This window comes from Rhodamnia argentea, chromosome 5, assembly GCF_020921035.1.
Source record: "Rhodamnia argentea isolate NSW1041297 chromosome 5, ASM2092103v1, whole genome shotgun sequence".
Taxonomy (NCBI): Eukaryota; Viridiplantae; Streptophyta; class Magnoliopsida; order Myrtales; family Myrtaceae; genus Rhodamnia; species Rhodamnia argentea.
The window spans coordinates 10,249,263-10,389,463 of record NC_063154.1 but is presented as its reverse complement, the minus strand read 5'-3'; the positions used below and the strand labels follow the sequence as shown (position 1 = coordinate 10,389,463).

Genomic DNA, 140,201 nt, shown 5'->3' with positions numbered 1-140,201 from the left:
TTCGATACAAATTTTGGGTGATTTTGGTTGTAAGCATGTTTTCTTCAGTGCAATTTTCCTATAGAATTCTTCCAGATAAATACAGACCTTCGATTCATCAACTTTGATTGGAAGATTGAGGCGATATTGTGCGGACAGAGCAACATTGATCTCGTAATCAGTAAGTATCTTGAAGTTGCTCTTCTCCACGACCTGCATAGATAAGCTATTACAACAACTATGAGGTGCCTTCTGACTCAAACCAATTCTACTTAAGCCCCTGAAGAAGGGACAGACTCTCCCCAACCAAAACCCAGAAGTAGGAGAAAAAGCAAATAGGAAACAGAAAATTGAAGAAATAAGAGTGAAATATAGTTTAGTGCTTGGTCTTGTCGCATGGAAGTTGATCAAGTCAAACAGGATAATCAGATTACACTATGCATTCTATGGTACGTCTGATCACATTGCAAAAGGCACAAGCATAGCGTGAAAATCAGTGACTCGATGTGAATTTGGAGGCATCCCAACTGAACGGAACTTAAATCACTCAGAAATACACATATTTGCTCACGAGAGGACAAATTGTCTATCAATCAGAAAGAAATAGTTGAAGCTAAATCAGGCATGAACTATCTATTAAAGCTCTCCAGAACTCTGTCAGAAAGGAGAGTAGCTGGAATTGTATACACAGAGACATTGGGATTAGCAATTGAATCATAGCTCTGCATAAAACTATTTTCATGATCACATCACACACAACTCCACTTGTTGAAAAGTCGGAGAGAAGGGATGAGGTGAAAACAACATATCTAGAATTCCCGATTGTCATAAGACGTTTGCTAGACCACATTCTAGGTTACTATTTCAAAAGCTCAGGAAACAAAAGATCGGATGGCTCCTTCAAGCATCATCCCATTAAAATAGGAAAATGATACCAATTTCGACTGCTCGAAGGATGCATATAAAGTCTTGCCAAACAGTTTGTTCATAATTCTCAGTCATTTTTTAGATTTTTGATCAGCTAATCAGATTTCATTTTCTGCTTCACATTATCTCTTCTCAATTGCAATTCAGTTAGCACATTAGTTGATATACCTGCAGCAAGTCGGTCAAAAATTTCTCTTCGGAATAATCTATATCTTCCGGAGTCAGATTCTGCTGCCCCAATTTCGCAGCCCCGTGAACCGGATCAAACAAAGAGTGCAAACACTGCAAAACGATCCAATGCCGTTGGATTAAAATTGTAAGGGAACTACTAAACCTGAAGGGAAAGGTCATGAAAGGATGAAGGGAAAAGGTGGTGAAAAAGTTAATTCTTATACATATTTGGTACTTCAATTGAAAAGGAACTACCATCATCTCCTCGAATTGAAGATTGTACCAAGCGTGAATGGCATACTCCACACGACAACAGAGCTTTACAAACTTGGGCCGATCGGCTTTTTGCTCTGCAGGACACGCAAAAAGCTTCACCTTTCAGTCGAAAGTTGCGATCAAAGACGTTTCTGCAACACTGTACCCTATCCATAATTCCAGCAAATTAAGGATGACAGAAGAATTTTGGACAATTTTACCTAGCATTCAAAATACAACGTCGCTTAGCTAACACGAGGAAATCAAACTCGACTCAGAAGATTACAACAGAAAAAACACGAAACTTCGCGAAATGCAGATCACAGAGGAGGCCGACGTGATCGAGACGCTAGGGTGAGTGACCGAGTGACTGTCAGAGTGAGAGCGAGAGAGACAGAGAGACAAAGAGACGGAGATTACTGATGAGATTAGCCAAGGTGGCGACGAGCCGGTGCTTAAGGATGGGAATGACGGACTCGCGCTCCAAGCGCATGATCTCTCTCTTCTTCTTCTTCCCCATTCTTCGTCTGCGTCTCGTCGGTGATGGGAAATACAACCGGAGCTCTTTCAGCAAGGAGATGAAAACAAAACCTAGAGAGAGAGACAGAGACAGAGAGAGAGAGAGGCTTCCGCATTCATCGCTGAGACAAGGGGTCTTCCCCATTCATCGCTGCATGCTTCGCTCCCTCTCCCTCCCTCTCTCTCTCTCTCTCTCTCTCTCTCTCTCTCTCTCTCTCTCTGTGCAACCCGCGCCATTCGGCGGGAGCGCCATTTGAGTTGACTGTGTGTTTTGGGGGCGAGGTAATGTCCGGTCCGGTCCAATCGTTGGACCGGACCGGACCGTCTGATTTTGTTTAAGATCCGATTCGTTTGCTTATTTATTTTATTTATTTAGTATTTCAATTTCCTAATACGGCGACTTGGTGAATTTCCGTTCCGGAACTTTCAATTCATGGATTTGATTTCAAAAACTTGGCTTTGCATTTCACTCATTGCATCAAGTCCGTTAATTACTTCTTTTTTTCCTTTTTTGTTTGGGTCGAAAGTCCGTTAATTTCAAATAGACGGAAACGTGCACGTATAGTGTAATTCTTTGGGAATAATTTTGTCTCGAACTCATGTATTTCTCCTTTATGTGATATGAAAATTTCTTTCTGACCCAAAAAAAAAAAAAAAATGACAGAAACGTGCGCATTGCTCTTTTTTTTTTTTTTTTTTATCATTTTCTTTTGAATAAGTGAACACAAGATGGAATAGTTTTGTGGCAGAAAACTAAATGAAAAGGCCACAAAAAATATAAGGTAAAGGCAGTGAAGGGAAAATTGTCCAAAAAGTCTTAAAATATTACATTTTTGCCAATTCAGTCCTAAACTTTCTAATTTTATTAATTTTTTTGCCAAAAAAAAAAACTGATATTGGTTTTGTCTTGAGCTCATGTATTTTTTTTTTTTTCCATGTTAATTGAGTTCTCAACATTTTCATGTTTTGCCAATTAAGATCATCGGGTCAATTTTGACAGAAAATCGCTAACGTGAACGCTTACCCTCCTATGTGGCACGGCCAACGCCGACGTTGATAATTTTTAATAATATTTTAATTTTTCTAAAAAAGATATATTTTTTTCTTCTATGCTTTTTTTATTTTTCATTTTATTTTATTCCCTCTTCAAACCTTCTTGATGGCCGACGGAGGTCACCAACCTCAAGCAAGGGATAGCTGAGCCCGAGCTAGTGAGGGCCGCCCTTGCCGGGGTGAGGATCGCCCTGGCTAGATTGGAACGATGGCCGCCCTCGCCGGCCATTGACAAGGCCCGGCGACCCTCATTTCGTTTTCTTTTCTTATCACAGAGACATGTATATGACTACCTTTTAGATACAGACAACGTAAACTAGAATTGGATTAACAATGAAGGGGGCATCCTGGCATCCCTCAAGCGCGTGAGGACGACAAGAAAAGAGGAGGACAAGGAAAGGAGAAGAATCCGACCAATAACATCCATATGAAAGGCAACGTCTCTGAGGGAACTACATGCATCGCGAGTCTTATGATGCTTTTCACTCGCATTCCCTCGAAGAGTCTCAGTCAACCGCCCGCCTCGGCTGGGCCTCTTGCCCGGCGAAAAGGCCTTCGAACCACCCCGGCCGAAGTTCTAACCTCCCATGAGGATCCCTCACCCTCGTGGTTGCGCAAGCTCGCTTTGAACTTCGCCACCACTCCATCGCATTCCTCATCCATCCTCAAGGCTTTCGCGGCCACTAGACAGCGAGACATAAGTCAACCAGGCTCGTCTCCAGGGATAGGTTGCTTTGTTCACCCCGTCACTAACCTGAAAGGCATGCAGGTTTTCACGCCCCGTTTGTCGTCCCAGTCATTTTCGGCCCTTGTCCACAGTCGTTTCGGAACAAATTAATTGCCAGAACTTCGACAGTGAGTCAGCTGCTGAGATCAATACCTATTGTCCCCGGATGCGAAATCCCCAGTAACCTGAATCCTAGCCTTCACGGGAAGGATAAAACTAACTTTCGCGAACAAACTTATTATATCAGGGTCGTACCACATTTTTTATCCATCAAGAACGTAAGAAAGTTCATCATGGAACAAGAAAGTCATCTATAGAATTCTAACATAAAGACTTCGTTTTAGTTAAAACAGTGGTGACAGGCAAGGGCGTGGCTGGTCGTCGGATGAGAACAGCTAGTCCCATGCCCATGCGCGCAGTGACACGCCTGGTAAACTTGACTTAATCGGAAGGCGATAACACTTAGTGGCGCCTACCTAGAGGGTCCAAGCAGAGCGACGCCGAGAAATGTTATCTCAGGAAGTCAAAAAAAACTTCAAACGTTCCAAAAGGAATCTGAATTTGCCAAAGCCAAGGTCAAAACATCAACCAAAGCAAATGATTCAGCCAAAGCTTTCTTTCGGAGGGAAAAGAATGTCATCTTCATGGTGAGGAAAAATGAATGTGGAAAGGTGAAAAATCTTTTATGTCATTCGATTGCCAACACATGCCTAGTCATCGTAAAATGACCCAACATTTTGTTCGACCATTATAAACCCTGCTCTCTAGAAAAGAGACTTTCAGATATAGGGTATCACTTGTCGCATGATCTTAATTTGCGAGTACTTGAGAAATGGCACAGAGACAATCATAACCAACTGAGAAATACATACAGCGAAAGAGAAGAGAGATACAAATGCCATAAACTAGGAAACTTATCTGACTAATCAAATGATAAAGAGTAAGAGTTACCTCTGTTGGGGCCTTGGGAGCAAACTGAGCAAATCGTCATTCAAGGAAACAAACATGAAACAACACAGGTTCGATCAGCTCACTGCCTACATCATCAACTAGGCCGAGAAACTAACCAGAAAGGTTCAGGTTCCTCAGACATTCAAAACATTCCCATATCTGTACAGGCACTTGGTTACACTTCCCAAAAGAAGACCCACGATGGATCAATTTGCAGCTCAATCAGGAGCAGATTCATAAGCATTTATGGAATGGGGTGAGATGAGCAATTATCGGGCCGTATATCAGCAATTCATTATTCCAGGAATCAATGGATGCCAAAATTACAAAGATGAACTCTTGTGGAGAAAGATGAGAAGACCGAGACAGAGACAGAACAGAATCACAAAAATAAGGCTCAATTATCCTTTTCCCATGTTCGAGATGCCCGGAAAAATTGTCCTACCATAAAATTTTTCTCTCAAATGCTCATCTAAGATCTAGCAGCTAGTTATATACACTGTGCTGGGTTGGCTCTTGTATGGGTATGTACAGAAACCTATCCTGGATGGTTTTATCCAACACCTGCGGATCTTCAAGATCTCGCAACTTGTTGCTCCTATAAACTATCAAGTCAAAACTCTTGCTCTACAGGCATCTACTTCTAATGGCTTCTTGGGGTCGCCTTCTGACATTTTGTGAGAAATATAAAGGGACAAGACTCTGTTGCTATTGATTCCATGAACCCAAGAACGGTTTCCCCATTGAGTCGTTCAAGCTTGAGTTCTGATGTGGTAAGTTTATCCATCCAGTGTCAGTAGGCATGAGGGAAGTAGCTGGTTCCCGCCTATTCATGTAATCGAGAGGATGGGCTGCAGGAGGTAAAACATTACTCATGCTGGGCATAGGCCCGCCCACCAGAGCATAATTCCTTGAAGGAATAAACTGCTCGGCAGAGCCAATGGCATCATAAGAAGTGCCTGATGGACGTAGTTGATTGCAATGTGACAAGACACTGTACAAACCCTGATCGAGATTGCTTGCACTTCCAATACTCTGACTTGGTGCACATACTGTGCCTGAACTGGTCCAGCCTCCACGAACATGACGTTCACCAGAAAACCAGTTTTGGCTGGACAAATCTCCACCAATTAGAGGGGGTTGGAGAGTGTCAGGCATACGAACAGGATTCACAGCCCAATCTTGCACATTGACGGGGAGCACTTGCTCTGGCCTCTGGAATAAATATCTGCCTCCATCAGGGAAAATACTGTCAGACATATTTTGCTGCATGTAAAGAACATCGTTTCCCGTCTTTTGTACTTGCTCCAGGGGCATAGATAAACTTGACTGCTGATGGAAGTGACTGGGAAACCGAGAATCTTCAATCAAAACACTGTTTGACGGAGCAAAGTGTAACTCTGTAGGTTTCTGCTCTTGACTGTAAGACATCATGTCCTGGCCCTTAAGAATAGATTGGAGAAGCTCATTTTGGTCTGGGTTTGGGTAGGATTTCAGAGAACCCTCGTTTGACTGTTGATGCAAGTTGCATTCAACATCCATCCAGTGCCCTCGTTGGTCATTATTAACCGGCGTATGTGTGAGTTTCAACTCACTGGAAGAGGTGCCCTGAGGGCCTGTATTACAATTATAGAAAGGGTGAAGCATGCTTACTGGTTGCCAGATGTTACCACCACCAGAAGAAAGAGGAAGTCCCTGACCAGCCATTATATTAGTGCGGCTCAAGGTTCCCGAGAATGATCCATTGTGAGGACCATTATCTGATCTTGAAGTTGCTCTTTTATCCACAGACCCGAGATTCAGATGGTTAAAATCATGGCAGTCAATGGGTGGGGCAATCTCCTTCATAGATGTGTTGTGGGAAGACACATGAACAGGACTTCTGTCTCCATGCACAGTAGAAATATTGTCTACCGAACCAACATCTTTTAGATCATGCACAGGACCACAAATAGGCTCTTGGTCATCCTGCGTAATTGATGCAAGGCCAGTGGCTTGATCATTTCTACTATCAGGGGAAAAGTCAAGTTCCGGCTCTTCATCATTCTCCCCATCAAAAGCAAATTCTGTTTTTGTGTTATCATTTTGGTCCTCAGAGGAACCAGAAAGAGACTCTTTCTCATTTTCCATGTTGAGAGTGTTATGTTCGCCATCAACATTTTTGTCCACAGACACACCCTCAGAAGTTTCTTCCTCATCCTCAACACCCTGTCAGAAGAAAACACATCATAATAAGATTTTTAGCGCAAAGTTGCAGAAGTTCATGTTGGGGTGAATTCCAGAGAAAATAATAGCTCTATGTGAATGTTTATGTACATGATTGCCAAAAATGCAGGTAAAAAAGGAGGACAGTAAGAACCTCTGCAAAACAATCTACCTTTTCGTTAAGTTCTTGCTCCAATGCCCTAACCATACAATGTTTCTCCTCTTGCAAGTTCCTCCAGCTTGCATATGTAGAAGGGACATCTTCTTTTGCCAATTGCACCCTAGGCAAAAGCAGATTTTCAATATATCTATACCAGGAATATAAAAACTGAATCAATAACTTAAATAACTCACCAGTGTTCATGCAACTTCTTCCGCTCCTCTTCTACAAATACTTCATATGGTTGTATATTGAACTCATCAAGATTGCCTAAAAGTGGTCTGAGTGACTTGGAGTGAATGGCAGCACCAGATCGCTCCATGCTCTTGGCAAGTTCATGCTGCTTCTTACTGATCTGAACATTTTAAACGAAATCATCAAATGACAAGCAATAGATTTAATGTGCGAAGGATCGACCATATGACTAAGTTAATGTTAGAAGGACCAAAAAAGGTGAAGACTCTTTTTCATCATGTGACGATGGCCAAACTTGACTCACATGCTCCTTGATCAAGTAGATAAACATAGACAAAAGAGAACTTCATATTGTTTGGAGAGTGCAAATGACCAAAAAAACATGAATAGAATACAAGCCAACTCTAGTAAATTTTATGGTTCATAGCACAAATCATATGCAATGACAGACGATTGAAAAGAAGATTTTGAAGGTGGGAAATATAACAGATTCTCATCATGTCACCTAATCACTTAAATAAGAAAGAACATCAAAAGGACAAACTATGACATAGCTTGTAACAATTTTCCACAAAATTCTAACATTCGTACTAGGAGAAGCTTAATTAATATTTAAGATTAAGAAGCATTGCTCCGAAGCATTTCGACATGATATTGTTCAAAATATGTTCAAGGTCCCCTAACAATAAAGAAAGACTGAAGCTAAACAAGATAACCGAATCCGTGCTCATAGCCAGATAGTTCGAATGATAGAAGGGAAAGTATCCTACGTTTCTGGCTCAGTGAAACCTGAGCTTGGCAGCACTAATACATGATGCCTGACTCTGGCCGGAACAGGGGACATGGAAGTGCTTTGAAACTTCACATGCTTTACACTACTGATCAACCAACAGGTAAAAGAATTCTCAGAGCCGGATATAAATGTGCCCTAATTAAACTGATTCACTCAATTTCCAAGTTGTGGCCTTTTTACCCAGTCTCCCTAAGGTAAGAAATTACTGACCTTGATGAAGGACATGTATTTGGCTCCATCATTGTAGATTATACTACTTTTGCTTAGCTTTTTCACTTTCTTTGGCTTCTTTTGCGCATTAGGCACATTATCAGAGACAGCAAGTGAATTACTGGTTATGCCCTTGCCCTTCTCGCCCATCCTGCAACCACAGGTCTCGTGAGATTCATCAATTATAAACACACGTCTGTGCACATGACCCCTCATAGAAGATATTTAAGTAATCACTGACAAAACGAAAGTATCACGTCATTTCACATATATGATGGCTACAGGTTATTGTTGGAACAGTGGAAAGAAACCAGAAACAATCTGAAAAAAATAAAAATAAAAATAAAAGAGAAAGCCGAATAAGAGAAACACAACAAACTACAAAACTGTACATTAGACCAAACAAAAGAACCAAAAGAATTTAGAGACCGCACTTCAGAACTTTCAGGAGAGTCACAACTCACCAAGGAAGGCTTTTTGTTTGGAATCACACTATCATTATCATAAAAGTCAACTCAAACAAAATAGTAGATTCTTCTATCAACCTATCTCCCTCAGGAAGACTTAAATGCAAACATCACAGAAACTCTATGCATGGATCAGTTACCTCTTCTTTGAAACGACACCCTTCATAACAGCGGATAGGTGCTTATCACTGTTATTTGACCTCTCATCTCTGTCCCATGACGAAAATTCAGATGAAGCAGAGACACTCTCTTCAAGTTCACGAAATATGGATCCATTTGGAGGTGATGAGAACTTTTTTCCTGCATTCTTTTTGGACCTGCTGAAAGCAAAAGGTATATTCTCAATTAGATGTTGTCATCGTCAATATGCGTATAGAAGATATATGAAAGAAACGAGCCTAGGGATCTTCTGAACAAATTCCTTTTCTGGGTCCTTGCAGCTTTCCCAACTCTCCTTCAGCTTCACCAGGCATCCTATAATACTGCAAGGGGAAAAACAATTGAGATGTCAATGCGACTGTGGTCTAACAAGCAAAATACTGAAGACAAAAATGGGTTGACCATTTTTTACATACTCATTGTGATATTTCTTTAACTCTGAGTAGTATTCCTTCTTTTCCGCCTTTAAATGCTGTTCACGTCTAACAACTGCATCAGGATGCAAATTACCTGATTGAAGTGAAGCACCCCTGCAGTCACAAGTTTCAGTAGGAGCTCAGAATCAGAGAATCCCCAACTTTCAATTTAAAGGAAGGAAAAGGTCAAACTACCAGACTATTTTTAAATTTCCTTTTTGTTAATTATGATGGATTGGGGGTGATGATACTTGAACTCAAAAGCACAGATGCAGGTAAGGCAGCCCAAATAACTGGAAAATTTTAATGAGCAAAGGAAGAAATAAACAACCTTTACTTCATAACCAAATGTCAGGGAGGCATGAAAGGTACTATTGGATGATTAAGTGATGCTCAATACAATGAGAAAAAGATCATTTCATAAACAGGATAAAAAATTAAGTTGGATAACAATATGCAAATAGCACTCTTTCACAAAGTCAAAAGTTTCAACAAGCCCTATCAAAATATAGACATTTAAAAGTCAACAAGCCCTATCAAAATACAGACAGTTAAGCCAAGCCCAAAAGTTAAAATTGCCTATTTGAAGTCTAAGAGAAAAAAAATCCAATCTAAGAAAGAAATTTTCTTCTAACACACAGGAAGGACAAACTACAATCTCACAACGTTTTTTCATCATAATTCAATCGAAACTTCTTTTCCTTATACTATTCCTCTTCTGTTAATGAACAGTGCTCATAGAATCCGCTCTGCTCAGAGATGACCTAGTAAGGTCTCCATTTGGTCAATCCAACAAAGAACCTTCGGCACGTACACAAAGAAAAAGGACTCCCTCCATATATGTGGATTTTTAAAAAATGAAAGAGGTGACTGCTCCAGCTGTTAAGGAAAAATATCAAACAACTAGGAGAATTTCTTACAAATCCCAAAAGACCCGACAGTCAAGTTTCATTGCACAAAAGGTATTCACGATGTAGACAGAAGACACAAGGTTTGGTGTAGAAAAGAGGACAACCTGTAACTGACGCAGTTACCTAAAACAAATTATTACATATCAAGAATACCTGGTTGGGCTATAAAACAATGTAAAGAGCAATCGCAATTACAGATGGGTATGCTTTTCTTGAAGACAGGAAAGAGGAACATGTCAGAAATTGCACCATGCCAACGTGGAAGAGAGCAACTCTTTATGTTGGACACTGGACCATGCCACAAGCACAAAGCGCATCAATGCAGAATGGTACTTGCAAAGAAAATAATTTTCAATTAAAATATTTCAAATCAATGCTAACCACTTGAATAAAGGATTTCCAAAATGGAAGTTATCTCCTGAGAGCACTGATTTAACAACTTCCTTTGCCTCTGCTTCTCTAGGGAGAAACTGCATCAGAAAGTTTCTCTCACTTTCTGATAGACTTCTTCTCCAAGCCTGCAAGTTCCAATTGAAATGCCTTAATAAGTTTCCAAAGTATCTGAACATGCAAAAGTGCAGGCAATTCACATGACCGCATTATATGAAGCTACCTCCTGGGAGAGCACATCCTTCAAGTTCTCCAAGTCAAATATTTCTCTCGGGATATCAAAGGCATCAGCCAAGATATTGTGACCATGCGGCAGAGAATCAACAAACGGTTTCAAATCCCTCCAACTGATGCCAATTTGTTCCTTTTTAGCGATAACCCTCGCTTGGTTCACATCCCACTGAAGAGATATATGGGACTTTGTGTTTAATCCATCTTCTACTAATTCCACACGTTTCCTTTTTGCCCTAGATTGTCCACGCAAAGTGCTATCAACATTAGCAGCACCATTTGACAGCTTTCTTCTTTGATTAGCAGCCATCACAAGAGATAATGTCAAAACAAGACCACGAAAGACATCATGCTAGCTAGAGGGAAAAAGCTCTCTTGAAACATTGAAGGAGTATCTTCCATCCACACGTACTCTGAAATCCATGTACAAAAAGATTAAATTGCCAGACAGCAGTTAACAATAGTTTATGATCTTATTGCAAAGACAATTATATATAATCATCATTTTAGTATTTGTAGCAATTTATAGAAATCTACAGTGTAACCTAATTACAAACACAGATGCTGCACAAAAGATTCACAATAATAATGAAGAGATATATAAGGATAAAGATTGACTGCAAAGCTTAGAAACAGTGTTCAATCTGTCAAATTTGGGCGCGTTTATTTGTTTATGCCTCAGTGGAAGCAAAAAGCTTTCCTACCAACATTTAATATATTAATCAAATTTCAATCAGTTATGAAAAATACATGTGAATCCACGTGTCAATGTTTTTATACAGCAAAAGTCTCAAGTGTAACAAAAAAAAAGTAGATGTGCCTTCATTGCAAGATTTGGATTAAGCAAAAAGCGAAAAGCAGAAAGTAAAAGTCGAGTCTTATAAAAGACGCCACTCTACGAGGGAAGTCCTCGGGTCGAGTCTTTGCGAGTTCATCCCAAAGAAAGCGAACCCCTTCCTGGTCCCATTCTTGTCATTTACTGAGCCATTTTGATAGAAAAAACTTCTGATTTGGATGAATTGGAAACATCTCTTTTCCATTTCTATTTGCCCAGTTCTATGGTTAATTCTCAGACATACATGACAAACTTGAAAAATGAAATACCCAACAAGCCAACACCCTACGTGCTTTGGCTATCAATCAACACCAATACAGATGCTATTGCACAATCTACATTAGAATATTTCCCGTCTCCAGTGCCAAACAAAGGATAACGAAGATCATGTATCCTTCAAAAGGATGCCAATACAGAAGGAAACACTACCATGCCCACAAAGTAAAACATTATGCTAGAAAAGCACAAATATATATATATATATATATATATATATATATATAGACATCCAGAAAAAGAAAATGCAGCCAAAGAACTGAGGCTATCATAGGTTATATCCAATGACCCACAAATCAACCAATCATTCCTCAAAAGGCATGAAAATGAAAATGAAAATGCAGATCAATGTAATTAAACAATTTAAAATGCACAATTTTGTAGCCCCATTATTCAAGTTTCGAAAAGCGATCTTTCACAAGATAGCAACTGAAAGTGCACTTGGCTAGATGAAGACCAAAATGAAGTTGTTATACTGAGTATATGTGCCAGGAGATCGCTATAATTCTTCTATCATTCACATTTTTAAAGAAAGTAATATATTGCCTTTCCCGACTGATTAAGGGGAAAAAAAGAAAAAGAAAAGAAAAGCATCCATTCACAAAATCCTAAATTGGACATTGGAGTAAATGCACCACTCTAGAATATGCCTTTAGACCATAAATGACACTGTAAACTGTACAATCCACGCAATGTGTAGATGGATATCATGAACCTTTGAAAGAAGTCACATTCTAAGAATAACCGAAACAAGAGTGGATGACTAGATAATTGGGGGAAACAAACTCGTCAACTCCATCTGAAAAAACAGTATAAAACTGAACCTTTCACCATGGATACTTTATTATATATGCCAAAATGGTTAACCTAACCACCCTTTGCATGCTTTAAGCAAAAGTTATTCCTACCATATTGCAAAGAGACTAACAAAACGGCATTTAATCATCAATCAGCAAAGCCTCAATTAAGTCTTCCACTGCATACTACTTAAAACAGCAATACACGAAAGTCCACCTCAATTCACCGCTTGCTGAATTTGTTGTGAAAGGCTCGATTAAATAAATGTCAAATTGGAGCATTGCATCCCTCATACGATACATAATTACATATAGACGAGGAAATACTACCAAAAATGTTAATTGCGAGCATAAAAAGTAAGGATTCAGCAATTTCCCCAAATTCAACGAAGAGAAGTCATGGGAACTAAAATTTCATAAGGAAATCAATAAAAAAAAAAAAAACATACACACAAACGACCGACGGATATTGAGCTCCCGCTTAAAAATCAGCGAGCAAGTGAAACCTAAATTCGGGAACAAACTGAAGCTCCCACGAGTACCTCTCAGCAAAAATCGATTCGTCGGGACTCCGGAAGACGAAACCCTAGAAACTTGGCGGAAGAGCCCCCGACCGTTTACCCACGAAGCTGAAGCCGCGGCACGCCGTCGTCTTCCGCAGGCAAAAAAAAAAATCGAATGAATGGATGAATGAAAACGCAGAGAGCGAGGGCGCAATGAAGCAACAGAGAAGAATCCGCGTTATCCAATTCGGACTCAGAGGAGAGAGATGAGAGAATAGAGAGAGAGAGAGAGACGCAGACCACGAGAATATTGCAGATAGAGATCGAAGGCAGGAGGAGCGATGAGCGAGGTTTCTCGGAACCGAACCGAACCGCCTCCTTAGCGCGCGCACTCGGCTCGGCTCGGGCCGTGGCTCGCCCCCGGCGCGGTGCGCTCGTGCCGGTCCGGTTCGATCTCCGGACCGTCAAAACCGAAATCGATTGCAAGCTAGTCTTCTCTTCACGAATTGACCTCTCTCTCTCTCTCTCTCTCTCACCATCCCATATCAATGCAAATGCAAATTTGCAAAAGAGAGTGAGCCTTTTGTAGGCGTTTTCCCCTCTCTTGTCCTCCTTCCTAGATGCAAAAGAAAAGGGATTCAAAAATTGGCTAAACGCAGAAATGCGCGCTCTTATTGAGTATACTAACCGATCGGTTGGTTTCATAGATAGTAATAAGCGTAACACTTGCCATTTTAAAACGAGCTTTTGGTATGTCATTAATTTTCTTCATCCTACTTTTTCGATGACAGAACGATGTGACGGTACATGAATATTTTGATGTTGGCATATCTCGGAATGACCTACTAAACATATACAATCATCCTAGTCATAGATTCGTTGGAGTCCAATTCGGACCAGATTTTTATCATGGCAAAAAAGGAAATATCGTTAGTTATGGAACAGAGAAAATTACCAAAAAATCTTAAAATATATTGAATGAAAGTCAATTCAATCCTAAATCTTTTAAGGTTTGCCAATATAACCCTTCCAACCAATTTTTGGGCAGCAATCACTAGAGGTATCAAGCGGTTGGATCAAGTCGGATTTGGATCGGGTCGGATATGATTCGACTTATATTGATTCATTTAACCCGTTTTGATCTATTTTCATGTAGTTCAAATTTAAGGAACCATAATCAACCCAACCCATATCCCACAAATACTCGACCCGACGCGGGTTACTTAGATACTTTTATATTTAACCAAATCATGAAAATTTTATTTGTTATAATTCGATAAGAAAAATGATATTGTTAAAATAATTTCATGCAATACAAATTTAATGAACAATTATCAATTTTTTTTAAAAATATAGTAAAAATTATTTTTTTTATTATGAGAAACTAATTTTATATTAATAAATTATTTATTAATTATTACAAAATATTATTTTTTATTTTTTTTTATTTTTTTAAAATGAATTTTGTTTTATTTTTCTTTACTTTTTATTTTCCTTTTTCGCCGGCGGTCGACAGAGATTGTCGGTGACGGATTGAGACATTAATAATTTTTATATTTTTTAATTGTTCTTTCTTTCTTTTACTCGTTAGAAAAATACACAAAGAAATCAAAAATAAAAAATAAACTGATAAATTTTAAAGCCAAGTGAATTGTAAATGGGTTAAGCTTGTCTAATTAAATCAGTTCAAAGATATAATCATTTACAACATGGATATAATTAGACTAACCTATTGATAACCCATTTTGTAGAATTTTAATAGCCTATATTTGACCCATTTTCAATAAAGTGAGTCAAATATTGGTGGAAAATCTATAATGACACCTCTAACAATCAGCGACATGTACAGTTTTGGTAATTTTTTAATTATTTACTCCGCGAGCTGCTCAATTGCCTCGGGCAAGGGTACAAACGTCCACGCCTACACAGTAGGGCCCCCAAGCGACCCATGGGCTGGAAATCCAAAGGAAAGAAGAAAAATTAAAATAAAAATAAAAGGAGAACAAAGACAAAAAGGAAAACAAAAAAGAACAAATTAAAAAGTTTAAATAATCAAATAAATCATCTACATGGATGTCACCTGTGCCATGTAGAACGGCCGGTGCTAACCGGACTGCCATGTCAATGATTTTGGCCAGAAGAACTACATTGATAAATCGTCAAATAATTTAATACTAAATTAGCAAAATTGAAGCGTTCAGAATTGAATTGATCGTTGAACAATAATTGGTTTAAGATTTTTTTGGTAATCATCTCTTATTAAGCATAAGTGTTAGAAAAAGGAAGTAAAAGGAACAATATATTAGTTGTGTCTAAAGTTTAGTCCAGTATACGGTGTCATCCTTGGACTTTTCATAATTTTTTTTTTGTCGGCAGATTTTTCTTAATTTATCCAATGTGATTCTTGAATTTCTCATAAATGTTCAACGTAGTTCTTTTGTCTGATTAAACAATAGCAAAAGCCAACACAAGCCCCTAAATTGTTGGGAAATGTATAGCCTAGTCCCTAAATTAGCGAGAAATGTGCGATATAGTCCTCAAATTCAATTTTTTTTTTTGAATTTAGCCCATCAACTTTTTATAAGAAAGTCAAATCAGTACGGATGTTTTCCAAAATTAGTTGATCACATTGCCCACCAATGATCGTTGGTCTCGAAATCTAACACTATTAAAGTGCTTGGGAAGCAAAATGACGATAAACGTCAAACAGGACTTTTAAGACTTTTCCTCTCAGGTCGTGAATAACGTTTTCTAAGTAAACCAAGAAATTAGTGATCGATTTATATTATTTTAACAGAAACACAGCTTGCTTTGGGCAATTAAGGAGGAATTTAACAAAGCTTGAACTTCGAGAATGACACCTATGGGTGTCCCTTTACTTCAAACATCGTGTCTCAAATAGGAGGAAGGATTCATCCATTCATGAATATCCCAACAAAAATAAGAAAGATCTAAGACCAAAGGCAAGGCAAAATTCTAGGATTGAATTGGACAACAGTCTTATTCTATTTTGTTTTGGCTTATTTGTGGGGTCAACGCTGAACTTTGAGGTCGTGAAGTCAACGATGGATGCTCTTCTTGTTTCATTTGGTTTTTTTCTTTTTTCAGCCTTTTGGGGATTTCCTTAATTTGAAGCACAGCTTTTGCTCCAAATTCTCTAACGGATGCTGATGATTGCCCGGCTGGCCCAGGTCACTCGACCTTCGACGTCGCCTCGCCTCACCGGCCAGCTCGAGATCACACGAGGTATGATGAGTTCACAAGGCCTTCGGCGATGGTCATAGCTGCTGCTTTCGTCGGCCTCGTCTGCTTCATTTGCCTTTGGTCCAAATCTGGATAGCATTGACCTTGGTGGCCCGTCGCCCGGGAGCACGCAACTTCTAGCGAAGATAGCCGCTTTGCCTGCCTCTAGTCTAAATTTGGCTCGCCGAAGGGGTTCTGAAGGGTTACTGTTGTTGCAATTTGTCTTTCACCTAAGTGGTCGAGAGTTTGCAACTTTTGGTGTTTGTTAAACTAAAATCATTTATATATAGACACCAGACTCTATTTGCATTGCATTTCGCGAATACCCTTTACGCAAGATGCAAATAGCGTTTATAAACCTTTTATCCCAAACTCTTAAGGATTTGCACAAATGCTCTCTCGAGTGCACCCGTAGGCTTTAGGCTCCAATTGGTATATACAAATAAGGTAACATGATAATATCAAAAGAATCATTATACCAACCAAGATAGTTGGCCCAAGGGTAAATGGGTTGCCTTTCGTTCATGAAATCACAAATTGAATTCACGTCATGAAAGAATATTAGAGCAGCTTTCTAACTCGCCGCTAAATAGCACCGACACAACATGCCGACACGTCATTTCTCAAAAAATAGAGAATTCATACACGTTGAGACACGTTATATATTAAATGTATATTTTTGTATATAGATGATAAATTATCATGTATATACAAAAATATCAACAGTGAGTTTCTTTTTTTTTTTTTCCATTAGGAATTCACGATTAGATTTTTTTTTTTTGCCGGAGGGTGGCTAGGCATATGACTAAGCATATACATTTTTGATATATTTACATTTTGACCCCGGAAAATAGTTAAAATTGACCCCTTGCGTACCAAAATGTCATGTTGAAATTCTGAACTTGCTTGTTGCCAGTGCATTTGAAGCGCCGACCACATGTTGATCGCAAGTCGAAGAGTGTCGGATACGTCATGACACGACGCGGAGGCCCCCCCGAAGAGTGTCGGTGCTTCCTAGATTGCTAGCATATTTGTGAGCCGTGGTGACGGGCTCATAGCTTTGGAGCTTTGGGATAGCAAGTGGTTTGGAGTAGGGGTGAACATGGATCTCGAGTAGATATAGGAACTGGTCATGGGAACCGGTCCGGTTCTAGGCTCCCGATTTCAATATTTTGGAACTGTACTATATGGATTGTTTTCCAATTCCCGGATAGGATTCAGACCAAACCGGACCAAGAATCAAAGAACCTAAGAACTGAACGAGAGTTGAAGAACCATGGGTGTGACATTCTGAATTTTTTGCATCCTCTAACAATATTTAGGCTATAAAATTAAGTGTTATTTAGCTTAGAATTCGGGTTGACACGTGGAAAATCTTAGCTGTCCATGAGGACGGATATTTTCCAAGACATATTTTTAATGATTTTTGAGTTTTAGTTTACTGAATTGGCATTTTCCTAGCATCCAGTATTATCCTTATTAATATTCTAGATATTTTGTTTACTTGACAAAGTCTCCACATTGAAATGGGTTCACAATGTTTTTGTATATTTGGAACATACCTTGATGTTCTTGTTCACATCTTAATTTTCTAGACATTTTGGTGATTTAACAAAATATTTACTTTGAAATAAGCCTTCGATCTATCTTTAATTTGTGGACTTCATACAAGATACTATCTATTGTAACCTAACCTAATTAATGCTAATGAGGACTTACTCTACTACTTGGATGAAGGGGGAGAATTTTTCTCTCAAATTGATCTCATTAGGCCACATAATGATGCACTTTTGTCTGTTTTAAATAGCATGTTAAAACCACGTGTAGTTAAGACATGTTTGCGTCATTTGATACATAAGGTTAAGTGTCATCGCCACAAGTAGTAAGACATTAACCCTCCTTCCCACTTGGCAATGTAAGAAGGACGCTTTGCAAGCACGCCACCTATTAGCATGCAAAGTTACACTTAAGGCTATGAGTCATCAACTATTCTTTCCACTTAGCTAGAGATAGAGTAAAACTTTCTCACAGTATTTTCTAATTGCATGCCACCTTCCATCGTCAAGACGTCATTTAACCTTGATGGTATCATAGGCATTTTTCAACTTGGCCATAACCTCTTATCTTCAAACTTTAAAAGAATTTGGCTTCTACTTCCGTCTGGGATTTCATCTGTCAAAGAGTTTTCAAGGTAGTTTAAAAAACTTTGGGTTGTTCAAGTCTCGTCAGAAGTAAACGAAATCTTTAGGGGTTACGTTAGAATAATCTAGTTAGGACTTTTGATTTGGTTGGTCGATAGATGTAATTTGTAGTTGAATCTAACGTGAAGTACGAGTATGTGCAATAATAGTGTGGAGATGTTATGATTGCTTGATTATCTTGACGAGTGTTTACACATATAGCTAGTGTTTGAGTTACTTTCTTAGGATATCGTAAGATGTTGCGTTTTAAAAATGATAGTCTAAACTTGGAAATCTAGTATTTGAATATCAAATTCATTATTCACTGGTCAAATTTTGAATCCAATTCAGTTTTTGAGTCCGATACACTTTGTAAGTCTAATTGGTTTATTGAGTCCAATTGATTTACTGAGTCTGATTCGCTTTCTGAGTTTGATTAACTTAATGAATCTATTACTTGTATGAGTAATACTTATATGAGAAATGAAAGGAGATAAGCATGTTGTTATTATCATGTGGTCATTGAAAGGCATGATGGGAAAAGAAAATAGGTAAATTTCTCAACATTGATACTTACGTATAAGTAAAAAGGGCAAGGTAACGAAATGGTTATTGATTTCATTAGTGATCACAAGTAAAGTGTGAACTCATCTATGTATATTGATGAGCTTCACGACCAATATGGAGTCACTCGTGTGCATGTTGGTGAGCTTCATGATGAGTATGAAATTGCCTATGTATTGGGTAAGCTTCATGACAAGGGTGAACTCATCTGTAAATATCAATGAGTTTCATGACCAATATAAAATCACATGTCTGTATGTTGGTGAGATTCATGACTAGTACGAACTTGCCTGTGTGTATATTGGGAAGGTTCATGACAAGTGTGAACTCAACGAGCTTCACCACTAGGATAAAGTCACATGTTGTATGTTGACGAGATTCATGACAGCTATGAACTTGCCAATGTTTATTGGTAAGCTTCACGACCAGCAGAGAGTATATATTCCATGTGTATAGTGGGGAACCGCCATGTGAAATCTGTGCATCTAAGAAATAATAGGCCATTTACTTGCATTTGCATGAATAATCATATGCAATGTTGTTAACGATTTCCATTGGTGTATCATGGTAATAAAGATAAAGCTATTGTTTATGTATTCGTTAAACATGATTATTTTGTATTGTCTTGAACTCACGTTGTTTGTTAATAGCTTTATATATTCGTTAAACATGGTTATTTTATATTGCCTTGATCTCCCCTTTTTTGTTAGCACTAGGCTGAGTGGTAAGTTGATTTCTTACCTTATCGACTCATTTCTTTATTTTTTAGACTTGTGGGAGGTTTCCTTAGATATGACGATAGAAAAGATGAGATGATGCTGGTAGCCATCAACCCCTAAGTTTTTTTTTTTTTTTGAAATCCGTCAACTCCTAAGTTAGATGGTGACTTAGTTAATGTTTAAGCACGCTTTGGTATATTATGGTAGTAGGGGCACTAGTTGACCCAAGCTCCTTCCCAGTACTTCTGTATTTAGGTGTTTTTTGGACAATGTATTAAAGTTGTAAATCAGAAGTTTAATGTAAAGGGTTAATACCACGAAAAAAAATCCGAATTGGTATACCCGTGACAAATTTTCCAAACTATTTTTTTTACCATGAAAAAATCACAAAATTGTACGCTTGTGACAAATTTATTCCAAACTAGTATACTTGTGACAAATTTATCCTTCGTTAGTTTTCATTAAATTGTACAGTCAAATTGCTGAGTTGGATAACATATGACAGTTGATGGATGTATCAATTTAGGATTTTTATTCCCTGTTTATCACAAGTGTATTATTTTAGGAATTTTTTGTGGTATTGATTCAATTTAACTAAAATTAATGAAGGGTAAATTTATTACGTGCATACCAGTTTGAAATTTATTGTGGTAAAAAATAATGTGGGGTAAATTTATCATAAATATATCCGTTTGAGATTTTATGATAAAAAAATTATTTTGGGTAAATTTGTTATTGGTGTACCGGTTTGAGATTTTTTGTGATAAAAAAATAATTTGAGATAAATTTGTCTCTAATGTACCAGTTTGGGGTTCTTCGTAGTATCGGCCCTAATATAAATAATGAGATTTATGTATATTAACTAAACTCGTGCGATTTTCTTGTGTGAGATGTTGTGAGAATTTCTGTGCTTCCGCATGTGCAAGATAAAACTAAAGAGGACAGGTCGCACGTAACGTTATGGTCCATCACAATGGATATTTTTTTTTATATTATAATTTATTTATATATCTAATTAGTAAATATTTTATTTAATATCTTCAGTCTGTCTTCTAGATATATGAACTGTTTTAACGAGGAGATTACCATCATTAAATAGAGTTTACAAGTTAGAGTGGAATGAATACATGTCGTGGGGTTTTGTATAATTTTTTTTTTTAGTTTTATGTGATATGTTTTTAATTTTAAGTATCGTCAAGTAGAGGTGGCCGGTTCCGGTTCCTAAAAAAGGTGGAACCGGAACCTGCGGTTCCTAGGCCCAAATTGCTCTTTTCCTCCAAGCCTCCTCCTTTTTAAAAAAAAAAAAAAAAAGGGTTGGAACCGTGGACCCGGTCAACGGGCCGGTTCCAGGCCCACGATTTCATTTGGCTATGTCTATCGTCAAGTGATTAAACATGTTTGTTGTTTCTTTTGTTTTTAGGTGATTCACATTTAGATCAATCTTTATGGTTGAACGAGGAATGAAGTTCTATTATTCAAGTTTGTTTTGTGTTTTGACATTTTTATTGTTTATTTTGTTTTGCGTGTTCATCTTTTGTTAATTGTTGCTACTGGTGGATAGGTTTAACTTTCATTTATGCTTGAGTAAACATGAAACAAAAAAAATAATTAGAAAATGACAAAAAAGGAATCGGTCAGTTCCCGAGTATATCCTAGATTGGTTTCGGGATATATATGGTGGGTTCCGGGACGTCCCGAAATTTTGACGTCCGTAAGATAACTAGATTTGATGGATTTTAACCATAAATTCTAGTCTAGTAAATAATATTAGATTTTTGAAGATTAAGGGACAATAATTGAATGTAGATTTATTCGTCTGGAATGGATATTGAATTATCTTGAGATGTCGATCGGAGAAAATCAAGCCTGGGTAGTCGAGCTGTCACGTTGTAGTATCGAAACCCTTCGCGCTCGAGCCTAGCCTCGATCGAACCCTAGATATGAAAGTACCAAAAAGCCCTCAATTATTAGTGCCAAAAGACTAATATATCTCCCAAGTCAAATTACCAAAATGCCCTTGCTTTTTTCACAAAAGACAAAAGTCATTGATTTTGATTTAGCCCATGGATCCCACCCCATTTATTATCCCTCAAATCGCCATTTTCTCTCTCTCTCTTCCCCCTCTAGGCCGAACTCCTTTGTTCCCTTCTCTTTCTTTTTCGGTGACACCCACCACCACCATCTCCTCCTTCTCCAATCCTCCATAGACACCGCCGCCCAAGCTCCTTGTCGCCACTCCGCCATTGCTCCTTTGCCACTCGTCGCCAGTCGCCGCGCACTCCTCTGCACGACCCCCTCGACTTGAGTGTCCTTCGGCCATCGCGAGCTGACCCGAGGACCCTCACCGAGCCGCGAGCCATGCCATCTTCCGCTGTCTACCGAGCCACTGCCCACACCCGTGACCGCCGCACCACTCCTGGCCGAGCTACCGTGCGTGCCCTCCGCCACCTGTGGATCGCCCTCCAACCGCGTCGCCACCGCCCATGATCCGCCGCCCACTGAGCTGCCCGAGCCGTCCGCATCCGCCGACTACAGCCCGGAGTCGACCCTTGTCTCTACACCTCTTGCGCTGAGCCAAGTAGCCCCGGACCAAACCGCCGCACGCCCATCATTGCCGCCGTCAAGTAGCATGCCCGAGCCGTCGTCATCGTCACCGCCGCCGCCGCCGCCACCATCTGCGAATGATTAGTTTGTGAGTTAACTCCCTAATCTTTGATTAGGCTGTTAATTGCGTTTATGGATAGATAAATTATGTTAATGGCGATTAGATTATTGTTAATCGTGAATTAGAATAATTTATGATGGTTGGGTTAGGTTAGTTGATCATGGTTAGGTTAACTAACTATAGTTACTTTAATTTAACTGTAGTTAATTTTATTTAATTATAGTTACTTTAATTAATCGTGGTTAGCGTAATTAACCTAGGTTACTTTATTTTAATCATGATTGGAATAATCAACCGATGTCGAGTTAGCTAAACCGAGGTGGATCTAATTAATTACGATCGGGTTAATTAATTGAGGTGAGTTAATTAATTAAAATCGGGATAATTAATTAAGATGAACTTAATTAATTATAATTGTTAATTAATTACAGTTATACTAACTAACCTTGGTCAAAATAATTAATTATTATTGAATGATTATTTGGTGATTGCTACGTGTCTTGATTGTATATATATACATTGATATGAGAATTAATCACCCATGTTGGAGTATCGTGTTTAATGGAAAAAATATGTTCATATGATCGTGTGTGAATATCCCATGCAGCATGAAAATGGCATCGAGCCGAGTTTTGAGCACGACCGTGTGTGCATGGGACTAAATGTAAAGATACAAACCGGCTTGGTTGGGTGATGTGCTCGTGTGGTCACATGATGGATGCTTGATATGTCCGTGCCGGCGAGACTTCCGAATCACACGGCTTATCGAATGCTCGACATGTCCGTGCCGGTGGGAGTTTGGAATCACATGGCTTATTGGTTGCACGATTGTCCGTGCCGGCGAGAATTTGGAATAACAAGGTGGATCGGATGCCGGTCATGGCAAATTGCGGGCGTTGCTCCTTACAGGAATGCCCGATATATCCATGCTGGTGGGAGTTCCGAATCACATGGCTTACCGGTCGCCATCATCGAAAGAATGAGACAAAGTCCGGCCATGCCGGAAGAACACCAACTGTCTAGTTTGTTGAGGTAGAGTGGCCGTTAATATTTGGAACATGTGTGATGCATTGTGCATGAAAGTTTATGATGAGTGTTCTGATTGTGTGCGTTGATTTGAGTGTGGTTAAATGCCATGTTGAGTACTGTATAAGCTATGAACCAATGCGGGGTAAGCTTGCATGTAATTGATGGTTGACTGTTTAGTTGCGCCCGATCATGTGGTAGCTATAGCGTTGCGAGAGTCGCACGCTATTTGTCCGTTATCGACAAAATCCTGCATGTTTATGTCACCCCGAGCGAATCAGCACCATACTTTGACTTAGGGTGTTGACTCACGGAAATTTTTTATCTCACTCATTGTTGTTGACCATTTTTCAATTTCTTAGCTATGTAGTAACGTTATACTGGTTTTGAGAAGGAAGTGGACGTTGATCTCTCATTTGGTGTAGCTTTGCGGTCATAGGAAACAACCTTGAAGAGTGGGCTTGTAGATGTTTCGCTTCCCAGAGTTGACGATTATATATAAATAAAGATGATCTTCTGTTGATGGTTGTTGGTTGTATGACTGTCCTTGTTATTTTTAATAGCATGTTCCGTATGCGCTTAATGAAAAGATAAAATGAATGAGTCGATGACGTGCTCGAGACGTCGTCCTCAAATGACTTGAGGCGTTTGGTAGGTTGTTGCGTGCTCGGGAACCGCGCATAACATGTTCCGAGATAAAAAAAAAATGATAACCGATCCCGATAGAGTAGGTAGAACTAGAACCTACTTTGAAGCGGCTAACTCACAATGCGACGCAATAACAGTTCAACTTGAATATTCTGTATCAAGCATGAAATTCTTATGTTAACGTTCAGATGAGGTCGTTAGTGCTTATTGCTCCTTCTATCTTTTTTGCTTATCAAAATAAAAAGAATCAGAATAAATTATGAGAAATCACCGAATAAATCCTAGTATATGATTGCTACCATAGTCCGTTCCTGCTCTTTGACCCACTTCAACTCTCCTTTCTAATGACAAAAGAGTAGAAAAAACTAATTACGCAAATCAACCACTAGCCACAGTCTTGTGTATGGCATCACGGACGCTTTCATCCTCGGAGCGCACGGCCAACTTCATCGCAACATCTCTCTGACCATCGATTCCAAATGACAAACGCACCAGGACCTTCACGTTCCCAATATATACGCCAGACTTCTGTTCCCTAAAGACATGAAACAAGCTCACTTCACACGACGATATCAAATCATAAGAGAGTACATCTAACTACAGAATGAGAAAATGTATGGCCAATTGGAGAAAGGAAAATCCTCTGCTTCCTCCCATTTCTCAATGTCATCGTTTTCCTATCAGTCTCAATGTCTTTTGTTCATCAAACTTTAACAACCTTTACTTCAAGGTTTGTCTAAAAAAGAACGCCCAATTGTACAGAAAGGATAGGTCCGACAAAGTCGGCAAAATTTTCCGTCGCTATTAGAAAAGGCGCAAGTTCATTCACTAGTTCCATGGACTTCAGGGTAAGTGACGAGGTAGAAAGAGCGTGTGCGATATCTGTCTTTATCATGCCCACAAGCCTTTATAGGTGATTCAAAGGCAAAGCATACTGTCATGAATAAGTTAATTTGCATTTGATCAGGTGAACTAGAGATTCAGTAGCGAGGATTTCTATGCAGAAAGGCCAAGGCACCTATTACAGTCCCCGACAGGAGTTGTCCAATTGATACACTAGATAGGTTCACAGCATTTCTAGCATATAAGTTCTTAAACCAACATCAAGTCGCACAAAAAGGTACTTCCAACAAACGAATACCTCACAGGGCTGCATGCCAAGAAGGTTGATGACCGCATTCACAGCTTCTGTTAAGTTCTTCCTAGGGCCAAGACCATATTCATCAACCCGCTCATAATCTGCACCCATGCTTTCCCACAGAATGTAATCTGCTGCAACAACCTCAAGGTCCTCAAGCTGATATTCATCTTCAACCTCAAGGTCCTCTGCTTCGCCAGCGGATGGATCAACCTGTAGGGAGGTAAAATATTAAACAACGAAGTAATTCAAAACTCAAAAAATAAAATTGGTCTGTTGGTTGCATTCTCTCCTCTTTATGCAAGTTAATCATGAGATTTTACCCCAAAAAAACCAGAGTGATAGTATTAAGATTTATTGGGTTTTTTTAAATTACAAGTTGTCGGTAGAGAATGGGCAATCAATCCCACAACAGAATGTGACCATAGAGTAGCACGTGTGCTTCTAGCATACCAAATGTTTTCACATGTTGAGGCAATTAGTGAGAGGATCTACATTAGCTGACGATGACAACAGATGATACTAGGACAAATCAGTTATTACAAGACAAGCCATTCTTCGAACAGTCTTTAGCCATATCACACTAGACATGATCTTGAAGATGGCAAGTCATTCTCCTCTGAAGTATAAGCTGGAGAATAATTATGAAATGAATTAAGTAAAGCAAACTTATACCTCTTTAACAATGAACTTCAAAATATTGGAGAATTTTCCGATGGCAGTCACACCGTCAGGCTTTTCAAATGCCACAAAGGTTTGTCCAGGTGAATCATAAGGAAGAGATGGTAGTGGCTTGGATGCAACTTCAGAAAACTCCTCAGCATCTGAGGAATCCACTATAACAGCGACCTAGAAGCAAATTCAGAAGCTATAATTGAAGTCTCAGGCAATGTGTCAAAGCAGGATATAGCAGTTTTGAAGAAAACATTACATTTTCCTGTAACACCTCCGGAATTGTATTGGTGCAGTTATACTGAAACACGACATGCCTATCAAAAATGTGTTTGACGACATTAACTGTATATTCTATTCCAGCTTCAGTCAACTCAACTGGAGCAGATGACTGCCAAGAAAAGACAACCTTTTTAAGTACCAAAAAAAGATGGACAAAAGAATTCGTGAAATGACCATATAACTACAAAACCTTAAAAAGCTTCCCTAAGCTCGAAAACTCAGCAATTGAAGAAAGAAGTCTCTCATATGCATCAACAGTTGTTGCAGGGCCACTTGGAGGAGCAGCCAGACCAGTAGTAGGCTTCTTTCCAGGGGCTTTTTTGTCTGCAAGTGGCTGCGACTTGATCTCCTTGGGCACAGAGTTTATGTCAAAGGACTCATCTGAAGGCTCCTATATTGGAAATGGACATGTAAGATTGAAGTCAATGGTCATTAGACAAGGAAAGAGGGGTCAGAGAAGACTGACACTATTTTTCAGACTTGTCTCCAGGTTGACCAGGGGAACTTCCAGTGACCCGAAGAGAAACTCATTCATGTTTTCATCAGTTTCAACTTCTGAACTATGACCCCCAAGTGTGTTCAGTAAAGAGTTGCTCTGTCACGAACCTGCAAGTGTGCATGAACTCAGTCGACACAAGACGTGAAGGCTCCTATAGACAGCGCCGTAGAAGAACAAAGATACGGGGCTGCATGGAAGTTGTCAGTGATTAATCCAGCATTGATTAGATCAGAAAGAACTGTTGAAAGGAGAATACAACATTTGCTAAATAGCAGAAGAAAAAAGAAACTCGGGGCACCTTCAAATGATTCGACCTTGGCACCGAACTTTGCCATGGTGCTTACAGCGCTGGCCTGAACAGTAGCATTCTTAAGATGCACCCGATTGTATATGTACCGTATGTACTTACTAGGATCTGAGGTTTTCGGCCCTTCGATTCCCAGAAAATGGAGAATCTAACAACGAAAATGCAACCACACATGTACAAGTTGGTTTTTAACAAAATGGGAACTCTTGAAACATAATGGTAACTTAATAACTCACCTGTGTTGACAAATAAGTAAATTCACAATCTTCAATAAACTCGCACAGATGAAGCAACCCACTTTCTTTTGCTTCAGGTATATCCCTAATGAGGATCACAATTGAATCTGTAATTGCCTTTTTATACTTGAATCCCCCTTCTTCCCTAAGAATGTTGCTAAGGAAGTTCATCCTGACAATAAACCAAAAAAGCTGATCCACATAGCGGTTACTTTAGAGAATGAACGCATTATAATACATAATTCATGTACTAAAAAGGAAATGGAAGGAGGCCAACTCACAGGGATCTGTATTTCAGAGGAAACTTCAAGCATAATGACCTTATGGCTTCCACCACTACAATTTTGAACTCATCAGCAATATCTGACATAAAATTGGTAATCTGCTTTATCAGACGATCAACACTTGATTCATTTCCTGTCTTCAGGGGAGTGGTGATGGCAAGTGTGGCAATGCTTCTGTTCTGGTCAGAAATGAGACTCTCCATATCTATATTGCAATTAGTGACGGCCATTGGATGTGTCATGGCAACCTGTTAAAGAATATTCTTGAAAAATTACTCGAGATAGAATCATAACTGCAGGAATGATAATGTAAAATATTGGTTGGTTGTCCCACAACAAAATTCTTTTTTGAGGCCTCATGGAATCCTTGGCCTGGGTCAAAATTTGACAAAAGAAATCGACTATATTCAACACTGCAAACAAGATGCAAAGTATGTGGAAATCCAGACTTGAGAGGTCTTATTCCAACTCCTGCGATAGTTCCAAGAGAAGAGCTCCTGATTCGACCACTAGTTCAGTTCTAGTACCAAAACCGGTAGCTGCTCCAAACATCCTTTCCGAGCCTGAACACAACTCAATTCTGGACAAAAGTCCATATACACATCATCTGAAAACTTCCATCTCACAATTCCTGGGTCAATAAATAGGGTACAACAATCTACAACTAGCTGCTTTGTCTATTTACCCTCCTGGGGCTCCAAATACAGTATAATGACTAAAACAAGCCACTCTGTTTCTTCAAATACATGGGTGCCTGTGCACCTATACATTCATATGTACACATACACACATACAACTTATGAAGCAAGACATAAGTAACCATATATGCAGACTGAAGGTGATGATGACGAAACTGCTCCCACCCATTTCAGAGGATGGATTGATATTTTGATTAGCACTTTACACATTAAAAGGTTTTAAAAAAGAATTGACAGAAAATCTAGGTAAGAGTAGGGCCGGCAGAGACTAACCTTATTCAGAGTGCGGATGGCTGCAAATCTTAGCACTGGTTTGGAAGAGCTTAAAAAGAGCTGAAGAACAGTTATTGCTGGAGTCAATTCCCTGCTTGTCTCTCCATTAAGCTCGGTGATAGCTCTCACAGCCTCAAGAATCACCATTTCAGCCTTGTGCCGCAGACAGCTTTCCAGATAATAAAAAAAATGGTCTTTCACCAGTTTGTGAATTACTGACTGATTCATGGATAACCTGCATACGTTGTTTAAAATATGATAATGTTACACAAATTAGTTATGTCATATTGAAAAGGAATCCTTCCAGCTAAGTAGTTACAAGTACCTGACTAGCATAGCGTATTAAAAGGCACTGGGACAAAAGCGATCGAACAGACCCCCTAGTCAAGCTTATTACAAGCTTGCTTACACCAAGTCTATCATTTTGCCGAATCTGCATGTTTTGAATTGGATGTGATGTCAGCACCTTTAGGGTTATAAGTAACAGAAGTACAATTTAAGCATACAGAAAAAAGAACAGTCTCATCATTGTGTGGCATTGTTTACATTAAGAGTATAATCAGAGGCTCCTCTTTCTTTTTGGCCAAAAAGGAGTGCCTCTTTCCACAAAAAAAAAAAAGAGAGGAAAAAATAGCATAATACAAGACACATTATGTCCAGCAGCACTGAAAAAAAAAAAAACACGCTAGATTATGACCAGTCAATGTAGAAGACAAATTCAGGTTTATATTTAGAAAAGGAAAGAAGACCAAAAGAAAGGGGAAAAGTACACCGGAAGTGCCATAACTTTTGTACGGCGTTCACTTGAGTGTCATAACTTTCAAAACGTTAACTTAAGTGCCATAACTTTTAAAAATCGTTCACTTGAGTGTCATGTTAACGTGGCAGCCGGAAAAACTGACGTGGCAGCTGGGAAAGTTATTGTAGCACGCCGGATAAGTTACTGTAGACGCCGGAAAGATGACGTGGCACGCCGGAAAAGTTACTATAGCATTCAAGTGAATGATTTTATTCTAACGTAGCACTCAAGTGAACGAGTTTTGAAAGTTATGGCACTCAAGTGAACGTTGTACACAAGTTATGACACTTCTAGTGTACTTTTCCCAAAGAAAAGAAAGGCGATGGATCATGACACAACGTGAATCAGCCAGTTTACAAAATAGACTGAACTTGTTATGGCTAAAGTACACTATAAGTGCCAAAACTTGTGTACGACGCTCAATTTAGTGCCAAAACTTTCAAAACGATCACTTAAATGCCAATTTTTTAAAAAACGATCATTTAAGTGCCAATTTTTTCTAAAAACGATCACTTGATTGCCAATTCCAATTTGAGCTGACGTGGCTTGTCAGAAATCTGACACGTATTATTTTTTTATTAATATTTGAACCGACGTGTCTCAAGAGAGTTGACACTGAAATGGTCATTTTTTAAAAAAATTGACACTTAAATAATCGTTTAAAAAAAAAAATGGCAAAGCGATCGTTTTTTCAAAAAATTGATACTTACGTGATCGTTTTGAAAGTTTTGACACTAAAGTGAGCGCCGTACATAAATTTTAGCAGTTGTAGTGTCCTTAAGCCCATTTAAGTTGTTCTAGGTATTGAAGAAAACGGAAGACTAAGTATTTACATTTACCCACCATGATAAAAAAAAAAGGAAACATAAAATATCTGCGTCCTTCTTGTCTCTTATCAACAATGCATTTTCATCTAGAGCCATTGCAACTAACAGTTTGCTTGATTATGACCAAGCAAGGATAAATTAAGTCTATTTTAGATCGGAGATCATTGATCACGGGGGCAAAAAAAAAAAAAAACATGGCTCCTCCGATCAGTGACCTAAACCCTGACTAAAACACAGGATCTAAAAACTCATGAATCGCATCAGCATCCCACAAGTTGGGCTTCATTACATAAACGATCCAAAAGTACGTGAGGAGGTTTAGATGACCAATTGCTAGGTAGGGCTTTTGTCCTATGGGCTTTGGCGACCCAATTGCAACTGAATTGGCTTCTCTAGGGCAATAGACAACCTGGACATCAGGAAGGAGTGAGAGTATATCACAACACTCTTTGATAACCACACGGCCTTCCCACTCAAAATGATCTGCGCCCTGATGTTGGAGTGCTCTTATCAGTTGTAAACAGTCCGCTTCTATTTCAAAGACTTCGTTAGATCGAGTCAGACAGTACTTCAACGTTTGGAGCAGCGACATACCCGTCGAGAAGGCATCCTGTGAAGTCTCGACATACCCAGGAGACGCAGCCTTCCAGTGAACCAGGTTGAAAGGAGCCATCAAAGTCGAGCTTCAGAACTCCCTTCTGCCTGGCATTATGTTTTTCTTCTTCATTGCAAATTTAATTGTGCTATACCTGCATTGAACGTGTCTGAACATTGTTGGCTGAATGTCGTCTAATTGCCGAGGATGGACCATCACAAAGAAAGAATCGATTGAACATCCTAACATGATATATGCAAAGCTCTCAAGAGCAATTTCAATTTTGCACATTTTTGAATCTGACCCTTCATTGAAATTAATTACGAATAAAAGCAATTGACACAACACAACACCACATCAATATATAATCCGACTTTTCTCTTCCATCACGAACAAATATAAACAATTGTTCAAAGGAAGTTTTTTTTTAAAATAAAACAGAAAAAATGAAAAAAAAAAAGCTATAAGATTATTATAGATTCGGGTTGATTTGAGCCAGCTTCTGTAGCTCGCACTTCTTTAAAACCTTATCAGGTAGCTTCCCCTTAGCCATTTCTTTTAGGTGTTTTCTGTTACTCATAAAAAGCCCATGGTCATGTTCCCGCATCTAGATATCGGCCCCGATCCCTATCCCGAAGAACCAGTTTTGCTTGGTCATGAGAACTAACTAAAGGTCGGAGGGGCGGAGGAGAAGTGTTATGGGAAGAATTGATAGATGAGGCACTTCGAACCCAAGCATGTTTCATTATCGCGACCTTTTTTTTTTTTCTTGTTGCCGTCGTGAGGCCTCATTCCGTGTCTAGACCAACATGGAATGGATCGGTGCCAAGGGTCTCTACCCAAGTGGTGGCCGGAGCATAGCAATTCGTCAATAGTACGTCCACGATATTGCCGTAGAAGTTTATTTAAGGGACGGGCCGGTTGTTACGGTCAACGCGCAAGAATATGTTACCAGGATTTTCCATCTTGATAGCTACTTAGTGATTCAGAGATGGTTGTAGAAAACAAGGGTTCACGGATGATAGTAGAAAACTAGGTTCCATGAATTTATAGAGAAAAAAGGACTAGGAAAAGACCATGAACGATTCACTTGTGAATGAGACCGACCCCGAAAAAAGGGTGTGAGATAATGGGCTGTGCGGGTGAGACAACTCGTTCGCATGACACATTGTACCAATTCCCTCCATCAGTACATTAGAATTGATTACATTACCTCAAAAGAACAATTCCCGAAAACTCTCAATACCCGTAAATTCTCTCATATATATTAATATTGGTTGTTAGCAAAAATAAACATTGTTGTTGCTAACACGAAAAAAGAAAAAGAAATAGAAGGAATCGATGTTTCTATCTTTCTTTGTCTTTACTCGAACTTCTCTATAATCAGCTCTAAAAAGTCTCTATACCCGCAAATGCTCTCGGAGATATTAATGTTTGTTGTTAGCAGAAATTAACATTAGGGTTGCCAACCCGAAAAAAGAAAAAAGAAATAGAAGGAATCATTGTTACTACCTCTCCCTATCTTTACTCGTACTTCTCTATGAGAGCATTTACACATAGAGAGACTTTTCAGAGCAGGTTGTTCTCTTATGGTAATGCACTCAATTCTAATGTACTATGCAAGGTCGAAGATCCGAACAACATTTATTTCTGTTAACATTAATGTATGGATTCCTTATCACTTATGTAAGAAAGTGGAACCCACACAGCTTTGACACGAGCAACGTTAATATTTCTTCCAAAATTTTCATCCCGATTACGTATGCAACATTGGTGTTCTTTTAAGATTGGTAATTCAAGGTAGTTGAATTTCCCACCTCACCAAATGCAAAACATTAAAGCTACATCCATCCGATTTTTTATTTTTTGTTTTCTTTTGATCGAAAAAGTTGAACAGGTTCTCGGTCTCGTTCATCTTTCCCTGCTTTTCCATCGAAAACGAGACTTTCCTCTTTCAGGAAATCATCAGACTTCAAAGTAGTTTATGCTTTATTTCTTTCGTACTCTTCATGGAATCTTGTCCCTTAAAAAATCAACCCTTTTTTCGACAAAATTGTCTCACTCCTCTCTTCATTGCTTGCATAGCAGTAAAATAGGGCACGCAAAATCAAACTTGCTCGGAGAGGAAGCAGAAACATGCATCAAGGGTTACGTACTTTATTTGGACAAGAGATAGTTGAGGCTGGTCCCATTGACTCTGGATAAGGATGTCCTCCTTCTCTAGTTCATAGCCCAAGAACTCTCGAGCCGGCTTCAGTAGCTCGCACTTCTTTAGAACCTTATCGGGTAGCTTCCCCTTAGCCATTTCTTTCGGATCTTTTGTGTTGCTCATAAAGAGTCCATGGTGATGTTCCTTCGTCTAGACATCAGCCCCGTTCTCCACCCCATAGAACGAGTTTTGCTCTGCTGCGAGAACTACCTAAGGGTCCAAGGCGGGAAGAGAAGTGTTGTGGGAAGAATTGATAGATGAAGCATTTCGAACCCAAGCATGTTTCGTGATCGCGACCTTGTCGTTTCGGTTGTTGCCGACGTGAGGCCCCATTCCATGTCTAGACCAACATGGAATGGATCGGTGCCAAGGGTCTCTACCCAGGTGGTGGCACGAGCACGGCACTTCGTCAACGATGCGTCCACGGTATTACCGTAGATTTTTATTTGATGGACGGACTGGTTGTTCGGGTCATCATGCAAGAATATGTTACCGGGATTTTCCATCTCGATAGCCACTTAGCGATTCAGAGATGGTTGTAGAAAACAAGGATTCATAAATGATAGTAGAAAACAAGGTGCCACTAATTTATAGAGAAAAAAGGACTAAGAAAAAACCATGAACGATTCACTTGTGAATGAAACAGAACCTGGAAAAATGTTGTGAGATAAAGGGCTGTGCAGCTAAGACAACTCGTTCGCATGACACATTGTACCGATAGCCTCCATCGATAAATTATAATTTATAAAATTACTTCAAAAGAATAATTCCCCGAAAAGTCTCAATACCCGTAAATTCTCTCATATATTTTAATATTAGTTGTTAGCAAAAATTAACACTATTGTTGCTAACGGGAAAAAAGAAAAAGAAACAGAAGGAATCGGTGTTTCTCTCTTTCTATGTCTTTACTCGAACTTCACTCTAATCAGCTCTAAAAAGTCTCTATAACGGCAAATGCTCTCGGAGATATTAATCTTTGTTGTCAGCAGAAATTAACATTAGGGTTGTTAACCCGAAAAAAAAAAAAAGAAATAGAATGATTCATTGTTACTACCTCTCCCTATCTTTACTCGTACTTCTCTATGAGAGCATTTTCGCTTAAAGAGACTTTTCGGTGCGAGTTGTTCTTTTGTGGTAATGCACTCAATTCTAATGTACTATGCAAGGTCGAAGATTTGAGCAACATTTATTTCTTTTAACGTTAATGTATGGATTCCTTGTCACTTATGTATGAAAGTGGAACCTACACAGCTTTGACCTCAGCAACGTTATTTATTTCTACCAAAATTAATGTCCCGATTACCTATGCAACATTGATGTTCTTTTAAGATTGGTAATTCAAGGTAGTTCAATTTCCCACCTCACCAAATACAAAATATTAAAGCCACGTACATCCGGTCTTTTCTTTTTTTGTTTACTTTTGGTCGAAAAAGTTGAACAGTTCTCGGTTCTTGTTCATTTTTCCCTGCTTTTCCATCGAAAACGGGACTTTCGCCTTTCGTGAAATGATCAAACTTCAAAATAGTTTTCCGCTTTATTTCTTTCATACTCTTCATGGAATCTTGTCTCTTGAGAAATCAACCATTTTTTCGGCAAAATTGTCTCTCTCCTCTCGTCATTACTTTCATAACAGTAGGATATGGCACGCAAAATCAACCTTGCTCGGAGAGGAAGCAAAAACATACATCGAAGGCAACATACTTTATTTGGACAAGACATAGTAGAGGCTGGTCCCATTGGCTCTGGGTAAGGAAGTCCTTCATCTCTAGTTCGTTGCCTAGGAACTATCGAGCTAGCTTCTGTAGCTCGCACTTCTTTAGAACCTTATCAAGCAGCTTCCCCTTAGCCATTTCTTTCGGGTATTTTGTGTTGCCAATAAAGAACTCATGGTCATGTTCCCGCACCTAGACATCAGCCCCAATCCCGACCCCGTAGAACGAATTTTGCTCGATTGCGAGAACTACCTATGGGTCAAAGGAGGGAGGAGGAGTGTTGTGGGAAGAATTGATAGATGAGGCATTTCGAACCCAAGCATGTTGCCTTATCGCGACCTTGTTGTTTCGGCTGTTGCCGTCGTGACACCCCATGCCGTGTATAGACCAACAAGGAATGGATCGGGGCCAAGGGTCTCTACCCAGGTGGTGGCCTGAGCATGGCAGTTCGTCAACAGTACGTCCACGGTATTGCTGTAGATTTTTATTTGATGGACGGACTGGTTGTTTAGGTCTTCGTGCAAGAATACGTCACCAGGATTTTCCATCTCGATAGCCACTTAGCGGTTCAGAGATGGTTGTAGAAAACAAGGGTTCAAAAATGATCGTAGAAAACTAGGTGCCGCGAATTTATAGAGAAAAAAGGACTAGGAAAAAACCATGAACGATTCACTTGTGAATGAGATCGAACCCGGAAAAATGTTGTGAGATAAATGGTTGTGCAAATGAGACAACTCGTTCGCATGGCACATTGTACCGATTCCCTCCATTAATACATTAGAATTGATTGCGTTACCTTAAAAGCACAATTCCCCGAAAAGTCTCAATACCCATAAATTCTCTCATATATATTAATATTGGTTGTTAGCAAAAATTAACACCGTTGTTGCTAACACGAAAAAAGAAAAAGAAATAGAAGGAATCGGTGTTTTTGTCTTTCTTCGTCTTTACTCGAACTTCTCTATAATCTGCTCTAAAAAGTCTCTATATCCGTAAATGCTCTTAGAAATATTAATATTGGTTGTCAGCAGAAATTAATATTAGGGTTACTAACCCGAAAAAAGAAAAAAGAAATAGAAGGAATGATTGTTACTACATCTCCCGGTCTTTACTCGTACTTCTCTATCAGAGCATTTACGCTTAAAGAGACTTTTCGGTGCGGGTTATTCTTTTGTGGTAATGCACTCAATTCTAATGTACTATGCAAGGTCGAAGATTTGAGCAACATTTATTTCATTTAACGTTAATGTATGGATTCCTTGTTACTTATGTATGAAAGTGGAACCTACACGACTTTAACCTTAGCAACGTTATTTATTTCTGCCAAAATTAACGTTCTGATTACCTATGCAACATTGATGTTCTTTTAAGATTGGTAATTCAAGGTAGTTCAATTTCCCACCTCACCAAATGCAAAACATTAAAGCCACATCCATCCGGTCTTTTCTTCTTTTGTTTACTTTTGGTCGAAAAAGTTGAACAATTCTCGCTTCTCGTCCATCTTTCCCTGCTTTTCCATCGAAAACGGGACTTTCGACTTTCGTGAAATGATCAAACTTCAAAATAGTTTTCCGCTTTATTTCTTTCATACTCTTCATGCAATTTTGTCCCTTGAGAAATCAACCTTTTTTTCGGCAAAATTGTCTCTCTCCTCTCTTCATTGCTTTCATAGCAGTAGGATAGGGCACGCAAAATCAACCTTGCTCGAAGAGGAAGCAAAAACGTACATCGAAGGCTACGTACTTTATTTGGACAAGACATAGTAGAGGCTGGTCTGATTGGTTCTAGGTAAGGAAGTTCTCCATCTCTAGTTCGTTGCCTAGGAACTATCGAGCTAGCTTCTGTAGCTCACACTTCTTTAGAACCTTATCAAACAGCTTCCCCTTAGCCATTTCTTTCGGGTCTTTTGTGTTGCCAATAAAGAGCCCATGGTCATGTTCCCGCATCTAGACATTAGCCCGGATCCCGACCCCGTAGAACGAATTTTGCTCGATCACGAGAACTACCTATGAGTCGGAGGAGGGAGGAGGAGTGTTGTGGGAAGAATTGATAGATGAGGCATTTCAAACCCAAGCATGTTGCCTTATCGCGACCTTGTTGTTTCGGCTGTTGCCGTTATAAGGCCCCATGCCGTGTATAGACCAACATGGAATGGATCGGGGCCAAGGGTCTCTACCCAGGTGGTGGCCTGAGCATGGCGGTTCGTCAACAGTACGTCCACGATATTGCCGTAGATTTTTATTTGATGGACGGACTGGTTGTTCGAGTCGTCGTGCAAGAATATGTTACCAAGATTTTCCATCTCGATAGCCACTTAGCGGTTCGGAGATGGTTGTCGAAAACAAGGGTTCAGAAATGATCATAGAAAACTAGGTGCGGCGAATTTATAGAGAAAAAAAGACTAGGAGAAAATCAGGAACGATTCACTTGTGAATGAGATTGAAACCGGAAAAATGTTGTGAGATAAATGGTTGTGCAAATGAGACAACTCGTTCGCATGGCACATTGTACCGATTCCCTCCATTAATACATTAGAATTGATTGCCTTACCTTAAAAGCACAATTCCCCGAAAAGTCTCAATACCCATAAATTCTCTCATATATATTAATATTAGTTGTTAGCAAAAATTAACATCATTGTTGCTAACACGAATAAAGAAAAAGAAATAGAAGGAATCGGTATTTTTGTCTTTCTTCGTCTTTACTCAAACTTCTCTATAATCTGCTCTAAAAGTCTCTATACCCGTAAATGTTCTTAGAAATATTAATATTGGTTGTCAGCAAAAATTAACATTAGGGTTACTAACCCGAAAAAAGAAAAAAGAAATAGAAGGAATGATTGTTACTACATCTCCCAGTCTTTACTCGTACTTCTCTATCAAAGCATTTACGCTTAAAGAGACTTTTCGGTGTAGGTTGTTCTTTTGTGGTAATGCACTCAATTCTAATGTACTATGCAAGGTCGAAGATTTGAGCAACATTTATTTCTTTTAACGTTAATGTATGGATTCCTTGTCACTTATGTATGAAAGTGGAACCTATACAGCTTTGACTCGAGCAACGTTATTTATTTCCGCCAAAATTAACGTCCCGATTACCTATGCAACATTGATGTTCTTTTAAGATTGGTAATTCAAGGTAGTTCAATTTCCCACCTCACCAAATGCAAAACATTAAAGTCACATCCATCCAGTCTTTTCTTCTTTTGTTTACTTTTGGTCGAAAAAGTTGAACAATTCTCGGTTCTCGTCCATCTTTCCTCGCTTTTCCATCGAAAACGGAACTTTCGACTTTCGTGAAATGATCAAACTTCAAAATAGTTTTCCGCTTTATTTCTTTCATACTCTTCATGCAATCTTGTTCCTTGAGAAATCAACCCTTTTTTCGGCAAAATTGTCTCTCTCCTCTCTTCATTGCTTTCATAGCAGAAGGATAGGGCACGCAAAATCAACATTGCTCGGAGTGGAAGCAAAAACATACATCGAAGGCTACATACTTTATTTGGACAAGACATAGTAGAGGCTGGTTTGATTGGCTCAGGGTAAGGAAGTCCTCCATCTCTAGTTCGTTGCCTTGAAACTCTCGAGCCGGCTTCAATAGCTCGCACTTCTTTAGAACCTTATCAAGTAGCTTTCCCTTAGCCATTTCTTTCGGGTCTTTTGTGTTGCCCATAAAAAGCCGATGGTCATGTTCCCGCATCTAGACAACAGCCCCGATCCCGATCCCGTAGAACGAATTTTGCTCGATTGCGAGAACTACCTATGGGTCGGAGGCAGGAGGAGGAGTGTTGTGGGAAGAATTGATAGATGAGGCATTTCAACCCAAGCATGTTGCCTTATCGCGACCTTGTTGTTTCTGCTTTTGCCGTCGTAAAGCCCCATTCCGTGTCTAGACCAATATGGAATGGATCGGTGCCAAGGGTCTCCACCTAGGTGGTGGCTCGAGCACGGCACTTCGTCAACAATACGTCCACGGTATTGCCGTAGATTTTTATTTGATGGACGGATTGGTTGCTCGGGTCATCGTACAGGAATATGTTACCTGGATTTTCCATCTCAATAGCCACTTAGCGGTTCAGAGATGGTTGTAAAAAACAAGGGTTCAGAGATGATGGTAGAAAATAAGGTGCCATGAATTTATAGAGAAAAAAGGACCAGAAAAAGAACATAAACGATTCACTTGTGAATGAGAATGAAACCGGAAAAAGGGTGTGAGATAAAGGGCAGTGCAAACGAGAAAACTCGTTCACACGGCACATTGTACCGATTCCCTCCATTAATACACTAGAATTGATTGCATTACCTCAAAAGCACAATTCCCCGAAAAGTCTCAATAACAGTAAATTCTCTCATATATATTAATATTGGTTGTTAGCAAAAATCAACACAGTTGTTGCTAACACGAAAAAGAAAAAGAAATAGAAGGAATCAGTGTTTTTGTCTTTCTTCATCTTTACTAGAACTTCTCTATAATCTGCTCTAAAAAGTTTCTATACCCATAAATGCTCTTAGAAATATTAATATTGGTTGTCGAGAGAAATTAACATTAGGGCTACTAACCCGAAAAAAGAAATAGAAGGAATTATTGTTACTACATCTCCCTGTCTTTACTCGTACTTCTCTATCAAAGCATTTACGCTTAAAGAGACTTTTCGGAGCGGGTTATTATTTTGTGGTAATGCACTCAATTCTAATGTACTATGCAAGGTCGAAGATTTGAGCAACATTTATTTCTTTTAAGGTTAATGTATGGATTCCTTGTCACTTATGTATGAAAGTGGAACCTACACAGCTTTGACACGAGCAACGTTATTTATTTCCGCCAAAATTAACATCCCGATTACCTATGCAACATTGATGTTCTTTTAAAATTGGTAATTCAAGGTAGTTCAATTTCTCACCTCACCAAATGCAAAACATTAAAGCCACATCCATCCGGTCTTTTCTTTTTTTGTTTACTTTTGGTCGAAAAAGTTGAACATTTCTCGGTTCTCGTCTATTTTTCCCTACTTTTCCATCGAAAACGGGACTTTCGCCTTTCGTGAAATGATCAAACTTCAAAATAGTTTTCTGTTTTATTTCTTTCATACTCTTCATGCAATCTTGTTCCTTAAGAAATCAACTCTTTTTTCGGCAAAATTGTCTCTCTCCTCTCTTCATTGCTTTCATAGCAAGAGGATAGGGCACGCAAAATCAACCTTTCTCGGAGAGGAACCAAAAACATACATCGAAGGCTACGCACATTATTTGGACAAGACATAGTAGAGGCTGGTCACATTGGCTCTAGGTAAGGAAGTCCTCCATCTCTAGTTCGTTGCCTAGGAACTCTCGAGCCGGCTCACGTAGCTCGCACTTCTTTAGAACCTTATCAAGCGACTTCCCCTTAGCCATTTCTTTCGGGTCTTTTGTGTTGCCCATAAAGAGCCCATGGTCATGTTCCCGCATCTAGACATCGGCCCCGATCCCGACCTCGTAGAACGAATTTTGCTCGATTGCGAGAACTACCTATGGATCGGAGGGGGGAGGAGGAGTGTTGTGGGAAGAATTGATAGATGAGGCATTTCGAACCCAAGCACGTTGCCTTATCGCGACCTTGTTGTTTCGATTGTTGCCGTCGTGAAGCCCCATTCTGTGTCTAGAACAACATGGAATGGATCGGTGCCAAGGGTCTCTACCCAGGTGGTAGCCTGAGCACGGCACTTCGTCAACGATGCGTCCACGGTATTGCCGTAGATTGTTATTTGATGGACGGACTGGTTGTTCACGTCATCGTGCAAGAATATGTTATCAGGATTTTCCAACTCAATAGCCACTTAGCGGTTCAGAGATGGTTGTAGAAAACAATGGTTCAGAGATGATGGTAGAAAACAAGGTGCCATGAATTTATAGAAAAAAAAGGACCAGAAAAAGAACATGAACGATTCACTTGTGAATGAGATTGAAACCGGAAAAAGGGTGTGAGATAAAGGGTTGAGCAAACGAGACAACTCGTTCGCATAGCACATTGTACCGATTCCGTCCATTAATACATTAGAATTCATTGCATTACCTCAAAAGCACAATTCCCCAAAAAGTTTCAATGCCCGCAAATTCTCTCATATATATTAATATTGGTTGTTAGAAAAAATCAACACCGTTGTTGCTAACCCGAAAAAGAAAAAGAAATAGAAGGAATCGGCATTTTTGTCTTCTTCGTCTTTACTCGAACTTCTCTATAATCTGCTCTAAAAAGTCTTTATACCCATAAATGCTCTTAGAAATATTAATATTGGTTGTCAGTAGAAATTAACATTAGTGTTACTAACCCGAAAAAAGAAAAAAAAATAGAAGGAATTATTGTTACTACATCTCCCTGTCTTTACTCATACTTCTCTATCAAAGCATTTATGCTTAAAGAGACTTTTCTGAGAAGGTTATTCTTTTGTCCTAATTCACTCAATGCTAATGTACTATGCAAGGTCGAAGATTTGAGCAACATTTATTTCTTTTATGGTTAATGTATGGATTCCTTGTCACTTATGTATGAAAGTGGAACCTACACGGCTTTGACCTTAGCAACGTTATTTATTTATGCCAAAATTAACGTCCCGATTACCTATGCAACATTGATGTTCTTTTAAGATTGGTAATTCAAGGTAGTTCAATTTTCCACCTCACCAAATGCAAAACATTAAAGCAACATCCATCCGGTCTTTTCTTTTTTTGTTTACTTTTGGTCGAAAAAGTTGAACGCTTCTCGGTTCTCGTCCATCTTTCCCTGATTTTCCATCGAAAACGAGACTTTCCCCTTTCGTGAAATGACCAAATTTAAAAGTTGTTTTTCGCTTTATTTCTTTTATACTCTTCATGAAATCTTGTCCCTTGAGAAATCAACCCTTTTTCCGGCAAAATTGTCCCACTCCTCTCTTCATTGCTTGCATAGCAAGCGGATAGGGCACGCAAAATCAACCTTGCTCGGAGAGGAAGCAGAAACATGCATAAAGGCCTACGTACTTTATTTGGACAAGAGATTGTAGATACTAGTCCTATTGACTCTGGGTTAGGATTTCCTCCTTCTCTAGTTTATAGCCTAGGAACTCTCGAGATAGCTTATGTAGCTCGCACTTCTTTAGAACCTTATCGGCTAGTTTCCCCTTAGTCATTTCTTTCGGGTCTTTTGTGTTGCTCATAAAGAGCCCATGGTCATGTTCCCGCATCTAGACATCAGCCCCGATCCCCACCCCGTATAACGAGTTTTACTCGGCTACGAGAACTACCTAAGGGTCGGAGGGGGGGAGGAGTAGTGTTGTGGGTATAATTGATAGATGAGGCACTTCGAACCCAAGCATGTTGCATTATCGCGACCTTGTTGTTTCGGCTGTTGCCGTCATAAGGCCCAATTCCGTTCTAGAACAAAATGGAATAGAACGGTGCCGAGGGTCTCTACCCAAATAGTGGCCGAAGCATGGCGGTTCGTCAACAGTACGTCCACGGTATTGCCGTAGATTTTTATTTCATGGACGGACCGGGTTGTTCGGTCATCGTGCAAGAATATGTTACCAGGATTTTCCATCTCGATAGCCACTTAGCGGTTCAGAGATAGTTGTAGAAAACATGGGTTCAGAGATGATGGTAGAAAACAAGGTGCCGCGAATTTATAGAGAAAAAAGGACTAGGAAAAAACCATGAACGATTCACTTGTGAATGAGACTCAAACTGGAAAAAGGGTGTGAGATAAAGGGCAGTGCAACCGAGATAACTCGTTCGCATGGCACATTGTACCGATTCCCTCCATTAATACATTAGAATTGATTGCATGACCTCAAAAGCACAATTCCCCTAAAAGTCTCAATACCCGTAAAGTCTCTCATATATATTAATATTGGTTGTTAGCAAAAATTAATACTGTTGTTGCTAACACGAAAAAAGAAAAAGAAATAGAAGGAATCGGTGTTTTTGTCTTTTTTCGTCTTTACTCGAACTTCTCTATAATCTGCTCTAAAAAGTTTCTATACCCGTAAATGCTCTTAGAAATATTAATATTGGTTGTCAGCAGAAATTAACATTAGGGTTACTAACCCAAAAAAAAGAAAAAAAGAAATAGAAGGAATTATTGTTACTACATCTCCCTGCCTTTACTCGTACTTCTCTATCGGAGGATTTACGCTTAAAGAGACTTTTTGGAACAGGTTGTTCTTTTGTGGTAATGCACTCAATGCTAATATACTATGCAAGGTCGAAGATTTGAGCAACATTTATTTCTTTTAATGTTAATGTATGGATTCCTTGTCACTTATGTATGAAAGTGGAACCTACACGGCTTGACACGAGGAACGTTATTTATTTCTGCCAAAATTAACGTCGTGATTACCTATGCAACATTGATGTTGTTTTAAGATTGGTAATTCAAGGTAGTTCAATTTTCCACCTCACCAAATGCAAAACATTAAAGCAACATCCATCCGGTCTTTTCTTTTTTTGTTTACTTTTGGTCGAAAAAGTTGAAAAGTTCTCAATTCTCGTCCATCTTTCCCTGCCTTTCCATCGAAAACGAGACTTTCCCCTTTCGTGAAATGATCAAATTTCAAAGTAGTTTTCCGCTTTATTTCTTTCGTACTCTTCATGAAATCTTGTCCCTTGAGAAATCAACCCTTTTTCCGGCAAAATTGTCCCACTCCTTTCTTCATTACTTGCATAGCAGCAGGATAGGGCACGCAAAATCAACCTTGGTCGTTGAGAAAGCAGAAGCATGGATCAAGGGCTACGTACTTTATTTGGACAAGAGACAGTATAGGCTGGTCCCATTGACTCTGGGTAAGGATGTCCTCCTTCTCTAGTTCATAGCCTAGGAACTCTCGAGCGCGCTTCCGTAGCTCGCAGTTCTTTAGAACCTTATCGGGCAGCTTCCCCTTAGTCATTTCTTTCGGGTCTTTTGTGTTGCTCATAAAGAGCCCATGGTCATGTTCCCGCATCTAGACATCAGCCCCGATCCCCACCCCGTATAACGAGTTTTACTCGGCTTCGAGAACTACCTAAGGGGCGGAGGGGGGGAGGAGGAGTGTTGTGGATACAATTGATAGATGAGGCACTTCGAACCCAAGCATGTTGCATTATCGCGACCTTGTTGTTTCGGTTGTTGTCGTCATGAGGCCCCATTCCGTGTCTAGACCAAAATGGAATGGATCGGTGCCAAGGGTCTCTACCCGGGTGGTGGCTTGAGCACGGCACTTCGTCAACAGTACGTCCACGGTATTGCCGTAGATTTTTATTTGATGGACGGACTGATTGTTCAAGTCATCGTGCAAGAATATGTTACCAGGATTTTCCATCTCGATAGCCACTTAGCGGTTCGGAGATGGTCGTAGAAAACAAGGGTTCAGAGATGATGGTAGAAAACAAGGTGCCATGAATTTATAGAGAAAAAAAGGACCGGAAAAAGAACATGAACGATTCACTTGTGAATGAGACTCAAACCGGAAAAAGGGTGTGAGATAAAGGGTTGTACAGATGAGACAACTCGTTCGCATGGCACATCGTACCGATTCCCTCGATTAATACATTAGAATTGATTGCATTACCTCAAAAGCATAATTCCCCGAAAAGTGTCAATACCCGTAAATTTTCTCATATATATTAATATTGGTTGTTAGCAAAAATTAACATTGTTGTTGCTAACACGAAAAAAGAAAAAGAAATAGAAGGAATCGGTGTTTACGCCTTCCTTTGTCTTTACTCGAATTTCTCTATAATCTGCTCTAAAACGTCTCTATACCCGTAAATGCTCATTGTGATATTAATGTTGATTGTCAGCCGAAATTAATATTAGGGTTGCTAACCCGAAAAAAGAAAAAAGAAATAGAATGAATCATTGTTACTACCTCTTCCTGTCTTTACTCGTACTTCTCTATGAGAGCATTTACGCTTATAGAGACTTTTCGGAGCGGGTTGTTCTTTGTGGTAATGCACTTAATTCTAATGTATTATGCAAGGTCGAAGATCCGAGCAACATTTATTTCTCTCAACGTTAATGTACGGATTCCTTATCACTTATGTAGGAAAGTAGAACTCACACAGCTTTGACCCGAGCAATGTTAATTATTTCTTCCAAAATTTACGTCCCGATCACGTATGCGACATTGATGTTGTTTTAAGATTGGTAATTCAAGGTAGTTCAATTTCTCACCTCACCAAATGCAAAACATTAAAGCCATATCCATCCGGTCTTTTATTTTTTGTTTTCTTTTGGTCGAAAAAGTTGAACAGTTCTCGGTTCTCATCCATCTTTCCCTGCTTTTCCATCGAAAACGGGACTTTCCTCTTTCGTGAAATGATCAAACTTCAAAGTAGTTTTCCGCTTTATTTCGTTTATACTCTTCATGAAATATTGTCCCTTGAGAAATCAACCTTTTTTCCGTCAAAATTGTCCCACTCCTCTCTTCATTGCTTGCATAGCAGCAGGATAGGGCACGCAAAATCAACCTTGCTCGGAGAGGAAGCAGAAACATGCATAAAGCCCTACGTACTTTATTTGGACAAGAGATTGTAGATGCTAGTCCTATTGACTCCGGGTTAGGATGTCCTCCTTCTCTAGTTTATAGCCTAGGAACTCTCGAGATAGCTTATGTAGCTCGCACTTCTTTAGAACCTTATCGCCTAGTTTCCCCTTAGTCATTTCTCTTAGGTCTTTTGTGTTGCACATAAAGAGCCCATGGTCATGTTCCCGCATCTAGACATCATCCCCGATGCCCACCCCGTAGAACAAGTTTTGCTCCGCTGCGAGAACTACCTAAGGTTCGAAGGGGGGGAGGAGGAGTGTTGTGCGAAGAATTGATAGATGAGGCACTTCGAACCCAAGCATGTTGCATTATCGCGAACTTATTGTTTCGGGTGTTGCCGACATGAGGCCCCATTCCGTGTCTAGACCAACATGGAATGGATCGGTGCCATGGGTCTCTACCCAGGTGGTGGCCGGAGCATGGCGGTTCGTCAACAATACGTCTACGATATTGCCGTAGAAGTTTATTTGATGGACGGACCGATTGTTCATGTCATCGAGCAAGAAAATGTTACCGGGATTTCCATCTTTATAGCCACTTGGCGATTCACAGATGGTTGTAGAAAACAAGGTTTCAGAGATGATAGTAGAAAACAAGGTGCTACGAATTTATAGAGAAAAAAGGACCAGGAAAAAACCATGAACGATTCACTTGTGAATGAGGCTGAACCTGGAAAAAGGGTGTGAGATAAAGGGTTGTGCAGATGAGACAACTCGTTCGCATGGCACATTGTACCAATTCCCTCCATCGATACATTAGAATTAATTACATTACCTCAAAAGAGCAATTCACCGAAAAGTCTCAATACTTGTAAATTCTCTCATATTTATATTAATATTGGTTGTTAGCAAAAATTAACATTGTTGTTGCTAACACGAAAAAAGGAAAAGAAATAGAAGGAATCGGTGTTTTTGCCTTCCTTTGTCTTTGCTCGAATTTCTCTATAATCTGCTCTAAAAAGTCTTTATACCCATAAATGCTCTTAGAGATATTAATGTTGGTTGTCAACAGAAATTGACACTATTGTTGCTATCCCGAAAAAAGAAAAAAGAAATAGAAGGAATCATTGTTACTACCTCTCCCTATCTTTACTCGTACTTCTCTATGAGAGCATTTACGCTTATAGAGACTTTTCGGAGCAGGTTGTTCTTTTGTGGTAATGCACTCAATTCTAATGTACTATGCAAGGTCGAAGATCCGAGCAACATTTATTTCTGTTAACGTTAATCTACGGATTCGTTGTCACTTATGTAGGAAAGTGGAACTCACACGACTTTGACACGAGCAATGTTAATTATTTCTGCCAAAATTTACGTCTTGATTACATATGCAACATTGATGTTCTTTTAAGATTGGTAATTCAAGGTAGTTCAATTTCCCACCTCACCAAATGCAAAACATTAAAGCCACATCCATCCGGTCATTTATTTTTTATTTTCTTTTGATCGAAAAAGTTGAACAATTATCAGTTCTTGTCCATCTTTCCTCGCTTTTCCATCGACAATGGGACTTTCCCCTTTCGTGAAATGATCAAACTTCAAAGTAGTTTTCTGCTTTATTTCTTTCTTACTCTTCATGGAATCTTGTCCCTTGAAAAGTTAACCGTTTTTCCGGCAAAATTGTCCCACTCCTCTCTTCGTTGCTTGCATAGCAGTAGGATAGGACGTGTAAAATCAACCTTGCTCGGGGAGGAAGCAGAAACATGCATCAAGGGCTACGTACTTTATTTGGACAAGAGATAGTAGAGGCTGGTCCCATTGACTCCGGGTAAGGATGTTCTCCTTCTCTAGTTCATAGTCTAGGAACTCTCGAGCCGGCTTTTGTAGCTCGCACTTCTTTAGAACCTTATGAGGCAGCTTCCCCTTAGCTATTTCTTTCGGGTCTTTTGTGTTGCTCATAAAGAGCCCATGATCATGTTCTGGCATCTATACATCAGCCCTAATCCCCACCCCGTAGAACGCGTTTCGCTTGTCTGCGAGGAATTCCCTAAGGGCCGGAGGGGGGGAGGAGGAGTGTTTTGGGAAGGATTGATAGATGAGGCACTTCAAACCCAGGCATGTTGTATTATCGCGACCTTGTTGTTTCGGCTATTGCTGTCGTGAAGCCTCCATTTCGTGTCTAGACCAAGATGGAATGGATCGGTGCCAAGAGTCTCTACCCTGGTGGTGACCGGAGCATGGCAGTTCATCAATAGTACGTTCACGGTATTGCCGTAGAAGTTTATTTGATGGACGGATCGGTTGTTCGAGTCATCGAGCAAGAATATGTTACTAGGATTTTCCATCTTGATTGCCACTTGGCGGTTTAGAGATGGTTGTAGTAAACAAGGGTTCAGAGATGCTAGTAGAAAACAAGGTGCCACGAATTTATAGAGAAAAAAGGACCAGGAAAAAACCACTAACGATTCACTTGTGAATGAGACTAAACCCGAAAAAAAGGTGTGAGATAAAGGGGTGTGCAGGTGAGACAACTCGTTCGCATGGCATTTTGTACCGATTCCCTCCATCAGTACATTAGAATTGGTTACATTATCTCAAAAGAACAATTCCCCGAAATGTCTTAATGCCCGTAAATTCTTTCATATATATTAATATTAGTTGTTAGCAGAAATTAACGTTGTTGTTGCTAACACGAAAAAAGAAAAAGAAATAGAAGGAATCGGTGTTTCTACCTTTCTTTGTCTTTATTCGAACTTCTCTATAATCTGCTCTAAAAAGTCTCTATACCCGTAAATGCTCTCGGAGATATTAATATTGGTTGTCGGCAAAAATTAACATTAGGGTTGCTAACCCGAAAAAAGAAAAAAGAAATAGAAGGAATCATTGTTACTACCTCTCCCTATCTTTACTCATACTTCTCTATGAGAGCATTTACGCTTGTAGAGACTTTTCGGAGCGGGTTGTTCTTTTGTGGTAATGCACTCAATTCTAATGTACTATACAAGGTCAAAGATCCGGGCAACATTTATTTCTATTAACGTTAATATACGGATTCCTTGTCATTTATGTAGGAAAGTGGAACCCACACGGCTTTGACCTAAGCAACATTAATTATTTCTGCCAAAATTTACATCTTGATTACATATGCAACATTGATGTTCTTTTAAGATTGGTAATTCAAGGTAGTTCAATTTCCCACCTCACTAAATGCAAAACATTAAAGCCACATCCATCCGGTATTTTATATTTTTGTTTTCTTTTGATCGAAAAAGTTGAACTGTTCTCGGTTTTCCTCCATCTTTCCCTTCTTTTCCATCGAAAACGGGACTTTCCTCTTTCGTGAAATGATCAAACTTCAAAGTAGTTTTCCGCTTTATTTATTTCGTACTCTTCATGGAATCTTATCCCTTGAAAAATTAACCATTTTTCCGTCAAAATTGTTCCACTCCTCTCTTCATTGCTTGCATAGCAGCAGGATAGGGCACGCAAAATGAACCTTGCTCTGAGAGGAAGCAGAAACATGCGAGTAGTAGAAAGGACAAAAGAAGAGGTGGTCTCCACTGCAGATTTATGAAAACTTCTTTCTTGTTTGTTTGTTTGGTTTGCTTTTGTTTTTGTTTTTTTATGTCGCTTTCAAAATTTTAATTTAAACTTTGAAAGAAATTGAGATCTTTTGTTGAACACATGCCCTTGGTTTGGGACGTCAATATCGTAATTTTGTGTCGCTCGGCTTAATCAAATGCTACTTCACCAAGTCAAAAACATTGTCACATTAACACATGATTTATATTATCGTAGGGGTGCTTCTCATGTTCACTGATGAAGAAATTAGAAGTAAATAAAAAGGGCCATGATTATCCAAATTTTTCCTTCCAAACAGAAGCAACCGGTGAGGAAAAAGAAAAAACAACAAATTATGAATATTAAAAATAATAATTCACTATAATGGTCAATTAAGAATATAAATGAAAGCCGGAGAACTTGTTCCATCAACATTTTTTTAGCCTTAGCGGAACCTGCGGCCCCCACTCCGAATGCGGATCCTCTGTAATCGGGTTCGGAGCCCCATCTCCTACTTCTTCCCCCCTCCTCCGTTCCCCGAAAATTCTCTCTCAATTGTTCAACCGAGCCGCCGCCGCGTTCGGCATCGTCGGGGCGCTCTGTTTTCCGATGGAGACGGCGACCAGCGACGCGGAAGAGGAGAAGAAGGCCACGTTCGAGGCGTCGGAGATAGAGTACGCGAGCTACGGCGGAGAGCACCACCTCCCCCTTATCATGGGCCTCGTCGACCACGAGCTCAGCGAGCCCTACTCCATCTTCACCTACCGTTACTTCGTCTATCTCTGGCCTCAGCTCTCCTTCCTGGTACTCTCCCTTCCTCTTCAAGTCCTCAGTATTCGCTGTTGATTTCGCATTTTGGAACGCGCTCAAACGATTGTTCGCGCTTAGCTTGTGTGCTCGGGTGGATTTTCGTGTCAGTCAGGCGTTTCACAAGGGCAAGTGCGTGGGGACCGTGGTGTGCAAGATGGGCGAGCATCGAAGCACCTACCGAGGTTACATTGCGATGCTGGTCGTCATCAAGCCCTACCGAGGGAAAGGAATCGGTAGTTGTCTACTCGTCCTTTGAAATTGTGGCTTTGCTTAAAACTTTGTTCGATTTATGAGTTCTGGTTGGATTGATTGGGCTGAAGTGTTGTCCTTTCTTAAGCTCGATTGCTTGTAATGTGAAGACTGAATACATATGTTTGTATCAGAAAAGCTTGTGGAATACAGAGAAGTTGTGTTGCTGTGTAATGTGCCATTTCTCCTATGAGCAACGCCATTCTGGCTAGCTGAATGGCTACCCGATTGATCAAATGTGTCTCTTGCCTGATTCTATGTTCCTTGCTTGTATTTTTTTTCTTCTGTGTTTTCCGATGGATGTAAAGTTGAGGTGCCATGTTTTTCTTCTGGTTGTAGCCACGGAACTTGTGAGTAGATCTATCAGAGTCATGAAGGAGTCTGGCTGCGAAGAGGTAATTTCACATGGCTCTCGAGGTTTTTAACAATGCGCTTGGTGTTTAGTTCTTAATTTGAGTTGGGATTTCACATACCAGCAGTTTGGGCTGTGGGAGGAAAACTCTTTCTTTCTCTGCAGTTTTGTGATCAAAGCTCATGTATGTCCAATTAATTTATTAATTGGAAGTAGACATTCATCTCAATCAACGTTGCTCATGGAGATAAAGGCTCTGTATGTTTCGCAGAAATTAATGATTTGAAAAACAATTTATGTCTAAATATTTTCGTGGATGATGAAAACATTTTCGTTTATTCATTTTTGTAAGCAATAGAATATATCAATTTTTAGAAAATGTTTCCCATATCATTCATTTTCCACAAAACAAATGCACCCAAAGTGTTTCCATCGTTGGAGCATGCTATAATTCCCCGGCTTTTGATTTGTCTTCAAGTCATTCTTTTGTTTGGGAAATGGGATGATCATCGGAAGTTTAAAAGAGGAGAATTCTGGGCTTAAATGTTTTCTAGGCATCTTCTCCTGTAATCATCTATCAATAGGAATAGCACGGAACATGTTACCTAATCCGGCTTTGGACATTTTGTTTTCATCTACATTTGAAAGATCTAATCTCGAGTCTCTGCCTTAGCTTTCTGATTATATGCAGAAGAACGGTAGATGACTGAGCGGGTAAGTTGTTTTTTTATTATGACGGATAAGTTACCAAGTTAAGCTGGATGATTTATTATGTCTCCTTAGATAGTTCTAATTGGTTACTATCTTTATGAGATTATGGATGGAAATTTCCAGCACAACAAGACAATACAATTGTTCCAAGATATGGAATTAGCGGGTTTGGGTTGAGGCTACTTGTGTTTTGGTATTTCGTGTCAACCCACAAGACGCAATTAATAATCGTGTTGTGTTCATTCAAATTCACTGGACACAAAATTAACTCGTAGAACTAGTCATTATCGACACTAACTCGTGTTCCGGTTAATTTCTGTAAACTTCATTAACTCTGGAGTAGAAAGATTAAAGCAGTTCATATGGACTTTAAAGGTTTCACTTCCAACTTCAAGTAGGAGTTATGAAACCTAACTTGACATGTGGATCCTGCTTCAAACAAAATTAAGAAACGTATTATCGTACTCCAGAGGAAACTAACTAAAACTCTAATAGAACTCAAATCCTACTACATTAGACTGCTAATTGACTACTCAAAGAAAACTTCTAGCTACTACATTGGACTGCTAATTTCAACTACAAGAGAAAACCTAATCTAGTTATAACTTTTCATTGAGTGGTCAATTGATGTACTGGTCAATTTTAACCAAAGCTTGGTAAAGACATCAATGATTGAACATCTATTGACTTCATTGATCTTGTAGCCTGCATTTATTGTGTTTCATTGCTTCCTCACGTTGATACAAATAACGAGACCTTTCTGTCCATATTTACTGTTATAAGCATGTGGATGTTTCAGCAGTCGACGTTCAAATGTGTATTGTGTTCTGAAACTGATTTTCCACTCAAATGAAGTGCCCTAGGTGTTTGAAATACTTGAACTTGTCAAACGTAGTTTGTCAGGCAAACTATTTTTTAAAATTTTTTTTTGCCCAAGAAGAAGGGTTTGATCCATGTGTGGGGGTTAAGTATGTTCAAATGATTCTCAATTCTCCCTTCTTGTCTTCTGAATTAACCTAGAAGGTGGTTATAGGAAGACCTAATTCTTAATGCACTTTCACATTCATTGTTGGCAGTGATGTGATATTTTCTGTGTATTTTATAAAGAACTTTCGAATACTCTTAGTTTAAACTTTCAGGGTAGTGTAGAATATTCTCATGTTATAGGCTAAGTTGGTCTGGAGGTAGATTGCTCGTGTCTTATGACTTTCTCTCCATTTTGTTTCTTGTTCTGGAAGGTGACTTTGGAAGCAGAAGTCACAAATAAAGGAGCCCTGGCACTTTATGGTCGTCTTGGATTCATTAGGGCCAAGAGGCTCTTCCGATACTATCTGAATGGAGTTGATGCATTCCGTTTAAAGTTGCTATTTCCACAGCGTGAGCTACACCCTTCTCTGGTTATGATGGCACACAATGATGCTAGTCAGAGGCATGCTTCTAACAGACCATTGGAAGAGTTCCCTGAGCAACAAGAAAGGTTTTAGTGTGTACATCACTTTCCTTTTACTTGGAAATTATAGATGTTTCACTTTATGGAAATCTTGTTTTGCACGAAGGTAATTATGTGGTGTCTGAAGCTGCTGGTCTTAGTTTTATGTCCTAAAGCAGTTCGCTGCATGCTTCAGAATGCCCCAGCAGCTATATATGATGTTTTTGTTGCATTTCCAGAGACTGTTCTTCTATGGGGGAAAGTGTCAGCAATAAGTGAAAGGGGGCAGGAGGAATGAGGAATTTGAAAATACTGGCCTCGACCTGTTCCATTGTAGATGATCCTGCTGGTAAGCTTGACTCGTCCAAGGACAGTTCTTGTATACAATGTCCATTCAATTTTGGTTCTCTTATGGTCCAATTTCGGAGATAAAATCAAATTTCCTATTACTTGTGATGATGCATTAGGGTATAATTTCAAATTGGTCTATGTGATTGCGGTATCTGTTCTTCAGTCTCCATTTCCTCGTCGTTCCTATGAAAAGATCAGGGATAGAGGAGTCTAGCACGCCAAGAGAAGTTAAGACAGCTTTCAGTAAGTTGTTAATGCTTGTTAATGTTTTGATTAGAATAACATGGGGCGACGTTCATGCATAAAATGCATCATATGCATATCTGATTCTCTTAACATCTTAATTTAAATACTGAAAAAGCCATGAAAATTAGCTTGCTTCGGAGAATAATGTCAACCTAGGAGTTTCTTTTCCTTTTCATTTGGATGTAATATCACGTTAGCACCTTTGCAATTTTCCCATTTGGGGGACGAGGGTCAACCTTTGGGAGCTCCCTTTCAGTACGTCTTTCTTGGATTTCAGATACCTCTGTAGTTCAGAGGTAATCATTGGACAGGCTCGGGCCGGGGGCTGAAAGTCGGGCTTAATTTATTGCCCCATCCCTCTTGTAATATTTAAGTTGCGTTTGATCATATGAAGAAAACTCAGGATAAAATGTGTTTTATCCTATCTTATGTTTGGTAGTTATCTAGGTTAAGAAAAAGGGGATATAAGGAGGATAAAAAAATCTTAAGAGAGGGAATGGAATAGAGCTGGATAGAATTTCTCTTATCCATCACTCAAGCCATCCCTCTCTGCCACGACCCATCCGCTCTCCACCATGCCCAGCCGCCTCTCGGGCTACGACAGGCCTCCTCACCGATAGCTCGCCGCCTCTTCGGCTGCGGCGGGCCTCCTCACCGGCAACGGCCTGCCTCTCCGGCGGCACTAAAAATACCCGAGAAAGAAAGGTGGAAGTCCCACAACAACGATGATGAGTTGACGAAGCTCCTTCCGCCAACAACGCTACTTTCCTTGGGCAAGACCTTGAATCGTTGCGATGAGCGACGACAAGTTGCTTTCTTTGTCTTGACGACATCACTGCCCTCATCTGCGAAGTCCCACGATGACGACAATGAACTGCTTCGGTTCACTGAGCTGCACTAAGCTACAACACAAGCTAACCCCCGACAAGCTTCCACGAAGTAGCTGCGTTCGACCTCGTAGGTGAGGGAGTTGATGGCGTCCTTGCGCTGCGAGATGTTCAGCTTGTTGAGGAGCTTGGTCACGTTGCTAACGCCAAAACACGCGAAAATCGAAATTTAACAACGCACTCGAATCGAGCTCTTCGACAGTTCATGTGTGAAAATTCCATGGGAATGAAACCAAGATCAAGAAAATTCAAGCCGTTAGCTAGGGGGTTAGCGTGTTTGTAGGGAAAAGAAAAAAGAAAAAGGAATCAGATGATGCAGATGCAAGTGATAGGAACTCAATCCCAGAGAAATTTCCAAAGAAAGAAAAGCAAGACCGATTGAAACTTTGTCAGTTCTTCTACCAAATCATCGCCATCACCACAATCCACAAACGAAGAAAGGCGTCAGCACGGCTGTGATCCGGCAGGTCCGGTGGCTGTTTCCGAAGTGCAACACCAACTCCGACCCGACGAGTGACCAGAGATCCGCTACATCGACTCCGGAGAAGAGCTTCCTGATGGTACAAGTTAAGAATCATTTAGCTTTTGTCAAACAAATAATGAACATGATAAGATATATAAATATATGATTTTAAATTTGCAGTTCACCAAATGGGAGATATCATAAGATCAAATCCATGGATTTTTTATCCTATCTTATCCAGTCTCACTTTGATTAGAAATTTCGACGACCAAACGCGACCAAAATGTTCAAGTTAGGCATGGGCCAAAGTTGGGCCGCTTGGGCTTTCTCTTATGAGGATGTTGTCCGAGCTCGGTCATTATTCTTTCGGGGTTCTCGGGCCTAAGTGGGCCGATCAGTCTGCCTATCCGTTGATCATCTTTTCTCTCATACCCGTCACTTAAATATTAGTGACGATCGATTTTCAGATGGGGTTAGTCCCTCCTTGGAACTGGGAAGTGGACTAGACGGGCTGGTTCCTAGTTTGAGCAATCGGGAATTCGCCCACTAGGAACTAGACCAATCTGTACGATCTCATATTCGGGTGGGTCCAAGGAACTGGCAACATCTCCTTTTCTTTTTCCTAGTCAAGACCATGTGTTGTTGCATATTCTAAACTCCTATACAAATAACGTTAACAGAACAAACTCATGATAAAGTAAACATGATGATCAAGACCATGCGTCCACAGTTTACATTACGAGCTTGTCACTAGTTTCGTTGTGCAAGGAAGCAAGCAAAATAAATCTACCAATGATAAATGAACACAAATCTTTAAATCTCAAGAATAAAAGACCAAGCAAAATGGCTTGAGAGCTCATGAGCCACTGAGATAAATCAACTTCTCAAGCCTTGAATCTAGAATCAAGTCTCGAAAGGATTCACAAGCCGTCTCCAACTTAGAACTTCAGCTTTTATCCATAAAGTGGCGTGCTTTGTGAACAGTGGGCAAACTAATTCTGGTTTTTTCAGTTTATATGAATTAAAAAAAATAAAGAAAATCCGTCTGGTTTTGATGGACTATTCCACACCTAGAATCGAGAATCAAATTGATATTCACGAGTTCCAAATTTATGGAACTCGGAATTGTCCAGAATCAATCGGTTTGGTCTGATTCGCAATCTAGTTTGGGCGGTTCTTTTTGCTGACCCCTTGCTAGATATGGGTCGTTGCACTGTCATGAGTATTTTTATGTGACACGTGTTAAAACTGTGCTTGTGCGGGCAAGTTGACCAGTTAGTCTCGGAAATAGTTTTTCTCCAAATAAATGGACCTTTAGAGTGAGCTTGGGAATGTGTTGCGTTTAAAAATGTGCATTTTGACCCATAACCTTGAGTCAAAGAGCTTTTGGATGTGCAAAACACTCGGATACAAAGCAATACCATGAAAATTGAGAAAAACAGGAAAAAGAGAGAAATGTCGATCTACTTTTTGGCCGCCCCCAAGTACGGGGGCGGCGCGACCCCCGATGGCCCCACCCGGTCGTGCTACGACTGCAAATGGGTCGAGCGGGCTAGGCTTTTGCCATGAAACCGACACAACCGACCATTCGAGCCTGCAATTTCCAAGCTTGGTTTGCTTGCCCAGCTTGTACAAATAGAATTGGCCCGGCATGTTTTTTTCTCGAGCCGATTCTGTTCGGTTTGGGTCTAACCCGAAATAGCTTAAAAGAAGAACCGAAAAAACAAAAATTCTCAAAAGAATACCCCATGAGTAGTCCTCCGTCAATAGACATGCGGTCCTACTGATAAAGGAATTGAAGAGTGGGAATACTAGTATCATATGTGCGGGGTTGGACTCCTGCACTCTACAAATAGGCTTACCAAAAGTTAGAGAGAGGAAAATTAGAGATAGGGGAGATAAAAGAAAACAAAGTCCTTACCAAAAAAAAAAAAAAAAAAAAAACTGTCACTCTCCAGTTATTCAAATCAACAATACTCACAATACTAATCTTTAAATCCTACACTTTGCTAATCATACAAGCTCTTCAAAACAACAATATCAAACTCGAATTTGACACAGATAAATAAATTCTCCTTAAACCCAACACTCAAACTACTAACTTGAAAAACACCATTATCGATCCAAAAAAGAGACCATCCCGAACCTAACAAGTTTACAACGCGATAACCAATCATTTAAGGAGATTTGTCTATTTCACGAGAAATGAACGATTTGAAAAAAATATCTTAAAAATGATTTGTTACGTCGTTGGGAATAATTAGCTAACAAAAAATATTTTATAATTGACAATAATAATATTATTTTTTGTTTAGACGTTTCTGTAAGCGATACGAGGAATATTTTTTAGGAAAACATTTTTCAAAACGTGAATCTTTCACGAAATAAACGAACTCCATAGCCGACAACACTATATCAAAAGGTAAACGAAAACACGAGTCACGTGACTTTGTCTTCCTTCCACCCGTGCATGATAGTCCATCGCACCTTTTAACCAATCTATAATCCATCATGAGCGTAGGGTCGGCCATCTTTACTACTACCTCTACAATGAATAACAAAAACTAATTAGTCGTAAATTAAAGGGATGGTATGTAATTTATATCGATATCATGGATTCTAAATCTTTACCAAATTCGATTTTCTTCGATTAAAAAAAAAGGTCTACCGATTCTTCCTTGATAGAAATAGGAGTTTGGCAAGACCATAACCAATCATGAGCACAAATGGGCGTCTCCACCATTTCTGGAGCTCAAGAGCTATGAAACATATGGAGCGCCTGCCCTCCTATGCTAAAGGCCGACTCGGATGCCACGATAAAAACATGTATAGCCAACACATCTCAAGCCAAAACAAGCTTCGGATAACAAAAAGAATAGTAAAAATGAGAAAGTTTCTCTCTTACATTTCGAGGAAGTGAATAAAATGCCATTGACAAAAAAAAACATGAGAAGCCATACGAGAGAATCGGAATCTCAACGGGTTTTCTTTCCACCAAATCAATACATCGAAATTAGGGAAATTTTTAAATAAGGGAATGAAGTTCTCTCTTTTTCTCAAATAAGGGCCCCAAGTAAATCGTATTTCAAATAAGGGCCCGAAGTGACATAATATGTTTCAAATAAGGGCCTTAAATGGCCATGGTGTTTTAAAAAAGAGTTTGGCCTAAAGGGCATTTTTGTCATTTCTCATTTCTCATTTTTGTTCATTTTTCTCTATTTTTTCCTTTTTTAAGTAAAAAAATAAATAAAGAAACATCATGGCTGCTGGCCCACATTGGTGAAGGGTTGACAGGGGCGACAAAGTCCGGTGGGGTCGCCGGCGCCTCGGCAAGAGCCTCTGGCCCTTGCGAAAATCGGGAGAGGGTCGAGCCTTCACCCAAGAGTGGGCGGGGGTCGCCGACCCTCCCCCTCAACCAAATTCGGGAGAGGGCCCGACCCTCTCCCTATAGCGAGCCCTCGCCTTTGGTCGATCGGGGCACCGGCCTTCACCGCCCCGAGTCTCCCCGGGAGGTGGGGCCGTGGCTAGCCCTCCCGCCCGTGTATGTTGTCTTTTTCTTTTTAAAAAGTTTTTTTATTAATTTTTTTGGAAACAGAAAAACGAAAAGTCTAATAAAAAAATCAAATAGGCAAAAAGACGAAAATGTCCTTGAAATCGAGTCTTTATTTGAAATAATATTCACTTTAGATCATTGTTTGAGAAAATGAGGGCATTTCAAGCCCTTATTTGAAATAGGGTTCATTTAGGGCCCTTATTTGAGAAAATAAGAGGATTTCGGACCCTTTTTTGAAATTTTTCTCGAAATGATCATTAGTGGGTTCATGCTCTTCCGCCAATTATCTATCGTGCTCGTCGTATCGTGCATGCTCTCTCACATCTTTCCTTCACAAAGCTCTGGAGCCTTTATGTCCAAATCCAAAAGATGCATTAGTAGAAGAAGTGGGATTTGCCTTACTTGTTTTAGCCGTTCCACTTTGAGACTTAGGGCGTGTTTATTTTACTGAAAACTTCGTGATGAAATATTATATTTTCAAGAAAACTTGTTAGTTTTAATTTGTTTAGTGGCTTAGAGAAAGTGGTTTCCTTCTTGTTATAAGGGGAAATTATTTTCATTCAATCTAAGTTTGTTGTTTTCATTTCATGAAAAACGTTTTCCGTATATCGACTAATTTTTGGTCACTTGGCCATGCCCCATTTCGATTTCTATTCAATACTAATAAACACTAGTGCCTTTTCTTCCAACTTTGAAAGATGGATAAGATAATATCAACGAACAAAAAATGTTCTAAATCAATTAATGAAGTTTTCAAAAACATCATCAAAAAATCAAAACACCAAAAATTCGAAAAATAATTTTTTAACAAATAGTTTTCCTTCAAACAAACGGACGGAAGATTGCTTTCCTCGTCAGTGCTTCTTAGCTCTCCTAGCAAGTCTTGTAGTCATCTGACAATGACTTGAAAGTAGCAAGTATCTTACCCTCTTAACTCCACACCCATCTCTCTTCCCTCAAAAATCGTCCACAATCCACCCCACATAGCACATTTTGGGCACTAAGGATTTAATAGCAAAAGCGTAAAACAACATGATTTTTTTTTTTTTGGGGGTCAGTAGAAACAACATGATGTTCACATTGTGTGAATTTCTCCACTACTTGTCATACTTGTTTTTCATCTTTCCAACCATAAAAGCCAAAGTAGAATCCTTACCATCGCATTGGTCCTGCACATATTCACCAATCGAAGCGATAACAGATTGCTAACCACATAAGAAGAGCCGGACACTCGAAGAGCGGCATTGTGGAAAGTTCGAGGAGATGCATGCTAGCATGTTGCATACTCTCAAGCATCATAAGTAGGCACCCCCGTTTTTTGCTTATTCAGCTATGAGCATCTCCTACGCTGACCCGTGTCAATTATTAGATGCTATTAGGATTTTGTTGAATGAATACCCAATGAACACTTGTCGAGCAAGTAAGCTCAGTTATTTCGTGAAAAATAGATACTTGAAAAATACTCTCTTAAAAATAATTGTTTCTATCGCTTAAACTAGTAAGTTAATGAAAGATTTTTTTATTGCTTATATTTGTTTATGCCCAAGCGTTAACATTTCTATTCATCCATTTTTATAAGTGATGCATACCATTATTTTTAATAAATTATTTTTTTATGTTGTTTATTTTTCACGAAGGAGATATTTTTTTCTACGTGCATAATTGAAATACTCTAAATTATTCGAAAACTCTCAAACACGAGACGAATGGGAAGAGCCGGAGCTTCCCCTACTGGAGTTTCGCTAGGCAACACGCGCCTCCGCGCGCCGGATTTACGAAAATACCCCCCAACAAAGCGCGCAGACAGGGAGTTTCGGCCCGGGGGGCGGCCCACCGCGCCCCCAGCCGTGTTCTGTTCCGCTGCAAATTGCTCAGACAGACGGGCGGGACCGGCGTGTGCCGGGGCTCCGGCTCCCCAACACGCGGGTCTACCTGCACCCGCGGCCGCATCGGGGGGCCCTTTTCATTCCGCCCGACCGCCCTAGTTAAAGTCAAAGGTGTACCGACGGCTTTGAACCCTTCGATCAAAGCCAACGGGCGTCCCAGAGGATCCATAACGCCCGTACGCAATGCTAAGCCCGGCCACAGAGAATCGGCCCCCCTTCCGGCTCACGGATAATGGGGGAGAAGGGAGCGAAAGCGGGAATTAAACAGGCAAAAAGAGAAGAAAATAAAATAAAAGAAAGTCATTCGATTTCATCATCTTTTCGGCTCGATTTAATGCTCCCAGAATTCGAAAAAAAACCAAAAAGAGGAAAAAGAGAGAGAGGAAAGTGAACATCACGCAGTGCTCGATCCTGCTCGCCAGATCAACGCTGTACATTTGCGCCATTCCTCTCGAGATTAGAGCTTAAAGAAGAGAGAAAAAGGAGGAGGAGGAGGAGGAGGAGGAGGAAGAAGAGGCAGCGAAGCGAAGAGCAATCCCCTCTCTCTCTCTCTCTCTCGCTCTCTCTCTCTCGCTCTCTCTCTCTCTCTCTGTCGCTCTCTCCTCTTCTCTTCATCGCGCCCTCCTCTGCCGTGAGCCTCTGCGATTTCTCGGTTCGTAACCAGCGAGCATTTCCGGTTTTCGTTGCGATTCTCGTTTTCGGGGAACCTGATTTCCGTGGGTTTTTTTTTTTGGGCTTGTGGGTGGGTTTAGGTGGTGGGAACGATGGTGGTCCCGTCGCTTCAGTGCATGGATTCGCTGTCGAGCGACGAGCTGAAGGCTAACGGCTCGGAAGTTGTCGCCTCCAGCGCCGGCCGCGGCAAGAGCCCTAAGAGCGAGGGCAAGGAGGAGGGCCCCGGCGGCGGCAAGCGCGAGAAGGAGAAGGAAAAGGAGAAGGAGAAGGCGAAGAAGGGGGGCGAGCCGGAGTGCTGCTCGCCGAGGCCTCCGGGGACGCAGAGGAGGTGCAGCGCGAGGATCCAGACGAAGCAGAGGGCCGAGAAGGAGCTCCTGGTGCGCCGGAGGGTGGAGCTTCTGGACAACGGCGACGGGGTAACGTCCACTGGCAAGAGGCGCAATGTGGGAGGTAGGGGGAAGTCGGGAGGGGAGAGTGCGGGAAAGGAGGGTCCGGAGGTGGAGGAGAGTGAGGTGGAGGCCGTTGGGGGCGCGGAGATTGTCGGCATCAGCGTCGAGCCGGCGAGTGCGGGTTCGGGCGTGCAAAGGGAAAGCCAGGTTGCGGCCGGTGGAGATAATGTGGCCCCTATGGTGGAGAAGAGTGACTTTGCTAAGGTCAAGGAGACTCTTAGGTTGTTCAACAAGCATTATCTTCACTTTGTTCAGGTCAGTTTTCATTTGCTTCTATCTTTCGGATGACTCAGCCGCAGCTTTTGTAATTATCTTTGTTAGTAGGCCCTCTTTGGTGTTCTAGCTTAAATGACATTGTCTGCTCCATGGCTATCAGGAAGAGGAGAAAAGATGTAACAAAGAGAAAGCAGAAAACTCTAAAGGTTCACAGAAACCTAAATCGAAATCGAAATCTAAGGTTAGTATCTGCTTCACCAATTTCCTGTATTAGCCTAATGTCGCCTCTGTCATGTATGGGCTAGCTTCTGTTTATGAAACACTCTGACCATGGCTTGCCATTGTCATTTCTGCTTAAATTTATAGCATAAGATGTCATATGGTTGCAATTGCTGATTCGTGTTTATATGACCTCTTCTTCTCTTGTTTAGGAACAACAAAAAGGTTCAAAGCAATCTAAAACTAACTCCAAGGTGAGTGTCTTCTTCACCCTTTTCTTCTTAGTCTTATATCACGTTATAGCTGATGTACTTTTACTGGATTCCTTTTCATTTCGTTTCATTCATCTCAGCTCCTGATATGTTACTTAGGCAGTTTATTTTACCTCTTTAATTCTGCTTAGAATAATTGTGCCTGGGCTATATTGGACTGCGCGAGTTTTGCTGTGGTTTAATTACATCATGCTCCCTGTTAGAAAAACTAGAAAAACTTTATGTTCTTCTTAAACAAAAGCTTGAGTTTTTTAACGCCTTTTGCATCAGTGCTCCTCTGGCATAAGTTGAGTATCAGTGATGTCTAGTTCAGGTTTTACTTCTTTAGCATTCATGCTTGGGATAATGATTGTGTCACAGCTTCACAACATTATTTATGTGCTTTGTACATGTACTGTGCATTGCACGGGCTTAATGGTTGGAAGACCATTTAGGAGAGTAATATTTAGATATCTTTCCCAGTCAATCAATGAGCAATTCATTTTATACATTTTTGATCTACAACTAGGGCACAACGGTATTAAATTTCAAGAAAACTAACATCTAAGAGACAAGACTTTGTGGACGATGTAAAATGATAGCTATGGAGACCCAATCATATCTGCGCAAGTGGGGAAGAAAGGAATGACAACTAAAGGAAAGCATATGATAGAGATATTTCTTAATAGTCATGTAACCAGAATCAAGAGAAGTATGGTGGAATCAGCGATCTTCGCCTGTTGAAAATGTCCAATTTTGGTGGACGGTACCTCGGATGTAAAACAGAGATCAGTCTCATTTAATGAGGAAGCAGATCATTTGAAGAGGTTTATGTGCAGAATAAAATTAGACATTATGGATGAAATGAGTGTATCAAAAGTTACATCACCTTGCTACTCAAGAGGTGTTCTCATTGCCATCTTTTTACTTATTGCAACGAAGATAAAAAAATTGTATTATTGGCTCAGCTATATTAAATGCTTCCTAATTGCAAAAATTAGCTTATATATGTTCTATGTTGTTCTTTTTCCTTTGTTCATATTTCCTCAGTCTTGGCAGTGCGTAGATCTCCTGCATTGCCTGCAGTTGTGCTGGATCATGTTATTTCCAAATTGTTGGCCTCCTTATCTCACATTTTTTCATGAGTACTATTGTTGCAATTAGCATCCTCTATGAACTTCCTGATTATCTCTTCTATGAAATTTGGAGTTGATCTTTCCTCTTTTGGTTGTGAAATGCTTTGTTGTCATTTTCTTGGAAATGTTTTGTTCTTGTGGTGTTATTTTGGTTCTAAAAATTCAAATGTGTGAACAAAAGCACTTCTTGCTTTGTTGTGGTAGGTGGTATCATCTTATATGTAGTTGTTTCGATGCTTATTCGTATCTCTCCAAAAATGATGCAGAAAGGAAATTCAACAGGAGATACCAAGAAATTAGCCATGAGGCCTGATTTGAAGGCAATAACCAAGGCAGGTTGACACGATCTTGTGTATTCTTAGGGTCTATCAGGGATTACGTCTACTTTTAATTTTTGACTTTTTGTAAATTTTGCAGATCCCAGTGAATTTTTTCTAGATCGAGCATACTTGAAACATTTCAAAAAATGACATGTTGAATCATATACTGCTTTTCGCAACTTAAATTTTGAAAGAAGAATCGTAGGTAGAAGTCAGAAGTAACTTTGCATGCTTTGATTCTTTTGTAATACTTCAAGTTTTCTGACATTTGTAGCTCCTCATGTTCACTCAATCTGATTTTTTCTCTAATGTCTTGGATCCCTCTCAAGCATGCTGCTCTCGCATTGCTTCTCCTTAATTTTCGGAAGAAAGAAGATTGGGGTCCTGCCTTGTGATAATGTTACTCACTCATTCATTTTCTTATGTCAGATGCTTGAGACCAATGGTGTCTTACATCCTAAGAAAAGGTTTGGTAATATACCAGGTAGGTGGTTTGCATTGTATGTTCACTTAACTATGTCCTTAGTCTTGATTAGGACTTTTAAGTTTTGGGATAGTTGATCTGTATGATTGTGACTTGAAAATACAAAAGCAACTTCTGCAAATTTTACATGCTGCTTTGAATGTCAGGTATTAATGTTGGTCATCAGTTCTATTCACGAGCTGAAATGGTCGTCGTTGGATTTCATAGTCATTGGTTAAATGGTATCGACTATATGGGCCAAGCATATAGAAAGGTAATGACTCTTTATTCCCTTTTATTGGTCTTTCAAAGAGGTGGAATCATAAATGTCATCAAATTTCTGTTATTGTCTTTAGGTCTATCAGTAGATGGAATGAGGAGTGTTTACATTTGGAATTTTGTATCGGTGAATTGATTTTGAAGAGGGGATTCACTAGCTATCTTTTCCCCGCACCGTAGTTCGATCATATATTGGTTCTCCATGGTAATGTTGGGGTAAATTTTTAGCATTGATAAATGCTTTTATGCCAGCATCCAGTGAGGTACAATACATCATCAACATCACCTTTTTCCCAAACTAGTTGGGGTTGGTGGTCGATTTACCCAAAAATAAATAAAATAAAAGCAAGACCGATTAAGGGAAAAGAAATATTTATATAAAAATAAAAATATATAAATATATATGGGGAAAAAAGACTAAAAAGGACAATGCGGGATATAGGAATTTTGCCCCTCCACAATGGTGATAGCTTTCCTCCACTCCGTCCTAAGACAAACCGTACGCTAATCTATTTTCCACTCCATTAAATCTTGTTTTACTACTTTCCCTTAGGAAAATTTTGGCCGACCTCTTCCTTTCTTCATGTCATGCTCTCGGTGACAAACTTCTGTTCTTACTAGAGCATGTAGGGATCTTCGAAGAATTTCCGAAACCATCTCAATCTATGTGTCAATTTATGTTGTTTCATTTTTTCTGCCACCGGTACTACTCCAACTTTTCATCAAATATCTTCATTTCTTATCTTATCCATCCTTGTATGGTCACACATCCACCTTAACATCCTCATTTTCGTTACTCCCATTTTATGTTTATGTTGCCTCTGTGCTGGCCAACATGCAGCTACGTATACCATTGCTGGCCTTACTGCTGTTCTATAAAATTTTCGAATGAGGTACAATCAGTTATTGAAATTACATTTTAATGTGATGACTTAGATGGTGTTCGGTGTGGTTTTGGCTTTTGGCAATGGCCTTTGTACCTTAGTAGGAGTTTAGTGAAGTGTTTTATATACTTGATTTGTAAGTCATAACTGACTATGTCCTGTATTGGATAGTACTAGTATTACCATAATACTGAATTGACTACTATAAAGTTACTAGGATGCAGTCTGTTTGTAGTTACTTTTAGTTACTAGGATGCGGTCTGTTTGTGGTTACTTTTAGTTTCTATCTCTTACTTTATTCAAGTTTTTCCACTCTTAATTTGACTTTTATAATGTGTGTAAGAGTTGAAACTTTCAAAATATGCGACCTATGGAATCATAAATAATTCTTTCATAGTTTTTGAAACTAAAAACATTTCTTTCCTTTTTCAAGTTTTTGGAGGGAAAGTAAAAAGTAGGAAAAATTCATCTTTCTAAATGTGTGTAAGAGTTGAAACTTTCAAAATATGCGACCTATAGAATCATATATAATTCTTTCATAGTTTTTGAAACTTAAAACATTTCTTTCCTTTTTCAAGTTTTTGGAGGGAAAGTAAAAAGTAGGAAAAATTCATCTTTCTAAATGTGTGTAAGAGTTGAAACTTTCAAAATATGCGACCTATAGAATCATATATAATTCTTTCATAGTTTTTGAAACTTAAAACATTTCTTTCCTTTTTCAAGTTTTTGGAGGGAAAGTAAAAAGTAGGAAAAATTCATCTTTCTAAATGTAGACATACACACGCCAAGTGATTTAGTTATTCTTTTAATTAGTTTTTTTGGATACCAAACCACATACTTTTTCTTTCGGTTTTTTTTTTTTTTTTGGCCCACTTCTTTTATTTACCAAATGACATAGACCAATGTCAAGAAGCGGGTGGATGAGTTTCTTGGTTTTTCCAATTGGAAGCACTAGTGGCTTTCAGTAGAAGCAAAAAATGGGAGAGGTGGAGTCTGTCCCAAATGCTTACTTGCTCAAGTGACGCTGAAGGTGCATGTGTGCTAGCTTATGTTTCAGACTTGTAATTTACTGGATCTCAAATTCTATCAGAAGGAAATCAATTTGTTTGTGGTGAGGGAAAGTTAACCAACAAGAAAAACCTCCTCCCACTAGTTGGGTTGGTTACATCAATTTTCTCAGTCTTGCACCGATCTATGATTATCTCCTCTTGAAATTTGTAAATGCAAGATCTTTTATGCTATGTTTGGGAGAGAGGGAGGTGAAGAAAGAGGGGGGAGAATGCACCCAATTTTAAACTTTCCCTCTCCACTCTCATCCTCGCAAATTTCAACCCCTCCATTTTCCCTAGTTTCCCAAACAAAGCCACTAGGGAATACCCCTGCTTCTTTTGCCCGTTTTGATCACTTGCAATTTTCTCTTCACATGTAAGCCCCATGGTTGATTTCTCTCATCTTTTTCTAAATCGAGGTGTCCTGTCATCCAGGTAACTGATTTTATGTTATGGAAGGTTTACTGTTGGATAAAGGTTGTGCTCGATCATCACTGTTAACAATATCTGATTTAATGGGATTATCCCAAAGTGCTTAAACAGCAATTTAGATGGCTTCAATTTGTTGATGGATTTTTTTGGGTTCAAGTATCATTTGGATGTTAGGTATGGAGTATCTTTTGATTAATTGGGGTATAGGATTGAAGTGGTTTTCGTCAAGAGAGTTATGTAAGTAAGAGCATTGGAGGGAGAAGGAATAATGAAAACTGGCCTAACTCTTTAACGAATAGAAAATCATGCCATGAGGCAGTTATCACAGAGAGATTATGACACCAACGATCGATGTTCTAGCACAGTAAAATGTTTTGTGAAAAGCCATGCGTCTAACAAGCCTTATGTCAAGCTCAATAAGTGCAGTGTCGGTAGAAAACCCCATGAAGACTGAATAGCTCTTGGTTTTTCAAGTCTTGATACTAATGCCGTTTGTGGCACATCTCCCTAATCTATATGTATTGGCAATGGGGAGAGAGAAGATGGGCGTGGATGTCCAAATTGACCTTAGTACTGTAGTTATGGATTTTATGCATCTTGCTTTGCTTGGTAGATCTTCTTTTCAATTTCTTTTGTTGTTGGTACCGTTGGACAGTTATCAAAGTGACTCTTTGGTCTTTGGTTGTCATTGAATGCCTTCTGTAGTTATGGATTCTTTTGACAAGCCCTGTTAATAAGTAAACAGTCTACTGAGAAAACTCTTGCTCTGACCGTACTTTTATTTTTGCAGTACTGCTTTATATTGGATGACTTGTTGCCTTAGGAGCTTTCTTTTTTCAAACATGTAATTTGCTTGTTGTTGGATGTGTTGAGACTTATTTAAAATGCATGGACAATGAAGTCGTCGGTCATTTGCATTTGTTCCAGGAATACAGTAATTACACATTCCCTGTTGCTGTGGCGATTGTTCTATCAGGCATGTATGAGGATGATCAGGATAATGCTGATGATGTTGTATATACTGGTCAAGGAGGGCACAATCTAACTGGTGATAAGCGTCAAATTCGGGATCAAGTATTGGAGCGTGGTAATTTGGCTCTAAAGGTGTGCAAATCGTTCTGTCCCAATTATTTCTTTTCTTTTCCATTCTGAATACTTGCTCTTGCTAGCTCCAAACTGTGTTGTCTTTTTGGGTAAGTGCACCAAAAAGGTCCTAAGACATATGGCGAAAGTGCAATGAGTCCTAAAACTTTCAATAAGTGCAATCAAATTCGAAAATTTGTCAAATTGGTGCAATCAAGTTTCTTTGTTAGCTCTGTCCAATTTGGATAATGAAAAATACCAACGTGGCTTTTGTTATTACTTTCTTAAGAGACATGGTGCCGTTGTGGCAGCCACCAAACGCCACATAACACAAAACATAAGAATTTTCAGAATGAAAAACAGATGACAAATGAAAAGTAACAGAAAAGGAGGATAAAAAAGACAAGAATTAAAAACGAAAAATTTCCCGATTGCTCACTCGTACATGCCTTGCATCGAGTTCAAGCTGTACTTCTCCACCATTAAGCTCCCCGCACAAGTGCCCTATGGCAGCAACCAAACCCTCAGAAGTAGCCGTAGCTTCTCCCTCATCTTGCGCTTAGCTATCTCCTTCAATCGATTGATCCAAAGAACTTGTCTTTCATTGGAGAGAGTCCAACTTCTGATTCTCGCCTCAATAACAGTTGGAATTGGAAAAACAAGCACAAAGATTGAGGAACTACCCAGAAGCATTGAGGAGAGTAGAATTGCTTCGATTTGAAAAATCGTGGCCTTTTTGCTCCTTGAAGTATTTTATGATAAAGCGCAGAATTTTTCTGAAGCAGAGAGACAATGTGAGGATTTTGTGGGAGAAAAAGAACAATATGAAAGTTCCTATGTTCATCTAAGAGTGGGAGACGAAGAAGAAGACATGCTCTAACGACTCTTGTCTTGGCAAGTCGTCGGTCCTTGCTGACCCTCACTTGGGCAAGTCCGTGGTCCATGCAAGTCGATCTGGAGCCGATGCCATTATCATTGTCCACTCAGTCTCATTGTCGCTGCTGTCGCAATCAGAATCAACCTGCCGTGCCATTTCTTTTGGTATATATCCTTTCAGTTTTCCTTTTAATTTTTTATATTTTTTTTGGAAAGTGGCTGACATGGCAACCGGATCAGCGTCTCTATATTCGTAAAACATGATGAAAAATGCCACCTCAGCTTTTTCCGTTAACCAAATTATGCAGAGTTGACAGAGGAACTAGATCGCACCAAATTGACAAGTTTGAGGACTCGATTGTACTTTTGTGACAAATTTTAGGATTTTTTGTACACTTATCCGTTTTTTCAACTTCGTTGAAACTTTTCAGGCTAGTCATTATAAGACAAGGCTCTAAGCCCCCCTTTGTCCGCCGACTTATTGGAGGTTGTATTTCTAGTTATCACATTGATCGATTTGTGATGCTATTCAAATGCTTCCGTTTCCCATTTCCATCTTGTTCTCAATAAGAATAGCGCTTAAGCCATCTTATTGTCCTTCCAATATGATTTGAAATGTAGAATGTCAAACCTGATTCTCTTTGTGTCAATACTTCTTATGAGTGGGTTGTCATGTTCTCTTTAAGTCTCTTCTTGACAACTTCTTTTCCTGGGCAAGTAAATTGAATCTTATTGGCATCTGATAAGAAATGGAGTGATATGCAGTCAACATATGCTATTGCAGAATTGCATTGACCAAAATGTGCCTGTCAGAGTGATACGTGGTCATGAATCCAGAACCAGCTACTGTGGCAAGGTTTATACATACGATGGCCTGTATAAGGTACTGGCACTGTTTCGTGAACGAGGTTCCATTATTTGCTAGTCAGTTTCTGCGGCGGACCATCATATCTTCATCAACTCAAATTTCATCGTACTGCGTTTCTTTACAAAAGGAAACACACTGGCCCATTTTCAGATGCACCACTGCAATAGACCTATCAAAATGGGTTCTAAACTCATTTCTTAACCCATATATGATGGGCTGAGTTGTTATGCGAGTTTATTTTCAATAGTTGGGCCTTATAGGCTTTTATACATAATATGAGTATTAAGTGAGTCGTAAATGAGTTTACAACTTACTTAAACCCAATCCACCTCTATGACTCTCTCCTCATTCTCTCTTGCCCTCAATTGATTATGCCCTCGCTCATTCCTCACTCTCACCTTAGTTTGGGTATGCGTTATCCTATATTGAATTATATATGCAAGTGTTTTGGGAATATGGTTGGGTTGGGTATGAGTCGTTAGATTTGCTATGCAATATATAGTCATAAACGGATTAAATGGGTCTGTTTGGGTTGGACCATTCATGACCCGGTCCAAACGCAACAGGCTCACCCGCTTGATGGGTCTAGCACAGCATGTGCATGCACAGTGTTACTTGAAATGTGAAATCAGTTCAGGAGGGGCACAATGCATTGAAAACTGTGTAGATATATGATGTATTATTTTATTTTTTTCTGCTCTAAGGTCGTTACGTACTGGGCGGAGAAGGGTATATCTGGATATACTGTCTTCAAATTTCGATTAAGGAGGATGCCAGGGCAGCCCATGTTGACTACCAATCAGGTGGGAATGTCTTGTATTTGATTTTTTGACTTGAGCCTACTACATATGAAATATTCTCCACATAAGTGTACTTGGATTATCTACTACAATTCTATAATTCATTTGCATTTTTTGACGGTGGGAGAATTGCTAGGGCCTGTAGGCAAAGCCAAGCAGTGCCTGTATAGTATTAGGCCGGAAAGGCATGGCGACTGTTATGGAAAGGAGAACAAAAAGAAAATTGTGCAAAATAAGAGCTTTAAGAAGCCTATTGCATTGCAACAATGAGAATAAGTAAGCATTACAAAGGTGCGCATCATGTGAAAGATGAAAAGAAGTACTATAACATGTTCTATACTTCTTATTATGTAAGAGTACACTGACCAGCCAAAAAGAGGAAAAATTAAAAAACCTGAGTTAAGTATTTTCTATTCTGTCGCCTGGTATTAGCTAGCAGGTTTTGCTATTTATTTGAACCCTAACATGGTGTCAAGGCTAATTCAAAAAATAATTGTGCAGTCAGTTACAAGAAATGAATTTGAATTGTATTAGGATTATAATTAGCAAAACCAATGTGGATGATGAGACAATTGAAATTAAAAGTTGTTTAAGTGATTGTAGATGATCACATGGCCAATGGAGGGCACTTGTCTGCAGAATAGGTTCTGTGAGTTTCAATCTCCTTGAACATTTATCACAATTATGACATGTAATTGCCATTTTCAAAAGTCATGCTCATGTAATTCTCTAGATTGATCCTGGCTATTTTTAATTTTAAGAATTTTTTAATAGGAGGAACATATACGAAATAAGCTTGCTTGAAGATTTTTATAAATTGGCTTGAATACCTTGGAAACAAAATTGGTGTATTCAAAGACAAATCTAAGGGGTAAGATCCAAAGATGACTGTGGAAAAAAGTGCAAAAGAAGCACAAGTCCAAGGTGAGAGAGGTTCAGTAACTTCAGATTACAAGGTAGTAATAAATTTGTGTAAGGTAGGCCCGAAGCATTCAACTATCTCAAATATAAGAGAACAACCAGAAGAAAATGGAGCTTAGCTGAAGGGGAGGACGGACAATGACCTAAACTTTTGTTCCACGCATGGTCCCATGGGTTTGGAAATGTATATTACAAAGCGGGGGACCTGCTGAGGGAAGGAGGGAGGTTCAGTAGTTTTGATATTTATTTAGTGTTAAACCTATTTTGCTTATCAAATCAAGTACTTTTAGCAGGTAAATCAGTTAGGATTTACATTCTATTCAGGTTGTATGCCAGTCTTGATTGTGCTAGAGCTCCCCTTTCTATTGCGAGAGTTGGCATCCTCTTCGTCTCTATAAATGAAAGTTTGAATTCATGGTTAAAACCACTATTAGTGTTTATGGTTTATGTTCAGTATTTATACTCAATTACAATTTAATTATCCTCAACAGAATTGTAAATTGATTGATCTCCTTTCTTATTGTTTGTCTCCCCCATGGCAGGTTCAGTTTGTTTATGGTCGTGTTCCTAACTCTGTGTCAGAAATACGTGGGTATGATACTTGTAAACTGTAAAATGGGCAAAAGAATCTTTTATATGGACTTTTAAGGAGTATCTCACCATATCGAATATTTGTTGCATAAGATTGGTATGCAAGGATATCACTGGGGGTGAAGAGGCTATTCCTATACCAGCTACAAATTTAGTGGACGATCCTCCTGTTCCACCTTCAGGCAAGTAATTGACACATTCTTGTGCATTTACGTATGGAAGCTATGAATGGTCTAACCTGTTAAAGGATTATTTCCAGTTGATTGCTTGCCACTGGGTTGTGTCACATCTTGTTCTTTGGATGAAGATTAACTCGGGTGAATTCGATTGGCGTATCATATAGGTGTAGCATTTCCTGTCATGAGTTGGTTTGGTTATCTTATGAATGCAACCATTATTGAGAGAGCAAACCCTGCTAGGGATTTGGTTGTTCTGCATGCCTTTTGAGATTTGGATCAGAGAGATTGGAAGAAGAGAGATCCGAGAGATACTTGTCAGAGATGGTGGTGGAGGCAATGGTGTGCATGTGCTGCATGGCAGCTAGTGATGTCAACATTGACAGTTGCAGGCTCCAGACCAAAGATGGGGTCGATTTTGTGCTTGCACTGATAGTTCCTCACAACCACATAGGAGAGGATACTGCCACATAGGGTTTTCCTTTAGCCTAAAATGGATGGACCTGCCAGAGATACTTGTTTGCGCAATGTATACAAGCATTATGAGTTAATCACACGATTTGAATGTTTTAAATTCAGTTGCAATATGGGTGTTAGTTGATTTACCATTTTGAACATGGTCATTGTAATATTTCAGGTTTCACATACATCAAGACCATCCAAGTTTCAAAGAATATAATTCTTCCCGCAGCTTCCACAGGTTGTAAGTGTCGAGGGGGTTGCATTGATCCAAGGATCTGTTTATGTGCTACATTAAATGGTTCTGACTTTCCATATGTGCAGCGAGATGGTGGCAGGTGAGGATTGTTGTATTATGTGGTTATGTTAATGATTCGATTCAATTAACGTACTAGAGTCCGCATGACCAAATACAGTTCTCTTGCTTGTCAAATGAGGAAAGATTCCCTGTAGATATGGTGCTTGTTGGTTACAACCTCAAGTTTATTACTCGTCACAAACTGACAAACTCCTTGGTCAGAGTGTAATGTATGTCAACCTTGAACTGTTTTTACTAAACCATGTTTGCTTCGGGTTTGCTCATCACACATTACTCCCTCTGTGTGTGTGGACGGACAGATGTTAAATTCAGTGGTTATTTTGTGCTTTTCAGACTAATAGAAGCTAAGGATGTTGTCTACGAATGTGGCCCAAACTGTGGCTGTGGACCTGATTGTGTAAATCGGGTGTCTCAGAGAGGCATAAAATATCGTCTTGAGGTTGTATTTTGATTGAATTATACAAAACCCTTCCCTAATGACATGTTGAGCCTCTTTTTTCCTTTGATTGATTTCTGCTCATGGATTCCAGGTGTTCCGAGCTCCACGAAAGGGTTGGGCTGTTAGATCATGGGACTTTATACCTTCCGGAGCACCGGTATGCGAATACATTGGTATTCTCAACAGGGCTGAAGATATGGACAATGCCTCTGAGAATAATTTCATTTTTGATATTGATTGCTTGCAAACCATGAGGGGTCTTGGTGGAAGGGAGGTTAGCATCTGATACTCTGCCTTTCATGATAACGTTCCACTTATTAGAGTTGGATGAGTACATATAAACTAGCTGCGTGCTTTCAGTTCCACACAAGTTTGATGAAAAAGATTTGTAATACAAATATTTTGTTGTAAATGTTGCATGTGAGTATTATTATGTTCAAAACGTGTTGGGATGTTATATTTGGTAAAAGCAAAATGCATTTCTGAATACATGCTCAATTTACGGTACTGGGATATCCAATACTTTTCTTCTTGTGCACAGACAAGTAGTAACTTAATTTCTTCCAAAACTTTTTTCCCTAATTGTACTTTTGTATGTACTTTAGATATAGTAAATTACGAGACTGTGTGAATTAATTACTTGTTCCCAAGATAATCGGGCTACTTAATAGTTCCATAATGATTGGGGACTAGAAAGGATGGTAAGGCTTTTAGAGTGGGTATGATTATGTAAGACACACAAGTCAAGTATTGAGTACATGACTTGTATCTTTGTTCCCATTACCATATCAAATGGCAATGAAGAATTATTGTAAAAAGGTATGAAATCTGTTAGAGGAAAAAGATAATCTAATATTATTCAGTAAAAGATAGTATTTATACAATGGTAACCCAATAGACCCTAAGAGTCCTAAAGACCACTTTACCCTTGATACTTCTAACACTCCCCCTCAAGTTGGAGCATGGATATTAATCATGCCCATCTTGTTACAAATATAATCTATCCTCCCACTATCCAAAGATTTAGTAAAAATGTCTGCAAGTTGTTCACCGGTTCTAACATGACTGGGAAGAATCATTCCACTTTGCAACTCTCTCGAATAAAATGACAATCGACCTCAATGTGTTTTGTTCTCTCATGAAATATGGGATTGGAAGCTATATGCATTGCAGCCTTATTATCACTCCATAGAGACATAGGAACTGAAGCTCTCAAGCCTAACTCAATCAATAGCTGCTTGTGTCATGGCTCTATATTCGACTCAATACCTGGAGCGGGCAACAACACTCTATTTCTTACTCTTCCATGACACCAGATTTCCTCCAACCAATGTACAATAGCTAGTAGTAGATCTCCTATCATTTAGAGACCTTACCCAATCAGCATAAGAAAATCCTTCAACTCTACTATGACCATGATTTTGGTAAACAATTCTTTTGTCTCGAGTTTTCTTCAAGTACCTTAAAATTCGAATTATCGCATCCCGAGGAGAAGTACGAGGAGAAGATAGAAACCGGCTTACCATGCTAATTGGAAAGGCAATGTCCGGTCGAGTAACCGTGATATTATTCGGTTTGCCTACTAATCTTCTATATCTCTCGGGATTATCGAATAGCTCTCCTCCCTCAGCAACCAATTTAACTCCTTGCTCCATGGGTGAATCAAGAGGCTTTGATCCCCGCATACCTGTCTCGATGAATAAATCCAAGACATTTTTTCGTATGACAAAACAATACCCTTTTGTGATTGTATCACCTCAATTCCTTAGAAATACTTCAATTTTCTTAGGTCCTTAGTTTGAAATAGTTTCCGAAGATAGATCTTTAGTTTAGCTATACCAACTAAGTCATCTCCTGTGATGATAATTTCATCCGTATACACAATCAAGAATAATTTGCCTTCCCTTGACTATCTATTAAAGAAAGTGATCATTGTCACATCTAGACAGTCCAAAAGAAAGTACAACTTCAGAAAATCTTCCAAACCATGCCTGTGGAGACTGCTTCAAACCATACAAAGATCGTTTTAGTTTGCAAACTATTCCTCCGACTCCCCCCGAGCAACAAATTTTGTTTTTGATGGAGTTGTAGGTGATCTTTTACTTTTGAATAACATGACGTTGATTTGGATATTTTGTCTCCATCATAAAATTATTGTTGCATATGAGTCCAAAAACTTCTGGGGACTGGTATGAACTTGTGATGTAAAAGCTCTTTTTCTTAGTTGCCCGTGGTTGCTTAAATTATATGCAGTCCATTAAGTGGATATTTACAGCCGTGAATATTTTAGTCAAAGTGTGAGAGTTTTAATTTTATCAATTACGCATTTCATGGAGGGATCTCAGCTTCAAGAAATAGGTGCTAGGCATCAAGTGATTGATCATTACCTTAAAAAGTCTTGTTATATTGTGCTGAAGTGTTATCCACATCACTTGTTTATGGATTAGTCATGACCTTATAGCTTAAGCTTTGGGGTTAGACTTTTAACATGGTATTAAGTGTCAAGTTTCCATTTGTGCTGCCACATTTAAGTTTATTTCGCATGTAGGTCCTTGATCTGCAGTTCCATGTGCATTCATATGGTTTCAGTCCGATTTGCATTTTAGAGGGGTTGTTAAATTTTATTTCACTTCATTCGTTTATGGGTTGAAGTCTATTGTGACCTTATATGCACATACCCTCCTTCCTTTTCATAACTTCAGTTTTTGAATTGGAATTTTTTTAAACATTATTAAATGAGAAATGCCATTGCATTGAGGAATGAATGAAGTAGTTGTTCATCATCCGCATCAGTATTTTATTTGGTAGGTGGCATATTGTCTATGATCAGCCTTTTCATTGCTTAAAATTGAAAGTCTTCAAATTTTGCTGCAGATACGAAGGTTAGTTTCCATGGAGGTCTTTGTACAGGAGATTGGTGCTTTCTTTTGGTTATAATTTAAAATGTGTGGATGGTTCAAAAGTATGTCTGGCATCTTGAGAATAGGCAAAACAGGGTAGTTTGTTTTCAAGTTTTCCTGAATGCTGATTTCTTCTATTTTCATCTAGCTGTTTCACAAATTTGACAAGAAATGTGCAAGATCTATACACTGCTTCGAAGCATTGTCTTTTTAGACTGAAAGTTGAAAAATGGAAATGCATGTTACTGTGAGAAAGCTAACTTCAAGTCATACCTGTGGAATGCATTTTTTCTGTGAATAACAGCTCAAATGTGTACTTCTCAGATATATATACTGAAGTTCACACTTTCAAAAGGACCACTTGTAATTAACTTTTCCATAGTGAAAAAAACGCCGTTTCCTTTATGTATGATAGAAGCAAGTGGTCACTTCATGTTTCTCATATTTCTCATGCATGATCAGAGGAGATCACGAGATGCATCTTCTGAGACAGTTGATCATATGGGCAAGCATGATGACCAGAAATCCGAGATCCCAGAGTACTGCATTGATGCTGGTTCAGTTGGAAATATTGCCAGGTTTATCAATCATAGCTGTGAGCCTAATCTGTTTGTCCAATGTGTATTAAGTTCCCACCAAGACATTAAGCTGGCTAGGGTGGTGCTATTTGCAGCTGACAATATACCACCATTGCAGGTGATTTACTTTTCTGTCTTCTGATGAACTCTTCACTCGGTAGCTAAGGACTTACTTCAATATATTCGGCAGCACTGTGTCAAGTTGTAGTCTGTGTGTCTGTACTTCCGTGTGCACTTACAAGATTTAGGTGCAGGCACATGGCTGCTAGCCTGAAAACCTTGTGTATTCATGCGAACTGATAACGTGCTTGTGCAGATATTGCATGGTTCGGAGACTTGGACCTTTATTTGCTTTTATTTTAGCGAACTTTGCGGATAGATTTGTTAAAGTGTGGACCACTGGTACTTGCTAAGTTTGAGGAACTGACATTTTTTAAGCGGGTATGTTCTAGTTTTAGTTGGCATGACTGACTTCCATTTATTTCGTGTGTAGGAGCTCACGTATGACTATGGCTATGCACTTGATAGTGTTTTTGGCCCTGATGGAAAGGTGAAAAGAATGCCATGCTACTGTGGTGCTGCCGATTGTAGGAAGCGCTTGTTTTAAAATGCTAAAATATTTCAAGCGCTTGTTTCACCTTCTGTGGTGCTCATGCTTTTCTCGGCCAAGCAAAATTTTGTGCTAACGTGCTATTGCGTAAGCTTGTTTGTTCTTGTAATCTTGTTTCTGCTGTAACAGGTTAGATACAATAGGTTAGGTTCTACGGAGAGGGAAAGGAAATAGGTTCTGTTGTGAAAATCAACGAAGCACATGTTGTTTGTTGGGTTGTGGAAGTCGATTTCTGTAGTTAGGATTTGTAATATTCCTGTGTTACGACATTTTGGGCTTTGATTGCCCACCATATCTGCAATTGAAAATTCAGAGGTGAGGGGAAGCAACAAGAGTGCATTTCCCCCGCCAAAAAGACTTGGTTTTGTCGAACTTGCGTGGTTATTGTTCTATATTGTATAAACCCTTTGGTTTTCCTTTCAAGTCACTCATTCCATGTGGTCACTTCAGAGCGAGTGTCCCTCATTACACTTTCATCAAGTGGTCCTGGGTTATCTCCCTGGTAAGACAACTAAGCTGGTGAAATCTCATGCTTTCTTCCACTTCTACAACTTGAGAGTAAACGTGGATTGCACAGGAAAATGACTGTCCATCTCCGACATCAGCCCTAAATTCTTGGACTCCGTCGGCTTAGGATTTTCTGGAGTTGAATCTAGTCATTAGATGGGTATACCTTGTGGTGGTCTTATGCAGTCGTGCCTCTGTTCTCTTTGATCCATCTGCAATGGGCAACAATGTGAGGAGATGGCCTCATAGTCACGGGGTTTTAATTAATCTCGGTTGTTGATGGCAGTAGGCCTTTGTCTCGTTGACAAAATTGGAAAGTTCAGGATTGAGTTTCGTACAATTGGTTTATGACTGATTGGACAATTCTCCTTTTGTTAATATATTCAGCATTTTTCGTTTCATGTAATCACTTTGCTATCGAAACTCTTTGCCGCACTTGTACATTGAATGTCGACGGGATGCATACGCTCGAATAATCGCCCACATGTGGTTCGAGGCATCATAGATGAATAGTTGATAGCTCGACTGCATCCATCCTCGCAAAAGAAATTCTCCCAGCCACATTGAGATTTACATTTTAGCATATATACTTTGATTCCCCAAAGTCTTATTTCCTTAATTTGTCCTAGAACCCCAGTTTTGTCTCCTTAGCTGCCGGATCTCCTGACCATGTGATATCATGCGTTCAAGTTTCCAACTTTAGTAAAGGTGAAAGTTGCTCGGTGATTTAGGCTTAATTTGTTTCTTAAAAAATAAATAAATTTGGAAAATGTTTTTCTAAACACAGCTACTTCTATCATTTAAAAAAAAATTGAGTGAATGAAATGTATTTTCATCATTTATGAAAATATTTATATATAAATTATTATCGGCGATGAAAATATATATTTTTGCAAATAAAAAGTAAATAAGATTTTTGTTAGGGGATTGACTTTTTGAGTCAAACTAAAAGACTTAGGGAAAAGTTGCTAAACTGTCCCTCTAAAGCAGCGTGTCTTAACTTACCAGTCTTTAGACAAAAACTTAACGACCCCTCTCTCACCCCACTTTCAACTAATAAAACAGTCCCTAAACCTCGGTTTTGCCGCAAAATTATTTATGTAAATGTCGCCTTATCCCATCCAGCCATAATTTGACAATCCAACCCAATAAAGAAAAAGAAAAAAAAAACAAAGAAGAAGACAATATTAAATAAATAAATAATCGAATAATCCATACCAAAAGCTATAAAAAAAATAAAAAATAAAATAATTGAACAATCCAAAAACGACGTCACATCTCCCTCTCTCTCCACCCTCTTGCTTCTCCGTCTAAGACAGTCCAACCCACGAAGCCATTCACGCAACTACTTCCACTTCCATTTCCACCCTCCTTTTTTAAAGTCTCTCGCTCTCTTGCTCCACTCTCGGCTGCAATCATCGTCTTCGTCCTCGCCGCTTCACTCCTTTCCCACTTCGACGCTGTCCATGTTCTGAGCTCCCGCCTTCTTTTCCCGCTGCATCAATGGCGACGGCGGTCTTGCTGGCTCTCGCGGTCGTCTTGTCCCCGTTGGTCCTCTCCTCCGTCGCGGAGGAGGTCTCCACCTACGTGGCTTACAACACGAGCTTCGGGATCGCCCCCGGCAAGCTCAACGTCCACCTGGTGCCCCACTCCCACGACGACGTCGGCTGGTTGAAGACCGTTGACCAGTACTACGTCGGCGCCAACAACTCCATCCGGGTAAAACGGGTTTTGACCTTCTTCCCTGCTTTGATCGATTGCTCTGCGAGGTGAAATCAGCGGGGCTGACGGAGTAGTTGGTTCGCAGGGAGCTTGCGTGCAGAACGTGCTGGACTCGGTGATATCGGCGCTTCTTGATGATAAGAATCGCAAGTTCATTTATGTCGAGATGGTACTTCTTTTTCTTTTTCTTTTTTTACTCAATTCAGTGGCGTTTTCGGTTGCGTGGAGAAGAATGGGGTTTGATTGGGTATGTGTTTTTTTTTTCCCCTTGAAGGCTTTTTTCCAAAGATGGTGGAGACAGCAAAGCGAAACAATGAAGATTAAAGTGAAGGAGCTGGTTGACTCGGGTCAATTGGAGTTCATGTACATTCGGCTTTATGAATCTTTCTTGTTACTGTCTTTCCACATTTGGTTACTCGATGGAAATGGTCTCGGACTTGTGAATGATTATGAATTTAATGGTGCATGTATTCCATAATAGAATTCTGTTTCTGCATGTAACACATGGTTATTGCATTGAGAACTTAGGGTCAATTATTTGGATTCTTAAATATGGTGATTTATTTGCGTTGGTTGTTTCGACGCTGGTTCTGATACTGATCGTCTGGTGTTTTTTTCCCTTTTCTTTGCTTTTTGCTTCGCTTCATCTAAGAAATGGCGGGATGTGTATGCATGATGAGGCAACCCCACATTACATTGACTTGATTGATCAGACGACTTTAGGCCATTGGTATATCAAAAAGGAATTCAATCAGGTTCCTAGAGTGGGTTGGCAGATTGATCCTTTTGGACATTCTGCTGTTCAAGCTTATTTGCTTGGCGCAGAGGTATGTAGCTTTTTTTCCTTAAAAATGAAATCTGTTTCGTCTTGGTGATCACCCTCTGTTATAGGCCTTCTAGTTGAAAATGGGGGATGCACAAAAATGCAGACATTTTGAAATCTTCTTTGTTTTATGGCTGCTGAAGTTAAGATATCTTAGTTTCCCTGGATATTAATGAGTCTTTTTGCATAAATTTGACGTATATTGTATGGTTTATTTTTATTCTTTCACCAATTTCCTGTGCAGTTGGGATTCGACTCTCTGTTCTTTGCCCGCATTGACTACCAAGATAGAGCGAAGAGACTAAAGGATAAAACTCTTGAAGTTATATGGCGGGGTTCCAAGTCCCTTGGATCATCTTCTCAGGTTAGGGCCATGACTTGTTCTTCCTTTAAGAATTGAACTGCTAAATTTTCTTTCTTCATGATTCGCGTCTAACACTTTTTTCTTACCCTGCCGAATATTTGAACCGTTTACAGATCTTCACTGGTGTATTCCCTAGGCATTATGACCCTCCTGATGGTTTTGTATTTGAGATAAATGATGTTTCCCCTCCTATTCAGGTAAATCTTAAAACACATGGAGATGACATTGATATTTTAACAAATATATTTGTGTTGAGCTAATTTTTTTTTTTAACATATGAAGGATGATATTTTCCTGTTTGATTATAATGTCCAAGAGCGAGTCGATGCCTTTGTAGGAGCTGCTTTAGCACAGGTGTGATTCAGATCATATCTCATCATTATTGAATTCTTGATAAACTAACTTGTGGGTCTTCATCTTAATAACTTAGTTTGCATAAGGAAGGTTTGAGGTTCATTGTATGCCCAAAGAGCCTTCTTATCTAGATGCCCTTGATTCCTAGCATTCTAATTATATTTGAGCCACTCGCCAGTGAATAATTTAAAGGCTTAATATTGGCAGTGATTTTCTCTTATTTGTCTATATGATTGATTGGTTTCGTTTTACTTTCTTCTCTTTCCTCTATTTATATTTTCACATATGGGGTTGTTTTCTTCTATTTTTCCTGGTCACTTTTGAGGGGGCTGTTGATAGACTAAGTGATTACATTCTCCTTGACGCTATAGTGGAAGTATGGTACTTGTTGGAATATATAAATATTAAAGCACATCTTCTTCTATCATCTTAAGCTTTTAGAACAATCGGCCGTGGTCTCATAAAATCTTTTATGGTATCGGGCAGGGAAGTCTTGAGTTCAAACCTTTCCAGGCCCCTATTTGCCTAGACAAAAAGACCGGACTAAGAGTGAGGGGGAGTGTTGGAATATATAAATATTAAATCACGTCTTTACTTACCGCTGGCTAAGCTGAAAATTCTTTTTCCCATTACAAAGAATGTATACTTTCAAATCATAAGTCTGCCTCTAGAATCATCTCAGGAATATGTTGTTTTTGTTAGGCCAACGTGACCCGAACCAACCATATAATGTGGACCATGGGTACAGATTTTCGATATCAATACGCAGTGTCATGGTTCAGGCAGATGGACAAGTTCATTCATTATGTCAACAAGGTATTTGATTTCTCCAGGCCTAAAATCAAATAATCATGACATTAAGTGCTTCAAGAGTTCATTGCCATTTAAGCATTCCTTTTTTTCTTTTTGACACCTGAACTACTTTCAGGATGGGCGTGTTAATGCTCTATATTCAACACCATCCATATACACAGATGCAAAAAATGAAGCAAATGAGCAGTGGCCTCTCAAAACTGACGATTTCTTTCCGTGAGTTTGCCTAACTTTTTTTATTTTTTCCCTTTTCAAGCTTCTGTTTTCCAACCTTGGGTTTGAAGTTCAATGCTATTTCAGGTATGCAGATCATCCAAATGCCTATTGGACAGGATACTTTACAAGTAGGCCTGGCCTGAAAGGTTATGTCAGGGTATTGAGTGGTTATTATGTGGTAAGAGGCTGGCTTGAAGTTCACTGCTTGTTGTTAATGAGGGGATTCTGTCAGTGCCTGGTTGACGACGTACTTTCACCTATATGTCACTGCTTTTGGCACATTTCTGATAGGCTGCAAGGCAATTGGAATTCTTCAAAGGCAGGACTAGTACAGGGCCAAACACTGATGCGCTGGCCGATGCTCTGGCAATTGCTCAACATCATGATGCTGTTAGTGGTACTGAAAGACAGCATGTTGCTGCTGATTATTCATTGAGATTATCAATAGGCTACATGGAGGTGCTTGTCTGATGCGTTTCATATGATAGCTCTATATCAGTTTGGGCAGCATAGTGAGGTAATGTGGAGCATGTCATTTTGTAGGCTGAGAAGATGGTTGCATCTTCGCTTGCATTCTTGTCTGAGCTGAAAGTGGGCACAGGAGAGCAGAAGTCAACGTTGGCATTTCAGCAGGCAATCTCCCGTTAGCTATCTGCTGTTGGTTTTATTCTGACATTGATGAATTTCACCGAGAATATTGATAGAGATGAATTCGTCCATGATGTGCCAAAGAAGCATAATACTATTGTTCCATGCTGATGGGGTTAAACTTATTTGGTGGATATTTGTTTATACAATATTCTTATCGGATTATGTGGAGAACCTTTTATTTCTATGATAAAATGCAGAGTCAACTGACATCGATTGATCTAGTAATCAGCTTGAGTTTTGAGAAATCAGCTTCAGAATAAATCTCATTCCCATTGTTGTTTTGAGCATAATTTGTGAATGGCCTTAGCATGCCTCTTGGACATGGGACACTCATTCAAATTTCGTCTTCTCATTTTGAGCATAACAGTTTTTCTAGAAGACGCCAATTAACTTGCACTATTTGTTCTTGTTCAACAACTTTTGCTGCCAAGCATCTCTTTGGAACGATGCACTTATTATTATGTCAATTTTGCTCAAAGTTCTTGGTTTAAATTCTCTACGCAGTGTCCTCTTCTTAACATCAGTCACTGTCCTATATCAGAAGCTGCTTTGTCTGATGGGAAAAGCTTGGTACGATATCATTTTAGCTCAAAGACTGGTCATGTTGAAGGAATAAGTCGATGCTAATTTCTCTACACCTGGTATTTCTGTATCAGGTTGTTGTCATATACAATCCTCTTGGTTGGCACAGAGAGGAGGTGGTACGAATACCTGTAAGTGTTTTGAGTTTGCTCCTTTTGTGACAGGCTCTAATTTTCAGAACCATAAATTTCAACATGTCAGAGCTGCTGGAACAAGGAAGACGGTGTTATCATTAACACGAGTGCTTTAAAGATGGTCTTGTCTTAGGTGCTTTAGCACATATCTTGCAGTGGAAAATGCTGCATTATTATGTGAATGTTGAGCGTATCAATGTACTGGAATATTCCTAATCATGGGATAGATATCATTTTCTTTTTCATGCATTTATTATCCACTTACTGATCCTCTAGAAGTTAGATATTTACTTGTTTGTGATTTCAAAGTCTCTTCAGAGCGGCCTAAATAATCAAACCTGAGCTTAACAGGTTTCCAGAGAAAATGCTGTTGTTCATGATTCTAGTGGAGTAGAAGTTGATTCTCAGCTGCTGCCTGTGTCCAATGCCACTTCAAAATTGAAAAGCTTCTATGAGAAAGCATATTTGGGAACATCCTCAAGTGAATTAGTCAAGTATTGGCTTGCATTTCCAGTATCTGTTCCTCCTCTTGGTTTCAGCACTTACACTGTTTCAAATGCAAAGAAAAGAGGTTAGCCATTTTATCCTTGGCCGAATATTGAATATCAGAGGGCTATCCATTTCCTCCTCTTGGATTACATGTGATACTAATTCCATCAGTTAATTGGTTTTTCTGTGTGCTTTATTTGTGGCTGAAGATCATAGTTCGATTATGTCAATGGTATACACCTCAGAAGAAAATTCTAATGCTACGATAGAAGTCGGTCAAGGGAGTTTAAAGCTACTTTACTCCACGAATGAAGGGAAACTTTCTCATTACGTCAATAGTCGAAGTCTGGTATGCAAATTCTCTCAAGCTTCAGCTCTGCAATGAGTCATATGGACCAGAGACTCTTTTACTTGGATTTGTTTCATCTCTGTTTGCTTATAGCCTCTGTTTGGGAAAAAGGGGGAAGAAAATAAAAGGATGGGAATTGGAGGGAGTGAAAATTGAAGAATCTAAAAATTAGCTAACCTTTCATGATTTGGATAAAAGGAGTGAAGGAAAAAGGTTGTAGAATTTTTTTTTCGATACAGAGAATTACGGTTTATTGCAGAATTCCTGTTTTATCGTCTTTTATCTTGTCATTTCTTCCACTTTTGGGAGCAAATATGGAAAGATGAGGAAAAATTTCTTCTTCCTCCCTACTTCCTCTCCAAATCTGTGGGAAGGACAAAATTGTTGGCTTGGCAGATTCATTTTCTTTCCAAAACCAAGCTTTGTGCTTTCTTGTAATATGATTTGCTTGTTCTTCTTGTCTTGAAATGCTTTTCTCTTTATCTTCATCACGAGTTTATTTGGCAAATACTCATACTTGTCCCCCAAATTGTTTTTTCTGCCGAAGGTTACTGCAGCAGCTGAGCAATCATATGGGTATTACTCAGGAAATGATGGAACTGATAAGGATCCTCAGGTAGTTAATCCTTTTATACTACCTCGTATCATTTGGTCTGTGTCCCCTTTTGACTTGCTAGGGCAAGACCTTTTGTTCTTTCTTTTGCTTCATTTGTATAAAGGTGGTAAATAACTACAGTTAACTGTACTTCCTGTCTCTGTTGAAGGCATCAGGGGCTTATGTCTTCCGCCCAAATATGACATACTCCATAAATTCACAACGCCAGGTAGTGTACACTCATACAGCCTGATCTGATGAGTATTGATAAACTTGAAGATGCCTCTACCATGTGTTCTTTCCTTGCTTCTTGTAGGCTCCATTGACTATCATACAAGGTCCATTGGTGGATGAAGTACACCAACAACTTAATGCATGGATATCTCAGGTAAATAACTATGATTGGTGATATGGTTGGGAAACGGTTCTCTAAACTTTTTTTTACATATAAAGCTTCAGGTAAACAATCAATCAAGAGTAGTGCCAACATTTGCAACAGTTAATGAAATGTTTGGCCCCTTTGGCAATCAGATTATTGTGCATTTTGCTGCAATCCTACATTTGTATTCCATGTGGCATTTACGTTCATGAGGAAGAAAGTTTTGTCACTCACTAAAGAAAGTGCTTCTATCTATACCCTATGTAAAGCCAAATTGATTTGCTTCTTCAGCCTTCTAATCGTTAGTCCATTTAAATGCTTAAATCCCATCCCCCAAGCTTCTATTGTGATGGATAGGGAAGGCAGCAACGAATGGATAGCTAAACAACAAATTTCTTCCACAGGTTACCAGGGTTTACAAGGGAAAGGAACATGCCGAAGTTGAGTTCACTGTAAGTTTTTCTCTTTTGTGGATCGAGTTTGTTGAGATTAAGACCTCCTTTCTGCTAACACAATCAAACAAGACTGCGCTCAATCTTGTGATTTTAGATTGGGCCTATACCAATAGATGATGGGACTGGTAAAGAAATCATCACTCTATTAAGGACTAATATGAAGACCAACAAGACATTCTACACGGATTCTAATGGACGTGACTTCATCAAAAGGGTATGTTGGCTGTTGCCAGTAGATTTTCGTCTTGCAGTTTATTTATCTTAATTTCCTAGTTGATAATCCACTTAATAGAATGCATTTTTCTTCTTCATCTAGCAAACTTTATCTTAGATTCTCTTAACCAAACAACCTCAGTATCACTTTGCAAGGAACTATTAATTGTAGATAGTGACGCTTAGAAAAGGGCATGAATCATGCCATTTGACGCTGTTTCCATGTGCTTCAATCTGATTATGTAATGATTTTGCAGATCCGTGACTTCAGGAGTGACTGGGAATTGGAAGTGAACCAGCCAGTTGCTGGAAATTATTATCCTGTATGTTTTATAATTCCCTAGTTTACATTCATTGTGCTGTTTCGATATTGTATGTCATTTACTATTTGGTGAAGTTTTGGACATATCTACTGACGATAAACAGTCATCCTTTAGTTTATTCTCACATTTGGGTATAAATAAAGTACTTGCTTTTGACCACTTGCCTATTCCAGAGGATTGGCTGCTCCATTATTTTACTCAACCTGGGCATTACCCAGCTATGCAGGCCATCAGTGTAGTCTAGCAGCGATATGTGTGACTAGGCTATCACTCTACATTGATTCTTGCGGAGATGTTTGTTAGGATTTAGATTTCTATTTCTGAAAACGTCTTAGAGTTGGGTACGTCATTAATATGAAGGCGCAAACGCAACTTTAGGGATTTCAAAAGCATGTACTAAAGGATGGTATTTTTTTTCTCTCTAGAGAATCTTATTTTAGTTGGAAGAGAAATAAGTTAGTCTCCAGCCTTCATATCAGGAAGAAATTTGTTTCAATCTGACATTATCTGTTGCCTTGGAAGAAGCTATATAATAGCATAAGAAGTTACCTCTGTTGATAATTGTAGCCAACCCCACAGGAAAAGGCTCAATAAAAGGGGCAGGGAAGTGAAAAGAATGTGGATATGGTAGAAGAGCCTAGGTACTTGAATTTTACAGATGGACAGAGCACCATGGTGTAAGATGATCTCTGTAGCCTATTTTTTTTTTTTTTTGCTCTGATCTCTGTAGCCTATACTAAGTTAGCAAAGGCGAGAAGGCTCAGTGTTGTGTAACAAGCTTATGCGATGAGCTCATGCTTCTTCCACATTGCTCCTGATTTTTTGTACGTGGTTGCTTTAAAAGACGAAAAATTGTGCTTTATGCCTTTGTTATCTGATCCCACGTAATTGAAAATTTTTAAGTGTTAATATTGGTAACCTTATAGCGGTTTCAGGAAGTTAGGGATTGTCTTCACATGCCTTTGTCTAATCAAACTTTTGGTTTAGTTGTTTGATTGACCACACATATCTGTCTAGATCAGGTTCTTAACCTTGTATTTATGCCAACAATCTGATTTTGATGTATTAAGTGTGCTTCTGATATGCAAATTGTGGGGAGCTTTCATAATTCTTCCTTTCTACCTGTTGCTGAATTCTGCAGATAAATTTGGGAATGTATGTGGAAGATGGTAGCATGGAGCTTTCAGTGTTGGTGGATCGATCTGTGGGAGGATCTAGTTTAGTGGATGGTGAAATAGAGCTCATGCTCCATAGGTTTCTACACTTGTTTTCCTTCTGTTCTCTCTGTCATACTCATAGTTTACTCAAACAGGTGTATAACTTGGCTTTCCAGGGTTTAGTTAACATTTTGTGGTACTCAACTAAAAACAATTGTTGCAGGAGGCTGCTTCATGATGATGTAAGAGGTGTTGGTGAGGTTCTAAATGAAACAGTTTGCGTCCTTGATAAATGTGAAGGCTTGACCGTAAGCATATCTCTCAACTTCATTTTCACAAGCATTCTGTTGTACAGTCATCTTACTAAATGTTATTGATGGGTTGTGCTTGGTGATGATGTCTACCTGCATGTCTATGCATATCCTTTTATTGGAGGATGGGCTGTTAGAGAATCTCTATCTTTGATTGTTATCTGTGTCCTGATTGACTCCTTTTTCATTCTATTTTAATGTCTTTCTTGTGTGACCAGCTTCATCACTGTGCTAGGCTCATTACTATGTTCCCTTAATAAGTTCTGGCATCACATCACTGCCTCAGACTGCACAAGATAAACCAGATAGTTATACGTCGTGGTGCTTATGCCTGTCTTTTTCCCATAACAATCTGAATGACTTGTTTTGTTTGAAAGCTCGGATTAAGATGCAACGGTGCTCGTCCTTCATAGCCTTCATGTACAATTTGACATAGGGTCTATAACATTGTAGAAACAGGCAAAACTTGTTTCATTATGCACAAGAAGTTGAATTACGCATAGTTGCTGAAGCAATTTAGCAGGATGCACTAACAAGTTGAACTATGCTTAGTTCATTCATATGTCAGCCTTTGTTGTGCCTTATGTCTGTAGTCCAGATGAATCCTCTCAGTTTATACAAATTAAAATGGAGATGATGTGTTTGATTAAGAAAAATTTTAATCACACTAGATGAAGAACATACTATGTACAAGCCTTTGGGTTGTACTGCTATTTTCCTGGTTGTCTTAATTTCAGGACTTCGTATTGTGTAATACATAGTGAATATACAGCTGATAAACATTAGATTATAACTTCAGATGGTGCTTGTTCTCTTCTCTTCCTCATCTTCTGCAATGATATAGGCTGGCAGCTATATGCTAATTTATGATTTTGTTTTGTAGATCCAAGGAAAGTTTTACTTTAGAATTGATCCCAAAGGAGAAGGTGCTAGGTGGCGTCGCACTGTTGGCCAGGAGATATACTCTCCACTTCTTTTAGCATTCAGTGAGAAGGTAAAAGGACTCAAAATTGACTCAGAATTGTAGGGGCATTCATGCTGAACTTTTGCACTTTTTTGGTTTGCAGGATGTTGGGGAGCCACTGACTTCTCGCCTGACAACCTTTTCAGGAATTGATACTTCCTATAGTTTGCCAAGCAATATTGCCCTGATAACTCTCCAGGTACTGGAGAATTCTTCTGGAATCTGATCAGTAGCCAATTTAAAGGAGATCTGTAACCTTTAGGTGGCTTTTCCTTCTGTTTGTGATTGTGGTTACTTGGTTTACATGTTTTTCCTCATTTGAAATTGGCAGGAACTTGAAAATGGAAGAGTGTTGCTTAGGCTTGCTCACCTATATGAGGTTTTTCCTTTTCTCCTGTTGATATTTAGCTGCTAGAAGTATTATTGGTTCTGTATGCCTTTATGGTTGATACACTTTTAAAAGATGTTGCTATATAAGGATTGACTACATTTTTCATATGGGGCTAGAGTGCTCAAGATTTAAATTGTTCAACATCGTTCATGACACATTATTCTTCGTTGGTTGTAGGATGGCTAATCTTTTAGCTAGGTTGCTGAAGGTTTTTGGCCTTCTCTAAAATTCCTGCATGATTGGATGGACATGCTAGATATTAGCCTCGGATTTTAAACATCTCTCGCCCATTTTTCCTTCTCTCTTCTGGAAGTCAGTACAATGCACCAAGATTGATTACAGCCTTGAAATTTATGTGTGATGCGTTCTTGAGAAACCATGTGGAAACTCTGAGATGATAATGGTGGTGCAAAACAAATATTTCACTTTGAACTTGATGTGCACTGCAAATTCTATACAGAACTCACTCTTTCAGGGATAGAAATTAGGAGTTCCAGTTATTTTCTTCACTTGCTTGAGTGCTCGATCCTCAAACTTCATCTTGTGCTTCATTAATATATTTGTAGATGTTTCATACATGCAGGTCGGGGAGGATAAAGAATATTCGACCTTGGCAAGTGTAGAATTGAGAAGGCTGTTCCCTAGCAGGAAGGTGAGAGCTGCATCATGCAGAACCTTCATCTGTTGCCAATGAAGTTTCTCCAAATTAATATTCTTTGCCTTCTTTCAGATAACTAAAGTGACGGAGATGAATCTGTCTGCCAATCAAGAAAGAGTGGAGATGGAGAAGAGGAGGTTAATCTGGAAAGTTGAAGGTTCCACTGATGAATCGGAGGTAAAGAGAGGGGGGCCTGTCGATCCTGAAGAGCTGGTGGTCGAACTCGCCCCAATGGAAATCCGAACATTTCTTCTTGACTTTGATCATCTTCGAAAGTCCTACTGAGGAACCAGAGGTAAGGAGAGGAGGGCCTGTCGATCCCAAAGAGCTGGTGGTGGAACTCGCCCCAATGGAAAGCCAGACTTCTTCTCAACAATGATTATCTCCAGATGTATGTTCTTCGAGGAGAAACATATTCTCCTTAACAATACGTGCAGCAGTTTTTAAACCTTCCTTCTGTATAAGCTAATCTCGAGCTTCCTATGCTCTCCTTTCTTTCAATTTTCTTCTAACGACGAAGAGAGCTGCTGTACATTTGTCTGCCGAGTAGAGGAAAAGAAAGTAGTGAAATATCTCTACCTTGTATTAAGCAAGCCACCTTTGCTCAAGTATTAGCTAATCAGCAGCAGGCAGATTACAAACCCCAAAAGGTTGGCTGAGTTCCCGACGCCTAGTTTAGATGTGATGAATTTTGTGCTCGAACCTTTCCTATCAACAGTAACTTTGTGGCCTACCCGATACATGTGGATGGAGATGGAGAGGTTCTTAGTCGAAGTTCAGAAATCTTACATTGTTCGGATTAGAAAAAAAAAACAAAAACAAAAACAAGGCTGCAATTCTTGAGGCCTTCCTGGTATAAGAGTCAAGTGCTCTATTCACTCCAGTCAAAAGTATGTGGAACGGTGGAATTGGGAAGCAAAAACGTTAAGTGATGAGTAATCGGCTGAGCTCTGGCAGCTGTTCCTAATTAACAGAGTAGACATTGGAGGTAAGGTTCCCGTTTGATCCTCATTATGTACTTTACAATTCCTCGTGATTTCTGTGGCGACTCCTTTAATGGTAATTTTTCGAAGACGAATGATGAAGTGTCTTGTGTTTGTTTGGATTCATTAAATGTGTTTTGAAGATGCGATTTCTAACTTTAAAGAGACCAATACGCTGATTAATGAGATTGCGCAACGCACTTTCAAGATCTTGAGGTGTTAATTTTGCTCCCGATGTCGGATTATCACTGGTCATCGGCTAGTTCACCATGTGCCGGACCGGACCATTTTATGTGATGGTGAAGGCAAAGATCAAAAGAGCGGAGGCGAGGAGGGAGGTGATGCCGAGAAAGTGACGTTCTCTTTCAACAGCGACGAACGCTCATGTAAAGCCCAGGATAGAGGGTGGTCTAGGCCCACCACATTGCACAAAAGCTCAACTGAAATTACCGCAAACTGTTCTAAAACTTAATGTTACATGAAAGAGTAGTCTAATATTTTATTATTTTATCACCCTCGATCTTTTTGACTAGTACTTACTAATCATGGAAATATTCCATTAGGGAGGCATTGGAAGGCAAATAGAGATTTGAAAAGATTCAAATTTAGGATCTCATGTTACGATATTATGTGAGATTCCGTGAAATCGATGCCAATTATTCTCAATAGTTTAAGCTATTAGACAAATGCATGATTTAACATTTAATCTTTCATTAAGCCAAGTTGATCCTCAAATGCCTAATCGCAATAGTTTACGTAGGATGCGACATGATCAACATACAACTGTGTATCCCAAGAAATTTGACTATACATTTGTTTTTGTTGTCATTGCTTTCCAAGCCTTGGGAGGTACTAACTTTGCAGATTTAAGGACCTAAATTTGATTGGTGTGCCAACGTTTATCACATTATTGAAATTACCAACAATTTTAAAAATGCATCAACATTTTTTTTTTTATGGCTCAACGACGCTTTGAAAGTTACTAACATTCGTACGAAACTACCGACCTTAATTTGATTGGTGTACCAACATTTGTCACCCGAAGATTCCAACTATTTCTAGTGACTTACCAACGTTATATCTTCATTGATTTTGAAAAATACAGGCATTTCCTTATACTTTCAAGGTTATCAATTAATTTAATAACCTTTCGACATTTATGTTGTGGTTTACCAACTCTTTTGAAACTACTAATTTTTATACAAAATTGCCAACCTTAATTAAACCGATATATCAACATTCGTCGCATTAAGATATCGACTAATTTTAGTCACTATCAACTTTTATCTTGCTTGATTTCGAGAAGTTCAAAATTATCAACAACTCGAATAATCTTCCTAGCGTTTATTTTTGTGGCTCAACATGTTGGAAGTTACTGACACTCGGATTTACGAGTCTTTGTACCAATATTCATCACAATAAGATGTCGTCAGTACAATTAAGAAGGATAATTTCAAATAAAAGTTGGTAAATTCCGATGCGTTAATAAGACATGAATAAACTATAAAGGTAGTGAATAGTCTTTGAAGTATAAAGACATGGTCGTACTTTTCAAAACCAAGAAAGGTATTCACCAAAATAAGGTGGTATCATAATGTTGGTATCAATGATAAAAAAAAAAAATAGTTGATACTTTCGAATAAAAGCTAGTTGTAAGTCACGAAAATAAATATTGGTATTTTGCTAAACCAGTTTGTAATTCTGGAAAGATAAATAAAAAGGTGTTACTTTTCAAAACCAAGCAATATAAAATGTTGTCAGCGACTAAAATTACTATGCTGTGTTAACCCGAAGAATGTTAGTACGTCAGTAAAAAGCATAACTAAAAGGCATTGGTAAGTCACAAGAATAAATATTGGTAAAGTATGAAAAGATTTGATTTTTAACAAATGACGATTATATGACCTCTCCTAAGTCTCTTTCCCTGCCTCCTTCCGTTCTCTCTCTCTCTCTCTCTCTCATGGTCGGTGGAGAAGGAAGATGAGATACAACAGAGCGTCATCATCTTCATCCTCCGGCAACGGCAGCAGGAGGTTGACGGTTCCGCATCTCGTCTGCGTTGCTGCATTCCTCTGTCTTCTCGTCTTCGTTGCTCAATCTTCCTTCTTCGCAGGTCCGCCTTCTGTTTCCGCCACTTTCCCTCCCTGAATCGAACACGCGCTCCGTCACTCGCTCATTTCGATCTCCTGTTCTTCTTCTCTTTCTTTCTTTTTCCTTATTTGGGTTTTAGGCGAACAGAGTACGGATCTCGAGGGAGAGGAAGTTCGGGTGTTGTCCGATTTTCTGTCCGGCGTGCGAAAATGCGTGGTTAGTCCCAAAACCCTTTTCGAAAGATTCGCGTTCCGCATCTCTGTGAATTAATTAGAGCGCGTAGTGCTGTAGAACGTTTAGCAATCGTGGTTGCTAAGCTTGGCTTATAGCTGACATTGGTAGATGAGTCGCGTTCTTGTTATTTGGCTTGGGAGGATTTCTGTCCCTTTCTGGTTGATATTGCAAAGTTTGTCGTTCCCTACAGCTTGGCCTTATAGCATCTGCATATGCACAATGGGTTTTTGATGAATCTCCAGTGCTAAATTATGCTTGGTACTGAGTCATTGATTCTGATTATAGGCTAAGAGAGGGCTTGGACTTTACGCACACATAATTGATCATTGCAACTTAGTCCTGAAGTTCCCAAAAGGCACTAACAGTACTTGGGTCAGATCCCTCTCTCCTTCTCATTTGAGTCTTTATCCTGATGTTTTATTATTCCGAGTGGCTGACCTTTTTAGTCTTTGATTGCAGTACAATGCACAGTTTAAAATCTTTGAGCCCTTGGAGTACAAGTATGATGTCTGTGAGGCCATCTTATTGTGGGAACAGGTCAGTATCATTGTACTTTTGTTTGGATTACCGGTATATTTTCTGGGGAGGTAATTTGAGCCAATGTGTCTAGGGTGCAGTATCGTAACATGACTACTGTGCTGACTAGAGAATATCTTGATGCTCGGCCAGATGGATGGCTGGAATATGCGGCAAAAAGAATAGCACAACTGTAAAATCTCTTTTTGACCATCTTTTTCCCCATTCGTCTGTTATGGCTTAAATCTGGAATGCTTGGCAGCTGCTAACCTGTGCTCATTGGCTGGTTCTAGGGGTGCTGATAAATGCTACAATCGAACTCTTTGTGAGGAGCATTTAAATATGATTCTACCATCAAATCCTCCCTTTCACCCCCGACAGTTTCACAGATGTGCTGTTGTTGGAAACTCTGGAGATTTGCTGAAGACGGAGTTTGGAAAAGAGATAGATAGTCATGATGCTGTAATTAGAGAAAATGAGGCTCCTGTTAATGAGGTACATGAGCTAGATGCTTCCTGTCATTATGTACGACACTTTAACTAAAGGACTCAGTTTTTTTTTTTTTTTTGTTTCCTTTTCTCTCTTGAAGAAACATGCATTTACTTCCTTGTCTGTTTTTCTTTTTGGTTTTCGTGCTGACTTTTTCTTGTAAGTTATGTGGTTATTGAGTCTGTTTCTCCCTTGCATGAATTTCCTAGTTCTTGCCTGGCACATTCCTGTTGATTAGATTGTTGCAAGCAAATGAAATTGTGCTTATTCTGGCTTTTTTGGCCGTCTATTCTGGCTTCTCACTTAATACAGAAATATGCCAAATATGTTGGCATGAAAAGGGATTTCCGCCTCGTGGTTCGTGGTGGTGCTCAAAACATGATTACCATACTGAATGGGTCTGGTATGTTCTGATCTTCTAGAACAAAGTAGAAATTTATCAAATCCTGGTTTTTCCCAAGTACTTGTTTCCCTAGTTATTTAGCAATTTCTTGATTCATAATTGACAAAATCAAAGCTGTATCTGCTTTCGATTCTCAGTCTCATTACACTATTTTCATCTGTTCCCTTCTTTGACACAAATAATTTGAATTAGGGAAAATTTCTAGACACCACGTACTCTAGCTTAATTTGATGGACAACCCTTCTTCTTCGAATTTTTTTTTTTTTAATTGTTGAAGGTGAGAGGTTGACCCCAAAATTGTTGACTGAAAAAAGGGGGGTTGGCCCTCTCGAAAAGGGGTCAGACCTTCACCTCTGCTGGGGGTGTAATCTTTAAAGGAGGTTTTTGTTGGCTAGGGCATGTTGATTGAGTTTCGATATAGTAAGGAGTTGTCTCTGAAATTTTATCTGAATTGTGCATTGTTAATGAAGATTCCCTGCATTTGTCATTACTGCTAGTCTTCTCCTGCAGATGATGAGGTACTCATAATTAAAAGTTTGACTCATCGGGACTTCAATGCAATGATAAAGGTGAGCATTTTGTTCATGTATTCCAGTTCCTCGGTCAACTAATAAATTAATTGAAGAAATCCTGATGGCTAGTTTCTATGCTTTTTAGATAAAGCTCCTATGCCCACGGCTGCCTTGTGCTTATTTGTGATCCAGTTAGCATGTCTACTACTAAATGCTTGCCCTAAACCAATGGACTGTCTGGATTTTCGCTTCACCTTGTCAATCGAGTATTTGAAAATCAGCTGTCTCTAGATCAAAGTAGCTACCTTCTTTTTATATCCTTTGCAGAAAGTTCCAAATCCTGTCTATCTGTTCCAAGGGATTGTGTTGCGCAGAGGAGCAAAGGGAACTGGAATGAAGTCTATCGAGCTAGCACTTTCTATGTGCGATATTGTTGACATATATGGTTTCACTGTTGATCCAGGTTATACAGAATGGTTGGTTCCATTCTTACTCATAATGTTAGCTTTGTTGGATGTTTTTTATAGTACCCCAGTCTGGTAATTTATTTGCATTTTGATTTTATGATCGTGTGCACTAATCATGTTCTATTCATGATTTTCCTTTTAGCTTCTCTATCTGATGACTACTGATCCCAAAAGAGAGATTTTTTAACTGATTGTAAGCTTGAGTTGGACTGCTAGAGCAGTAGGATCTGGGATTCCATGGGACATTTAATTTTTCTTACTACAATTGTGCAAAGTCAATCTACTTATCTTCAATTCCTTTTTCTTATACTGCTTGTGACGATCTTTTCAAATACGTGCTCCTCCTATTGTGAAATTGTATGCAACTAACTGCATATATGCTTACTCTTGTTATGACAAATTTGGTAGAAGATCTTTTAATATGTATCGTTGAGGATCAGGGACACGCTCCCGGTTTGATCTGGGATAAAAGCCAAAAGAAAAAAGTGTGAGTACTTTGTGTAGTGACTTTAGCAGAAGTTTTATGGTGGAAATGATTTGAAAAGATGGTAAGTACCTAGAACATTACCATCGCCATCAAAACGCTGTCATTTTCTTCTCCTAAATGAACTTAAAGAATACCTGTTGACTTTAGTCAGGTGGAGAAAAGCTGCAGATCCATTTGTGCTGCTGATCAATTTTCAAATCTTTCTTGCAGGACTCGTTATTTCTCTGAACCGAAGAAAGGTCATAATCCACTTCAAGGGCGGGCTTACTATCAGCTATTAGAGTGCCTTGGTGTATGAAATAGATTATAAGTTAATCATCTCATGTAATTCTTAGCGAGTTTCTTCTCCAGGGTTCATCTAACTTGGCTTGTCTTGTCAGGTTATCAGAATCCATTCTCCCATGAGGACCGAAATGAAGCAAGATTGGTCAGATGTGCCTAGTCGCGATATGATAAGGAGTGCTCATGCGGCTGCATTGTGCTTAAAGAAGGGTCAAGCTGGTCAGAGTGGTGGACGGGGACAGTTTGGTAGTTGTAAGGTTTGGGGCAACGCAGACCCTAAAAACCAAGGGCGGGTCTCTGGTTCAATAGACATGAGTGATGTCAGGAAATATTCGAATTACAGCAAATGGGAACTCATGCCTTTAGAGAAGCTAAGGAAGGAAGCACGAGATCATTTTATCCAAATGGAAGGCGTATCCCTGTACAAAATGGATGGCAACAAGTTGGATGATCTTGTCTGTGTACGGCACGCTGTAAGATCAGATGCTTGATCGATACCTTTTGGTGACTTCATATGGGTTGTCTCATATCTGAGAGATTCCAATTGAGTATTCATCTCCCAATGTCATGTCTTGGTTGATGAGGTTGCAAGTGCAATGCTCCTGTGCAATTTTTAAGTATAATGAGCATCTGCACTTTTGATATGTTCTGCTCTCAGGTTTTCTACATCAGAAGAAACCAAGACAAATACCCCATTACCTGTTGCGTCCTGCCACATCTCCAGGAAATATACATGAACAGAAGCCAAATCTTCATGCAGCTTTGTTCAAGTTCAGATCAAGTTGGAGTTCATACCGCATACCTTGTGGATTTTTAAGTTAGCCGGGTGTTGGGATCTGGATGGGATCGCTTGAGATGCAACTTTGTCCTGAGCTTTTGCCATTTTGTATCTATGTGGTCATTGAGGGTACTGAAGCCTATAACAGTAAATGAATAACAGTAAACATACAGAATCGTCGGAGCTAATAATTATTTTTATACTCCTGAAAATGGATGAAGCTTACCCGATATTGTTGATCGGTGGATGGAATTCTTGGAAGCAGTGATACTGTAAGTGATATTTATCATGACAAGTTCTAGCTTGAAGCCGACAAGTGAACCAAATGGCCGATAACCGGCGATCAAGTGGGGTTTCACATTTTCCAAATGTAATCTATGCTAGGTCATCGTATGCCAACACCGTGCAACTTCAATGTCAAAGATCGAGTACCAGCTAGTTGTGCCAATTTGTATCTTCCTCAGGATAATTCTCGAGAGTAGTAAAAGAGAAATTTCTAAGCGATTCATAAACTTCTCCTGAACGATTGGAACTTGATAAAGTTTCATCATCTCTCAGAAAGTATCTTAGGCAAAGCTGTCATACCTTGTCCAAAGTTCACAAAAGTTCACAATAATCTTCACTGTCCAGCATCCTATCCATCCCCTATAAATTGGACTTTACTTTCTTTGTTATTACAGAAAACACATCATCAGATCTCACAACAACTCAACATCCAAAATGCGAGCAGCTTTGTTCCTCGCACCTGCCCTCCTTCCAGTGACCCCATCCAAGAACCTCTCTAACCCCTTAGCTTTGCCTTCCAAGCCCTCATCTTCAGTTTCGTCTCGAGTCTCTCCGGCAAAAGCTTCTTGGGCGCCCTACAAAGCTGCGACAGTCGATTCCAGCCCCACAATCTTGTACGACACCGATTTTCATTTCTTTTTCCAACTGAATTACCATTTTTTTTTAAACACGTCTACATAGAAATGTATCTTAAAAAGTGAATGTGTAAAAAGAGTAGACAGAGATAGATACTAAATGTGACTTAACAAAGATTTGGTCATGGACAGAGTGTCCCCAGCAGAAGCCTCCGAAACCATTGTTGGTGAAGCATGTTTAGCAGATACATACCCAAAGGGAATCAATGCCGCAATGCAGGCCACGAAGGCCGTCGAGAGGGAATATCCCGAATACACCGTCCAAAAATGTAAGCCCGCCAATATGTCGTACAAAGGGTCACCGGCCGGAATTCGAATAATTTGTCTGAGAAAAATCTGCGAACTTCATTTGTGTTACAGGGTTTTCCCAGAAGAGGTTTGCGATGATCTTGGCGGCATGTTTCCATACCAGAGATTTGTTTACTAGAATCAGTCAAGAGGGCCGAATTCAGCAACAAAAGAGAGACTTCCTAAACGTGATTTGTATATAGGCGTAGATAGATGCTGTGATTTATTGATGTAAAGGACATACTAAATCATAGGAGCTTCTATCGCGCTGCGGGGTTAAAAATATGGACATTTCTCGCGGTTTGTTTCGCCTATTTCATGGCCTGTAAACCTAGAATTATTACGAGTGTCACGGAAGGAAAATTATCGGGGCTTTTCGTCTTTCAATTTTTGCTATGTAATTTTTGTTTGGTCGGTATAGTATGTGGTGGCTTCCTTTGCTCTGTGGCATATTACGGTTGATGTAGGTACGAGGATTGAACTTCGATATAGCAAACTAGAGCCATTCAAAACCATGTGAAATATGATATGCAGTCCGCGCATGACAACATTTCTGGAGTAGAATTTCTGGTCCATAAGTGTTGCTGGAGCATAAATCCGTTTGGTAATGTAATTTTTTTTATTAGAAATCTGTTTGATTACGCAACTTCATTTTTGTACTTTTGAAGCATTGTTTTGCTCCAGAAGTAATTTTGGAGCTACTTACAGAAGTAAAAAAAAAAAAAAAAATTTACTTCTCTCTAGAAGTAGAAAAAACAACTTCTACTCAAAAGCAAAGGTAAAAAAAAGTTAACTTTTTGCCAAAAGTTGATTTTTAGAGAAAAAGTGTTGCCATGCGCGCCATAATTCACCTTCAACAGGAAAATTACAAAAAAAAAAAAAAATCACAAGCATATTGCAATTGTGCCAATTCAATCGTAAACTTTTGTTTTGGTCGATTCAGTCTTAAACCTTTTACAATTATGCCAATTCAGTCTATCCGAAGAATTTTGATTGGCCGGCACTAGCGTGGATGCCGGCCATCAGACAACATTAAATTATATATTTTTTGGAATTATTTTTTTTCCTTTTCTCTTTGCTTTTTTTCTTCCCCTTCCATCTTCTTCCTCCGACTAGCTCCGGCGACCAGCTAGAGGACGGCTGGCGAGAGCCTTGGCCAGGCGAGGTACCTACATCAACCTTAATATGCCACAGGGCAAAGACCCCAGATTGACAATAAGGAATCAACTCCCACTGCAGCTAGGTATCCAAAGAGGGAACCTTGGACAATCCTAAACCTCTCTTAGTAGGAAAAAAAACAAAGAAGATAAAAGGTATATTCTCATGATATTGAAAAGTGAAAAGGAAAAAAAAAAAATTTGTCAAAAAAAGAAAAAGGGAAGGTTGAGTAGGCATACGAAAATATGAGACTGTAACATATAAAGTTCTATCTAAGAAAAACCAGCATACCAATTCATTGAAAATGATTGAAAGCCCAGGCCCTATTTGGACATTCGAGGTGGAGCCACTGGAATGAGAATGAGATTTTTATTGCCTTAATCAGTATTGTTTGGTGGCATTAAGTGTGACGATGACTTATTACCTATTTTCACTAGGGCAAGACTATTTCCACATTTGTATGACTAAATACACCCGTTTTCAATAAAGAGGCAAAATTGCCCACAATTATTTGATTGCAATATAAAGTCGAGACCTCGAAATTGCATAGTTTTCATTCTTTTTTTAATTTTGCTTGTTACCATGTAAGATCGAGTTGCCATAATTAAGGATATCATAGAATTCATTTTTTTTTTATTGTAAGTATGTTGTCCTGCTTTCATTAAAGAGGAAAAAATCGTCATCAATTATCTGAGGGTTAATACCACAAAAAAGCACAAAACGGTAAACATGTGACAATTTTACCCTAAGTTAATTTTTTTATCACAAAAAATCTAAAACGATACATCTCGTGATAAAATTATCCCAAATTAATTTTTTGATCACCAAATACCCTAAACTAGTACATCTATGACTAATTCATCCTCCGTTAATTTTCACTAAATTAGGTTAATACCATGAAAAAACCCCAAACCGATACACTCGTGGCAAACGGGATGTAAAAATCTCAAATTAGTAAAACCATCAACCGTCACATGTTATCAAATTAAACAATTTGACCGTGAAATCAAACGGATGGTAAATTTGTCACAAGTGTATCAATTTGTGATTTTTCGTTGTATTAACCCATTATTTAATTGCAATTTAAAGTGGCAACCCCAAAAAAAAAGTTTCATCTTTTTTATTATTTTTATTACTAGGATCTAGTTGCCATAATTAAGAATACCACATACTTTGTTTTTTTTTAAATTGTCAATATGCCATGTATATTTGAAGACACTATATTTTATACGTGCTTTTAGGTTTTACTTCTGTAGAGATTAGCCTTGCCAAATAGAGAAATTCTGAAGAAACCTAACTCTTTTCTACGTTATCAGCAATTTTATGAATTAATTTTTACAAGTAGAATCTAAAAGAATTTTTACATAAACAACTTTTTAGCACGATTGCATGATTTTAATAACATAGTTTGAGGAACCAAAACAAAACACTCTTGGAAGATTTTCTAAAACAAAGTTATAACTACGCTCTTGAACGTGAAGCTCTCGACAATGAAATATAACTAAATCAAAGCTTTCGCAAAAGAAAAAAAAAATGAATTCTTTAAAATGCCATTGAAATTTTATTCATTTTGGATCGACAAGAATCAATATCATACGTGGGGTGTTCACGGAAAAATACCAAGATGACTCAACATGCATACTTTTTTTTCACTTCAATGTTGTTAGTGGACTTCTAGATACTCCTAATAATATTTCACATGCTCAGTGTAACAGTGTGTCGCCAATAACAAAGGAAAAACGTAAATTCTTTTCATCTTGTAAACAAAAATATCTTATTTTATTTTTAGAATAATGGAATTAAACGATAGAAAATCAATTTTTTTTTTTTTGGTCGAAATAGAAAAATCATTAGGAAAGTGATTTTCTGACATAGGTGGAACGAAGAGTAAAATTAGTTGTCACAAAAGTAATGGTGATGCAGAAGAGACTGATTTTTATTTCCAAAACAGCAGTTAGTTTCAATTTGACGGAAGATCATTAAAGGAAAAATGTCTAAGTTAAGGAAAACTATACAAAAATGGAAACCATTAAGGCAGATTTTGTCTATCTAAACAAAATGGAGTGGATTTAGTCGTATAGTGGTGAAAATGGCCCCACCCTTTTCATTAACATACTATAAGAGGAAAGTTTCACATGGTAGATGCAATCATAAATCTAGTAATTGCCAAAGTTTTTAGGAACTTACAATTTGAAAATTGGGCTACCAAGCACAGCAATTTAGAGGTTAATTATTATTCCCATTTCGTAATTTTTGTTTCGATTCCTTTCCTTCTATTTCTTTGCGACATTCTTATTCACCGAATAAGACCCCAAAAGGTCGATCAAAGCCTCTAAATTCCTTTCGGAATGTTCCCGACTATTCACGGTCTTGCGTTGAATTTATGGACGCGGCGATAATCTAATTACCCAATTGGCCGTCGCAGGAGACTTAAGAGAGTCTTGCCCTAGCTTGCTTATTACATAAATATTCCGTTTAGTATCTATTATTATACACAAAGATTTGTCAAATGACGAGCAGGGTCACAGGATCCATGCATACGTTTGCTACGCACGATAACGATCGATATAGTTTTCAGAAACGGCTTCGGTCGTAATAAGAGGCATTACGTTTTCTCGAGGTGTTCGACAAACAGCTCAACATCTACAACATCCAACGCGACGGGCCCGAGCTATACTGCAAAAGGGCTCGTAGATGTATATGTTTTTTTTTTTTACTGATTCACTTACTCAAATTAGCGGGGGTGACAAGTGTTATAAATTTTCTCATTTCCCAGCGAAAATGGGATAAGTTTTAAGGTTTTAACAAAGGAGAGAGACCTTGGAGGGAGATAATCGCCTGCGTCGCTCTTCTACGCCTCGCCCGTGGTCTTGCCGTGCCCGTGGCTCTGATCTCCCTCGTGTGGCAATGACGATGGTAAGCTTCATCCTCTGGTTCCTCTTCCTTGTCTTTCTTGTAGGCGTGGCTGGTCACTCTTTTACACAGGTTCCGTATTCTGTTCCTGATTCCCCTGCTGTTCTTGAATCTTGCTGACCTGACAAGCGGTGATCTTTAACCTTTTACTGGAGACGCGTAGATTGATTCGTTAATGATCCTGTACGTCAGGCATCCATGCCCTTCCTCGACCCAGCTTAGGGCATGCTGAAAAAGTTGTGACCTTTGATAAGCAAAACGAAGCCCGCGGTTCGGCTTCTTTTCTTCTTCTTCTTCTTCTTTTCTTGAAATTCGCCTGAGAAAAAGAATAAATTGGTAATGGAGGTCTGGCCATGGTGGCTTTGAGAACTCGAAACTCGACATCAACCAACTGCTCCTTTTATTCGGTAAACCTGAATTCCTGTTGTGTAGTCTTGGGCTACAAATGCTTTGTATGTGTTCACTGGTGGCTGCTTCTAGGGTTTCTATTGACGCAAGCAATTTGAGTGATCTGACAAATGGGTTCTCTTTGCTGAGTTGATTTAGGGATGAATTCGCATCAGTCATGATTAATATAGTCTCGTTATTCCGGATTTGGTTACATGGCCTTGGTCCGTGTTTGCTTAGTTTTCATGTGAAGTAAGCATAAGCTAAGTTGCCTGTTACGATGGTCAGTGTAAGTGAATTCATTCCTAGTTAAGGTAATGCTGGAGATTCCTTGATCAATATGCACGCTTTCAGTTTGTGACTTTTGCCATGTCATTTATATTCTCGTTATTGACGCGGCTCATTTCCTAGAATGCGAATCCCGCTCTAATGGCTCCTACGTGTTATTTTTGTTTCGTGGACTTTCTATTGGTAATTTGATCCGCACGTGCGAATTTTGTATAATTTTGAGTATTCTTTCTGCGTTAAGCGCTTTTTAAGGTTCATTTTTCCTTGAAACGTGTTACTCTTTTGAAGGTTGTGTATTCTGGTTCTGATTCTCTGGCTCTTCTTGAATCTTTGTGACCAGATAAGCATTGATCTTTAACCTTTACTAGAGACGTGTCAATTGGTTTGTACATCCGTGCACTTCCTCAACGAGCTTAGGGCTTACTGAAATTTTGTGACTTTTGACAAGAAAAACGAAGCCCCGGTTTGGTTTTTTCTGTTTTGGGATTCGCATGAGGAAAAGAATAAGTTGGCATTGGGGGTCTGGACATGGTGGCTTTGAGAACTTGAAACTCAACATCAAGCAACCGCTCTTATTTTTAGGTAAACTCGAATTCTTGTTGCGTATTGTTGAGCTAGTTTGCTTTGCATGTTCCATGGTCTTCTTTTAGGGCTTCTTTTGACGCAAGCAATTCAAGTGAATTTTCTGACTAATGGTTCTCTTTGCTAAGCTGATTTAGGAATGAGTTTGTATCGGTCATGATTAATAGTCTTGTTATTGCAGTTTTGGTTACATCGTTGTGGTCCGTGTTTGCTTAGTTTTCATGTGAAGGAAGCTTAAGCTGAGTTGCCTGTTACGAGGTTGAGTGTAATTCAGTTCGTTCCTAGTTGAGGCAACGCCATAGACACCTTAATCGACATGCATGCTTCGAGTTTGTGAATTTTTCCATGTCATTAATAGTCTTACTCAAAACCCTAATTCTGAAATCCCTTCACTCTGCTATTTTGACCTAGCCTGGCTGAGGAGCTTTGAGTTTGTGAATTTTTCCACATCATTAATATTCTCGTTATTGCTGCGGCTCATATTCCTAAAATGTGGATCCTGCTCTAATGGCTCCTATGTTTCCTTTATGTTTCTTAGACTTTCTATCGGTAGTTCAATCTGAATGTGCGAGTTTTGTAAAATTCTGAGTATCTTTTTTTTTTTTTTTTTTTGCATTGAGTGCTTTTTATGGTACGTATTTTACTTGAAACGTATTGCCCCAATCGTTCTGCAAGTATGGCAGTGGTAACACTTCCTTTGCTTCTCTTTCTTCTCTTTGTTGCAGGTGTTGCTTGTTACTCTTTTGAAGGTTTTGTATTCTGGTTCTGATTCTCTGGCTCTTCTTGAATCTTTGTGACAGACAAGGATTGATCTTTAACCTTTACTAGAGACATGTCAGTCGGTTCGTACATCCATGCGCTTCCTCAACGAGCTTAGGGAATATTGAAATGTTGTGACTTTTGACAAGAAAAACGAAGCCCCTGTTTGGCCTTTTTTTTTTTTTGGAGGGATTTGCGTGAGGAAAAGAATAAGTTGGTAATTGAGGTCTGGACACGGTGGCTGTGATAACTCGAAACTCGATATCAAGCAACTGCTCCTATTATTAGGTAAACTCGAATTTTTGTTGTATAGTGTTGGGCTGGTTTGCTTTGCATGTTCAATGGTCTGCTTTTAGGCCTTTTATTGATGCAAGCAATTCGAGTGAATTTTCTGACTACTGTTTCTCTTTGCTAAGTTGATTTAGGGATGAATTCGTATTGGTCATGGTTAATAGTCTTCTCATTGCAGTTTTGGTTACGTCACCGTGGTCCATGTTTGTTTATTTTTCATACGAAGTAAGCATAAGCTAAGTCACCCGTTACAAGGTTCAGTGTGATTCAGTTCCTTTGGTTAAGGTAACCTCATAGACTCCTTAATAGAAATGCATGCTTTAATTTTCTGACTTTTGCCATGTCATTGATATTGTCGTTATTGTCCCAGCTCATATTCCTAAAAAGTGGAACCAGCTATAATTGTTCCTATGTTACATTTATGTTTTGTAGACTTTTAATTGGTATTCAATCTGCACTTGGGAGTTTTTAAAATTCTAAGTATTCATTTTGCTATTCATTTTGCATTAAGGGCTTTTTAAGGTACATTTTACTTGATATATGTTGCTCAAATCCGTCTGCCAGTGCGACAAGATTAACTCCTCTGCTTCTCTTCCTTATCTTTGCTGCAGGCGTCGCTTGTCACTATTTCGCTGTGTATTCTGGTTCCAATTCTCCTGTTCTTCTTGAATCTTTCTGACCGGACAAGAGTTTATCTTTAAATCTTTACCATAGAGACAGGTCAATTGGTTCGTTAATGGTCCAGTAAGTCGCACATCCATACACTTCCTCGACAAGCTTAGGGCATGTTCAATTGTTGCGACTTTTGACAAGAAAAACGAAGCCCAGTCTTGGCTTTTCTTTCGCGATTCATGTGAGGAAAAGAATAAAATGGTAATGGAGGTCTGGACGTGGTGGCTTTGAGAACTTGAAACTTGACATCAAGCAACTGCTCCTGCTTTCAGGTAAACACGAATTCTCATTAAATAGTGTCAGGCGTTTACGCTTTGTTGAAGCAGCTTTGAATGCGCTTTCTAATTCCCTTCTGTAAAGAAAGGAGAACAGAGAGGCTAAGGCTAACTAACAAGATTTCAACTATGCCTGAAAAGTGAACGCTAATTTGCTTTGTGTGTTCATTTGTGGCTGCTTCTAGGGTTTCTATTGACCCAAGCAATTCGAGCGAGTTTGCTGAAAAATGGGTTTCTCTAAGTTGATTTAGAAATGCAGTTGTGTTGGTCATGATTAATAGTCTGGCTATTGTGGTTTGTTTACATCGCTATGGTCTATGTTTGCTTAGTTTTCATGTGAAGTAAGCATAAGCTAAGTTGCCTTTAAGAGGTTCAATGTAAATCAGTTCCTTCATAGTTAAGGTAAGCCATAGACTCCTTCAATTGATATGCATGCTATGATGTGTGACTTTTGCCTGTCATTAATGTTCTTTCTATTGTCTAGGCTCTGGATCCCACTCTAATAGCTGCGATGTTTCATTTATGTTTTGAAGACTTTCTATTGGTAGTGCGATCTGCAAGTGTGAGTTTTGTAAATTTCTGAGTATTCTATTTGCGTTAAGTGCTGTTTAAGGTAGATTTTGACTTGATGCATATTGCCCAAGTCCTGCTAGTGATGCCGATTAGTTGACTTAACGTAACAGACTCGCTTGAATCTGTTAAAATAATTGGCTGGCTTTGTTGAGATATCTTGGAACCGCGGAAGTTATTTCTCTAGTTTACTATACAATTATGTAAAATCTTCTATATCCCCCCTTTCCTCCTCTCTCCCCCGATTAAGTCGTAAGAAGACCTGCAAAAATTGATCGCTATTTTTACAGGTTTTGTGTAGGCAGGGGGGGAATGGACTGCAATAAAGATGAGGCTACAAGGGCAAAAGAAATTGCAGAGACGAAGTTCATGGCAAGGGACATAGCAGGGGCCAAAAAGTTTGCTTTGAAGGCTCAAAGTCTTTATCCGGGACTGGAAGGCATGACCCAAATGTTAGCAACACTTGATGTGTATGTTTCTGCAGAGAACAAAGTCAGTGGGGAGCCAGATTGGTACGGTGTTCTCGGTGTGGATCCGACAGCTGATGAAGAGATGGTGCGGAGACAATATAGGAAGCTTGCTCTCATGCTGCATCCTGATAAGAACAAGTCTATTGGAGCAGAAGGGGCTTTTAAACTGATATCACAGGCCTGGAGTTTGCTATCAGATAAGGTTAAGAGGGTAGCATACGACCAGAAGAGATTTGTAAGGACCTTCCAAAAGGTTCCTAAATCGACCGGAGCTTCATCAGCAACCCCAAGGGCCAATAGTTTTTATAATTTCGATAAGACCCCGAATGCAACTTCTACAACGAATACGACTGCGAAGAGTCATAGGACTACGGATCGACCACGGCACTCTTCCCAGAAGACAAAGCCAAGTACATTTTGGACAGTTTGTCACCGCTGCAAAATGCAATATGAGTATCTTAGAGTTTACCTCAATCACAACCTGCTATGTCCCAACTGCCAGAAGCCCTTTTTTGCAATAGAAATAGCTCCACCATCATCTGATAGAACTACGTCGGCTACCCCCTGGAACTTTTCCCAGCAGCAGCAGTCTGCAAATCATCAAGTGAGTAGCAAGGACACAATGAACTCAGGAAGGAGTAATGCGCCTTCTTCCGATACTGGAGTGGGGGGATTCAGTGGTCATGATTCATACATGCAAAACAACTTTCACTGGAGTCCATTCTCAAAAACAAGTAGTGCATCAACAGCCGCTCAAGCTGCAAGTGTGGTGCAACAGGCATATGAGAAAGTGAAGAGAGAGCGAGAGGAGGCTCAGGCAGCGACAAAAAGAGAAGAGGCTCTTCGAAGGAAGCAAGCCTCCAGAAAGAACAGCGGCATGTCATCGACTGGTTACACTGGTGGTGTGAAGAGAAGGAGAGGTATGGATGATCTCGGTGGCAGCGACCATGGGAGGGACGTTGCCAATCAAATGGGAATGGCGAGTGGTGGTGTGGGTGCAGCTTTTTCCAAACAAGCAAACTTTGGAGCAGTTTCTGTTAATGGCATCACAAGGCGTAATGTTATAAGGGAAATGACTGAGCTTCAAGTTCAGAAAACACTGATTATGAAGGCCCGGAGAGAAGTTGGCAAGAACCTAGATGAATTGAGATCAGCAACTATAGCTAAAACTGCAGGCAAGGGGAAGAGGAGTGGGAAGGATGATAACACTAATGAGTCAGTGGGAAAAGTTCCTGTAGATGGTGGCACTAATGATAAAACCAAGTCGAGAGAGTCTGTGGATTCGAAGAAAGAATATTCTGCCGCTAAGTCCTTTCCAGGCATTCTTAGTACAGATGCTGGAACTTCGCAGATGCTGTCAATGACTGTCCTGGATCCTGATTTCCATGATTTCGATAAAGACCGAACAGAAAAATCATTTAGAGAAAACCATGTTTGGGCAGTGTATGATGATGATGATGGGATGCCTAGATTTTATGCCCTGATTCAGAAAGTGATTTCCTTAAATCCATTTAAGATGCGTATTAGCTGGCTTAATTCCAAGACTAACAGTGAATTAGGCCCCTTAAATTGGGTTGCTTCTGGTTTCTCAAAAACTTGTGGAGATTTCAGAGTGGGAAAATACGAGATTTATGACTCACTAAATGCCTTCTCTCACAAGGTCCGGTGGGCCAAAGGTGTGCGTGGTGTTATTCGCATATTTCCAAGAAAAGGTGATGTATGGGCTCTCTATAGAAATTGGTCCCCCAATTGGAACGAGCTGACTGCAGATGACATGATACATAAGTATGACATGGTGGAGGTGCTAGAAGACTATGATGAAGAACAAGGCGTGCTCGTCATCCCATTGGTGAAAGTTGCCAGATTCAGGGCAGTGTTTCATCGGCATCTGGACCTCAGGGAAATCAGAAGGATTCCAAGAGAAGAGATGTTCCGATTTTCACACCAGGTTCCCTCATGCATGCTTACTGGACAAGAAGCTCCCAATTCTCCCAAGGGATGCCTTGAACTGGACCCCGCCGCCACCCCCTTGGACCTTCTTCAGGTTATAGAAGATGTAAAAGCGGAAGATATTGAAGAGAACGACGAAAGAGAAACTTCTCATACGGAGACATCTGAAGCTGAAAGAACTGTAGAACCTGTTCTTAGTGCTGTGGATGCTCAGGAGGTAGCAACTATGGAGATTAGACAGACTACCTGACGAGTGGCATAAAGACTTGCTTGTTTTTTCCGTGAACCATGTACCAGGGCGCTATGTCGTTTGATCTGATGTGCATACAAAGTAAGTGCTCAAATTGAGTTACTTGCTTCCTTGACCAATTACAAGCAAAGAACTACCGTAACTGACTGCAGTCGTACCCGGAGGTGCAGAACTGTCTTTTAGTGACCCCAGCTCCTAAACTATGAGCCACTTGGTTTTAGTTTAGTTGGGGTGATCTGTGTCCATTCACTTACTCATGGGAAGCTCAGTGGGTGGGTTTTCTCAAATTCAGTTTTTCAGAATGGAGTAAGATTGATATCTTCCTTCAAAGCCTTCATATTTCAGCAGGCATATCTTGTTGGAGCTGGTCTTTTACTCTAGCTGTTTACAATGCGTGTATACATCTGCTCAACAAGCCAAGTGTATCTAAATTTTCCCCTTTTTTTGGGATAGGCAAGATAGGGGAGGGGAAAGAGACGAATTGAACTCGAGATCTCTTGAATCTTGGTAAGTGTGGACCAAGAATAGGCCAAGCCATTGTTTCTGTGTATTTTAGAGATGTTGTGACTAGAAAAAGGAATGCAGTCAACGAGGCATGGTGTCTGAATGCCGATTACTTGTGTCTCCAGTGTTAGGGAATGCGGAAATCGTCTCCTTCGTTTCTGTTTTGCATCCACAAGAGAACATCTCAGTGGGACAGCAATTTCTTTTATCTCATGTACAGTCTCTTCTTCCGAAAGCCTTTGAACTGTGTCTACATGTACTTGCATTTATGATCTGGCAGTGGTCCACTTGTTGGTTTCTGATGTTTTTTCCTGGAAAAAGATGATAGTTTAATGATTGGATTGAGACTGATCGGTAGGGCAGAGTACCAGCAGCTATGGCTGTCATTCGAGTCTTGAAATTTTGTTGGGCCTGTTAGATCTGAAGTTGGCATGCGTGCTGAACGTTGTGTAAATTGTTTTTTTCCAGGCCACATCCATGCGTCTTGATGATCAGAATGTGGCCAGGCTTGAAAAAAAAGGAAAAACGCATTGCCAACAGGTGCTGCAAGGAAGGAAAGGACTTTATAATGAACGACACCTTAACTGCATAAACTCTATCCTTTGAAAATGACCGCTTTGTTAGTATTGTGTTCCTCCAGTTCTTCATCTGTTACCGACAGTGGTTCTTCCGCCATCCTCATTTGCACGACTACATGATGGCCAAGGATGACAATGCTACTTTGGGGGTCGTTGGAAGGAATTGCTAAGAAAACATTTGAATCTCGGGTGTTGAGTCGACAAGCTTGTGTCGCCGTGTGCATTTCCGACTTGTTCCTATATTTTGTAAGCTCAAAAGTGCGGAGATCAATGGGGAGTGCGAGTATGTCTGAGCTTTGCTCTGATGCCGATTGTCATCACCAATTTCTTTGCGGCTTTAACAAGCAATCTGCTAATGCAACTATGCTGGAAAAAAACTGGCCATTCAATCTTGTCAAAACCTAGATGAAAATGAGTTTCTTCCCCCCCTTGTTCACGGAAGCAGGTAGTGCGGTTCGCCGGTACGGTAGTAATCCTTCAGAGTGGAAAGAAAGTAATAACTCACATTCAGACAGGAATTGAAAATTGGTAGCTTCCTCGTTTCAGAGAAGTACAAACTCTTTATTCTCTCCCAACTCCATACGCTCTCTTTCTTGCGCTTAACCTAGGCTTTGAATCAAACAAATAGTACATGAGTGCTTCGCCGTCTCCTTCGGTGAGGCTATACCCAGCTTCTTTCCTCACTCCCCTATCGCCCATCGACTTCCTCACCTTCTCAGCGCCATCCCACTCCCCTTTCAAAGCGTACAGGTTAGAAAGCAAAACATAGTCGCCGCTCTGGTCGTGTCTCATAGACAGGAGCTTCTCGTTCGCGAGTCTCCCTAACTCGACGTCTCCATGAACTCTACAAGCCCCAAGCAGAGTCCTCCAGATGATAGCATTTGGTGCTATCTCCATTGATTGAATGAACTCGAACGCTTCATCCAGTCGCCCAGCACGTCCTAGCATATCCACCTTACACCCACAGTGCCTGGTGTTTGGCTCGATACCGTATCTATCTCTCATCATATCGAAATATCGACGACCCTCCTCGACTTTGCCAGCATGACTACATGCAACTAGAACTCCAACCATGGTTATCTCGTTCGGCTTGATTTCCAACCTCTGCATCTCCCTGAACAGATCGATAGATTTCTCGGCGTGGCCATGAAAAGCCAAGCCTCCTATGATCGAATTCCATGATGATATGTCTCTTTCTCTCATGGCTTTGAACACTGCAAACGCCCTCTCGATGCTACCACACTTGGCATACATGTCTATGAGCGCGTTTTCAAGTAGCACACCCAAATATCCTAAACACAACTTCGAAAGTGAATGGTGCATCTTTTGCCCAGCCTCCAAATCTCCCATATCTGCACAAGCAGACAACAGGCTCAACATTGTCACTTCATCCGGCTTCTCTCCAACTCTTCTCATCTCCTCAAACATCTCCAACGCCTGCTCATTACGCCCACAAAGCACATGCCCTGCGATCATCGCATTCCACGTCACAACATCCCTCTCCGGGGCCTGGTCAAAAAGCTTCCTCGCGCTGTCTATCTCCCCTCTCTTTGCATAGCCCGTAATCATCACGTTCCAAGAAACCAGATCCTTCACAGGCATCTCATCAAATAGCTGCCGGGCGATGCGTAGCTCCCCTCTCCTAGCATACCCGGCAGTCAATGCGGACCAGGTCACGACATCCCTCTCTGCCGAGCCCTCAAAGTAGTATCTGGCAATGCCCAATTCGCCACAGTTACCATGGAAATAGATAAGAGCGTTCCTCACGAACGTGTTAGTCTCGAAACCAAACTTGATAATCCTCCCATGGATACCGAAACCCATCTTGACGCATGAAAGCCTAGTGCAAGCCTTGAGCACAACCGGGAAGGTGAAATCATCCGGCTTCACGAGCCGGCTCTCCATCTGGGAATACAGACGTACGGCACTGGAAGGGTTTAGGCTCTGAGCCGCGCCTCTTATGACGGTGTTCCACATGAAAAGATCCGGTTCAGCAATTTGAGCGAAAATCCGGAGGGCGTAGCCGATGGTGCCCGAGACAACGATCGCGCCGGCAAAGACGAGCTCTCGCAGAGCTGCGCGGTTCGAATTGAAGCCTCTGACGACGAGGGAAGCCTGGATCTGCTTCAACTTCTGTAGGTCCGTGCAGTTTCGCCATAGGCTTGACCGTTGGTGGCGGTTGGAGCTCCGGTCGTTGGTTCTTTTCCTGATCATTACATGAGGAAGCACTCTCTGCCTTGTTATGACAAGAACAGAGTCAGCTTCTTCACCTTCCCATTTCTAAAAAAACCTCGTTCACGAACTTCTATGAGCAGTAAGCATCCATCTCACTAATTCAATCGAAAAGAGTTGCGTTGCACGACGATTAAAAATAATTAATCAAACAAAAAATAATGTGTGATCGACAAGTGAATTTATATGCCCATCAAATTTTGAAGAAATTATTACTTGTAAGGGCCAAATTTCGTCATCTTCGACACGATTCGATTAGGTGCCAAGGTGAACCAACTCTAATTTCGTGGCGATTCGCTCGAAAGTCCCCGGAATCAATAAGGGACCGATCGATGGGCATTAAAAGCAGAATCAAACGGTGAATTCAAAATTGCAATTGCAATCGTAAAATGAGCATTCATGAAATAAAATTAGGGTTAATATCATGAAAAACTCCAAATTTATACACCTGTGATAAATTTATCCCAATTTTTTTTTACTACAAAAAACTCAAAACTGGTATAGTTGTGATAAGTTTATCCCAAACTATTTTTTTGACTGTCAAAAACCCTAAACCGGTATACCCGTGACATACTTATCTTAAACTAATTTTTTTTATCACGAAAAACCCCAAACTTTACCCTTTATTAAATTGGGTTAATATCATGAAAAATTTCAAATTGATACACATGTGTCAAATAGAGGATAAAAAAATTCCAAGCTGGTACACTCGTTAACCGCCACATGTCATACAACTTAACACTATAACTCTTAAATTTAACGAAAACTAATTAAGAGTAAATTCATCCTAGATGTATCGGTTTAGGGTAAAATTATCATAAATGTACCAGTTGGGAGGTTTTTTGTGGTTTAAAAAATGATTTGAGATAAATATGTCACGATTATAGTAGTTTGAGATTTTATATGGTATTAACCCTATAAATTAATCCATTCCCAAAGGAGCACACACGACAATCTGACCTCCTGATACATTAAGGGGCAGTCACTCTAGTAGTTCTTGAACAAGCTCCTTATTCAACATCATCGCTAAACTTCTTTTGTGTTCAATATCGTCCCACAAATTTTTAAAAATGGTTTATTGCGGTGCTTTCATTAGAATCATTGATGAAATTTGCTGACACGGAATGTTTATCGATCATTAGAATTAAGCTTACACGAGCAATAAATTCGTGCTGTGTGGCTGCTTCCTCAATAGGTTGGGCCGATTTATCTTAGAGAACATTTGTGGATGCTTCCTCTATTTTCATTTCATCCCCCAGATTACACAAACGCTACACAGACAAATCGTCGATTTTCATTCTGGATTGATTGTTGGCCGACGGCTGAACCTCTCTCTCATGCGACGCGAGGCCCCAGCCGATCAGGCCCTTACGAGATTGTTTTGATTTCAAGAAAATGACCAGTGCCTCTTGATGCCGAGCAGTAGTGATGTAGTTTGTATTGTTTCATCGGTGTCGGCATGAATCCCCCTGGTTAGAAGGGGGAGGTCGTGATTATCATCCAAAGGCTCTTAACGCGGATGATCAGAGCGGCCCTCACCGGCTCTAACATCAATGATTCTGTGCATCACCAGAGATCGACAATGAGATTTAAACCCATTGCGCACTCTGCATATTTCAACACTCCAGTCAGCTGATATCAATCAGATTCAAACCCAGGGAACCAACAAACAACATGAAGACTTCCAAGAAGGCAAGATCATGAGGTAAACACGATCTTGATCGATCTTCTCATCCCTCACCAGAAACTGAAAATGAGGTTAAACCCTCCAAAGATTTCAAGAATCCAATCAGCTATCAGCTTGATATCAATCAGATTCAAATTCAGTGAATTACCAAATGAGCATAAAGAAGACTTCAAGAAGTCCAGATCATGAGGTAAACACGATCCTGATCGATCTTCTCTCATCCCTCACCAGAAACTGAAAATGAGGTTAGACCCATTACACACTCTAAAGATTTCAAGACTCCAATCAGATTCGAATTTCAGTGAATTTACCAAAGAGCACGAAGACTTCAAGAAAGGCAAAGATAAGAGGATAAACCTGATCTTGATCTCATTCAAAACTTCATTTCTCATACATAAAACAACAGGAACTGCAAAGGAAAAGTGACCCTGAAACAAGAACACAGAAAGCTTCACTTCTTGACCAACTCGTCAGGGACGACCTTGAGCAGCTTCCTCTGCTTCGACTTGGCGATCTTCTTCAGCGTCTTCGGGTTGGTGATCTTCTGGAGCTTCGTCCCCGACCTCAGTATGTTCTCCTGCTTCTTCTTCTCCCTCTCCTCCCTCTTCCTCCTCTTCTCCGCCTTGTTCGCCCTTATCGCCTCCTTCAGCTCCGACATCCTCTCCCTGTACGCCCTCTTTATCTCCTTCTGCCTCACCCTCTCCTCCAAGCTCGTCCCCTTCACGCTCGCCCTCGCCGCCGACGCCCGCTGCCTCCGCGGCTGCTTCCACTTCCGCCCCGACACCCTCCCCGCGATCACCCCGTCGTAGGTCGGCCTCCCGAAGGAGAACGTCGACGCGGTAGTCGGCCTGTCGGGGTCCTCCAGCGAGGGGATCGCCGTCCGCTTCGACGGCGGCGGGCGGGCGTCGTCGATTTCCATGGCGGCGCCACCATCGGCGGCCGCGGAGGTTGCGGCGGAGGATTGGGATTCGCGCTTGCGCTTGTAGGTTTTGCCGCCGAAGCCCTCGTCGAGAGAGCGGAAGTCGATCGTGCACGCCATGGGAGAAGAAGAAGCGTAGGTGCGAGGGAGAGAGTGCAAACCCTAGAAATTGCAGTTTGGCGTGGCTTTTATAGGGTTTAGAGATGTGCCGCTTTTTCTTAAGGAAATTGCAAATTGGCCCTTGAAGTTTTGATCTATTTTAATTTGGCCACGACAAACTAAAGAAATCCAAATATCTAGCTATCTATTAATATGATTAGTTCAAATTAAATCATATCATACGGAGATTTTTTAGTACTTTCAATGGCTCCTTTTAGAAAACCCTCGCCATTTGGCTATTATTTTTTCTTTTGTCTAGTTCTATTCTATCTTATTCTACTGTACAACTCACATGTGCGCTATGTGTCGTGTGCAGACTACGAAATCCTTTCGGAGGTGAGGATTCGACCCCCTCACCCTTTCTCTTTCCAAATTGGCTGTTATTTGATATGAAACACTTCGAACATTTCAGAATTCCAAATATTACATATGAATTTTTAAAGATTTTACCAAGTGTCAAGTATTCTTTTTCATCCCTTCCAAAATTAGCCTCCGGTTCAATCCATAATATGCTTTTTCCATTCAAGAAAAAAGGTAGATTGTTTATGAAACTCGAGGAATTAGTGAGATCGAAGCTTTACCTATATATATATATATATATATGTACACTTACTCAAAGTGGATCCAGAGCTTGACTAAAGGCATTTTCGTCTATTACTTTCTTGATTTTTTTTTTCCTGTTTATGTCTTTTCCCTTTTTCTTTTTCTTTTTTTCCCTTTCCCTTCCCCCACTCTCGCTCGACTCCATCTTCATGAACTCTCCATCGCCATAGCTGTTCTCCCTCTCCCAAGGCACTGTCCCTCCTTTACCCACATCGTTACTCGTTGAACTCGGCAACGCCTCGTTGCAGGGCAGCTACTCAGACCACTCCAACAAAGGGATTATCGACCTTGACCGACAAGATCCCGAAGATGCCCATCAAATTGGTGAACACAAATCCGAAGACACGGATCTCATCAACGAGATCAAGCTGATCACGATCGGGCTCTTACAATCAGCCTCAAGAACCTCGCCGGCATTGGTCGAGAGTAGCCCCCGCTTGGGCTAGGCGGCGACAAGTGGCTCTCACCTAGGCAAGGGCGGCCTTCGCATGACGCTAGCAAGGGCGGGGGAAGGGAAGAGGGGAGAATAGGAAACGAAGAAGAAAGGATAAAAAATAGAGACAAAAAGAAAAAAATTCAAAAGATTAAAGGACGAAAATGCTCTTTAGTCAAGCCCTTCTGTGAGACCATTTAATTATTTCAAGCTTTTATTTGAAATAAAATCCATTTCAAGTCCTTATTTAAGAAAATGAGAGTACTTCAGGCCATTTGAAATTCTCCCTTTAACCGTTTAAGGGTGGGGCATATCCATTTCTCGGTTGCCTAAGATGATCCTTACCAAATCAAGAAAGTGTGTACGCACATGAAAGAGAGCAAGGTCGCATTTTCCCATGATCACCATGGTGCCACTTTTACTAGTGGCTAGACCCGTCAAAAGGATAGATTAGATCGAGTTATAAATAGTATGACTCAAATAGACATATTTAACCTTTTTATGACCCATTTATTGCAATGCAAATTTACTAACCCATATATGACCCTACCCATATTCCTAAAACACTTTCATATTGAATCTAATCTAGTAAACTCACATCCAAATTGAGGTGCAAGTGCGAAATGCGTGGGCGCAAGATCGAATAAGGGTGAGAGAAACTGAAAAGAGTCATAAAGATAATTTGGGTCTAAATAAGTTGTAACTTTCATTAAACACTCATATTATGTTTAAACTAGGGGTGAGCGGTTCCCTGCCTGATCCAGCCACCCTCGAGACCGGGAACCGGACCGGACCGTCTAAGGGTTTCCGATCCGCGGTTTCGAAAAGTGGATGCACACTTTGATAGAAGACGCGATCGAGCTCGAGGTCAAGGAAACAATGGTCGATGTACCATGAGCTCGGCGGAGTCAAGTCCTCTTCAATTGACAGCTCTGGATCGAACCCCAAATGATCTATACCTAAACAACAAGTAAACGTTAGGTTTGTTTTTTAAAAAAAAAATTTTTAAAAAAGGACCGGTCCGGTCCGGGTGGTCCGGTCCGGTCCAATCCTAGGTCCTGGGACCGGGAATCGGACCGCCCGGTCACCGGTTCCAATTTTAGGAACCGGGAACCGAACCGGATCCCCCTAAAATCGAGAACTGGACCATCGGTCCCGGTCCGATCCGAACGGTCTTTTTTGCTCACCCCTAGTTTAAACTCATTGTGATCTAGTTATTGAATATAACTAATCCATATAACAACTTAACCCGTCATATATGAATTAAGAAATAGAGTTATGACTTATTTTGATAAGTCTATTGGTGGTCGATGAAAGTCACCTAACCATTGCCTATGATTCAGCAATGCCCTAGCAAGGATCGCAAGACCCTCGCCACCCCTAGTGAGAACGAGGACGACGACTTGCACGATTTGGCGATGGTGGTTTATCTATCTTAGAATTTTTCTCCTAATCAGCTTTTGAGATGCCAACTTGGCGCCGCATGTCATTTATCGCCACATCAACAATGCCACGTCACCAATTCAAGTGTTATTAACGGACGCTGCACAAATCGAAATACAATAAAAGCAAGGACCCAATTGCACAAACAATGTGTAAGTTTGGGGAACCAAAAGTGCCCTTCATCTTCATCCATTAGCACAACCAACAAAAATCACACCCTGCTTTTGCTAAGAAGCTACCGATTAGCATGCACCCTCATACTCTCATGCCTCCAAAGTTTCACGGTTCATCTGAGGTCTAAGTACAGCCACGAAAACACAAAGCCATCACATTCCGCAGCATCCTCATGACCTCAAGCGAAAGGAGAAATGCATCTAATAGCACAAGGACAAAAACTGTAACCACCACTAAGAAAACAATCAAACTGAAAAGGAAAAGGGAGAGCAAATTTCGATCTTTGGAACTGGAAACTCAAGAACATCATCTTGCTCTCTAGAGGCCTGTTCATGGAAGTACATCCCATTCAGGTAAGCAAGTAATTCAACCTCGAAATTGCGACATTAAACTAGCTAACCTACTTTCTGCTTCAGCATACCAGAGGAGGCAGCATTTACAATTTAAAGAGACTAAATATTTCAAACGGAAACTAGGGTTAGCGCCGGCTTTGCTTCAGTTAATCTACTCCCCTCGAGTCACACCATCCCATGGAAGCCAGCGGAATCTAAGAGGACAGCCTTTATCTGTTCAGGGAGGACATCTTGACCTTCCCTACATTGCTGAGACACGGGACACACCGAAATCAGAGAAACGATTAATAGAGGACGAGTGACAAAGCTACAATGCTTCACCTTATGTTGGTGCATTTAAAGAATTTCGTAGGAAAATGCATATGATTTGGTATCGTCTTGTGAAAGAGAACAAGTCGACAGATTGCCAAATAGAGATACATAGATGGTCGCATCTTTAAAGCCGTCGTGTCAATTTCTTTACTTCATTCGTTCCAGCCATTTCGTTCAAATTAATGCTAATACGAGTCATTGTGTATTCTGATTTTCTTCCGTATTCCTTCGCATCATTTTTTTATGATGTGCATCATCTTCATTTATGTTTCAGTTAGCCATCAAAATGCTAGCTCGTCAGCAAGAACGAAAGGTGCGTGCCAGCGGAACACGAGTTCAGTACCTCATGGTGCAGCATAGTTTGCGTGCTGAGTCAAACTATCCGTAGGACAAGGAAAAAGAGAATGAAACGCACCTCAGCTCGGAAAACGTCCAAAGCGAATCCGTTGAAACAGCTGATGACAGCCTGTTGAATGTCCAACCCGAGGTTGTCTAGAGCCCTCATGGTGGAGAGCAAGAGTCCCGGTCTGCGTCCACAAAACATGTGGATGTTCACTGCTCTCCCTTCCCTCACTCTAACCTCCACCTGCAAAAAGAAAAACAGGGTGCTTATGCCGAGACTAGAAATTGAAACGTACTTGGAATATGTAAAAGAAATGCTTCGATTGATGTCAATAATAATTTGATTGTGGAAAAGGGAGGGCATTTTACTTTGTGAATCCAAGGCTAGACTTAGGTATTGACGCTAGTTAAATGCTTTAAAGTAGATCTTAACACTTCATATCCAAATCTGTGCATTCTTGTTTTGCTTTCAACTTTAAAGGGAGAAACTACATATGCAAAAGGAATTTAGTGCTATAAGATGAATAAAACAAACGATGGTCAAGACCGATCTTGGATGTCTAATCTCTTATAAACCATTCGAAAGCAGGTTCAAAAAATCTAGAGAAGTCATGAAATCAACATTTGATTGGCAAAACAGATAAAGGTTTCTCACAAAAATCAGAATATGACTCTTAGTATACCTAACTTGAGTGCTGAAGCAATCTACGACTTAAAGAAGAAAACAGAGAGGACAGTCATCGACTTAGTATTATCTGCAACTTGAGTCAGTCACAAGGATCACTTAATTACTATTTTCCCAGCCTCCTTAATGTGAAGGAGAACATTATTATGTCATGGCAATTATATTTCAGAAATTCACTCCATTGAAACCCGAAGTTTTCATGCACGCACCAAACACCCAAGGCTCAAGTTTTGTAGAAAGCTTAGTGCAAGATACAACTTAAGTAAAACATCAAGATTAACAGCGAACACAATCAGATGATAGAAATATACTCTTGCAGGCTGGCCTTTAGGACTCGGCAAGGAGCTTGGGCACAGTTCTTCCTTCACACGGCAAGGGAGGGTCGGTGGAGTCGGTGTCAACGGATGAAAATTCGTCGAAGGGGGCAACATGGATCCAGGTGGGGTCGACTCCAGCTCGTTATGAAGATCATTGATCCTCTGCAGAAGCTCCTTTAAGTAGTCAATAGCATCCCCAAGAATTGAAGCTCTATCCATCTGCCAGCCATAATTCAGATCATCAGAAGTTACCATGATAGAATAAAGCATAACACCAGTCTTCTTTCATAAGTGCACAAAGTTCTTATATCCTATCCTAACACACATCAAATCTATTTCTCATCTATCATTTCAAAATCCGTGGCCAGAGAGTCAGACTCTATCCACCGGCTTTCTTTATGGTAGAACTGGTATAAGAAGATCCAAGAGGTTCACAAGAACTCAAAAAACTCTTCTAAAGATCCACAACTAAAATGTTAGTGAAGTAAAGAGCCATTATGGCTACTTCTCTGTGTAATAGGCAGAGATGGCCCCCATAAGAGATCATGGCAACACAAGATCAGACACTAAAACATGAAAAGCAAACTCAGACAAGACATAGATTTTGTATAGCTAACCCAAACCACTCGAAGGACGATCTGGCTACAAGCATGCAAATAACACCCATTTAATCAATAAAACACTCACAAAGAGAAACTTTCTAAGAACAATTGCAACTTTCTCAAAGAAACTTCCCACCTTGCTGATCTTGGGAACAACCGACCTAAGCATGTACAGCCTATCATTCAGCTTCTTCCTCCGGCGCCGCTCAGCCATCAGATTCTTTGCCGGCAGCCCCTTCTTCTTCCCCTTCTGATCGCCGACTGTGACCGTGCTATTTGCATTCGAATTGCACCCATCGTGCTTCGAGTCCTCAGCAGCCTTGCCACTGTCATTACCCTCGTCGGTGTCATAATTCAAACCAGACCCGTCAATGCTCAACTCGTCGTTGTAACCGTCATCAATCCTCTTCCTCTTAACGTCCAATTCGGCGAACCTAGACACCGAGATCTCCAAATTCCCCAATTTCTCAGGCCCGCCGCCATTACCGCCGGACCCATTTCTCAGGGCAGCTCTCTTCTGAAACAGAGTGGGCTGAGCACCCGTCTGGGGGAAAACGTCAAGAGGCCTTAGGGCCTTGGTAGACCTGTTTGCGAACAGTGGGTTGCCGGGGCTCTCAAAGCCCTCAAAACCAGTCAGACCGAACCCGCCGCCTGGCAATTGGGCTGAGTTTTCAGCTAGCGGGACGAGCCGAGTCGGCACGGGTAGCAGCTCAGAGCCGGAGCCCAGCTCAGAGCCGCCCATCAGAAGCGGCGCGCTCGAGGTCTGATTGCCCTGCACCGAGCCAAAAAGCCCGGCGGCGTCGCAGCCCAAATCGAAGCCATTGTCGAAGGAATTGTTCCAGGCGACGTTGAGGAGGGAGGAGAAGCAGTTCTTGGGTGGCAGGAAGGGCTGGTGAGGCTGCGAGGGGTCGAGGAGGAAGGCCTGCGACGGCGAGCAGGAGGAGGAGGAGTCTAGCGGGTGGGGGTGGTGGTTGAGGAGGAGGGCGTTCTCGGGAATCGGGGCGGAGGAGAAGGACAGGTCGGTCATCTCTGGAGTGGGTTGGAGCTGCTGGAGCTGCTGCTGCTGCTGGGAATGGTGAGATGGGTTGGTGTTGAAGTAGGACCAGTCGGCGTCGAGCATGGACTTGAAGGTGGGGAGGGAAGCTCCTCCCATGGCGACATCGCCCTCCTTGGGTTGCGCCACTTCCTCGCCGTTGCCGTCGTGGTGGTGGTGGTGGTGGTGGTGGACGGCGGCGTCTCTGGTCCAAGAGACTTCGTCTTCCTCGCCCACGTTCTCCATCCAGACGACGCCGTTTGGACCCAGAACCATCTCTCTTCTACTGCTCACAGAAGAAACAGAGAGAGAAGAAGAACAAGCAGAAGCAGTAGCAGTGAAAAGAGTGGTAGGGTTTTTGCCAGTCGCCTTTCGTTTTTAAGCGAAGAGGGTGAAAAAATGAGTGGAGACGGTGATTCTTTACGGTTATCTGCCTGTGCTTCTCTCTCTCTCTCTCTCTCTGTTCTCTGTCGTAATCGTTGTTGCTGAAGACGATGAAACTGGCAAGCAGGGAACCTACGGCTTGTTTCTGAATTTTCGTGTGGACAGATTTACCCTCCCGATGTTGTCGTTATTACTCTGTTCCTCCATCCGCCGTTCCGACGGCTTCTCGTTCTGCTGTTTTTTTTTTTTTTGGGTCAAATTCTCGTTCTGGTCTGGCGAGCCGTTATTTTGTGAGAGTTGAATTTAATAAAATTTGGAAAGATAATCAATTATATAACAATTTTTCGGTGACAGTTATACTAATGATCTGCTTCGAGCCTCAAAAAATAAATAATTAAAAATTATTATGAAATTTATTTTTTTTAAAAATTTGTAACTCACAACATATTGTTATTCTTACAATCACTCGAAAAATTATTATCATAATAAAGCCGATTTGTGAAAACTCATTTATAAATTTCCACTTACTTATCGAAAATATTTTCCCATTCTTTAAAAATCTTTAATTTATATCTTTTACTAAATGAAAAGATTAATCACATTGTGCCGCTATAGTCTCTCTGTCCATCCCTCGATAGAGCAGGCACCCGTCAACCGGGCCGACCCCCCATCTCCTCTCTTTCGTTGAGTCTTGCGACTCAAAGCATTAAGAGTTTTGGGTCGATCAGCCCGCCAGCTCGGCCTCTCAAGGCTAGCGCGAGCCTCGCGATAGAGCTCCTAGGTCTCCCTTGGATGTGGCATGGGAGATCAAAGCACGATTCGGTCGAGCCGGATCTAAAGTCCGCCGTCCGAGGTTGGCAATAGTGCACAGAGGTTTGGGTATTTGGATTGTTTCTTCAGGCAAGGATAGTTTAGAAAGAAAAATACCGAGTTTTTAAATAAATAGCGACTTTCATGATGAAAATTAATATGAAATGACAAAATCCAAAAATGTACGTTTTAGCTATCCAAAAGTGGGGACGGTATTTGATATATGAGTGCGATCTTGATATTCGCTTATGCAATTATCCCTAAATTCTAAGTTTTTCCTCAATAATTACGAAGCAAGTATTAGATATTACTTGTAATAAATCATACCGATCACTTATCAACAATCGGGAGATTTCGTAGATTAAATCTACTCAATTTCTTCTTATGATTGTACATGATAGAAGAGACTCGAGATTATAAATAGGAATAAAACATTGGCTTGCCTATCAAAATTGACATAACTCATGACTCTGTTTGAAATGGCAATGCCATTACGCTTCCGACCCTTTGCTTCAATATTGATGTGTGACATTTCAAATTTCACTTATATCATATACCACAAACCCGAATTTTTTTCGATTTACAAACGTGAAATTTTGTCTTTTCACTGTTCTAAAAATTTAAGTCGTCGGATGAACGTGTGATTCAATACTTAAATATTCTATAAGCTTGAAGTTTGGGTTGGCAAATAGTGGGGCCCGAAAGATTTCGAACTCAAGATCTCATGCTCGGATACATTGTGAAATTCTGTCAGGTCATTAATAGTTATTCTAGAAACTTAAGTTATTAAATAAATGCGTAATTTAATATTTAAATATTTTGTTAATGAATACTAATTTTTTTTTTTCATATTTCTCAAGAAAACTAAAACTATTTCGATATGCGCCCACGATCGGACAAAATGCACCTATAGGTCAACGGCTATGCAAGTCTCAATCTCATATTCAGTTGGGACAAGTCTCTAGCCGACACTAATCTGTATGTCCGAGAATGATTTAGATTGCATTGATAGTACGAGGAATAAGTGTTCTTGCAAGGACAGTCGATTAAATTATGAATGTTGCAATAAAATATTTATTCGAACATTGGAATTTGTAAGATGGTTCATTTTTGGTAAGCCTGTTCGATTTTTTGAAAGTGAATTTTCCTTTTTAAATAGAGTACATACATACAAGTTCCTTTTTATTTAATCATGCGGATAAAACGTGTTATCTCCACGGGGTTTCTGGTTTAAACAGAAATTGTTGGCAAAGGGAGTCCTAGGATATCATCATTTCTTTTGCTAAACCTGTTATATTTAATTAGGAGAAAATTACTAAATAATTCATAAACATATTGTACGGCGGCCATTTCAGTCATAAACCTTTTGATTATTCCAATTTAGTCATAAAACTTTTGATTATTTGTCAATTTATTCATAAACTTTCAATTGAGTCAATTTAGTCCTGAATTTTTTGAAGGTTTGCCACTTTAGTCCTAAATCTATAATTTGAGTAATTGGCCAAAAAGACTAAATCCGCAATTCGTTAAAAGGTTTAGGACTAGTTCGGCAAATCATTAAAATGATTAGGACAAAATTGGCATAATCGAAAGGTTTAGGATTGAATTAGCAAATTGGCAAAAGACATAGGACTAAATCAGCATAATTGAAGGTTTTATGATTGAATTGGCTACCGTATAATAGGTTTAGGACATGGTAACGAGCAACTTCTTCCATGAGCAAGAGCTATACTAATTCACCATATTACTTGACACAAACATCCAACTATACGAATTGATCTAAATTTCGTCGAATTGGATGTCGGTCCAACATCAAGGAAGACTCCTCGATGAAGCTCGAACTCGTCAAATCTTATAATTTGGTTCAGTGAGTGCGCGCCTTCTCCAAATTCGATCTAGCTTCTATACTCTTTGTAATCCTACGTCGTCGCCCCACGGGAGGTGACTACCGCGTGCCCCATTGCTCGTTAAACATTTCCGATCCTCTTCCCCGCTCCTTAATCTCCGGAACCGGCATTTGGCCGGTTTCCGGGCATATCAGGCTAGAAAGAATCGTCCAAGACTGGCCTTGTCCTTCTTCTTCTCCCCACGAGACATCCTTTCAAAAATCATCAGCGTCTAGGATCTTAATTCCAAGTTTTAAGATTTGTTCCCCACGCTCTGAATGTGTTTCCCAGGATTTGGGCGTGTCCGTCACGTTTCAAACCTTGGCCACGTACGAGCTTGTATCAATTTCTGATATATAACTAGTGTACCATCATGGTACCACCTCTCTACTTACGTCAATATGTTTCTCCTAAGTGTTCGACCCCGAATTCCATCGCTCCTATATTTTGAGGATGAATCGGAAAATAACCGTTCCCAAACTTTTCTCAGGGCCTTAATTGGACTTCCACATGTATGCTAATCGTTCCCGGCATCTATATGCCGGCCGCTTGTGCCATGTGTTTGCCAAGCTCTTCGAATCCTGGTATTCCAAGGCCGCGATCTAACCGTCTCTACTTCTTCTTTTCCCACGTCGGCATAGTCGCGGATAGCCAAAGCCGGTCCCGCACGATGGCCAAGCCTATGCTAGTCGCGATTTGGCGGATGGAATTTTTCATAACATGGGAGGACGAAACTCGGCATCTCTCGCTTGATGCGATCGTCGCATCGCGAAGTCGGTGCCTCTCTCGAAACGCCGGATGCCTACTTTCGTCATTTTGAGGTGCCTAAACAATGTCAATTGGCTCTCAGGAAAAAAAACTCCATCGATGAACGGTCAGCCTGAGGAAAGAATCAATGGATAACGTGAGAAATTGATTCTCCGTGATGGCTTTGAAAAATTTATTGGCCAGCGAAACCCTAGAGGGAGAGAGAGAGAGAGAGATTTGAATTTGGCGGATTGCCATGAGGAAGATGGAAGAGACTTTGAAATTAAAGGGAATAACTTCTTTTTCTTCTTTCTTCTGGGCTGAAAGCAAAACGACCAAGCCAAGTTTCTCGTGACTTCGCTCCACTTCACCGCACCTACTCCTCCTCCCCACAATCAATCCCCATCTCTCTCTCTCTCTCTCTCTCTCTCTCAATGATGGTTGTACATGATTGATTAATCCAAGTTTTAATTTGACTCGGCTCGTGCACTCGATACTTCGACTTGAGCTCAATCGAGTTTTGCTCGAACTCGACTCGATTAGAAATTTGAGATACCCTAGCTCGAACTCGACCGAATTACAATCAATCTAGAGAAGAACTTGAGCTCGATCGAGTTGAATCTTCAAAATAAAATTACAAAAAAAAAAAAAAAATCGAGCGATGTGGCATATTACATAATTTCGAGGATATCCCCGTCATTTTTTTTTTAAAATAAAGATATGTTGGGAATAAGTAGAACCTTGACCTTGTTAGATTAATTAGGATTGCAAGACCCGTCGAGCTGAATATTCGCGAGTTTGAGCTTGACTCGACTAGAGACGCTTGAGTAGCTCAAGGTTGACCCAAATTTAGACGAGCCGATCTCAAGTAGCCATCGAATCGAGCAATGTAGAAACTTAAGTGGAGGGATTCGAGATGAAAAGCTGGACAACTCCTAAGCTTAGACAAGGACGCATGAAAGTGTTCATGAAACTTGGTCCATAATCTATGTAGACCAACAACGTTGTCCTCTCGATTTTCCATCAAATTTTGATGGGATAAGAACACCAAAATTGACATAATTTTCGTGCCGCATTCACTTGACTACCATATAATTTGTTAATCAATCATCCGAAGGCCGTAATTTTTTTTTTTTATAAAGAAAAATGATGTTCACCACAAGTGCTATATCAAGGCATTTGGGTGAACGTGATTAAAACTATTTTGGCAGTTAAATAATAATTTGAAAATTATGATACTTAAACGAACGTTTTTTTTGTATATATAAATTATGTTTCTCGAACGAGCTCCACGTAAGAGTTCCCTAACAAAGCATCCACGTGGAAAAGTTGGTCCCACAAGAGTCGAAGCTTGGAAGAGAAGACCGTATACGGCGGTTCACTTCGTAGAGAGAGAGAGAGGAACAAGGACGATGATTCCAGTCCCAGTCCTCTCCTCTCTCTTCACGTGAAAATTGAACTGCATTAGAGGGAGTGGGGGGGAGGGAGATAAGATCAGGTCCGGACACGCGGCGGACATGCAGCCGGCGGGAGGGGCTTTCCGGGGATCGAGGGCCGCCCCTCCCTTTGAACCCTTCCCGCAGAGCTGTCAACAATGGCGGTTTCTTCTTCTTTCTCGAGGAAGACGAACGTTGTCGGGACAGCAGCGTCACGATCCCTCGAACTTGACGATGGCGCGTCGCGCAATTTAAGGAAGGAAAAGAAAAACGTTCGGGTAATTTGTACGTAGTTTTAACGTACTTGACATTGTTTATTTAACCGTCATCACGGGGAGAAGCAAAAGCACCATACTAATTCTGATTGTTGAGCTACAAACATACATGTGCATCGCCCGCTCTTTCAATTTCGTTAAATTTTCATATGGGTGATGTCCGTATCTTGTAATGACCGTTCAAAAATATAGTTAAGGACTTTATAACCCTTCAATTTTTTGCATTTCTCTCTCTCTTTAGGGCACGGACGTAAAGACTCCGTTAATCCGAGGGTCATGGAATGTCCTACACAAGCCTCATAGGTCGATTTAATCCGAAATTTTAGCCGTCATAGGTGGCCCTAAATCAAGAGTTTAGTTGGATATGAACATGCGACCTCAGGTTTATGAGATACCGATCCCCTAACGTCCCAACCAATTGCTCCAATCTCGAAGATTCATGGCTTCCTTAGCACTTTTTAAATAATAAAAAAAAAAAACCTTCCAACAAAAGCATTTCTCTATCGAGAGAGACCAAAAGCATTGAATGAAAGCAGTAGGAACTGAGTTTAGACAGCTTGACACTGTTGTGTCGATGAATGAGACCTGGGGTGCAAGCAATTTGACCATTAAAAGGTCAAATTGTTGCCTGACCGCAAGAGTAGCTTTCGTCCTTCATGTGAAATTAGCTTTCCTCCTTTGATTTTTCCAGTGAAACAAACACTGAATCGAACTTGTTCTGTTCAAATTGCAAATGTGTTATGAAGTCATCATCTAAAATGCCCACCTTCCTAGACTCCGCCCAACGTTAAAGAGAGAACCTGGGATTTAGTAGCAGCACCAGTTGAGAAGTAAGAGCCAAATTGTAGATATGCACTCGTGAATTGCAATAAAGAAGTCCTGCATCAAAGGATTGACGTGGTGTGAGCAGTTAACATATTCTTGTTGGCCTATAACTCACAGACTTAAACTTTTTTTAAGTGAAGATAAATCAAACTAGATATTTCGACAGTCTCGAACCTGGGTTCCTTCTTGGCGGTCTTTCCCAGCAAAGGTATCCGATTTCCGGCACGAATCTTTCCGTTGGCTTTTCCAATTCGTTCGTGGATAGCAATTCGACGGCATTTATCAATTGCGAGTGATAATACTTGATGGCAGCATGATATAAGAACATTCCTCCTCCACGCTCCTTCCAACTTAATTAGTTAAAGAGTAGCTTATTAAAGATCCAAAAAGTGTTTGCTCAAAGAGGCTTCTCCCCTGATGATTGACCTAAACATAAAACTCCACGAAGTCTTGTAGGCTTGAAATGGACATCGCCATGTACCGATGACCCGACATGACAGGCTTGCATGGGAACCTCTCTATAGTGACAACTTGTCGGGCTTGGGTGCCACACTAGGACAGGGAATTCCCTGGCAACTTATGCAGTGGGGCATTCGCACATTAATACAAGGGTTGCTCATCTCGTGACTTGCTTCATTTTGAAAAAAAAAAAAAATCAATAGTATTATTAAATGAACTTTTAAATCTGCTATAGAGATAAAGAATTTAATTTTTGCACTTCCTCTCACATTCAATGACCCGAAAATTGCCAATGGGGGATACAAATTCCTCGTATTTTCACATATAGGATTTACATGTACAACAAGTATCACTATCGAGAGTAAATTTCTTGTTATTTCAATATGATATTTGGATTCGAAAAAAAGTAAGGGAGCCCAAATTTCGAAAACAAGAACTGAGTTGAAATTGCCATACATAGGAAAGAATATACAATAATGACGTATTTGCGAACCAAACATCATGGTATACTAAAAAATCATTATGATTAGTCAATAATATTCGTTTATTGGTAAAGAGATTGAAGGATCGAGACGCTAGTATTCATAGGTGCGAACTCCGACTCCCAAAAAAAATGATTCAAAAGTTGCAGGAAAAAAAAAATCTTTTTGCATATTTTCATGTGCATAGATATGGAGGGGTCGCTTTCTGCGAGAGCTGTCTATGATTGAAGAGAGAGAAAGCTCTTATTTGCCCCTCTCTCTCTATTTATCATCACCAAACTTCATCTCTAATTCTCCACTTGCTCGGGGATTGGTGGCATGTATGGCAAGTCCAAGCAGCAACATGAACCCTCTTGTTGCTTTTTTGTTCGTTTGCATTCAATGTGCATTGATTTCCCATCTCTTGCCCAGTATTTGAATCGAGGGGGGGATAGAATGCTTTGATGGGCTATGCCGAAATTTGCTTTGGACCATAGATTGGAATGGGTACGTGGGGACAGAAATTGCGTGCAAGATAGATCTTTTTGGGATTCTCCAGAAGAGGAGGGTGAGGGGATATCAATAGATTAGGAGGGAAATTACCGGAAAAAAAAAAATGATGAACCTATAGCTGATGTGACAGTTGAGTGAGCACTAGTCGTCCTATGTGGCCCATCGACGCTAACGTGGCTATTTTTCTAAATTTGTTCCTCTCTTTTTTTCTGCATTTTGTCTTTTTTTTTATTATTTTCTTTCTTTTTTGCCGATGGCTGTCCTAGGCAATGGTCAGAGAGAGTTGGGCGAGGCTACTCTCAACGGTCACAATTGGACTAGGGTCGGCCCTGCCACGTAGGACATTCGACGTCTACATCAATAATTTCTTTTCAAAATTGACTGATTGGACTCAATTGAAAAAATGTGAAATTTTTTATGACTCAATTTGCACAATTAAAAGGCTTAGAATTAAATCAACACAAATGCAATAGGTTTAGAAATTTTTTGGTAATTTTTCCCAAATTAGGTTAAGTTAACCGAGAAAGTAAAGCTCCATTTATTTAGCGAAAAAAATGAATGATTTGAAAGATATTTTCATGAGAACAACTGCTTGTACCGCTTACAAAAACGAATGAATGAAAATATTTTTATCTTCCACGAAAATACTTAGACATAAACCGTTGTCCGAAATGAAAACATTTTTCATCGATCAATTATTTCAAGCGATACAAACGATTAATTCTAAGAAAATATTTTTCAAATCATTTATTTTTGGCCCAAAAAAATGAAGCCTAATACAATGGAAATTTAGTCTTGCTTTATTCTTTGTAAATGCCATTATTAATGTTAAGACAAAAGACAGTAATTCCGTAGGGTCGTGTCATTTAAAAAGGTATTCCTTACGAATTGTCTAGTTCCGACATGGATGGCCAAACAACAGATTTGAATCCAGTGCTTCATGTAGAAGACAATACCCCTGAACCAGTACGAAAGAAAAGGAGAATTGAGCCCGTGACTTAAGTACGCCCACGACGGCGGCGATACACCTTACATACGCCCTTTCTTTCCGTAGACTTACTAAAGTTTCTCGAGGCCGAAGGTAGACATGAGAATTGAGCTCGTGGCTTCCGATGTTCGGCTCGCAAACTAAGTCTTGGACCGCTCGACCATCCGTCGCGGCATTTGGGTACGAACTCATGCTGCTACACTTACCATAACAAGATAGATAACAGGGAAATCCTGGCGATGCACCAAACTATGAATAAGAATAGATGACAAAAGGGCTATTGGTAATAACATTTTATTCGACCAAAAAAGACAAAAAGAGAGAAACGGATAACATTTGATTGTGAATTAACGGGCAACTTATTGAAGGGAGTCTGTAATTAATTTTCCACCGCGCGATGAGTGGGTCATCTCCTTTAAAAAGAAAAAGATCTGACAAATCATGTGCGCCAAAATTTTACGGACTAGGCAAATCGAGGCCTACAAGAATAATCTCGAGGTTGGATGGACAACAAAAACCATTCAATCAATGTCATATGCGTGGTGCCACGTATGGACCCATAGATGTCTGTTGGCATCTTGGACACAAATGGTAGTCATCTGCATTGATATTAACTCCATTTTACACATTTTAATTGGATCGATTTAATTCTAAACATTTTGTATTTATATCAATTGTGTCGATCCAATCAATTATGGCCGAAAGTCGATGACATGGAAGTCGGCCATCCAACGTGGCACGGTCGGTCTTAAAGTAGACATTTTATAATTTTTCTTTTTAGAATTTGCATTTCCTATATTTTTTTCCCCTTTCATTTTTTGCCAGCCGCTAGCCAGCAAGTGTTTGCTCGTGGGATGGGGGGACCATATCCCATTGTGCCTTGTTTCATCAACTTCCTAAAGTTTTTTGCTTCTTGTCTAACTTCGGCAGACTTGAATCCACTTCGTTTCCAATCATACGATGCTTGTTTCAATAACCCTAAGAAGGAATCGTGGGGGATGAAGAAAATCTGAACACGACCGCGGAGACGACTGATCTTTTAGAGCGTTTTAACCACAACATCAAACTCCGGAAGGCGGAACGGAAGGCGAGTCACCTGATCTTGACCATACAGAGAAGTGGTCGGAGACGTCCTCGCCGCTCTCGACTGACTGTGTAGTTGCCCTATCGAACTGACCGGGGAGGGCCATTGTTACGCGGAAGGGAAGGGATGCGATCATTCCAAAGGGGTGACCTGCAAACACAGGTGCTAGGAATAGACACAAAAGAACACCACCGCCTGTGTTACCAGGTGACCCCTCAGGGATGCTTCCCTTTCTAGTTCCGGTGATTCGGGGTGATTGGTTCTCAAGCTTCTTAAGCTTCTTATATAGGGGGGAGAGGGAAAGCTTCGAGTGTTCGGAACAATATGTCACTACTATGTGCTCATCGTAGCGACACCATGGAACTGTATTATTCACATCGGTCGCAAAGGTTGTCGTTTATGGAGGTGGGTAAGAGACAAAAGCCATCTGTCTGGTCCCAGAACGAGCCCTAACCCGCACCTCAGATCCGGCTAAAGTTTGATTTCACAGTCGATGAGGAGTTCAACTAGGTCGAAACCCTAGGATCTTTCTTGAAACTTGAAATGCCTTCCTGTGTCATTGAAGGATGTGAAACAGAAGGGCGAGACCGACTTTGCTGCTCTGTGCATGAACGATCTCCGCCTAGGTAACCGAGTCTACACGGAGGAGACATTACAAGTGAACGGTGGGCGAGGAGTAGTAATTACTCGGACCATGAGACGTGTGTAACCGCATGCTGGGGGCCCTGAAGTCCCTAGGTTTGCAAATCAAACGCTACCGAGTCGGCCACGACAGCCACCGGCGAGGATGGGTTGACGGGCTTTGGTTTCATCTCGGGTGTATCCGACAAGCTCCGGCGGGCCGAGCAGCACGTGGCTCTTGATGTTGCCGATCAAGTGAGGGACCGCTCGGGAGCAGCACGCTTTGCTTAGCAGGAGTTTGATTATCCAAGGACTGAGATAACTTGATCCTTATATCCTTGTTCCTTAGATTGAGGGATCCAAATCCCTTATCCATTGTCCTCTTTCGTTGTCTCCCTCTGTCATCGTAGCGGTAGCCCACTAATGGACCCAAGCTGGTTTTGTGCCTGTTGCCGGTCCAAATAGTTGTACTTTCAAAAGAATAGGTCAACCATTCAAATCATTTATTTATTTATTTATTATAATCGATGTGTCCAGGCCAGCTTATCCGCACCTCGACTATCCACTTAAATCACAGGTCTTCAGGTGGGGAATCGAACTTGGGACTAGTACGCCTAACCACACAATCTCAAGTGCGCCATAACCAACCGAGTCACCTATGGGTGGGTTGAAATCATTTATTCATCTTCACTAATTACACTAAGTAATAATAATAATAAAAATAAAAAAGACACATGAAGGAGAGCGGGAAGAATAGAAAAGCAAAGGGCTATGAAGGTGTTAATACAATGCCAACATTACACAACTTGATCCTGAGAAGGGAAGCTCAAATTTTTGAAGCAAGTGAATCCCCCATCCACAACCAGGTTATGGCCTGTCACATACTTAGCCTCGTCTGACGCCAAGTACAAGGCGGCCTTGGCCACGTCGGCATCCTCGCAATGGGCCCCTTTAAGCTCCCCGAGCCTGTTTATGATACCGGCCACTTGCTCTCGCGTTAGACCTGGGTAAAACTGTGCTATTTGGCTCACTGACATCGGCGTCGGGATCGGGGCGGGCGAGATGCAGTTGATCCTGACCCCGTGACGGCACAGCTCTGCGGCAGCCGACTTCACGAGCCCAGGGATAGCGAATTTTGATATCGTGTAGGGATGAGGCCCTAGCCCCGCCATGATCCCGCTGATGCTAGACGTGCACAGGATGGACCCCGAGGCTATCGGTAACATGACTCGCGCCGCGTGCTTTATCCCAGCGACCACGCCACGGACGTTGATCCTCATGACCTCGTCGAACTTGTCTAGGTCAAGGTCGGAAATGCTTGGGGGATACACCGGGCCTGTTACGCCGGCATTGTTGTACATGATGTCCAACTTCCCGTGGCGGGTCACCACGGCATCCACCGCATCAGCCACCTGGGCCTCGTCGGCCACGTCGCAGGGCACAAAGTAGGCCGAGGGGCCTAGGCTTTGGGCCACTTGCGGGCCAAGCTCCGAGTCGATGTCCGCGATGATGACTTGGGCTCCATTTTGGATGAATTCATGGGCCGTGGCCTTACCAAGCCCACTCGCTCCTCCAGTTATAAGGGCCACTTTCCCCACAAGCCTGCCGATCAAAATCAATCATGAGGCGATTCGCCAGTCGTCGGCTATGAGAAGATTCATGTGATGGAAAGACAAAACTAGTCGATGTCTTTTCACCAGAAGCTTGAAGGACGATAAGAGAGGAACAGGAAAATGTCATATCAAATCGATGTGACCAACAAAAAACTATGAACGTCCCATCAATTGTAGATTAGGGCGAACTGCTCTTTTTCTGGACAAGACATTTTGTGTGACCGTCCAAAACAACATAATTTGATAAGTAATATTACTAAAAGGAGTTTTGGTTTTTTTCTTTAAAAGGGTTAAGAGGATTAGCTTTAAGATGTGATATTTGTTGGTTAAATTCAAATATCAACATGAAGAGGAAAGAGGCCACATCAAGTTATAAGGTGAGAATATTTCTTGTCAATTTTTTAATATATCAACTACTTTATGAGATGACCCGTTTTCAAATTCGAAAAATCAATAAATGTAAGCCTAAATCGTGAAAAGTCACTAGGTCTCTATTAAGTATGAAACCAATTAAACAATTAAGGAAGATCATAAGCAAGTAAGCCGTTCTTTGGCATAGGAAAACATGAATAGGAGACAAAGACGATTTTAATGTAAATGCAAAATGTAAATAATAATTGTTATTATTATTATAGCATCAGCAGCTGTTATAATAATAATAATAATAATAATAATAATAATAATAATGGAGATGCTGAATATGCGGCATAATAACCTGCGAGTTTTATGTAAGATCAGAATCTTAGCACAATATAAAATTATCGGTAGTAAAGCCCTACACCTTTTATATAAGGTCCCTTCATGTGCTTTGCGCGTATTAAATATTAATCGATTTTTTAGTGATTTTTCCATAAATGGTTGCCCTAAAGCACATGTATGCAACCCATCAAGATAGATCCATGTTGATGTATAGTGCTTTCATCTCTAATTCTTGATTAAGAGATTGTTACTTTGACAAAGAGAAGGTTATGCTGACTTATACGTAGTAACTGATAAAGGGATTTCAGTTCATGAGAATAAGCACATAAGATGGAAATTTGTCAAAGTCGAGATTTTTTTTTTTTTTGCCGGAATTTGATGGTGGTGAAATTTATAATATTATGTGAGCCACTTGAGGGGGAAAAAAAAGGAAAATCTGATTCAAGAATATTGGACTAGCAAAAATGGTAGAAGAAATCTTGCAAGGCCGAAAAAAGAGAGAGTCAAATTGAATTTGGAAGCGTTTAATCGAACTATTTTGCTCAAGATCTGAAGTTTAAGGTGTAACATAATAGCAATGGCTATCTGACTCTTATTATTAATTCGACTAACAAAAGTGGCAAAAAAAAATTAAAAAGTCAGAGAAAAAAATAGACAAATTGAATTTGGAAGCATCGTGAATTTACTTAATAAGTCTTGTTTAACAATGATTTGATGTTTAAGGTGTCATTTCTGATTTTGTGCCGAAGCAATTTGTAAAGCACGGAATAGAATAGCAATGCATATTTGATTAAGTATCATATGGAGTTAATTGATCAATTGATCATTTATTATTAATACCTAAAGAATCCAAATCTTTACCTAAATGTAGAGATGGAATAAACCTTCGCAAAAATTCTTGAAGAGACCAGAAAAAAACCAAGAAACAGATTTGAGGTTTCCAATATAATGTTTTAGGACAAGGGGAAAAAAAAAAATAGTCAACGGCTTTGCAAAAACAGCAAGAGAACCCAAAATAATACTCCAAAGTCATCCGACCAAAAAAATATATATATACTCTAAAGTCAAAATTAAAGAGGAAAAGAAAAAGAAGCAGAACCCTTGAAGTTCTTCCAAAAAGAAAAGGGAAACAGAACCAAAGGGATGTGTCGCATCAAGCATTTCGCCACACGATCTTATCAATCTACTTCATCTGACCACCCAACAGATCAGTAGCAAGCACACAGAGTTTGATGAAGGGAGCTTGTGTACCTCCTGCCACTTGCGGCGCCGCCGGCACCTCCTCCGCCATCGCCGGTGGAGAACGACGCCACGCGCTTCCGGAATGCGACGGGGGCCACGAGCTGGAGCCCCCTGCCGTTATGGACAGAAAGAGAAATAGAAAACCAAAGGGTCAAGTAAGTTCGCAAGTAGCTCCATGGTGGGCTTCTGGCTTGCACCAGATGTTTCCATGGAAAGAGATGGGATGACGAAGCTAGAGAGAGAGAGAGAGAGAGAGAGAGAGAGAGAAACCTGGCAAGAGATCGGAGCATTGTTGGCGAGGCGAAAATGGTGAATCTGGGGAAGAATGTAGAATGCGACGAGGGTGAGATTCAGAGAAATTTTAATGGTGGTTTCTTTCTTCTTCCCAGAAGTGAGAAGGGTACAGCGGGAGGAGAGAGACCGAGGTGTGTATTTATGAGAGGCGAAGTGAAACGATCCGGCATATGTTTTGGACACGCATTTTCATGAGACAATGAAAATAATTTCATTTTTCTAAAGATAAAAAGTCCATATAATAATTGGTTTTGACATAAAATAAAAGAAAAACAAATGCCACTTTTGTACCCTTTTTGCTCCGTTCGTTTCACGAAAAATAAGTGAATTCAAAAATATTTTCCAAAAACATGACCGCCTGTGTCACTAACAAAAATAAATGGATGAAAGAGTTACAACGTTTGTGCCAATATTTAGACATAAATATTTATCAATAGTGAAATTACTTTTCATTGACTAATTATTTCAATGCGATCAATTTTTGGAAAATGTCTTCCAAATCACTCATTTTTCGAGAAACAAGTGGAGCATAAATTTGAAATTGAATTCATGCTTTCACTTTATGGAAAAACAATTAATTATCTTCTAAGAAAAGATCAGGGAATCACAGAATGTTGTTATCTACATAAACGGTGATAGAGGAGATCTGAACATAAAATAGTTTTGCCCAATCTGCATGGCATCATTTATTCAATTCGCAACGAGGTTTAATCGAAAATTAGAGAACGATGGAATTGGTCACGAAGAATCACAATGCACAAGTCCTAAACAAGGAAGTTGGTTATGAAGGTCGTCCATGTTTTGATGAAGATGACACATTAGCTCAGATTGAGCGATTCTAGGGTTAGCCAACATTTTGTTGTACCCTTTTCATGAATGACCTAATTCTTATCGAATGAGAAAGGTGGATTTAATTTCCATGCTAAAAAAAAAAAAGAGTTCTAACTCGAGAGGACAACATTGCTATAAGAGAAAAGAAAATAAATGCTTCAGGCAATAAATCAGATTCAATATGTTTTAATGAAACTATAAAACATTCCAATCTTGCTTGTTTTCCCATTTTCGGACTAAATACCTTTGATTTCGAAAGTAATGAATCGGAACTAAATTTAAATCGAAAATCAGATTCTAGTTTCCTAATTTATTTCTATTGCAATTTTGATTAAACAAAATGGAGAAGGATTAGGCAACGTTTATGAATAAACTCGCACAAGAAAGACCAATGATAACTAATTTTGAGTTTTAGGTAGTTAAGGACTCCCAACAACTCAGGAGCACATGACAAGATTGTCCAAAAATGAAAAAACTCTCTTAGTCAAGCACTCAGCGCCTTAATTAACATAGTTGACTTTGTAAAATAGCAATATAGCATGTGCAAGAGAAAGTCCTCACAACAAACGAGCAGCTCGGCCGGCAATTTCCGAATAGAGATTACGCAATTTTACCCGTCTAGGAAAATAGAAATTAACGAATTCGAAAGCAACCCACAAAACGACACAAAATTTCAAGCACGATCTCACTCTATCGTGTGCGAGATTAGATCGTGCGATGAAATTCGATATGATCTCGCGACCTGGATTCGGGGTTGTCAAAAGTTGTCAAAAAGGGTAGATAGATGATCATGACGATAATCGTGAATCTAAGACAAAAAGAGATTGGGGGAACCGACCATCTATATTGGTGGTGGGATTACATTAGTTTATCTTAAGAACATAAAGCTTGGAAGAAGAAAACTTTTTAAAAAGACTACTCTGTGTCTACGATGCCCTAGGAAGGAGTGTAGGAGCCCCTTTCATCGTCGATCGCGATTTATATAAAATTACTTTACGTGGGACTAATCCTCTATCTTGTGAATGAATAGAACAAAAATTATCAAAAGAAGACATAAACATATTGTAATTATGTCAATTCAGTTTTAAATATTTTACATTTGTGTCAATTTAATCTTTTCGGTCAATTTTAGCTCACAATTGCAGACGTGGACACCGATTATGTCACTTAAGACGACCAATGCTAACTTGGACAAATTTTAATAATATTATTAGTAGATCATTTTACTTAGTGAGTTACGATAGAGAATTCTATTGCAAAATAAAAATCTATTAATTGCTATGATTTTGTGTAACAAACAAGTAATTTTTTGTTTTGTTTTTTTAAGTGTTGTTGTAATAGAAAGATGTCTTTTCCATAAAATAAACAATGCAAGGTATTTATAATCATTTTAAAGAGATTTCTGACTTGCTCACAGAAATTTCCGACGATTGACATGAGGAACATTCTTTGACGGCTTGTCAATTCATCTTCACTATTATGGAAGTCCCCTCAAACCATTGTTGATTAACCTTGTAAATGCAGCAATTTTTATTTTTTGAGTGCATAGTTTCGAATTTGATAATGCGCATGTCATAGTCTCTCGGACAAAAGCCACTGCTTTAATACCACTCCATGTGGATCCTCCTTCAATCTTTCCCACTAGCATAATGCTCTCCGTCTTTCAATTATTACGCTATACTAGCTTTCACTTTTCAATGCTCTAGGATGCCCTTTATAATCTGAAAAAAAAAAAAACAAAACAAAAGCTATCAAAAATCTCAAATTATGCCTACTTACCTTAAACTTAAACTTGTATCTGTGTGACATATTTATGCTCCGTCAAATTTTCATCAATGAGAATTGTTGCTAATCTGCCTACTTGGACGCCGAAAAGCAAACGGTGTTGTCATGGCGCATGCATGACTAAGTAAAACAAAAATGGTGTTGTTTTCGCTAAAAAGTCATCTGATAGAACCTTGGCGGAGGGTATATTTATAACATAAGTAGATGTTTGGGGTTTTTTTATGTTACAAGAACAATTTATGGTGAATGTGTCATAATAGGCATAGTTTAAGGCTTTTGGTGTCACAAAAAAATCATGGTAAATATGTCACAATGGGCATAATCTGAATTTTTTTGTGGATTTATCTCTGAAAGGAATATGATTTATCTCTTCAAGCCGATCGAAGGACAAAAAAAAAACCATCAAAATAAGTTGCTCTACAAAATATTTAGAGTCCGGTAATGGGTATTATATGCTTTTTATATTTATGTGGTTTTCCTCCACCTATCGGTTTAAACCTTTGGGTTGGATTTTCTAATAGACCCCACAACAATTTTTAATTATATGTTATTCATTTTTTGTGGCTCACAACATATTGTTAATCTTTTATTAAAAAAAAAAAACTGTCACATAAGCATGTTCCAATTTGATTTCTGTGATGTTCTATACTTTCTCCACCATCACTTCTGTCGCAACCATCATGACCTCCATAGCAATCACGAATCATCGTGGCCACCACAGGCTCCCTGGACTCCGTGCTTCGCCTAAATGCCATGAAAACCTTCTCCCACCGCAAGCAAGCCTATCCCATCCAAATCGAATTCCTCTAGGTAGACTAAAATGGCGATTTTTCCAAACCACCGAAATGGGTATTGTGAACATTTGACTACGGGCATTACTCGGCTGCAATTGCCATTTCGTTAGCTGTATCCATGTTTCCCCAAAATTAAGTTGCTCTACAAACATACCTAGAGTCCATCGCAGATCATGTTTCGTTGAGGGCAGCCTCGTTAGCCGTAGGCAAAGGAGCGCTCACCCCGGGCTCGCAAGGCCATGGCCGCCTTCACCTATGGCTGGCAAGGCGGGCTTTGCCCGCTTCCGCCCCTCACAAAACCCTCGCGAAGCACGATCACGGGTGAGGCTGGCTTCGCTTGTGGCCGGCGAGGCTAAGGGGAGGCTAGCCTTGCCCAAATCTAGTTGAGAGGGCCTCGCTCTGCCCGAGTGAGGTCCAAGGGGGCCGTGAAGCCATTGCCGACCACAAACAGAAGAAGAATGAAGAATAAAAAAAGCAAAAGAAAAATAAAAAAAAATTAATTAAAATTGGCCACATCAACACCGGCCGACCAAATTGATTAAATTGAAATAAATGCAAAAAGTTTAAGATTGCATTGACACAATTGCAATATGTTTAGAACTGTTTGGTAATTATATCGATAAATAACACAAATGATCCTTGAACTTTAGCTCAATGTGCAATACGATTCCCGAATTTCAAATTTGTTCAAGTCGGTACACGAACTTTATCTCAATATGCAATGTCATCTCTAAACTTTTAATTTGTTTAATGTGATCTTTGAACTTTTGGCACACGTTCAATTTAGTCCTTGAGCTGTATGAAAATGGTCAATGTTGTCTCTTAATTTGATTCAATAGAATAACAACATTGTACATTTTATACGGTCCAAATTAAACTAAACATGTACTAAAAGTCCAAGGATCTCATTGAATAGATGAAAAGTTCATGGACAATATTACACAAATTTAAAGCTCAGAAATCACATTACACATTTGACCAAAATTCCGAGACCATGTGTGTTATTATCCTCGTAACAAAAGCACATCAAGTCGCCAGGTCCTACCTCATTTGGTTTGGGGGCGGAGAAGGTGAAAACCCTCACTTAAAGTAATGGCAGCAAGGTCGCGACTTGACTATAGTGCTCAACATATTTAAAAATTAAAAATTAATTGATAAAATAAAAATATTGCATTCATCCAATAAAAGGAAAATCGATGGTTAAATCGAAGGAGGCGGCAATCCTTGCCAAGATCTAGAGAGTCTAGACAGTAGAGACGACCATCTTTAGTTCCCCTTCCCTCTTTTATAGAGGATTGCCACCCTCATCTGTAGATCAAATAAGGGTGGGGCAGCCCGCATTCAAGACGGCGAGGGTTCATACACTCGCATAACCTTCGTGTCGTGATCGCTCGCCTGATAAGGGAGGCAAAGCGATGGGGTGCAACCCCGGGACCATGCTCGACGAGGGTGGTCATCGGAACCCGATTAAATGAAGTAGTAGATATAACCTAATTATTGGTACCTTTTTTTTTTCCATTTTGTCCCCAATAATGTCCTCCCTTTTTGTGTGCGAGTTTTGTGCTTTCTCCTATGATTAATTTCTCTTAACTTACCTAGGTGGGATGGTGCATATCTATGAACCTTGATTAAAATACTCTTCCAAATATAATAATTCTCTTCTAGATGTAGTGCGTGCTAGTAGAGAAAATTGTTCAAAAATTCCTAATCATATCGTACTTTTGTCAATCGATCTTAAATCTTTTAATTTTGTCAAAAGTCCTAAACATTTTCACGTTTCGCCAATTGAAAATTTTGGTCGGGAACGCACCGACTCGAACAAGGACCATCATACATGGCAAGACCGACATTAACGTTGGAAAAAAATTACTAACATTATAATATTTTATTTTTTTATTTACTAATTTTTTTCTTGTAGAGACGGACAAGGGTCGTCGAGCCCTCGT

At 39.9% G+C, this 140,201-nt stretch overlaps 12 protein-coding genes, 1 long non-coding RNA gene and 1 pseudogene across 25 annotated transcripts in view; 6 read left to right on the top strand and 8 right to left on the bottom strand.

The window, feature by feature from the left end:
• The window catches only part of LOC115747508, a 7,292-nt gene extending 5,276 nt beyond the window's left edge, over window positions 1-2,016 (bottom strand). The window contains exons 1-4 of one of the 3 annotated variants that reach the window (XM_048278428.1): window positions 1,753-2,016; window positions 1,333-1,427; window positions 1,075-1,188; window positions 88-192 (exon numbers count right to left, since the gene is read on the bottom strand). In XM_048278428.1, the coding sequence (XP_048134385.1) occupies window positions 88-192; window positions 1,075-1,188; window positions 1,333-1,427; window positions 1,753-1,996 (558 nt within the window). In that variant the 5' untranslated portion in view covers window positions 1,997-2,016. Of the gene's footprint in view, window positions 1-87; window positions 206-1,074; window positions 1,189-1,332; window positions 1,428-1,752 lie in introns of those variants that run through there. The other 2 variants (XM_048278427.1, XM_048278429.1) reach the window with 2 other exon arrangements.
• Window positions 2,017-4,844: 2,828 nt separating this feature from the next.
• LOC115747506 lies at window positions 4,845-13,654 on the bottom strand. Of its 2 annotated transcripts, none has more exons than XM_030683690.2 (10): window positions 13,170-13,654; window positions 10,712-11,132; window positions 10,480-10,616; window positions 9,188-9,301; window positions 9,011-9,094; window positions 8,753-8,932; window positions 8,146-8,296; window positions 7,142-7,302; window positions 6,942-7,068; window positions 4,845-6,790 (listed from the first exon to the last, which is right to left on the bottom strand). In XM_030683690.2, exons 2-10 carry the CDS (start codon window positions 11,027-11,029, stop codon window positions 5,291-5,293), a joined length of 2,772 nt encoding a protein of 923 aa, XP_030539550.2. In that variant the 5' UTR covers window positions 11,030-11,132; window positions 13,170-13,654; the 3' UTR covers window positions 4,845-5,290. The 2 variants fall into 2 exon arrangements, with proteins under 2 accessions (XP_030539550.2, XP_030539551.2); XM_030683691.2 differs by having other exon boundaries at window positions 8,753-8,929.
• An 11,558-nt stretch (window positions 13,655-25,212) lies between these two features.
• LOC115747467 lies at window positions 25,213-33,090 on the bottom strand (annotated as a pseudogene).
• A 16,187-nt stretch (window positions 33,091-49,277) lies between these two features.
• Window positions 49,278-52,789, top strand: LOC115747515 (N-alpha-acetyltransferase MAK3). 2 transcript variants are annotated; one of them, XR_004016134.2, is made up of 5 exons: window positions 49,278-49,544; window positions 49,663-49,783; window positions 50,139-50,194; window positions 52,101-52,418; window positions 52,531-52,789. XR_004016134.2 is itself a non-coding variant. In XM_030683707.2 (5 exons), exons 1-5 carry the CDS (start codon window positions 49,350-49,352, stop codon window positions 52,568-52,570), a joined length of 651 nt encoding a protein of 216 aa, XP_030539567.1. In that variant the 5' UTR covers window positions 49,279-49,349; the 3' UTR covers window positions 52,571-52,789. The 2 variants fall into 2 exon arrangements, 1 of the variants encoding a protein (XP_030539567.1); XM_030683707.2 differs by having other exon boundaries at window positions 49,279-49,544; window positions 52,101-52,339.
• A 7,249-nt stretch (window positions 52,790-60,038) lies between these two features.
• On the top strand, window positions 60,039-77,016 carry LOC115747428 (histone-lysine N-methyltransferase, H3 lysine-9 specific SUVH4). Of its 2 annotated transcripts, XM_030683595.2 has the most exons (18): window positions 60,039-60,222; window positions 60,273-60,329; window positions 60,430-61,053; window positions 61,175-61,255; window positions 61,446-61,487; window positions 62,887-62,952; window positions 63,370-63,424; window positions 63,571-63,677; window positions 66,975-67,151; window positions 68,791-68,889; window positions 69,579-69,677; window positions 71,138-71,187; window positions 71,280-71,368; window positions 72,000-72,159; window positions 72,474-72,579; window positions 72,671-72,853; window positions 75,942-76,175; window positions 76,551-77,016. In XM_030683595.2, the coding sequence occupies exons 3-18, from the start codon at window positions 60,442-60,444 to the stop codon at window positions 76,662-76,664; spliced, it is 2,274 nt and encodes a 757-aa protein (XP_030539455.2). In that variant the 5' UTR covers window positions 60,039-60,222; window positions 60,273-60,329; window positions 60,430-60,441; the 3' UTR covers window positions 76,665-77,016. The 2 variants fall into 2 exon arrangements, with proteins under 2 accessions (XP_030539455.2, XP_030539456.2); XM_030683596.2 differs by lacking the exon at window positions 60,039-60,222 and having other exon boundaries at window positions 60,255-60,329.
• On the top strand, window positions 60,247-89,855 carry LOC115747425 (alpha-mannosidase At3g26720-like). The gene is made up of 30 exons (XM_030683585.2): window positions 60,247-60,269; window positions 78,577-78,893; window positions 78,982-79,065; window positions 79,171-79,259; window positions 79,549-79,723; window positions 79,964-80,083; window positions 80,197-80,280; window positions 80,366-80,437; window positions 81,140-81,253; window positions 81,366-81,466; window positions 81,551-81,644; window positions 81,758-81,925; window positions 82,010-82,099; window positions 82,622-82,687; window positions 82,774-82,830; window positions 83,185-83,404; window positions 83,532-83,671; window positions 84,219-84,287; window positions 84,436-84,495; window positions 84,583-84,654; window positions 85,050-85,097; window positions 85,195-85,314; window positions 85,571-85,636; window positions 86,778-86,890; window positions 87,017-87,101; window positions 87,988-88,098; window positions 88,172-88,267; window positions 88,400-88,447; window positions 89,043-89,111; window positions 89,190-89,855. The coding sequence occupies exons 2-30, from the start codon at window positions 78,678-78,680 to the stop codon at window positions 89,400-89,402; spliced, it is 3,060 nt and encodes a 1,019-aa protein (XP_030539445.1). The 5' UTR covers window positions 60,247-60,269; window positions 78,577-78,677; the 3' UTR covers window positions 89,403-89,855.
• Window positions 89,856-92,025: 2,170 nt separating this feature from the next.
• On the top strand, window positions 92,026-96,178 carry LOC115747431 (sialyltransferase-like protein 1). The gene is made up of 11 exons (XM_030683600.2): window positions 92,026-92,213; window positions 92,331-92,407; window positions 92,711-92,797; window positions 92,885-92,962; window positions 93,043-93,134; window positions 93,235-93,436; window positions 93,743-93,833; window positions 94,344-94,402; window positions 94,673-94,821; window positions 95,510-95,591; window positions 95,680-96,178. The coding sequence occupies exons 1-11, from the start codon at window positions 92,081-92,083 to the stop codon at window positions 96,070-96,072; spliced, it is 1,443 nt and encodes a 480-aa protein (XP_030539460.1). The 5' UTR covers window positions 92,026-92,080; the 3' UTR covers window positions 96,073-96,178.
• A 675-nt stretch (window positions 96,179-96,853) lies between these two features.
• Window positions 96,854-97,706, top strand: LOC125315104 (light-regulated protein 1, chloroplastic-like). The gene is made up of 3 exons (XM_048279163.1): window positions 96,854-97,258; window positions 97,412-97,567; window positions 97,640-97,706. Exons 1-3 carry the CDS (start codon window positions 97,080-97,082, stop codon window positions 97,704-97,706), a joined length of 402 nt encoding a protein of 133 aa, XP_048135120.1. The 5' UTR covers window positions 96,854-97,079.
• Window positions 97,707-101,508: 3,802 nt separating this feature from the next.
• On the top strand, window positions 101,509-108,934 carry LOC115747426. 6 transcript variants are annotated; one of them, XM_030683588.2, is made up of 5 exons: window positions 102,590-102,895; window positions 103,621-103,942; window positions 104,557-104,581; window positions 104,660-104,889; window positions 105,753-108,934. In XM_030683588.2, exon 5 carries the CDS (start codon window positions 105,775-105,777, stop codon window positions 108,130-108,132), a length of 2,358 nt encoding a protein of 785 aa, XP_030539448.1. In that variant the 5' UTR covers window positions 102,590-102,895; window positions 103,621-103,942; window positions 104,557-104,581; window positions 104,660-104,889; window positions 105,753-105,774; the 3' UTR covers window positions 108,133-108,934. The 6 variants fall into 6 exon arrangements, with proteins under 6 accessions (XP_048135583.1, XP_030539450.1, XP_030539448.1 ...); XM_048279626.1 differs by lacking the exon at window positions 102,590-102,895 and adding an exon at window positions 101,509-101,641 and having other exon boundaries at window positions 104,557-104,889; XM_030683590.2 differs by lacking the exon at window positions 102,590-102,895 and adding an exon at window positions 101,648-102,045 and having other exon boundaries at window positions 104,557-104,889.
• A 326-nt stretch (window positions 108,935-109,260) lies between these two features.
• Window positions 109,261-126,086, bottom strand: LOC115747434. Its single transcript, XR_004016125.2, has 3 exons — window positions 126,076-126,086; window positions 124,716-124,720; window positions 109,261-109,398 (listed from the first exon to the last, which is right to left on the bottom strand). It is a non-coding gene; the product is annotated as an uncharacterized LOC115747434 (long non-coding RNA).
• On the bottom strand, window positions 109,698-111,500 carry LOC115747430 (pentatricopeptide repeat-containing protein At5g15300-like). The gene has a single exon (XM_030683599.2). It carries the CDS (start codon window positions 111,426-111,428, stop codon window positions 109,776-109,778), a length of 1,653 nt encoding a protein of 550 aa, XP_030539459.1. The 5' UTR covers window positions 111,429-111,500; the 3' UTR covers window positions 109,698-109,775.
• LOC115747432 (ensconsin) lies at window positions 113,222-114,214 on the bottom strand. Its single transcript, XM_030683601.2, has one exon. It carries the CDS (start codon window positions 114,170-114,172, stop codon window positions 113,585-113,587), a length of 588 nt encoding a protein of 195 aa, XP_030539461.1. The 5' UTR covers window positions 114,173-114,214; the 3' UTR covers window positions 113,222-113,584.
• LOC115747429 (transcription factor ICE1-like) lies at window positions 116,993-124,571 on the bottom strand. Of its 2 annotated transcripts, none has more exons than XM_030683597.2 (5): window positions 124,553-124,571; window positions 119,612-120,815; window positions 118,868-119,092; window positions 117,945-118,115; window positions 116,993-117,466 (listed from the first exon to the last, which is right to left on the bottom strand). In XM_030683597.2, the coding sequence occupies exons 2-5, from the start codon at window positions 120,782-120,784 to the stop codon at window positions 117,383-117,385; spliced, it is 1,653 nt and encodes a 550-aa protein (XP_030539457.2). In that variant the 5' UTR covers window positions 120,785-120,815; window positions 124,553-124,571; the 3' UTR covers window positions 116,993-117,382. The 2 variants fall into 2 exon arrangements, with proteins under 2 accessions (XP_030539457.2, XP_030539458.2); XM_030683598.2 differs by lacking the exon at window positions 124,553-124,571 and adding an exon at window positions 120,933-121,038 and having other exon boundaries at window positions 119,612-120,794.
• A 5,583-nt stretch (window positions 126,087-131,669) lies between the features above and the next one.
• Window positions 131,670-134,972, bottom strand: LOC115747504 (zerumbone synthase-like). 2 transcript variants are annotated; one of them, XM_030683689.2, is made up of 3 exons: window positions 134,822-134,972; window positions 134,561-134,662; window positions 131,670-132,599 (listed from the first exon to the last, which is right to left on the bottom strand). In XM_030683689.2, the coding sequence occupies exons 1-3, from the start codon at window positions 134,839-134,841 to the stop codon at window positions 131,795-131,797; spliced, it is 927 nt and encodes a 308-aa protein (XP_030539549.1). In that variant the 5' UTR covers window positions 134,842-134,972; the 3' UTR covers window positions 131,670-131,794. The 2 variants fall into 2 exon arrangements, with proteins under 2 accessions (XP_030539549.1, XP_048135013.1); XM_048279056.1 differs by lacking the exons at window positions 134,561-134,662; window positions 134,822-134,972 and adding an exon at window positions 133,788-134,025 and having other exon boundaries at window positions 131,670-132,611.
• Window positions 134,973-140,201: the final 5,229 nt, after the last annotated feature.

Bases quoted from the DNA above. Each gene is read 5' to 3' on its own strand.
- LOC115747506 (XM_030683690.2), bottom strand. From the start codon at position 11,029: ATGGCTGCTAATCAAAGAAGAAAGCTGTCAAATGGTGCTGCTAATGTT. The intron at 9,095-9,187 runs GTATGTAAAAAA...TTCCCCTTGCAG, and splicing joins TTAAAGAAATATCACAATGA to TATTATAGGATGCCTGGTGA. The intron at 7,303-8,145 runs GTCAGTAATTTC...TAAAATGTTCAG, and splicing joins AATACATGTCCTTCATCAAG to ATCAGTAAGAAGCAGCATGA.
- LOC115747515 (XM_030683707.2), top strand. From the start codon at position 49,350: ATGGAGACGGCGACCAGCGACGCGGAAGAGGAGAAGAAGGCCACGTTC. The intron at 49,545-49,662 runs GTACTCTCCCTT...CGTGTCAGTCAG, and splicing joins GGCCTCAGCTCTCCTTCCTG to GCGTTTCACAAGGGCAAGTG. The intron at 50,195-52,100 runs GTAATTTCACAT...TTGTTCTGGAAG, and splicing joins AGGAGTCTGGCTGCGAAGAG to GTGACTTTGGAAGCAGAAGT.
- LOC115747428 (XM_030683595.2), top strand. From the start codon at position 60,442: ATGGTGGTCCCGTCGCTTCAGTGCATGGATTCGCTGTCGAGCGACGAG. The intron at 67,152-68,790 runs GTGTGCAAATCG...ATGCTATTGCAG, and splicing joins GTGGTAATTTGGCTCTAAAG to AATTGCATTGACCAAAATGT. The intron at 71,369-71,999 runs GCAAGTAATTGA...GTAATATTTCAG, and splicing joins TCCTCCTGTTCCACCTTCAG to GTTTCACATACATCAAGACC.
- LOC115747425 (XM_030683585.2), top strand. From the start codon at position 78,678: ATGGCGACGGCGGTCTTGCTGGCTCTCGCGGTCGTCTTGTCCCCGTTG. The intron at 78,894-78,981 runs GTAAAACGGGTT...GTTGGTTCGCAG, and splicing joins GCGCCAACAACTCCATCCGG to GGAGCTTGCGTGCAGAACGT. The intron at 84,288-84,435 runs GTAGTTAATCCT...TCTCTGTTGAAG, and splicing joins GAACTGATAAGGATCCTCAG to GCATCAGGGGCTTATGTCTT.
- LOC115747431 (XM_030683600.2), top strand. From the start codon at position 92,081: ATGAGATACAACAGAGCGTCATCATCTTCATCCTCCGGCAACGGCAGC. The intron at 92,408-92,710 runs GTTAGTCCCAAA...TTCTGATTATAG, and splicing joins CCGGCGTGCGAAAATGCGTG to GCTAAGAGAGGGCTTGGACT. The intron at 92,963-93,042 runs GTCAGTATCATT...TCTAGGGTGCAG, and splicing joins CCATCTTATTGTGGGAACAG to TATCGTAACATGACTACTGT.
- LOC125315104 (XM_048279163.1), top strand. From the start codon at position 97,080: ATGCGAGCAGCTTTGTTCCTCGCACCTGCCCTCCTTCCAGTGACCCCA. The intron at 97,259-97,411 runs GTACGACACCGA...GGTCATGGACAG, and splicing joins GATTCCAGCCCCACAATCTT to AGTGTCCCCAGCAGAAGCCT. The intron at 97,568-97,639 runs GTACAAAGGGTC...TTTGTGTTACAG, and splicing joins TGTAAGCCCGCCAATATGTC to GGTTTTCCCAGAAGAGGTTT.
- LOC115747426 (XM_048279626.1), top strand. From the start codon at position 105,775: ATGGACTGCAATAAAGATGAGGCTACAAGGGCAAAAGAAATTGCAGAG.
- LOC115747430 (XM_030683599.2), bottom strand. From the start codon at position 111,428: ATGATCAGGAAAAGAACCAACGACCGGAGCTCCAACCGCCACCAACGG.
- LOC115747432 (XM_030683601.2), bottom strand. From the start codon at position 114,172: ATGGCGTGCACGATCGACTTCCGCTCTCTCGACGAGGGCTTCGGCGGC.
- LOC115747429 (XM_030683597.2), bottom strand. From the start codon at position 120,784: ATGGTTCTGGGTCCAAACGGCGTCGTCTGGATGGAGAACGTGGGCGAG. The intron at 119,093-119,611 runs GTGGGAAGTTTC...TATGGCTGGCAG, and splicing joins TTGTTCCCAAGATCAGCAAG to ATGGATAGAGCTTCAATTCT. The intron at 118,116-118,867 runs GTATATTTCTAT...TTCTTTTTGCAG, and splicing joins CTAAAGGCCAGCCTGCAAGA to GTGGAGGTTAGAGTGAGGGA.
- LOC115747504 (XM_030683689.2), bottom strand. From the start codon at position 134,841: ATGCTCCGATCTCTTGCCAG. The intron at 134,663-134,821 runs GTTTCTCTCTCT...CCATAACGGCAG, and splicing joins ATGCTCCGATCTCTTGCCAG to GGGGCTCCAGCTCGTGGCCC. The intron at 132,600-134,560 runs GTACACAAGCTC...TTTGATCGGCAG, and splicing joins GGCGCCGCAAGTGGCAGGAG to GCTTGTGGGGAAAGTGGCCC.